Below are 134,542 nucleotides of genomic sequence, written 5' to 3' on the forward strand. Positions count from 1 at the left end.
CCCTTCCCCATGGCCCAATTCGACGACAGCAGAATCTCCGGACGGTACGGAACCTCAGGAAAGTCACGCGTCACGAGTGTTTTGTTTGTTTGTTTGTTTGTTTTTGTTTTTTAACTAATATTTTCGTTTTTTTTCCACAGCCTCTAGGCGGCCCCCTCCCCAGCGCCCTCCCCCCCCCCCCCCCCCCCCCCCCATCTCGAGCTCCCCGCATAAGTCGAGCGAGGTGAACGACTGCACCGTGGACTGTGAGCCGATCCGAGGGTTTATCCTTTACAATGAAATCTGACCTTGAATTAGTTCAAACGGCAGTTGGTATTGATGTGTTGACATGGTCCCAGGATAACAAAATTGCCATTGCTGCCGAAAAGTCAGTCTATGTGTTGGTAAGTTGTTCTTTTCAAACCGCGAATCAAGACTACAGTCCCACGTATACACATTTTTGTCTGTTGTTGTAGTCTTGTATCTGTCGATGTCGCGGCCGCGGATTGCCTGCTGCCTTAGCAGCGTACAGCGCGGCGCGGCAGCGCGGCGGGGTGATGGAAGCCCGATGGAATGACCACGGTGACCCAGTGTCACTGCAACTAGTAGTAGAACTAGTAGTTGGTCTTGTCTAGACTGCTGAAATTGACTGTTATTAACATAGTAATTTGGCAGCGGTGTACCCATAGAATATAAGACAGATGTAATAATGTTTAGGTCAGTTTGGGAGTAGAAAACAAAACTGCATTAGCGCCTAGGCCCTATAGAATCTAATTAGTATTATTAGTATTAGATTAGTAAATTTATTGCGACTGAATTCTTCTTTGTCTTCTTCTTCTTCTGCTGGTGCTGGTTCTGGTTAAGTCTGCCTCCTTCAGTAAGCTGAAGATTCTTGCAAACTGAATTGTAGTGTACCTGTGTACTGTCTGAACTGCATATCCCGCTAGTGAACGAACATCTTGGTTGTGAATTAACATTCTTTTTCCTGGCCTTGCATGTATCCATCCAATATGGGCGAAAATTGATGGGCTGATAAACTCACGGAATAGATCAACAGGAATGAATAATGAATGATTGCTTTAAGTAGAGGGAAAGTTACCTATCAGACTGTACATGTGAAGTAGCTTGTTTCCTTGACCGAAAGATCGGTCTGTATCTGTCCGTCGGGGAATGTTCCGCGGAGACTGCGTCTGGCTTCACGGATCCCCTCCGTATACAGACCGAAGTCAATGATGCCAGCTCCTGTGTGGCAGTAGCGCACAGATCAAACGTTACGATAAACCAAATTTCAGACAGCTTTTTTACATTCAAACAAGTTTGACATGACATGACACATTATGCAGCAATATTTGGGGTTAATTTCTCACATTTTGCAATCGAAATACTCACAGTAACGCGGTTATAATGCAGAAATTTTATCCATATCGCAACATCGCCGTTCGCTAGCTGTAGGTCGCCATTTTGAATCTGCAAACCAATCGCATGCGAGGTAATTTATCAAGTAAAAAAAACACGTAGAAACTACCTCGCATGTGATTGGCTAATAGATTCATACTGTATGTTTCTGCAGTTTGAACGTGACGACGCGACGGGCTGGTTGATGTGTGTTTTGCGTTGAAAATTCGACCGAAATATTCGATTATTCATTAATCTGGTGAGTGTAGTCTATTCTTGAATAGTTGATTTAACTATTCAAGCTTAAATTTGCCGACCTAGGGCCGTGAATTAGACGCAATCGAGAAGGGTGAGGTACCTCACCCAATTTTCCATAGAGACAGTGGTTAAGAACATCCACACAGCAATGGGTACTACAACCTTCCGTGTGTCTACGGAGGACGGCGTTAATGGCAAAATACAAAAGAGTCCTCCGGACAGACGGATCTTTCTGTCTACCTGTTTCCCTGCATTTTTGATGAATACAGAATCCAGAAATGCAACAACATTGAACAAACTGATTAAAAAATCTTTACCTTGACAAGTAGAGCTTTATTGCTTGGCTATCACAAGTTGATTCTTTGTGCAGAAAAATAGCCTTTTGATTTTTAATACAAGACCTACTGTAATTGTAGAATTTTTGTTGTTTCATTCTTGCAGGTTCAAAGATTTACACCTTTTCTGAGAGATGAACTCTTTGATCTTGAAAAAGAAGTATGGGACTATGATCCGGGGACTGAGAGCCATAAGAAACCTGACATAGGCATCAATAGAAAGATTGTGAACGCACTGCCTTCAGACTCGTGTAAGTTCACAGCACGGCAAGGGAGAAATCCCACCTACGGTTCAGCAGGTCAAGTTTAGTGATGTAGAGCTCCACATGAAAACAGTGATTCCTTTTCACCTCGTTTGATATGAAATCTTTATAATGACTGTGCAGTTTGTGTTTAGGCTGTTCTAATATCTGTCTCATTGAACTTCCAACTCAACTGCATCATGTTTTATTTGCCAGTGGGCACATCTGCTGCATACGGGCTTACAGAGGAATGCTCTTTGCTGACAGTGAATAATAAGATCTCTCTGCTACTGGAGCCTAGGTAGACCCTCCACATTTTCTTCTGGGACATCATCAAGAAGTATCCATGGAGCCTGTAGCAGAGCTGTGAAATGATCAAAAAAGAAATATTGATGATGTTAGCATTGCCCAGCTGGACATTAGTGTCACAAACACAATAGTGAATCCCAGTAGGCTACTCTCCATATCAATCAGCAGGGACATACTGAAAGTATAATCATCAGGGAACAAGGATTAATTGGTCTGCTAATCCATTTCGTATCACCTTAGTTTCATGTGAATTTCTTTCTCTCTACAGTCACCCAGCACAGATTTGTCATGAATGGTCTGATTGACTTTGAGCTGAACTCTGACCCTTTGAAAGTCAAATTTTCTCCCATCAGTCGTTCCAACAAGAGGTAATGCTGGTATACCATGTCTCTTATTAACCATAACAAAATCAGGTGTCTAATTTTAACTGCTGAGCATTAAAGGGAAGCTACAAATGAACTACTCTCTGCATGCTGACAATATGTAACACCTTGAGTTTTAAAAAGTTCTAATAAATTTGAATTTCAAAACCTGATATAAATGCAGGCTTTGCTCATCAGGTCCCTTTTCTCAAGTCTGCAATAATCCTCAGAGTAATTTTGCACTAACTAGAATTCTGAAAAAGGTTATGATGGACTGTACCTTTGTGTCAGAAAAAAAGAATGAAAATGGGAAAGATAAATAGGGATATGACATGCAGAAGCACAGTGTAGTTAAACAGAATTTCAATGTGCTGCAAAGAGCAGAAGATCCAATATAATGCACATTGCTTGCACAAAGATTTTATGGTCTTATTGTAAAAACACTGCTGTCAAAATATATGAGAGAAGAGTTGCAAGCTATTGCCCCTTGGAGCCCTTCACACTTTTAGCGACTGTGAGCAGGCACTGTTGGCATTTTACCACATCATCTCTCCTCTCTTGAATGGGTTAACATCAGTCCAACAAACCCTGAAACAAAAATTTCAGAACAAACATCTCTTCATTACTTGATGTTTTGTCAAGTTTGATCTTGTTTTGTCCCCTCACAGTTATTCTGCAGTGCCTTCAAACTGTTTTTCACACTGTTATCTAACTTGACATCGTAGTAACGTGTAGGCCTACAGTGATGCATGTATGTATTTAGTGCTTTGAAGTCTCACTATGTGAATATGCTTTGTTTTGTCTCTCCTAGTAAAAATTAGGTATATTCACCAGCCTTCAATTTCCAGGTGGCATATCAAACATATGATCCATATTACTTATCATTTCTTTGAAAGCTATGTAGGCCCACACAGTAAACTAACATGTTGTAATGCATCTCTCAATGATTCTATTTGTCATAGGAGTTTGCTAGCATGTCTAACGAGAGCTCACCAGCTAGTCCTGTGTATGAAAGAAGACTCAAATGGCATTGGCAAGGTATGGAAGCCCTACACCAACCACTCTGGAGAAATAGTTTAATATCTTCACTGTTCCTGTAATATTTCTGTCTTTTTTTTTTTCATGTTCATGGCTATTCATTGAAAACTTTTTCTAATGGCATGGAAACTTTAAGATTTCACAAGACTTGTGCTGAACTAAATAGATTATGAGTAATATCGGCTGTCAAACAAATATGCAGAAATGGTATGATTATAGTAGATGGAGGGAATATTAATTTCCATTTTATATTGTTTGTAATGAAACCACATGAAAAATAGCAAAACAAAATGATCATTGTAGGTAAAAACCAATTATATGCAAGAAAGAAAAAGAGCTAAAGAATGTCCTTCATGAGAGTCCTGTTGTGTGTGTGTTTAAGTCATAAATCTATGTAGCATAACTTGTCACAATATTTTCTTCTTTCATAGGAGTCCTATTAAACTGCTAAAAATTTACAGCTGATTCTCAAATTGACAATACAATTTAGAAGAGTACAAATTTCTCCAGGATTTTATGGGGTGTGAACGCTTTGTATCAATGTTATATCTGACAGGTCTTCTGCCGCATCTTGTACGTATTCATAATAGTGACAATGTTAAAGTGAGCTACTTTTCAACAGACTAACCTCAAAATTCACCATTCATTGACAGCCATTGCATCTGATGCCTGATCTCTATGACTACGTCAAAATGAGGAACTTCAGCCTGACTGGAAAGCCAAGTAATGACCAAAAGCTGACCTTGACCGGTGACTTTGAGGAGTGCCAACGTAGGATGCACCAGCTGGAAACTACTGGTCAGCTCATGAATTCTTTTGTTGACATACTGTATACGCCAAATATTTCGCGAGGTTTTTATTTTCGCGAATTTTGAGAGTCGGTGCTAATCGCGAAATTAAAGACACACGAAAATATTGACTATGATCCAGATGTGAATGTGACGTACATGTGTACACTTCTCCATTCAGTACAGGACTCCACAATCGCGAATTTAACCACTCGCGAAATCGTTGGGTATTCCCGTCTCCTGAAAATTTAGACGCATGAAATATATGGCGTATACAGTAGTGTTTGTTCACTTGTATCTGGTACTGTGGGGACACCATGGAGTGAAGAGGTTGGTCTGGTTGGGATATGATGCAGCACAACGTACTCCGGGGTACCGTTGTTACCCGGGGTTCGGCCTTGTGTAGCACCACCTTGTGTCCATTATCATACAGTTGTGCAATGTTGTCGTGGTGACTATTTTCTCATCATCAGTGCCGGCATAAATTGGCGCGGTTTTAACAATTCAAATGCTGATGTTCCTTCCATGTCAACTTATAAACAGTGAAGATTACAACAGAGCATGTAGATAAGGAAAAAAAAATTATTATTGGCATGCATATATTGTTGCATAATCACAAACAATAGAAAACATTTCTGTACAAAATAGCACGAAAATGATTCTTTTATACATTTTTGTAACCCAGGGTACAACGCTGACAAAGAAATAAATAATTCAACAAAATGGCGAATTTTCAATTGATATCCCAGGGTACCAAATATTGCATCATATTATTTGAGAATCCTGTTAAAAATTGTAGACAGCTTCATCACTGATCTCCAATATATAAATACACACTCAGGTGAAGCATCTTGACTGGAGTTGACCGTTTCCAATGAGTGAGCACTTCAGTGCTGACATTCGCTGATACATGACTGACAGACGCTTTTTGTGTTTTTTCAAATGTACCCTGTTGGCAGCGAATGAAGATATTTTCAACTGGACCACCCATGTTTACCCAGCAACTGGGTTTTTAAAGTGATTCTTACAATATGCTTGATTATTGTGTGTATATCATTTTTGTAAAGGGTTTTAATGCTGTAAAACAATATATATATTTGCGGCATGAAAATTTCGTGAATTGGAGCCAAAGGCCTTTCTTGCTGCATGAAATTTACGCGAGGTGTCATTGGCATCCAATGAATATTGTGTAGGCAAGAACCTTTGCGTGCATTTTAATTTAGCAAATGTTGCCGCTCGCGAAATTTGCGAAGTTAAAATGCAGGCGAACATTCCTCTTTTAGAGTATGCTTTCTGTCTTGTGGTATAATAGATTAGGAGATTATGGATTATCCTTTACCCCATGAAAGCTCCAAACATAGGGAGACAAGTTTGTTCAAATGCCTCTTCTAACACTCCAGCACTATTTCCTGTGATATGACTATATTCTGCCCATGTAGGAATGGAATGGTCAGAGGCTTTCAGTGGAAAGCCCCTGGTAGAGCAGCACCAGACAGGTGGCCCCAGGGCCAAGAGATCCAGAGTGGATTGCCCTCCTTTGGACCACGTCCAGCTTTATCTCCTGGCTGCTGCCATGAAGAGTGGCCATGTGGTGGTGTGGAAGGTGGAATATCCCATTCAACACAGGTTGGTATCATGTCATCCTTTCCAGGGAGGTCTTCTGTCGTGTACTGTATCCTTCTCCTGTCCCTCTGCCTCCCCCCCCCCCCCCCCCCCCCGCACTAACACTTGACAAAATTTTGATAGACTATTTAAACTCTATCTATACACAAAGTTGTGCCCAGGAACGCTCCTGTAGTGCTTTAACTACTAGTAATACCCCTCTGAGTTTGTTCATATAGAGACTCATGGCTTGTCAAGAGCACACTCGAAGTGGCTGAGACGGGTATAAATGTCAGTGTGACCTTCAGGTCCACGGGGAACTTCTAACATGTAAACTGCATACACAGCGTACACCACATACCACTTCTGGAGCTCTCAAAATGTTGGTGACTGTTCATACAGAGTTTATAATGCTTCAGGAGCTCTCCTGAACCTAACCTCGAGAGGGGCATAACATTAGAGCACTGCAAGGCCAGATTTTCTGTTCATACAGAGTTCAGAGGGTTTCAGGCGTGCTCTAAATGCCCTGTATTTGGGAGTATTTGACTCCTTTCCTGTTTGCCAGCTTTCATTAACTCGTTGAGGACGAGTCCTGAGTATACTCGGGCAGGTGTGTGTGGGAAATGCGTGTTGTAGCAAAATCAAACCGTCCTCAACGGGTTAATGTCTCCAAACTCCAGCTTGATGTATTGTTGAACTTTGTGGATTTAGTTGTTTTTTTTTCTGATATGAAATTGTACAATTTTGTTTTTTTTGGACATGCAAATAAGGGTACTGAAATGTGAATATTCAGCCGTTAATTGAGATAGATAGTTCTTTCATTTTAAATGACATTGTTCACGTAGTAGATGTGAATATATGTGACCGTGCACCTCAAAACGAACATAAAGTCGCACACACTGATTTTGCCTGAGGACTGAAAATAAGTGAAATGGGTCAACCTAGCCGAACTTGACTTTTTCATATTTTCTGAAAGAGCGGGTCTTCTTTTACATTATGCTAAAATTTGGTATCATAAAACGGGCAGAAAAGTGTGTTTTTCTAGCAGTTTATATCGAACATTTTTGGTAGAATAATATGATTAGGTGTGTCTTTATAATCCCTTTCTATGCCTCCGCCACGAAGTGGTGCCGGAGGCATTATGTTTTCGGGTTGTCCGTCCGTCCGTCCGTCCGTACGTCGATAACTTGAGTAATATTTACTGGAATTTTACCAAACTTGGTCCAAGTTTGAAGTATGATGGGGCAATTAGTTGATTAGATTTTGGGTGAAATCGGCTAAAGGTCAAAGGTCAAAGGCGAAGGTCAAATCATGAAATTGTATCCGTTTACGCGATTACTCAAGACTGGATGGAGCAAATTTCACCAAACTTTGTTGGAGGATGATGTATGATGGGACAATTACTTGATTAGTTTTTCAGTGAAATCGGACAGAGGTCAAAGGTCAAAGATCAAGGTCAAATCCTAAAATTTATCTGTTTACGTGATAACCCAAAACTGGATGAAGCAGCTTTCACCAAACTTGGTCCAAGGATGATGTATGATGGGACAATTAGTGGAGTAGATTTTAGTGACATTGGCAAGAGGTCAAAGGTCAAAAGGTCAAGGTCAAATTCTACAAATGTTGCAATTTCCCCCATATCTATGCAATGCCCAAAGGTATTTTCTTGAAACTTGGTGTGGACATGAACTACTGCATAAAAATTCTCCAGAGAGAGTTTCATGTCATAAGGTCAAAGGTCAAAAGGTCAAAGGTTAGGTGAAAACGTTGCAATATCACTTTTCTTGCAAATGGTTCAATGTATTTTCATGGAACTTGGTACATACGCATGTACTGTCTGGCAGGGATTCTCTACGGAATTTAGGGGTCATGGATCAATAGTCAGGGGTCAAAGGTCAAGGTCAACTCCTCAAAATTTTACTATTTCCCTCATATACTAGTGTATGCAATGCTTGCATTATAAGTTTCAAAACTGAGTACATGCATTACCTAATGGAGATTCTCCAGGAAATTTCCAGCCTGAAGGTCAAAGGATAAGGGTCAAAGGCCAGGTTTCAATGCCCCCCCCCAAAAAAAAAAAATATTTTGTACCGTTATCACACTCTTTCTTCATACCTATGAAATTACTCAATGCATAAACTTCCCCAAAATTCCCCAAATATGTATAACTGCACTCTTTAGAAAATTATGGCAAACCCAGTTCAAGATATTTCTGACAAACCTGTCATTTCAATATTTTGCCAGTTATGTGAAAATGTCATGGATCACACATTGTGAAGACATTGTACTATACGCCTATTGGAAGAATCATGCATTATGGCGGAGGCATCAGTCGCCATAGCGACATTTCTAGTTCATTTCTGAAAAAAACCTTGTACACACTCTTCACTTTCAACTCTAATAACTTTTGAAAGGATAGTGCTACTGCTTGGAAAGTTGGCATTAATTATCTACAGAATGTGGTAATGAGGCATGCTTAATTTCAGTTTAATCTGATAATCCCTTCATTGTTGTTACTCTGGTGGTTTACTTCCTGTTTTTTGTCCCATTAATCGCACAGCCAGCACGGTTTGGTAGAGATTAAGCGCTTGAATAGACACTGTACTTCAGAGCCTCTTTTCTCAGTTCACACTTTTCCTGAGTTTGTGCTTTCTTTCCAATATTTAGATAGGTTAGGAGAGTCCATTTGATTGGAGTTATACATCATTTTAAAGCTTAAAGTGTGCTCTTTCAGAATATGGTCTTAACTAAAAATTCATGTCTGGCGACTTTTAGTTTGTTTTGAGGTGCAGGGTCACATATGTTCAAATGACCATATTCTTGGATACTATAGATAGAGGAGATTAATTTCAAATATGCTGCATGTTAATGGGATATCATTTTTTTGTGTGTGTCATCATCATTCTAAATGACAACTCAACATATTTAGATGATTTAAGGAATTTCTTTTTTTTTCTATATCTATGCACATGTCAATCTCTAAACCCTATGCATGTTTCTATGCATCTTTAAATCTACTGAAGTAGATTGACAGCTTTCTTTATCTACTTTAGCGAGCTAGCCAGCAAGGTATCAACCTATCTATTTGTATTTGTGTCAGTCTATCTTTTATCTATATCTATCTGTCAATTTTTCACTTCAGTCATGCTCATATGTAGCTTTATGAAAATGTTCTTTGTATTCTTCTCCAGGGATGCTGCCTCAGTAGCCTCAGTCATTGAAGCTGGACATGATTGGACATCGGCTCTAGCCTGGCACCACCCACTAGTGGACACTGCGCATCCTGGTCAGAGTGGTAAGGAGGCTGAGGCTTTAAAATATGGGAAGGTGCCACATACATTTGTACACGGTACATGTAACTGCAACCGTTGCAGCATCTAGTGGGCTGAAGTTCTTTGTGGACTATCATAAACCACAGTATTAAAGTTCCCAAAACATTATCCCCTTCTGTGCAAGGTACTTTGGACAGTGTGTACAATGCTATGACATTTTCTGTGCCAATCAGCACTCAAAGCACACAAGGGGTTAAGCATGCAATATTTCTTGGGTTTACCAGTTATTCAAAGAAACTAAACAAGAGACTGGAGACGCTGTGTGGATGTATTCTTAACCCGTTGAGGACGGTTTGATTTTGCTACAGCACGCATTTCCCATAGACACCTGCCTGTGTATACTCAGACTCGTCCTCAACGGGTTAAATTTCATCTTCATCTGATGCAATAAATTGGATACTTATAATGGTTCCAGTGACTTCCCTACAGAGGATGTTCAGTAAAATCTTATTAACCCATTGAGGACGAGTCCCGAGTATACTCGGGCAGGTGTCTATGGGAAATGCGTGTTGTAGAAAAGTCAAACCGTCCTCAACGGGTTAATGATATCTTTGCTGTGGTTGTATTCATGCATCTGTTCTATGAATTAATTGATTCATTCATACGAGTGCCGTCAAAATAGCCCACTTTTCCAGATCAGTGAATTTAGTGCAGTATTTCATTGTTGACAGTACATGAAATGGATATTAAAACATTCAATGTAGTAGTTTCCAATTTGCTCTTCTTTTGAATAATGGAAGCAACCCATTTAAAATACTATGAAAATAAACATTTTGTGGTGTGGAAATTTTAATGCATTTAGCGCGAACAGAAACTATTAGGAAATTCGAACATGCCAATGTTTTTTATAGTTATTGATAACACTAAAATTAATGTTTTGATTTTGTGAAACTAAAAACTTTTGTTAAACTAAAAACATTCATCTTACCCAGCAGAGCATGAATAATTGCGCAGGCAAAATTTTCTCTTTTATAGTATTTGACATCTATGGTTTGTATGCCATCTCTACAGCATTCCTTGCCACTGGAGGTCAGGAGGGGAGACTGTCCATTTGGCAAGTTCTTCTGACCTTGGGTCAAGAGATCATCGTGAGGAAGTTAGGCGATGCGTGGGAGGAGAAAGACCAGCTCCAAATCCAGGCTATGGCTTGGGTCAATGCACTTTGTGTGAGTAATCAACAACAAATTAAACTGAATGTGTGCATGGCCTCACATTGTTTGTTTGGCTCAGTCTTTGACATGTTGTCTCTGATAGAAACAAGGGAAAAGATAAAAACAAGAACAGATGTAAAAAATTGGAAGAAATCTAACATAAGGAGGAATTATCCACTCCTGCTCTTAGTTACTTGTGGAGGTGCAGCCAACATAAGCATCTTATCTATAAAAGTGATAAGAGAAGGAAATTTGCAGGGCTATTGTTCTTTGCATAATTGTGTAATCATAAATTTTCAAGTGAGAGGTGTGCTACATATTTTCTACAGATGGGTTACACTTTATTTCATATCAGTGAATAAATAGTTTAAGGAGGAGTAGTCATAGGTGATGATTACAAGACCAACGATATGATTATCAAACTTCTTTCGACGGGGGGATTTTGCTACAACATTTTCCATAGACACTTGCCCGAGTATACGCAGGACTTGTCCTCAACGGGTTAATCTCAGAAAGTTAATGTGGCAATAAGACATCGGACATTGTCCAAACTTTGGCCAGTTTTCTCTACCATATTCATACCAACATATCACATGTTGCCAGCTTTATGTATCTTATTAGCTTGGCTACAAGCTACAACAACTTATTCTGCGATCTAGCAAGTCATCATCAATTGTTTTCACAATCTTGATGTCCACAGAATATCTTCACAATGGTTAACTGTTTCAATGTTCTTTATTCTACTGGAATGCATGTGTTGTGTTTGTGTGTGTGTGTGTGTGGTTTTGTAACCCTGCAGACTGGTGACGCATTTGTCCTAGCAGCAGCAAAGGGTCTGTATATCATGGTCTTCCAGTTTGTGATGAGAGAAGGGAAACTTGAGGTCCAACACCAGTCTCACAAAGTGTCACTCCACACATCTCTTCTCTCAGGTATGTTTTTATGCCTCCGTCACGAAGTGGTGCCGGAGGCATTATGTTTTCGGGTTGTCCGTCCGTCCGTCCGTCCGTCCGTGCTAACGAGAGTATGCTTGTGTGGCTAGGAGAACAATAGTGCACAATAGATGGCCTTTATTCCGTCAGGCTTGTGTGGCTAAAATTTTTGCTTGTGTGTCTATTTTAACAAAAGGGAGAACAAAGGGGTAGACACACAAGTATATCACCGTGAGGTCTTCCGTCCTTCCGTCCGTCCGTCCGTCCGTCCGTCCGTCCTTCCGTCCGTCCGTAATGAATTTTGTGGACAGGGTAACTATCAAAACCTTTTGAGGTATCCTAATGAAACTTGGCATGTATGTGTATTAGGGGGTGAAGTTGTGCCTATCAACTTTTGGGTGCACATGCTCAAGGTCAAAGGTCAAAAGGTCAAGGTGAAATACATAAAATTTCACTATTTCCATCATATCTATGCAATGCCTGAAGATATTTTCTTGAAACTTAGTGTATACATGTATTACCCGATTTAGATTCTCTGGTGAAAGTTTGGGTCATGAGGTCAAAGGTCAAAGGTCAAAAGGTCAAGAAAAATATTAAAACTTCACCTTTTTTCTCTGTACCTTGGAAATTGTTCAAGGTATCTTCATGGAACATAGTATATATACATGCACTGACTGGCAGTGATTATCTAGAGAATTTAGGGTTCATGGGGTCAAAGGTCAGGGGTCAAAGGTCAAGGGCAACACTTCAAGATTTTGCTATTTCCCTCATGTTTATGCAATGCCAGCAGGATTATGTTTTTTTTACACTTGGTGTATGCATGTATAACCTAATAGAGATTCTCTGGAAAGTTTTGTTTTTCTTTTGTTTTTGCCTCAAAGGTCAAAAGGTCAAAGATCAAGTGAAAGTGCTGAACTAAGTTTTTCCTCCATATCTCGGAAGTGGCTCAAGTTATCTTGAAACGTACTACATATTTATGCATGTTCTGCCTGACAGTGATTATCTTATGAATTTTAGGGTCAAAGGCCAGATGAAAATGGTAACAATTTACTATTCAATACAGAAATTGCACTTTTTCTCCATACCTTGAAAATTACTCAATGCATAAACGTATGAATGGGTCAAAGTCAAGTTAAAGTTCTTAAATCCCAAATACATGCTCTCCTATTCATCCAATTAAACCTAGGTCAAGGAAGGTGAACATTCAACACATTTGTGACAAACTTGTCATTTTAATATTTTGCCAATTTTTTGAAAATGTAATTACACATTGTCCACATGTACTATCTAGACCTATTAGGAGAATCATGCATTATGGCGGAGGCATACCAGTCGCCATAGCGACATTTCTAGTCAGTTTGGTTTGTGTTGATTTTGTGTTTGCATTCTAAAAGCTTTAAGGTAGCATGCAGTGTAGCGCAAGGTTATTAGCATACATGCATCCGTCATATTCAAATTATCATATGGGCTTCATGAATTGAATTTATTTGTGTTTCATTGTGATGGGATATGTTGATGAGAGTGATAAGAGACTTGTTTTGTGTTCATCGTTTAATAGTAATTTTAGTAATGTTGTGAAAGAATACTACATGATGTTGAGTGTTGTCTTCAGTGATAAGGTGGAGATATTCGTCATGTGTTAATCAGTTTCCTACCAGATTTTGAAGTATCCATAGACTTGCAATCACTTTGCTATGAAACATATCGTACATATGTATAGCCAGGCATATCAAAGCAAGGGCTTCTACATATGCTTGATGTCTCCTGTTATGCCAGAAATAATTTCACATCTGGTAAACTGAGTGTATCTGTAAACATTTTGTGCAGGCCTGAGTATTAAATAGCTTCATCAAACATAGAATGAGGTATGATGGCTTTTACATGTATTACTTTTTGCCTCTGACAACTTCAAATGAGATATTCTCAAACAAAATTTTCCATGCTGAAAGTTGCAATCTCTGTAGGTCTTTCTTAGTCTATGGTCTGTGATGCACACGTACAGTAGTTGAATATAAGATGCATGATGAAGATGATATGCTGCAGTGACTGTCTTACTGTGTAATGTCTTCCTCTTCGCAGGATTTGTTTGTTACAAGAACCTGGTGTACTCCTCATCAACAGATGGCAGCATCCAGGAAGCCCGCATTCAGAAGGAAAATGGTTGGTTCCGGCCATGTCGTGGTTTCATTCTAGTTGTTGGTTAATTCATGTGAATTCATTTTGCAGGCTTGCTAAAGTTGTCAGAATTTCATAAGCATTAAATCTGGTCCAGGTGTTGCAGTACTGCAGAACATATTACTTGTGCGCTAATATAGACTACTGTAGTTCCTGTGAGCAGTTAGCACAGCCCAATGTGTGTTTACTAACAGACAGTGATGAAATGACTTATTCTCATGTTTTGGCTATCATGTATCAACTTGTGTGGCACTGGCTTTGAATAAATGTCTATTCACCTTACTGATTACAGGGTTGCCAACACTGGAAACTAGTTGAGAGTGAGACTCCCATCGGCCAATGCTATAATTTGGGAGTCAAAATGAGTGAGATCAATAGAAATGCATGCAAATGAAATAAAGTTTTATAGTGAGAAAGGACCAAAATGCGTGAGTCTCACGCTCAATGCGTGAGAGTTGGCAGCCCTGTAATTAGCTGTCACAGTATGTTGTTGTCCAACCTCCCCCGCCCCCCCCCCCCCCCATCTTCCTCACAGTATAATCCGAGAGGAAGTCCAGTACCTTTTGCCTTTGCTGTATCAGAGTACACATGCAAAAGAAGGAATATGTAGAGTGGGAACTGCCAAATCACCCCATTGGTAAAGGGATTTGTTCTGTGCAATCTTTTTGTAAAAGAAAACTCCACTGTATCAAGGAAACCTTGCTTTCCATTGTTCAGTCATCATCTTGTCATTGCTGGGGTGACAAAATCTTGTATCTCAAGTTTTGTTGAAAATGACGTTTTTGATTAATGGTCAGATACTGTATACGCTATAATTTTCGCGTACATAAATTTTCGCGAATTGCCGCTGTCACACATTTTCGCGAGTGGTTAAATTCGCGATTGAGGGACCAGAGAAAATATGAAGTGGCAAAGAAAGTGTAAATTTTCAACTTACTAGCAAATAAGAATGATACTAGTTATACACTGCATGAAAAAAACTTACCAAACTCTGCGAACTAGTAAGTTAGAATTCAATATTTTTGAAGTGGTTAAGTCCATCGCATTAGATTTCTGACGAGTGGTCCCCCTGCGATAATGGATTGCTCTCTACAGTATTCGTAAGTAGACGTGGACGTGCGTAAACAAGCTTAGCCAGTATTGTCTGTTCGGTAAGCCGTGACATGGTATGCTAGTACTGAAATGTTCGTATCATCAAGGCAAGGGATTCATTTTGAAAGGTAATAATTTCGCGTGTTGTTAATTTCGCGAATAGCTCCCGACTCGCGAAATTCGCGAAAATAAAACCCCCGCGAAATATATAGCGTATACAGTAATCAGTCAGGTGATGTCCTGTCCAAATCCTAGTTGCCTTATCCCAAAAATGAAGCAACCACACAGCAAGTCAAAGAAAAGTCTATCCCATTTGATATAGTGCTTTGGCTACTATGTTTTTTTTATTTTTGCTCTCCTGGACATTTGTAGATACAAGGTTTTGTTGCCCCAGCGACGTTATATTCCTAGAATTGAGTGACAAACATGCCCCCACTCCACAAATTTACCCTCCAGGCATCTCTGTCTCTCTGAGTCTGAAGGAGCCAGCAAGAATCCTTGGCTACAAGGTCAATGGCCTCGCTATCTCCAGGAATGGCGTCTTCTTGGCTGCCATCAGGACGTAAGTTGCACAATTTCGTATGTTTATTAATATCCATGCAGTGTTGGTATTCATTGTTCTCTGGATGAGAGTAATTTTGTTGCACATGAAGTTTTCCTGTCTTGACATGGCACAGCAGTAAACCTTCTGAGGGGAGAATGGAATGTCTTCAGTTCATTGTTTGTTTTTTCATTGTTTTTTTAGGTGATACGCTATCAGCGTATCACCTATTGTGATTGCCAAAATTTCTCTTTTTTTTTATTCTTCTTTCTTTCTGCCACATTTTGTGTCGTCAATATCTCAACAATGACATTACGGAATAACATGACATTTTCAGTCAACATGTCTCATAACAATATCTAGCCACAATAAGGTTTTCATGACAGTAACATATCTATGACATCATCTAGGCGCCATTTTGTGATTTTCGGACCTTGTCACATGATCGATCATAACTTCATAACTAGATATCATTTCTGTATCATTTTCGGTGGACGCAAAGTTCAGGTCACGCTCTATCTTACGTTTTAACGCTAGTTACCCAGGTCATCATTACGCGCGCGTTTGCGCGCGTCAAAATTTTAAAAGGCTCAAAACGACTTCCCAATGGGAAATCTCGAAGTTTCAGACAATTTTAAGCGTTTCAAACATTTTCTCGCGTGCGCGTCCGTCCGCGCAATTTCGCGCGCAGAGGGCGTAACTAACATGAAAATGCAATTTTTTTGACTGATTTGGATTTCTGATACTTTGAGTAACAATATCCATTGATTTCCGATCGATTTTGACCTATAACAAAGGAATGCACTGGCGTCAAAGTTGAAATTCCGCGCGCGCATCTTTCTGCAAATATAGTGAAAAAACATGTTTTTGTTTATGTCGCCATAGCTCTTTAAATCGTCCATTGACCCTATATTTCTATTGCATATTACAAAAGCATATGAATTGGAAATAACGTTTCAAGTACCAATATTGCCAGGAAAACTCATGACGTCATCATATCATCATCTGAAATCAAAAAAGTGGAATTAATTTTTTTGAGGTACTCTTTCTGACATTCATTTACTCGTATCTCTATTGTTTAAGCTTAATATCACCCCAAATTCAGATATGTTTTACTTTGAACATTTGCCTTTCAAGTCCATGTCATGGTTTTGAAATTTGATGACGTCATCATACTTTAAATTGTGATTAAAGGTAAAGACGCAAAATCGGACAAGTTTACGTGTTATGTCTATGGGAGGTGATTTTTTTAAAAACCATACATTGACTTGACAACGTTTAAGCACCTTTATCTGAGATGATTTTGCTTCATTTCCTCTGAAAATTAAGTATGTTGTAGCTGTGACAATAAGCTGCAGTAATCATGCATTTTATTCTTTGAAATCTCCTCATCAGGTTGACAATTTTGCAATTTAAAACTGAAAATGAGAATGGAATGCGGACGAAACGATTCCTGATTCATCTTTCACGTACATAACTTTACGTTCCTCTAATTTTCTCGTCGAGACGTATGGCCGAGTGGTTAGAGGTGTCGTCACAGAAACGTGAGGTTGCACACGTACGGGTTCGAACCTCACAAGAGCACGAAAGAAAGTAATAATTTTTTTTTTACTTTTTTTCTTCAATGGAGTACTACACCTTCGTCCATGTAGAAGTCACGTTCGCATGTAAACACACCTATACGCACACACTCACACAGTATCCCTTTGTTTATCGTTGGAGACTGCATTGCTTCGATTGCTGCAAAATATTGCAGGCTGGGCTTTTCAAGCTGATCATGGTATATTGTAACAAAATGAAATTTGTTCATATCAATTCAGTAACACAATGTAGTCGTGGTTACTTTGTGCTGATTTTATACATGTAAGAAGCTATACATTGTAAAAAAAGGTATTTGAATTGTTCCTTTAAGTCAGTCTTCTGTATTGATGATTATTTGTCAATTAGTGGTTTTTGTGGAGTTTCAGATAATGATAAAAAGTATGTATGATAAGTGCAGCGATACTTTCTACAGTTAGTTCAAAGTTGTGTTACAGAGGTTTGATACATACATTTAGCATTGTGTTTGTGTGTCCACGTGTGTATACAGGTTGGCCATATGGCACATTCTAGACAATAAATCTTAATTAATTAGCAAACGCGATCAGCTATGGAACTGAATATGGTACTAATGTATGATGTTCATGATTCTCATTAAACTGTGACGAGTTTAAAGAGATAGCTTAACTGTGTGTAAAAATAAAGCAATAATAAGGAAATTTTAAGGGAATTTGATAACCATGCCTATAATAATTTCATACAGGTACTAATAGCTGCCTCATATTCGTGTGATTGATCGTCATGTCAATAGCAAACTGACAACGTACGATTAATATCTTATACATTAAACAACTGTCTTTCAAATCCATATCGATGTTTTCTAGTTTGATGACGTCATCATACTTTAAATTGTGATAAAAGTAAAGACACAAAATCGGATAAGTTTACGTGTTATGTCTATGGGAGGTGATTTTTTTTTAAAACCATGCATTGACTTGACAACGTTTAAGCACCTCTATCTCAGCTGATTTTGCTTCATTTCCTCTGAAACTTAGTATGTTGTAGCTGAGACAATAAGCTGCAGTAATCATGCATTTTATTCTTTGAAATCTCCTCATCAGATTGACAATTTTGCAGTTTAAAACTGAAAATGAAAATGGAATGTGGACAAAACGATTCCTCATGTATCTTTCACATACATAAGTTTACGTTTCCCATATTTTCTCGTCGAGACGTATGGCCGAGTGGCTAAAGGCGACGTCTCAGAGACGTAAAGTTGCGGGTTGGAACCCCACAAAATCACGAAACAAAATACTTAGCTATTTTACTTTTTTTTCTTCAATTTTGTATTACATATTCGTCCATGTAGAAATCACGTACGTATATAAACGCACCTATACACACACACAGACACACACACACACGCCATATCCCTCTTTTTTGTGTGTTGGAGACCACATTGCTTCGACTGCAGCACAATTTTGCAGGTTGACTTTGTCAAACCGATCATAGTATGTAATGACGACGACTGAGGTGTTGTACTTTGAACAATTGTCTTTCAAGACGATGTCATTGTTTTGTAATTTGATGACGTCATTACACTGAAAATTGTGATTAAAGGCAAGGTATCAAAACCAGCCGATTATAGGTTTTATGTCTGCGGGACGTATTTTTCCCAAGTTGCCAGAAATGGCATAGCGACCTCAGTCGTTACAAGGCCGCTTTTCCGTCTAGCAATGCAATAGATGTTCACACGGCCACGTTGGTTGAGTGGGCATTGACTTTCCCCCTGTTATATCTATACATTGTTTTTTTTTTTTGTCTTACCATTTCCGTGGATGACCCGTGGCCGAGTGGTTACAGAAACGGTTTCGCATGTACGCTCAATATAACTTCAAGGTGCCTGTATCACATTCTTTTCTTTGTCGATCACAGATGACTGTCATCTGATGACCACAAGCGTATCACCTAACTCGTCCTCAATGTGACGAGTTTTCATGTCTCGTTTCATTTAGATTTTGTGGGGCAATAGTGCTGGAGGTAAAATTCACCAATGAATATGTCCTGTTGTGCGTGTTGGACAATCCTTTTTTAAATGTATAATTCGACTTGTACGTGTACACCTGTACTGATATCGTTCTTTAACTCTTCATGTGCCACGTTTGCATGCCCGATTCAGTTGATGGCTTGCCAAGTTTGCATATTTTGCTCGCGGGTAAAACCCCGCCCAAACCAATTGATAAATCACCAAATGTCACAGTACAAATAAAGCTTCACTTGTGGTTCCATTCCTCACAAAGAAACATGTATGTTGTGTCGCATGGTGATTGAATAGTGGTGTTTCATTAGGGATTTTTGAGTAAATTCTAATTTTCTGATGTGGTTGCGTCTGTTAAAGTCATGCCTCTCAGACATGAACATAAGTGTAGCTACTAGCCATTTGCAAGAATGATGATCATAGATTTGTCATAGAATTTACATAACAGCAAAGCTTGGAATTTTCTATAGGACTTTGCTCATTGCATGTCTGTCTAGCAAAACATTTTTATTAAAAAGTTGCATGGCTTTGAAAAACATGAATGTTTTACTGTTATAAAAGTGCTTATGCATTGTGGTCTCAGAATAATTTGGCACACAGGGTTTTCACTTTGGCATACAAAGTTGACAGCAATAAAAGACTACGACCAATCTTTAGCAATGGATAAGTATTGTGGTATGGTCTCAGTTTTAATAGATATCTTATTTTGCTTTTCTCACCTTTGAGTTTGATTAAACATTGTCCCATAAACCTCCTTATTTCAAACACACAGGAGCTGAGGAAATCTGTCAATTTCAAAGAAAGTCAACAAAATAGAGAATAAGAGAAGAATGCATGACCTTTTCCCTGCATTGATGTACATACAGTAATTTGTAGACTTGTGAAATATTATCTATGACACCTATCTGCCTGATTGGATTGCAAAACCATCTAAAAGGAAAATTGTTCGCTAGTTGGATTGATTTTGAGGTGTAGGAGGATTTTTAAGATAATTTTTGTATGCTGGTACTCTTCTACAGCCGTGCGGCTCCAAGAATGTCCGCAGCACGTGTATCATCTCGACTGCACTACATAGTGGCTGCATCTGAGGAGGAAATTGAAAGGATTCTGTTAGACACGACAGGTTAGTCTGTATGTTGTCATGGCTGTGTGATCCACCATGTCTATACGCTATTTATGATATCTAAGTGACTGCTTTTCCCATTGTTACAGAAGGGAGGCACATCAGAGCTGTTCATTTTGTGGTAAAGTGTCTGCTAGTGCAGTGAACATGGTGTGTCTGTATTGAAATGATCAGATCAGTGTCCTAAAAACTACGTAGGTAGGGCAGCTGCATCAAGATGAAAAAATAAAGACTTGTTCTATCGATCAAGTTTCCCCTGGAAAGTGCTATCACAGGAAATTTGTACAGTGTACAGTAGGGAAATGCAATCTAGCTTAAATGGTCTCCGTGCATAAATTTCATACAAAAACAAGATAGGCTACAGTCACTGAAACAAATACAGGTAACTCCCAGTATACCAAAGTCCTCATGACAGACAGTTTCATTTCATTATAATTCAATATGAAAATCTGAAACCAAACAAATAAAAGAAGTACAGATATATGGGTAGTAATTTTGGGAACTGAATTTTTACTTTGTTGTAAAAAAAAAAATTAAAAAATCATATAACTGTGTTTGTTATAATGGGAGTATCTGTTTGCGATGTAAAAATGTGTTTGTCCCCTCTCCTCATTCCTAGAAAAAAAAAGGCAAGGATTGGTCAAAGAGGGGGTAAAGATATCAAACCTTGATTTATGGAACAGGTATTCATGTGACTCCACTTTCTTCATCTTCTGTTACAGTTCCATTTTTTTTTGTGTAAGATTGTAATGTGTGCTTTCTAAAGACAGCAATCTGATACAAAATTTTGTCATCGGTAGAGGGAAAAAACTCCACCAGTCAAAGGTCAGTAGTTATCTTGACATTGTGTAGGGATGCCACGTGAAGTTATTACCTCCGCAGTGGGATGAGGTTATGTTTTCATTACCTTTGGTTTCGGTTGGTTTGTTTGTTTGCTCCTTGTGCAAAATAACTCAAAAAGTTGTTAACGGATTTGGATTACACTTACAGGGAAGGTTCAGAATGACACATGTAACAGATGATTAAAATTTTGTTAGTAAACCGGGAATTTTTGTGGATTTTATGAAGAATTTTCAATATTTTGGCCGGTAGGGTCAATGAACTTCTGAGTTTAAGCTATGCACTAAAGTGCGTGCTCTAGTTTCTGGTCCAGGGCGAGAGTTTGTACATAACAAAAGGCTTCTATTTTGGGAAATTGGGCGTTTTTCAGCTTGCACATGTAGGCCCTATGGGTAAAAATCACCGATCTTTATGGAAGAACAAATCAGCGGTTGAAATGAGCTGCTTGGCGGAGGTCTGTGCTCTCAGAGTGCTTCTCTAGTTAGAAAACACTTGAAATGTGTTTGTTGTCTGGTTGGCTCTTTCCTCGGAAAACAAAGCAGTGTCATTACCTCTTCATTAATCCTGTATTACAGTGTTGAAGGCAAGATTGCATAGGAACCTTTCTATGCCATGTGTCAGTGTGTGTTTCTTTTTGCCCATCTTTCCTGTACTTCAGGGAGCCTGTGTGACAAGTGCGACTGTCTGGAGTGGCTGTACCGCAGAATCACATCAGAAAGCGTCCCCCAGGACACCGTGGATGTCATCATGTCGGACCAGACCCTGAAAGGGCGGGGCAGGCAGGACCTGGCCTACCTGTTGGCGCTACGCAGACTGGTCTGCTTCATGCTGGTCCACCGTTTCTCCCAGCAGCTCCTACAGGTGTATGGAAACAAGGAGAAGGGGTCTCTGGAGACGGAAATCAAAGAGAAGGTAAGAAAGTACTCAATAGCAGTGGCGGATCCAGAGGGGGGTGCAACCGGCGCATGCCCCCCCCCCTTTATATTTCATTAAAAACAAAAGAAATAAAAAAAAAATGAAATGAAACCCGGAAGTGGCACCAGAAATATTAGTTGCCCCCCCCCCCCCCCCCCCCCCCCCCTTACAGAATTCCTGGATTCGCCCCTGCTTAATGTGCGTGGCTGCGGCATTTCCATGATGTTGCTCCTGCGACAATTGCTCCCATGAAATATCTGCCCGCTAAGCTAAAGATGAATTCTACCTGCTATTAGCTAAACATAAATTCTGCCCCCAAAACATAACCCTAACTCTAGTCCTCACATCAAACTAAACTGCTATTGGCAGGCCCTTGGATATCCCTTATTGTCTCATCAATAGTCACTACATGTATATCTGCAGCTTGTGATATCACTTCCTTTAGTATATGCAGAGTTACATTTTGTAGCTTCTTTGTGGCTTGTTACTTCCCTTCTTTTTCAGTTTATGCCGAGTTGTTTTCCCTGTTTTTTGTATTGTCACTTCCTTCAGTCTGTGCATTTTTTTTTCTTGTAAGTGGCTCATTTCAGTGCTTTCTGCATTTTGGCAGGCCGTGGCCTAATTCATCTCTTTTTCCTAATGCCTTTTTTTTTTTTTTTTGAGACAGGCATTAAACAAAACTTTTGAAAACTGATAATTGTATCAGGATTTTGTGTTGATATGCAAAGTTCCCACTTTGTACACATTTCATGCTCTTCTTGTTGTTTTTATCGTAATGTTGCTCCATTCAAGATACAGATTTGACTCTGCCTATAGATTAGAGATACGCTTTCCTGTGAAAGAGTATGTTCTTTCTTTTTTAGTGACCATATTGTCATAGTAAGTTCACCATAACAATTTATTAGCATCCCTTCAGGGATGACAAACTGGTCAGCAGGTTTGTTTGTTTTGTTTTATTTATTTTATATTCCTCTAAAGTCATTTAGAGGATATAATGAGAAGGTAATGAGCAGATTGACTGTCTGAAATGTGTCATGTAGTTATGTCTGTTCCTTTGCTTATTTGCAGGAAGAAAGCATCAGGTGTTTGTCAGAGAGACTGCTGACCATGCATGTTGAGGATTGTGTGGAGCACAACAAACTCAAAGGTGAAATATTACTTCTACAAGTGCAGTACATACATGTATATGGATATTGAATATCCTTAATGATTATTTATGCTTCTAATAAGTATTTTGATTCTATCTCAAGCTTCATGACTTTGCAGGATAACTGGACCATTGTAACCACTGGCAAACTTAAATACAACAAACTTCTCTTGGGCAGTTACATTACTACTACATGTACAACGTACAAGATTGTGTTTGTCCGAATAAAAGTATGTTGAGTTTGTGAAATATAATATGTTGTGGATATATTCCACTGATGTCTGATTGACACTTTGCTGTGAGTACTAACCACTCTCCCTGCCAGCTAAAACAAAAACAAACACAAAGAAAGTGTTGATAACCAACATATGGCACGTTTGTGGCATATATGGACTATCATTAGGTCAGGAAAACGTGTGAAAGAATATGGTGAGAAGTTGGAATGCTTATGAACTACATTGTATTATACATACTAGTATGCATGCATGTACGTGTTGTTTGTTTATTTGGGGCATATTATTTTGTTTGAGGGAAAGAGGTTTTTAAAATGGGGAATCTATTCTTTGAGATTTTCTTACACATTAAAAATACAAGTCTCTGATCGTGATTGTGACTTCATTGACAATGCCTGCTCGGTGCCACTAATACAGACAAACGTGGGAGAGCCGGTATCGTTCTGGGTCTGATGTCTGATTGGCTGAAGTTGCGTCATTCCAAATCAGAAGAGCCAATCACAGCCAGGGGATCAGTTAAGATTGCCAGCAGAGAAACCTGCAGATTATGTGGACAAGATATCCTTTTTAAGAGAATCACACAAGTGACATGTTACATGCTATTAACCCGTTCCATACTGAATTGTGAAATCCCCTAACACAGGACACCGGGTTCCCGTATGGAATGGGTTAACATTATACTGTGTAATTTAAAAGGGCCATTGACAATGTGACTGGGGGAAAAAAAAATCATATACTCCAGCTCCAGGGGTGGATCCAGGAATTCTGTAAAGGAAGGCGCCTTTACAAAATTAAAGGGGGGGGGGGGGGGGGGGGGGGGAAGCGCGAGCACCCCCAATTTTTTTCTTTTTATTTCTATTGTTTTAACAAAAGATAAAGGTGTGCCCCTGCCTGGATCTGCCACTGTACTCTATTATACAGTTGTACTTTGAGTGAACACTAGTGAATTCTTCTGCTTTAAAAAAAACCATCAAGAAACAAAAGTGTAATTCCAACAGAATAGATTACATGTACAATGGTAAACAGCTCTTAATGAAGAGTTTATAAGGCAAGAAAATGCTGAAGATATTATCACCTCACTCACTGGCACTACTTTCAAGACTATTATTGTGACAACATAATGAAATCATTGGTCAAATATGATTGATCATTCTTGGATATGAGATGCATATTGGCGATCAGATCATCTAATGGTGCAGCTTTAGATCACATGCTAAAATCAAAGGTTAAAGGTTACTGAAGGTCACATTTTAAAGTTAGTCTTAGGTGACAGGCCATTGCAATCATTGCTCCTATGGTGACGTAACATGAAGTAGAGATCTGCTTTCCCTTTCTGTGTGACATTTTGCAGATTGGGAAACATGCAAGATTCATTCCTTGACAAGTTAACACAGATTAAACTGACATCAGCCTACAGTGACACCTGTCAAAACGGCCATTCATGGCGTGAGTGTCTTATTTTCTTGTTTTGTTATTTTAAAACTTTCCTAAGTCTCTGTCAATGCTGCTTGTTTTACTGTTGCCTTCAAATCAGCAATGACTGAAAACAAATATAATTCCATGTTCGACACTGACAGTAATTGAAATATTGCTTGTCTTTTTTTTTTGGGGGGGGGGGGGGTGAATGGATTGGAAGAATTTAGGGGAAAAAATTCGTTCATGAGGCTAACTTGCCTTAAAAATTTATGTATGTTGACAAGATTTACACCTGTCAAAATTTGTGGGTTTTTTTTTATTCGTTAAAGTTCAAATCGTGGCAAAGGAGGCAACAACACCCATGAGAAGCCCTCCCTTGTACAATCATGCAAACCAAATCATACAGTTACACAAGACAGCCTCATCTTTATGTGTAAAATTTTGTTAGGAACCATGCAGGAACCTATAATTCCTCTCCGTTGTATCCATGTTGACTTGGCAGGACGTTGTAGTCTCACCTTACAACTCTGCCAGACCCTGAGACCACGTCAGTGTACATTCTGTGGGACACATTATGCAGAGGCAGATCCTACAGGTACAACTGTAAAGTATACCCATTACTCTTGCCTCGTGTGACTTGTCATAAAGCTGTTTGTCAATCAGTCATTCACCAGCCTTAATATCAGCAGTAATTAGCAAAATACAATTAAATTGCACTTATCTGATGCTTGTTTTTTAGCAAAATTAAAAAGAGAGGGAAAAAAAGATAAGACATACATGTACAGTGTGCATGCATGGCATCTGCATTTGTGTATTAGCATCTCTCTCTCCTCCCTCTCCCTCTCTTTTATTTTATTTTTTCTACTTACAATTGTACATCTATCTAATGATGTACATGCATACATCTTTTATAAGAAAACTCAGTATGTACATGTATTGTATCCTTATTGATATACATGTGTATACATGTACATTGTATCTGCCGGTACCATAGGAAGGCTTTCCCTTCATTCGTTCGTTCGTTCGTTCGTTCGTTCGTTCGTTCGTTCGTTCGTTCGTTCGTTCGTTCGTTCGTTCGTTCGTTCGTTCGTTCGTTCGTTCGTTCGTTCGTTCGTTCGTTCGTTCGTTCGTTCGTTCGTTCGTTCGTTCGTTCGTTCGTTCGTTCGTTCGTTCGTTCGTTCGTTCGTTCGTTCGTTCGTTCGTTCGTTCGTTCGTTCGTTCATTCATTCATTCATTCATTCATTTTTATTTATTCATTCATTCATTCATTCATTCATTCATTCATTCATTCTTCATTCTTTCATCCATCCATCCATGTGCATGCATTCATTCATTCATTCATTCATTTATCTATGTACATGTACTTATGTATTTGTTGATTCATTTATCTAATACATAGTATGTTCTTTGTGGGGAGGGGGAATTAATCTGGAGAGACATGATGGCATGTTCTAAAATTTGACATAGTGACAAACTGAGGTAACTGTTGCAAACAGATTGATGTTGTTAGATAATATCAATCTGCTTTACAGATGCCAAGTGGTTGGAGGACATCCTGCTAGCAAACTGCATCTTCTGTGGTGGCACACTGAGTGCTACATGAAAGTGACAATCAAAAAACTCTTCCATTCGGACTGGACTGAAGCATGCCTAATGCCCACTTCCCCCTCTTCCCTCTTCGACCAGAGTGAGGGGAGTGTTAATCTTGCCCTGAAACAAAGAGAAGGATGGACCACCATGTTTCACTGTATGGATGGGCAACATGGTGATGCAATTGCTGGGCATGAACCTTTGTTGCAGTCAAACGCGAGCGCCTGGTAAATGGCTTTCCACCTTGAGGCCGAATAATGGACTTTATCTGCAATGCCTGTGGACTTCAAACTTTAACAGTACTGAAAATGCAGTATTTTTTTTAACTGTGGCTGAGATTTACATGAGAGTATCAGTGCTGTTTTTGCACTGCAGAAAAAAAAAAAAAACATACAAAAAGGTAAAAGGTCTTCTTGCACTCCACAAGCAGACATTAACCACGTTGTCATTATTTGTTCTTTCTATTTATTGAGCATTTCAAACTCATCATTAAAACTTGCATAATGATATGCGTACACAACTTCATTCAAATTAAGTTTTGAAGTTACTTTCCCAAGATTCCAGGGAAGAAGAAAAAAAACCCACATGCACAATAATTTGGTACAATGCATATTTTCTAGCCCTTTTAGGGCAGAGACTCCAACCCCAAGCACCTTCTGATCTGGAGATTCTCCCGCCCGAAACCCCTAACAAACGGGAGACTCCAAGTTGATGTGTGCGAAGCGCGAAGTTCCTAGGGTTTTAGATGTTCTCTGGTGCTATCTAAGGCTTATTTTTTCAACATACAATAGCAATGAGTAAGAAATCCTTTCCACCGGGAGACACAGAGCCAGGGCGGGAGAAATCAAATCTCAAACGGGAGAACGGGAGATTTTGCGAGAATGGGCTTTCGGCGGGAGATCTCCCGTCGAAAACGGGAGGGTTGGAGTCTCTGTTAGGGTTCTCCCTACCCCAACATGGGGAAGCACTACTGATGATGTACCGTACCTTTCATAAAATCATATCATATTTCATCAACTTCTATAGGTACATTGTTCCAACATCAAAGAGGCAAAATTCAAGAGTAAACATACTCTCCACATTCATTTACATTAAACATGACATCTTCTCAATTTCAGTTACAGTAAACCAAAGAAGCTGATTCACTGAATCTGTGTTATGTTAAAAAAAGATATCAAAAATGATCATTTGCAACAAAACTGTATTCTTGCTACGAATTTTGTATGTCTGATTGTGGTAAAGAAAAACAATGTAATAAATTTATGTGGAAACACCCCCCCCCTTCCATTTTTTATGCAGTAAAAGCAATTTTCTGTGTCCTCTTTGTGTTATTGTAGTTTAGATTATGCCCTGCCCTGTCCAAAATCTATAGAAAAAACCATTTTTACAAGAAAGTTTAGACAAGAACTGCACAACACATAGCTGTACACTGTACTATTAACCTGTTGAGGACTAGTCACGAGTATACTCGGGGAAATGCGTGTTGCAGCAAAATCTATCCGTTCTCAATTTTAAGTGACCATGCAAGACAACATCCACTACATGGTGTAACAGAGATACCATGGGTCAATTTTCCTGAAACCTGGGAATCCATGCAAACCTTACATCAACAATGTTGATTTTAAATATCCAGTACAATGTATTTGGCATTTTATGGAAGAGCACTCTTTTGATAATTATCTGAAGTTTAGAAGCATACATTAAAATCGGTGTGTTTTTGTTAAAGCTTTTGATGCTCTCTATTTTCTGCCCACAAAGCATGTGAATGTGTGCATGAAAACTCTACAACAACAAAAAATCAACAACATAATTGCATCTCAATGGTGGGCTAAATTGTGGCACAATGTCATATATGGCCTTTTTTACGATCAGTGGTGTAACTTTTGTACTCAGAGGGTCAAAATTTCAAACAAAATATTTTTTCATTATTCTGTTTGATTCCTGTTGGAAAGTATTCAAATTTTTGAAAAAATAATATTTCAGACCTTAAAGCTGAAGAGTTATTGGTGTAATTTAAGGAAAACCCTGGCACCTGAAGTAAATTTAAGCAAAATTTTGTTTTCATGAATTGCACCATAATGACAAAACTCTGTAGTCAAACTTCACCATGCAAAGTTTATATGGTTAACAACAATATATAGTTTGTGAATCAAAACAATTTGGGGGTTGAATATAAATTGAATTTAAAAAAAAATACATGAGATTTATAAATTTTTGGTAAAAATACCAATTGACATGCAATTTTTAAGATTTTAACTATTTATTGGAGGGCAAGCCAGGTAAAACTCTATACTATAACAAGTCTTTAAGAAGGTACCTTCCTATGTAGGTTAAATGAAATTCCAATCATTTCTTTAAATCTTGGATTTTTCACACATGGATGTTTCGGAGGTGACAGTTAACACAATAGAATGTTTCGGAGGTGACATTAATATCAACACTCAGTTTTTTTGAGAATAAGTGACAATAACACAAAACTTCTTCTTTTTATCAATGTTTTTAATAATCATAACTCGAGAACAAGTAATTAACTCCTGTTTCAAGCAGATAAACCACACAGAACGAGTGTTTTTTTACACTTCATTAATTAGCACGGGCACCAGTAATTTGCCTTCCATTTGGACGAAGGTTGTAAGCTAAATATTGTAATCTGAAGAAACATGGCATTCCATTTTCTACCTTAAATTGAGATGAGGGTGTGAGATCATTTTAGTAATGTTTCTTTGCTCTCAGAACATTTTATTCCACAACACCAGGGAAGAATCACTTCGTTTCGGAGGTGACATTCAACGTTAACATTGTGTTGAAATATTCATTTACAGTAAGAATATGACAGACATAAGCTAGATATTGTAACCTGAAGAAAATTGGCATTCCATTTTCTACCTTAAATTGAAATGAGGGTGTAAGATCATTTTAGTAATGTTTCTTTGCTCTCAGAACATTTTATTCCACAACACCAGAAAAGAATAACTTTGTTTCGGAGGTGACATTCAATGTTAACATTGTGTTCAAGTATTCATATAGTATGCCCCCCCCCCCCCCAACCAAAAAAATAAAAAAAATAAAAAAAAATTACAATTAGACTTTTGCATTGATAGCACCCGATATGATTAAATCAGCTAAAATCTACTTTGGGGTCTTAAATTATAACATCTTAGCTCTATTTTGCAGAAAGCCCCAGTCAATTTGGTTAAGTGGTCTCAAAGAAATGTGGATTGTTATAAAGGATGTCAGGAGTCTGATTCTTCCAAGTTTAGCACTTGGATGCTCTTGGAACTGCATATTAATGTGTAAACACAATACTAGTATACAGAACTTGGAGGGAAGGGATTCCTGACATGCTCTACAAAAATCCTCATTTCTCTTTGACCTCTGAAGCAAATTGAACGGGGTTTTCTGTAAGGTGTGGGCAATGAGTTATAGTTTCAATCCCTCAAATTGTATTTTAGATTGATTCACTATCTTTAAAGTTATCGTTGCGGAGGGTACCATTGTAATTTTTTGGTGGGGACATAGGTTATGAATGCCAAAAGCAAAAATTCTTATTTGACTTGTATTATGTTTTTGTTTGCACATAGTATTATAAATAGATTAATTCAAGGATGTTCATGAATTCTTCATCATTCTTTATAGCCACCATACAAATGTTATAATACTGGTGAAAGGTGTTTGGTTCATCTGGGATAAATTTTCTATATACCAGATTCATTTAAACTGTTGACATTACTAAAATATACTTTATGTATCTTTCTGAATTGCTTGAAAATTACCAGCAAATCATATATATTAGTCACTTTTGAGAGTAAAAAGTATAAGATAAGAACAAATCATTTTATTGTTTTGGAGGTGACACAACACAGAGACAACCCAACTTCTCAGGTGTTACAATGTAACTAATATATTGTGAACATTCATGTCTTTCCTCATGGCTTTAATTTTCAAATATAAGCTCTTTCTTTCAGTTCTTACTTTTTATTTTGTTTAGTTATTCTCTTTCATGATAGTGGATACCAGCTCATATTTTGTTTTAGATTGTAATTCATACTAATCTTTAGCAAGTTTTTACAGTTTGGTTATTAAGACAACAGTTTGTGTTTCCCAGCTGAAGAGAACAGCATAATGCTTTTGTGTGAACTTATGGGGAATTTTTTTTTTGTTCAGTAATTTTACCTATCAACTTCACAGAAGGTCCCGGACACAAACTGGTCTCAAATAACCCTATAAGGGACCGAAAAAGGACAAGTTCACCTCAATAGACACGAGGGTTGAGTAAATACAGCAATATTAGTAAAACACATCAGTGAGAGTTTGAGGAAAATAAGGCAATCCGTTCCAGAGTTATGAATTTTTGAAGTTTCTGCTCAGTCAAAGCTGAATGAGAAGACTTCTATAGCTTGTGATGTCACACGTGTACAAGGATATAGAGAAAGTATCAAGAAAATTCAACATATTTTCACTTTTCTAGCATAACAAAAGAACACTTGACTTCTCTCTTATGGAAGGCAGGGTGAATAATATTGCCCTAACATACATCAGTAGCAAGTTGAAGAAATGTGCACTTTTTTCAAACAGTAAAATTTTGTGAAATTCACTTATATTTTCTTTATATCGTTGCATGTATGTGACATCATACACTGTCGTAGTCGTCTCATCCAGCAGTTATTGCATAGATACTTAAAAAAACCCCATAACTTTTGAATGGATTGTCCAATTTCCCAAACTTTCAATAATGTGTTCTACTAATGTTGTTGCATTCACTCAATCCACATGTTTGTATATGAAGGTGGACTTGTCCTTTAAGAAACCATTTTCTTTTCCTTGAAATTCCAGTACTTAAAGCCAAATTCTAAGATAAAACATAATAACAAAACAAGGTAAACACGTCATCAAAATTATATTGAGATAGAATTACAAATCTTGTTTTTGGATCTTTCCCTTTCCAGTCCTGGGGACTTGTTCCTCTGTTCATTTTAGTTGTCAGATAACTTCAATAATCTTAAAAAATACAATGTCATAAACAGTTGGTTCAACTTGAAAAATGTAATAATTTTTGTCATATTTAAAAAAAAAATCACATAATTTTGTTTATAAATGATTACCACGTTGTACATGGAAAAACAACAACTAAGAATTCAAGAACAAGTTGTGCACCAGCTATAGGCATGTGGCCTTTTTGTGGAGTTTGATTATTTTATGATTTTTTTTTTAAAGATTGTGGACTAGGGCATGCATGAACTGCCACATGTATCACTTTGGCATCAAGGGAATTCTGGTGAGCTAGGTATACAAAAGTCACTTGTATTGTGATGATTTTGTAGATATTGAATGTATTTGAAAATGTTAATAGATAGTGAAAAGGAACTGAAGTCTTGCCTTTCACTATCACATAACAGTATGGTGTTAACAAACAATGTCACCTCCGAAACACAAGAAAAAGCAACCTACATGGAAAGCTGTGATTGGTAAATCTTCACAACTAAATTGCTTAAATTGGAAATCAAGCTTCTAAGATGAAAGCATCTATATGTTTACTTAACTAAAGCAGGAGAATTGATCTTGATTACAATATTATATATACAACAGATGGGTGTCTTTTGTGCATTCTCTTTGTTAAAAAAGGGGGAAAATGTAAATTTGCCCTAAAACGTACAGTATAGTAATAAAAATAAGAGTGAGAGTGTGTTAGTTGATTTCTCCACTTTGAGACTTATGTTACTAAAATAAATGAAACCATTGGTGTACATGATATGGTTTCTCTTCAATAGAAATGAGCAAAAACTCTTGTTAACAGTGTTTTGTCACCTCCGAAACAGTAATTCTTAGTTTTTATTAGATCTTTTATTAATCTCTAGAAAATTATCACTTCCTGTTGCTATATTACTATTTTTATCCAAAAGAGATTCCTGTCAATTGGACAGAATCAAACAAAATTGCTTTGTCTTCGAGAAATTATCAAATATAATACACTTGTTGTTTCGGAGGTGACGACTGTTTCGGAGGTGACAAGTGTTAACGGAAAATTGTAAATTGCTCCGAAATGAAAACAACAGGCTATATTTCTACTACCTTCCTTCAGAGATAATGTGAGGGGATATGTTACATTTTTGTAAATGTAATGTATAACTGATGTCAAGAATAAAAAAATCAAATACATAAATCTGTTGTCTCGGAGGTGACAGAAAAGTTAACGGAAAAGTTGCATAAATTTATAAACACTCACTAAAAAATGATAAGCTTTTTGAATCAAATAATCTTTGGATCAAAGTTAAGTCAGATTGATTACTATTCTGTTTTGATGGAAATTAGCAAAGTTGAATTTTATAATTGTGAGCAAGAGCTAAATCAAAAGAGGGGTTAATTGTTAACGGAAAATGTCACCTCCGAAACATAAAGTTTGGACAATTTCAGTCTTTAAAGAAGACAAAGCAGAACCTGGTAAACATAATAGTTCTTAATGTTGGATACCTGTCTATCACCACAACAACAAAAATAATGAAAAGGAATGAACAATTTAATATGCTAGGTCTGACAAAAAAAAACATGTCAGAGTGCATACACCAAAAGTGTTGGATTTCAAGCATGTAAGTGCATGCCACATCTGAAAGAAAAAGAGAGGAAAGTTCATTAAGGTACCCAAGGTAGACACTGTGGGTGGTAAGTTTATGAGAAAAAATAATGCATATCTGTCAGTGTATAAGAAAGTTATACACCAATTAGTGCCAAAACCGTGTTTTACACCACTGATTGTAAAAATGGCCATATACAATTGAAATACAGTGTACCCACATCATAATCTTATGTGAGAATGACATCACTCCCATAACAAACTTTGCAAGTGTTACCACTTTGGTTATACAGTGGACTCCCATTCTAACGAAGTCCAGGGGACCAGCAGTTTTCTTTTGTTATACTTGTACTGTATCAAAATTTTGTGATAACCAAACAAATAAAACAATAACAAACAGAGCAAATACTGATACAGCCTCAATTTTTACTTGTAGCTGGAATTTCTGGTGTTTGTTATAACGAGAGTGCACTGTGATAATACATGTACAATGTAATCAGTACATCATAACAGTTGACATTTATGTCTTTTTTTACTAGATACAATGAAATTTGAGATGTCACCCATGGGCCTGCATGAGAGTCAAATAAGTACATGTACAATTGTACATGTACAAACTACCAGGCCATGACAGTACAAGATCACATTTGGGATTTTGAATAAATACATGTCTGTCTCCAAACCATGTTTGAGTTGCTTGTTTATTAGTGAAGGTTTTTAGAGTACAGGCAAGAAAGCTGCATTCCCAGCTAATTTCTTTGAAGGGATCGTATAGTATTGGTTATGGTAAGGATTCAGCTTTGAACATTTGCAAGATACATGTACATGTATTTAGAAATCACTAAGAGAGCAAACAATTCTAAGGGGAATTGAAAGTTTATTTGATGAAATTTTGTTATGAAATGATATCCAAAAACAAGATAAAACAAAGAGATCCTAGGTAATAAAAGTCATGGCCTGTCACATTTTATTAGGATCACTTTTTTGGATATCTCAGCCATTTCCAATTTTCATCAAATAAACTGTGAAATCCTCTAAAAATGACATGTTCTTTCATATTTCATAAGAGGTTTCTCATCTCCCAAACACACACACACACACACAAGTTGGAAACCTGCAGCCCCATCTAAACCAAAACTGTATCATCCCTTTAAATGTCTGCAAAAAGAAACTCTTTCTTCATATCTCTCTCTATTACTTTATATCAATGTACTGTAATGAAACATCCTCCTTGTCTCTGTATGGGGGTGGGGTGTGAGAAAGAGTATGTGTACGTAACGAGCATGCATAAATGCAGAACAAAACTATTAGTCTTTAACTATTATTTTTTGATTTTACAATCCAAAGTTCCTTTTTTGGTACAGCGTATAGAGAATTCCTGGCTCAAAACAAAACAAATAATTGCACAAGTCCATTTCCTAATACAGTACAACATAAGTTAAATTGTAAACTGACATACACCTGTACATGAAGCACATCAACTGTGAATTAAAGGGAAGATAAACCCCAAGAGCAATGTGGATTGAGTGAAAGCAGCAACATTAGTAGAACACATCAGTGAAAGTTTGAAGAAAATCGGACATTCGATGCAAAAGTTATGAATTTTTAAAGTTTTGATGTTGGAACCGCTGGGTGAGGAGACCACTAGAGGTTATGACGTATGAGTGGACAACAATACCAAGAAAATATAAAGAAAATTCTGCAAAAATCAATTTTTCATGAAAATTACAAATTCCATCAACTTGATATTGACATATGTTAAGGGTAGCAATTATTCCCCCTGCTTTCTGAAAGCGGTTGGTCCATTGCTCTTTCATGATTCTAGAAAAGTGAATTTTTGTTGAATTTCCTTTATATTTTCTTTGTATTGTTGTCCACTCATACGTCATATCCTCTAGTAGTCTCCTCACCCAGCGGTTCCAACACCAAAACTTTAAAAATTCATAACTTTTGCATCGATTGTCCAATTTTCCTCAAACTTTCACTGATGTGTTCTACTAATGTTGCTGCTTTCACTCAATCCACATTGTTCTTTGGGTTTACCTTCCATTTAAGGTACCCAAAAATGTTCATAATTATCTTTCTGAGTGTGTTCGTAAATGTGTGTGTGTTTGTGTGTGTGTGTGTGTTGTGTTGTGTGTATCTTATGCTTTTGTGTGTCTTTCAGTGTGTGTCTAATGCTCTTTTCAATACATGTACTAAGGCACGTAAATATCAATAGCCATTTTGATACACCAAATATACAGATGCATGTGAACTGAACCTCCTCTTCTTCCCTTCACACATGGACAATTCCTTGAGCTGTTACAATGAAGTGACTCATATGTATTTTGTTTGTAGTCCTCTGACTAAGAACTGCTGAGAAGGTGCTGTACACCTGAATGCCATTCACCGTCAGAGGTGCGCTGCTGTCATGTCGTTCCAAGACGATTCGATGGCTGACAAGCCTTGTCCACTCCTTACTCATGAACTCGTGATGTTCTGTTCTTGGGGTGAACCCGAGAGCTGAAGGCGTAGCTCTGCTGTGAGGAGTCCTTGAGTCATCGCCATGCTCTGCATCAGGGTCACTCTGGGCTCGTTTGGTCACCAGGGCTGCTTTGGCTGCAAACGCCACTAGGTGATAGTCTTTGAGGAGCCTTGAGAGCGCCGTGAAAGCCAGCTTTTGATTGGTCCCTTGATGTAACACACTGTCTCCTCCGCTCATTTTGTCGAGCCAATGAAATGCAGAGATTGTGTCAACAAGGACAACAGAGATCCCACATTGATTGGCTAAGAGTGACTCGAGAGAATGAAGAGTTATAATCAGCTGATCGCTGGTAACAATCTTCACAATGTAAAGCTTCTTCAGACAGGACTTCAGAAATGATTCGACCTCTTCTTCTGATGGTGAAAACAATGACTGCTTGCTGTTTCCTTCTAGGTTGTGGGAAATATGCTGTTCTCTTTGATCATCCCTGACATCACTAGCATTATGACCAAACTTCTTTTTATTCCCCTTTCTTTCTTCTCTGTCATGATCAGTGTGTGCAAATTGGTTATCACTGCATCCATGTTGATCATTCCCTTTATCAGGAGTACCCTCTGACATGTGGGCCAGAGCCTCATTCACTCTGCTTTCCATGATAGTGAAGAGTCGCACCATGGAAAACTGTTGCTCGGTGTCCAAGAAGACCACACTGGTCCCTATTCCCCCAATGTTGATGCCTTCCCATGACGGAGGTAAAATACAGGTTGCCATGACGTTCAGCAGCAGCTCTGTCTTTCCTGCTCCGCTGCCACCATACACCTCAACCACATCGCCGGGTCTGGGGACAAACTCGGGGGGAATTAGAGCTGGATCCAGTTTATCCAGTGAAGACTTTTCTCCCAGGCGGACAAGGAGCTGCCGATGGAACAAGGATGGAATGATTACCTTTGAACTACAGTGTATGATGTAATAAGCACAGTCTGTTCTCACTACGATAGTGGATGCTTAACTTCTTTGATTAATAATAGCAATATATAAAATGTACTCTGTAAAAGAATCTAAAATTCATCATCATTTTGCAGGACAAATCGACCGAGCCTATTCCAGTTTTTGACGTTGTGGGTGTCAATATCCTTTGATAGCAAAATAGTACAAGCAGAGGGTCTGGAAGCCAGACTACAAGAGTACGCACGCTTGTAACAAAGAGTCACGCACTAAGCAAGCGTTCGCGCACTCGGTACGAGATGCCTATTGGCTAAAAAAATCATGCATCCAGTACTTTTTCCTTACATCCAGTAAACACTAGATGCATGGTTTTGAAGTAGGCGGCCTACTGGATGCATGATTTTGGGCTCTAGTCTATGGCAAGCCAAGAAAATGCATCCAGCAAATTTGTCATTGGGTAACATTTGACACTTTGTACAGACAAATGGATTTTTGGCAAGAAAATTACCCATTCTATAACACAGATGACGCACGTCTTTTCGTGCTTCAGTCGGAATATAGTTAGTGTGCAAGCGGTAACTATGAAATAAAGCCTAAACCCACAAGAAGAAGGGCCAAGGTGAAGTTAAACTTCCATGGCATAGTTACCTTAATATATGCACACAATTCCAACTGACGCACTCATAAACAGACCTGTGCTTCATTTGTAATTTTATTTTTTATGGTTACCGAGGCTATAACCCCGGCGCGGGGGGCTGGTACGTGTGTACGTGTTGGGGTCGCTGTAGCCCCGGAGACCCGCCGCTCTGCGGCGGGGTCCTGGCGGCTACCCCGCAGTTTCGTTCAAGTGAGAATCACGAACAACTCCCTATTGCCACATATACGGCAACTTCACAAATAAACCATGGCTAAATGTTCATCATAAACACAGTGACAATATAAAATGAAATATACACTACCCCATTGCCTTGGTCCTTCTCACCAATTTATCTGGAAACTGCATAATTTTCCACATTTTTTAGGAGTAGGCGGTCTGCCCTAGTGGAGAGCTTTGCTGCTATTTTGAACGTGTATATCCATCAGTACGCATCTACGCATGCGTAAACAATGACGTCAACGTTACGGACGCAGAAGGATATGAATAATGCATCATCGCACGGTGAATATGCATCATGTAGCGAGTAATACAGCTGTCAATGCACTGCACTGAATGCATTGTGTGCGCATGTGCAAGTGATTGTGAGTTTTAGTGAGCATCGGTGAGCTGAAGATATTTGCCTTATAAGACAGCATTTTCTGCATCATAAGCAATGAAATGCATCAAACAGTCGCCGATGTGAATCATTTAGGTTTAGTCGACCCATGTAATTATTCCCAGTAGTTTTTGTTGAAAAATTAAGGAAATACAGCGCCGGAACGGCACCCGTTTGGTACAACATTAAAATATCGATGCCAAAACGGCGCAGCCCCAACACTGTACGTTGTACGTTGGGGCTGCTGGTCGCAGTTAGGGTCGCTGGTGCGGTTACCTACAGTGTAGGCTAGGGCCTAACTAGCCCCGGAGACCGCGCCGCTGTGCGGCGGGCGTTGGGGCTGGTCGCAGTTAGGGTCTAACCGGAACATTACTGGTAATACTGCACTCACTCAAGAAGACACTGGCACATTTGTTCACAACGCAACGCGAAACCGGAAAGTGCAGTGCCTAGAGTAGAAGTCACCTCCAAAAATCCATCTAAAATCCCAAGTTTCGCCGTCCAACACGCAGAATCGGAGCAACTTTCCAAAGGTGCCGTGCTAAGAATCAGGGTCGCCGAAAAAGCGCTAAAATTGCCAATCGCCATCGTCTGCGTAGCTGTGTACGATAGTAGTGGACCGAGCTTCGAGACAGTCTCGCGTACATTTGGATTCGGTACACTATACCAAAACAACGTAATGCCGAATAGAACCGTGTACACTAGCATGTGAGGTACATTGTTTTTTGTGTAAATCGTAATGATTGATTGATTGCTGAGTTACGTTAGTCCGTTACCGTTATGTCACGTGTAATCGAACCTCACAACTGAAATCATACATTAAACATACAAGTCTATCATCGCAACTTTAATGAGACAACTGCAACACTCCTAATGTGGAGAAATAATAAACTTACCTGTGCCCCTGTTTCCGAATTCGCCGCCGCCATGGGAATACTGCCCTCTGTGTCTGTACCCCACTATGTTCTGGGGCCTGTTTCACAAAGGTCGCACTTAGTAAGTCAGACTTAGCGCCAGTCAATCTTAGTCTAAGTGCGACTTTTTAAGTCTGTTTCACAAAGTCAATCTTAGGCTAAGACTGACTTATTCGATTTGAATAATAATGTACGAGCCAAAAATATGCAAATTAGCCATTTGTTGTCTGCTGATGATTTTTGAGTAATTTCTGGAAGGGAAATTGCTTGATTTTCTGCAACTACGATTCATATGACATGAATGTATCATTCGTTATTCACAGTGCTCATTTACTGACTCATATTATTTCTCTTTTGTACATGCATAGCTGCTCGTTTGATGATTATTTTGATATAAGAGATGTTTTGTGCATGAGGCCTCTTTAATCCAGTCCCACATGTTTATATTGGACTGTGTGAAAGTTCGGATGAATGGGGTTGCTCGCGCAGCTCACAAGCAGCTAGCTGGCACTGATATGATCTCTGCATTCTGTACAACCATTCACATTGCACAATTGGTAACTGTGGACCTTGGTAGAAGAGGATTCTGGCTAGCCTCTCTTTGCACACGAAGAGAAGTTTTCTTTTCCAACTAGCTAGGGTTGGTCGTAAACTACAAATTTGTACAGAAGTGAGTGTAGCTTAATCTGTTAATGTTAGTCATTAGGTAGGTCCTTGAAATTATGTAATTTGAGCAAGAGATGATTCATCGAAGGTTAGGAAGGGACTGAATATTATGAACTCTGTGACTGTGTGTGTTGTAGTACTTGTACCGGTACTTGTATTGTAATTTGTAGAGTCTGCTCATTACTAATACCATGTCATTAGACAATGTCTACATTAGCCCAACCAGACGCTGTTAATACGCTGTGCGAATAACTGGGCTGTGTATAGTTATGTCTACATATAAACTCTTATCTGTTCTAGTATTAGTATGACTATCAATTGAATTAAACATGGCTGTGCCTAACAGTTAGTGTAGAGTCTGTGCACTGTGTTATTAATCAAGATAGGGGCACAGTGCCACATCTTCATGATTTTGAAGAAAACAGAGTGCATGATTGCCCTAGACTGCATGTATAAGGTTAGTTAGAACCTTAATAAATCATGGCTAATAGCTATCAATTGGTCGAATTTTAAAGTCCAATTGCTGGGCCCTGAGTTGAATTGGGAAGTAATTGATGAAGTTATGCGTTTTCGGATTTTGGAATGTGTTTGAGAACTGCATCAATCAAGATTAGGCATAGAAACTACTAGACCTCTAACGTTTTCCGTGTATACGTTACTGTAGCCTTTGATGCGAGGCAGAGGTGACTGTCTATTGGCTAACCGTTTCCTCTAACTGACACAAAATGCTGGGGGGGGGGGGGGGGGGGGTTGTTATGTCTTATTTTGTTTTGTTTTTTGCTTCCAGGAAAAAAAAAGAAGCATTCATTGAGATGTAACTGGTACCGTAGAAATGGAAACTTGGCTAATTTCATTGGCAGTCATGTGTAGAGGTAGACCAATAAATCTGCCTCTTGTCGGGTAGCCTCTTGTTAAGTGTATTTATACGGTCGCTAATGCAGTCGACCGTATTACAGACTGTACAGATTCAATTAGGCTACCGAACAAGAGACAAATTTATCGGTCTAACCAGTTAGTGTAGATAGACACAGCCCCGTCCTGTACACAAGAGGTATAATATTTCTAACAAGTATGGGTCTAACTAATTTGTTAGGTTTTTCTAATTTGTTGTGAATGCATGATATTTATAATGGATAGGCATGCATTAATATTCATGGGTAAGCAGCTAAGAAGATAACACAGGCAAGAAAGGATTGGTAGAAATATAATTAATTTCCAAAGTACAGATACATGTAGATTATATAGCTCTTTATGAGCTAAAATTTTGGTTTAACTTAACAGTTCAAACTATCAGTACATTTGTAGGTAGGGATCTATTTTTATGACTATTTTTAATTTGGACCATTGTTCAGTGAATAGTGTAGGAGTAGACCCTCTACGAAACTAGTGATTCTCTAGTTTGTTAAAAATACTGCCATCTCACTCAGGATAAGATAAAGTGGAAGAAATTAATGAATATTAGGAGTTGATAATGCTTTTGAACTTCCCATTTTGGAATTTAAGTCTGACTCTACGCATGGCTTCAGGCCATGCGTAGAGTTACGCAGGACTTGGTGGGACTTACGCATGACTTAAGCTTTGTGAAACAGGATTCAAAGTCCTGCGTAAATTTACGCAGGACTTAGGGATTTACGCAGGGTTTGGGGATTTACGCATGAGTTAAGTCAAACTTAAATCTTTGTGAAACACCCCCCTGCTACGGAATACGTACACTGTATCACCAAAGATCATTCACACTGACGTTACACAGGATTTTTGGTTTTACACCAGTCTGTGAATGAAGCATGGGCGTAAATCGGTGGGGGGGGGGGGGGGGGGGGGGGATGGGGATATATCCCCCCTCCCCTGAAATGGAGGAGGGGGGATGGCCTGTACAATCATCCCCCCCCCCCCCTGAAATTTGAGAAAAAAATGGAGGAAGCAAAAATGTGATTGTATCAATTTTGGCATATTGTATGACGTTCGTACGCCCGCCTTCAGACAGGAACAGAGCTGAACAGTATTCTATCTTGTAGGATAATGTATACATAATTTTCTCAAGCGCTCGCTCGCTTCGCTCGCTCGCGAAGAAAGTAATATCGACATAAGGTATGGTCCAGACGTTGACAACGATAGCATAGGCTTACATGTAAACATGATATGAAGCGAGCAACTCGGGACCATCTGCAAATTATGTACGAAAACAAACAAACAATAACAAAAACTACACCGCCGTAATTGAAACCCCCCCCCCCTCCATGTATTTCCTGATAATCATTCCTGAAACGATGATGACTCTGATACATCTATGGGCATACCCAGGGCGAATCTATCTCGGGGGGGGGGGGGGGGGGGGGCAAAGGGGCATTTGCCCCGCCCCTACGGAAATGTTGGGGGCAGACAAATCATTTTGTTCCCCAAGCAATTCCCGAGATGAGGACAAATCTCGAACTTTCTTTATGGAAAATTGGACAACTACCGCCAGAATTATGCACCGGAACGCTGAATTGCAATCATGAATATGCAAAAGCTCCGCTACTGGGTCCCTTTCGATAGACTTTGTACACTTTTGAGATTGACGTTTTATTTCCTTATATTTATCAAAGAGTGTGCAGCAGATCTTTCACTTACAAAAGCACCCTCATATGCAGAGGCGTCGATGGAGGGGGAGGGGGATGGTTCGCCCATAAAAGTATTGGGGACAAACAGATCATTTTGCTCCTCGTAACTCCCGAGATGTAGAAATGTTCTTACTTTTTTGATAGAAAACTGTCTAAATATTTCACCCAAAGATGGCTGAATTTCAATTCTGAAAATACAAAATCTCCCTCGCGTAAGAGGGGGATATAACCCCTCCCATACCCTCCCCGTTCAGTCATTTCTACTTAAACACTTTAGATTGACAGATTTCAAAATGTGTCATCTGAAGTGTGCACCAGGTCTGTTACTTCAGTTTAAAGAAATGCAAATGTTCCTTGGATGGGAGGAGATATCTAGATACTTTCAATTAACGGAGGGTTCCCCCCCCCCCCCCTAAAAAAATAGTATACACTTCCGGGATTAAAATTTCCCCAGATTACATCATAAATGTGCTTACGAGATATTTGTTGCTGCCAGTAATTGCCATTAGTTTTCGGACTGTAAAATGTCAAAATTTTTAAGCTCGCTCGCTCCGCTCGCTCGCATTTAATCGTTATGTCATTCTCCTGATGTTGCTGCCAGTAATTGCCAGCAGTTGCGCCCGGTGCGCCCCCACTCCCCTTAATTTCCTGAGCGAAAAAAGTATAGCTACAAACGGCAGTTTTGGGACTGTAAATAGTAATGTCAAAATTTTCAAGCTCGCTCACTCGCATTTAATCGTTATGTCATTCTCCTAATGTTGCTGCCAGTAATTGCCAGCAATTGCGCCCGGTGTCCCCCTCCCCCTTAATTTTCAAAGCGAAAAAATAGGCTGCAAACGGCAGTTTTTGGACTGTAAAATGTCAAAATTTTCAAGCTCGCTCGCTTCGCTCGCTCGCATTTAATCGTTATCTCATTCTCCTGATGTTGCTGCCAGTAATTGCCAGCAGGTGTGCCCCCACCCCCTTACTTTCCAAAGCAAAAAAATTAGCTACGAACAGCCGTTTGGGGACTGTGTATACAATGTCAAAATTTTCAAGCTCGCTCGCATTTAATCGTCATGTCATTCTCCTGATGTTGCTGCCGGGTAAGTATTGCTAGCAGTTGCGCCCGGTGCGCCCCCCCCCCTTAATTTCCTAAGCGAAAAAATATAGCTACAAACGGCCGTTTTTGGACTGTACAATGTAAAAATTCATGATCGCGTTCATGATCTTCAGTGTGAGAATTATTAATACAAGAAGTAATGATACCATTTTATAGGCAAAATTGTTTAATAATAATCTACAGTAAATGTACTGCTAACTTATGTTTCAAGTCGATAAAACACGCAAAAAAATGCATCAAATTGCACCATTTACAACATCAATATGCAAAAAGTTCTCACTGTGGCAGGGGAAATCCCCCCTCCCATACCCTCCCCCCCCCCCCCCCTCGCTCGCATCGCTCCCTCGCATCTAACCGCTTCCCTTATAAGATCAAATCCTGATGGCTACGCCGGTGATATAGGCCCCACTAGGCCTTCACAGTGAATGAGATGTCGCATACTACAGGCGGAGCAAGAGCTGAAATACCACGATGTATAGTCATTCAATTATCTATGAATATTTCTTTTTCCTACTTTTTTTTGATAGGAAAAAAATCCCAAATTTCACCAAAAGTGTGCACCAGATAGCTGAATTTCAGGTCTGAAAATGCCAAATTTTCCTCGTGTGGGAGGGGGATACCCCCCTCCCACACCCTCCCCCGCTATGCCGCTCCGCTCCCTCGCACACATATTCAAACTCAAAGTCCCTCCCCTACTCCCATCATTAAAACGGAACGATGCCCCTGGGATGATTGCTTTACTGACTTAAATCAAGAAAATTGAAGAATACAATTAATAGCTACAGTAAAATATCTACTACGTTATTACATACAAAGAAATGGATATCCTTATTAGCATTTTATTGAATTTATTTGGGCATTATTCAGGGCTGCGCTACGTTTTTGAAAAGGGGGGGGGGTGTGTCAAAATCGCCTGTCAGTCAAGAAAAAAGAACACCAAAAGACAAGAGAAACAACAACAAAAAAGTCTTCATACTTTTAAGGTCTGATTTTCCGCCGAAAGTCGGCTGACAAGCAAAAAACAAACAAAAAACAAGAACAAAAAGTCTGCATATTTTTGCTACCACTTCCCTCCCACTTTGCATGGAAAAGAGTGGGACATTACTTTATTTGATCCCTGTAAAGTGTGTGTGTGCGTGGCATGGGGGGGGGGGGGGAGGGGCTGAATTTTTCATGTCTTGTACTTTTTTATGTCGTTCTTTGTGTGTGTTTGTGTATGTGTGTGTGTGTGTGTTTGTGTCCGATGGAGAATCTAGTGAGACCAATGAGGTAAACCTCCTTGGTGAGACCTAGCTAGATGATTAAGCGTATAACAAAAAGGTAAGTAAACATACTAACTATAATACATGTACACGCACGGAAATGAAAATCACGGCCCTGTGGAAAAGCTGCATGTTATGTGTGTCTATAGGCCCTAATGATGTGGCATCATGGTCGGCCCATGTTTTTAAAAGTGGGGGGCGGGAGCACTTTATTTCTTGTGCCACTTCCGGGTTTCTCCAGCTGACAATCAAAAAACAAAACAAAACAAACAAACAAACAAAAACACAACAAAACGAACAAACAAACAAAAACAAAAATGAAACAAGGCCTTACCCGCACTTCTAATAGCTCCCTCTGGTACAACTACTATAACAACAACAACAACAACAACAACAACAACAACAACAACAACAATAACAACAATAACAACAACAACAAAATCACTTTTTTGCCACTACCGGGGTAAAAAAAAAAGTTGGGGAGGGGGGCAAGTGGTTATAGACCCTTGTGTATTCCTGTGTTATCCAAAAAAGTACGGGGAGGTCTTCCCCCCCCCCTCCCCCATCCCCCTCCCCCCTCCCCCTCCCCCCGGCTCTGCCGCCGGGGTTACAAGATTGAATTAAATCTATAGTAAGTTGCCCAAGTCATTTAGGCGGTGAACTGATGGCACTTTAAGGCAAGGAGTTAGGCAGGCGAATACTCAGTAATGTCTTGGAAGAATGCACCCCCCCCCCCCCCCGGCACTATCCGGCAGTAATGTGCAAGCCTTTGGGATGACGAATCGACAGTCTTCATTTCTTACCCACGTATTTAGTGGTGGTAAGATGATGTGTAAGTCTAACTACAAGATTGTTGGTGTGATCATGTACACCATCGACTTGGCAATCACAAATATATATCTATCATCCAGTTAAACCGCGTTTCTTTTCTTCCTTTATGCTATCCACCACTTGTATAGAACATGAATGAGAAACATAAAGAATGGGGGCCCTGTATCCTATATTTCCACCCTCCCACAGACACACCACACTTTCGGTGATTATACTATATTCCTTTGCGATCTTATACATCATCGACCCTGGCAATCAACAGATAGGCCTATAAACTTTCATTTTTCTTTCTGATAGCTATCCACCTCACTTGTGTTAACATCCAGGTAAACCTTATACGTATCATTGAACATGAATGAGAAACATAAAGAATATGGGCCCTTTGTCCAATACCCCCCCCCCCCCCCCCCTCCGACACACACACGATCCTAAATAGGGGGATAACCCATTATTTTGCGATCTTGTACATCATCAACCTTGGCAATCAACAGATAGGCCTATAATTCTTTTTTTCTTTCATATTCATGCAGTGGCGGATCCAGAGGACGCGCGCCCTTCTTTATTTTTGGTTAAAACAAAAGAAATAAAAAGGAAAAAGGGAGGTGCAGGCCCCTCCTTTAATTTTGCAAAGGCGCATCCCCTTGACGGAATTCCCTGGATCTGCCCATGATAGCTATCCATCTAACATGAATGAGAAACATAAAGAACAGGGGCCCTGTGACCTATATCCCCCCCCCCCCCCCCACAGCATAACTCGCGGCTCTATCCTTAAAAAGGGGGAAAGAATCCATTAATAAGAGATGGTTCCCTCCCCGAAGTTCCCTCCCAAGATTTTTCCCGTCGAAGAGGCGGAGATCGTATAATTATTCGGACATACCATTGAAATTGACCTTTAACAACATTTAAAAAAGTAAACAAACACACAAACAAAAGCAAGCCAACAACAACACGTTCCAAGGCCCTTTAACAATAATGTGCCAACATGATTATCAGGGCTTTTAATGGTGTTTCTAATTAGTTTAAAGTACATTTCCAACGACCTGCCACCGGGTCGAGAATCAACCTATTAAAATGAATCTGATGGGAGCGATCCTACTAAACAGGCGGGGAATTCCCACTCCGACCGCTCTCGAACACAAACTCTCTATATTCCATAACATTATTGGTTTCATGTGTACTAGATTTTTCGGATGAACAGTATAATATGCCAACTTCTATCACAAGTTCGAATCTGGATGAAGTCATTATAATAATTGCCTCTCCAGGCTCAAGCTTGTCAGGTATAGCCTGCTCCAGAGTAAACTCGGATGCAAACAGAATGCCCGTCTGGCGTAGATTTTTCATCGCAAAGGTGAGAAAATTGTGAAATTTTGACAGCCTCTACATAGCAGGGCCTAAGTATAGGCCTAATATTCTCAGATGATCTATTATGCAGCCCATTGTGACGGGATATGCATTATGATTCGATATCATCACTGGATGGTAACTGTGAACTTCAAGTGGCGTAATGTTCTCAATTTAGCCGCTACATCTCTTATGTGAAAACATCACTATGAGTACATACTTTGTTTTTGTGTTTTGTGTTTTTGTTTTTACGCAAATGCAGCAGCCCATTGTGACGGGATATGCATTATGATTCGATATCATCACTGTCGTATGGTAACTGTGAACTTCAAGTGGCGTAATGTTCTCAGTTTAGCCGCTACATCTCTTATGTGAAAACATCACTATGAGTACATACTTTGTTTTTTGTGTTTTGTGTTTTTGTTTTTACGCAAATGCAATAGCAAAGAAATGCCCATACGACTTTCTTTTTTGGTGAGCATTTCTGTGTAATGAATGAGTGTCTTGCATGATAACTTCATAGAATTTATATGGCGGCTATATATAGGCCTACGAATCATGTGAAAACAAGTAAAAATTCGACATTCCCGATTCTTCTTAATTATCAAGTTTTGTTCTTTTGATACACATCCTAAAAATACTTAGAAAATTATTACATTTTGTTTGATCGACAGTTCAGTCAATAATACCTGACTAACAATGTCATTCATTTTGCTGAGTGTCAGTTATCATAGTGACTTATATGAAAACGCAAAACTAAAATGACATTCCAAATCTTAGTTATTATAATATTATGATTTTGTATGATCTTTTGATTCAGGGCCTACACGTACTACATTGTACACACTTAATCTACTTACTACTTTTGATCAACTTGACAACGATATCATAATATCGTTAGGTTGTAACGTTACTTGATTGTTAAAGATCTGAGTGGACTTTATTCTTAGAATTTTGTTGTTATACTGAAAAAAAAAAAGATGAAGGATTGCACACTACGATGCGTTTCAGTGTACGTTTTCTAATAAAAACACTATTCAGTAAGAAGACAGGCGTTCGCGCGTGCTGCGGTCGAGAGCGAACAACAAGTGCACATTGAATCATAGAATGTCGATGTACCGTACAGTACAACCTACATTACGTGCCCATACGTCACACGCAACACGCGCCCGCATTCACACCATCATTGTGCAATGTAGTACAGTATGTGGACAGCAAAAAGTTTACGAACATAGACGACGAATAACGTGACAGGAAATAACCCCATAGGAATTTTACTTCTGACCGACATTAACTTACCACAAGGTAGCGTTAACATTACTTAAGATTTGATCATGTTTGGGGACCTTTTTGGAGAGGAGGATGATCTGGCCTCGCATGGAGTTCCCTCTTCAGCTCAGGGGAGCACCAGCAGCACAGGGCTCCATGAGCCACCTTCCCGCCGGGGCAGTACCGGGCTGGCAGGCATCGCCAATCAGGGTGCAACGTGCTACCTGAACTCGCTGCTCCAAACATTGCTGCTCACGCCAGAATTTCGAGGTAAATTGTTTGTGTATGTAAATACTTTTACGTATCAAGAACCAATGGAAAATGTATTTGCTGTTGTGTGTATGTAATAATCGAAATTTCATGTCATAACTTTGGACCATACTAAAAGTGGCAAATTGAAATGTCAAAATGTGAAAGAAATTATTAGGTAACTGGCTAGAGACTGCCTATTTAAATTATGTTGACTATTGTATTGAAGAGCCCCTATGGACAACATCATCATCACCAAGGTTAACTCACTCACTGTTGGGATGGAGTAACTCAGGGGCAATTCTGGAATGCTAATATCATCTATACACTGTTAAATACTGTACGGGACATTTTAGCGGTGCATTAAAAACGTGTAGATGTGTTGTCCGCTCAATTTTTACGAGCCACTATTAAAAAATGTCAATGATTAATTCTCCATAGGCGCGGCTACTGCTGTTGTTACTGGCCATTCAAGAATACACCAGTTTTGTGACTGTGCATCACAAAATGAACAAAAAGTCGCATTTAGTGATTTTGTGTGAGGACTGAAAATACTGTACATTTGTAGGTGAAATGGGTCACCTAACCAACCTTGAGTTTTTCTTATTTTCTGAGTGAAAGAGCAAGTCTTCCTTTACATTATGTTAAGGTTTGGGATCATAAAATGAACAGAAACTTGTGTTTTCAGCAGTTTTTCTCGAACACTTTTTGGTATAGAATAGTGTGAATGGGTGTTTCTCACAGAGCCATCTTTTCATTTCTTAAAAACTCTACCCATACCGGTACTCTTCATTTTCACCTCCTAAAATTGAAATAACTTTTAAAAGAATGATGCTAAGGACTGCATTGCAAGTTGGCATTATTCATCTACAGAATGTATTAACAAAGCATGCTTAATTTCAGCTTAATCTGATAATCCCTTCATTGTTGTTGCTCCATTGGGCAACATCCTGTTTTTTTGTTCCATTCATCCCACAGCTAGTGTGGCTTGGTAAAGGTGAAGCACTTGAATAGACCCTGAACTTCAGAGCCTGTTTTCTCAGTTCACACTTTGCAGAGTGTGTCCTCTCTTTCCAATATTAAGATAGGTTAGTGGAGTCCATTTGAATTGAGTTATACATCATTTTGAGGCTTAGAGTCTGCTCTTTCAGAAACTGATCTTAAATGAAAATACATGTCTGGCGACTTTTTGTTGGTTTTGTGGTGCAGGGTCACATTTTGTCTCGTCTGTTGCACGATGCAGAGTGCAGGAATGCCTGCTACTAGTGCGCAAAATCTTGTTACAAATTCACAAGCATGCAAACATCATGGTAGTTGCTACATATGCAGTTGATTGCATAGGGGCTAAAATTCTTATTTGCAGTGCTGAGTCAACTTCAAAGATAGAGTAGAAGTACAATACTTTTGTGCAGTTTAAAACTATGCTTTCTCTAAAATGATTATAAATGATCAAATGATAATGATTTTATTGGATGGCATTAAATTCACGGGATACCAGGGAATATTGCACTCATCTGCGATTCATGCAATATTGGTCCTAACTCTTGCAATATTACCTGGTACCGTATCCCAGTCATAGCCATCCAAAAAGAAAATATAATTGATGTTAAAATTTGGTGCTCATCGGGAAACTGTTGTAAGATGTTTCTTTTATAAACCTAGTCTTGTAGGCCTACGGGTTAGACATCCATACAATGTACAGTACTTACAGTACCTATGCATGTCTCCAGTGGTGCACAATATGGAGAAAGGAAACTGGAATAGCCCACTTCTACTTCTCTGCAGGCCACATTCATCTGCACCGCTGGCGCCACGTTGGAGGCACTTCCGGGTTTCATGAGCTAACTTATACAGTTGTATTTTCTTGTTTACATTGTACTTTGCTGTTAGTAAATGGTGTTTGTGATGTAAAAATATTGATGTCTAAATTAGACATTCCTCATGCAATCTACTTTTTTCATCAGTGTGAGGGCTACTCTATGTGTCAGTGGTGGATGCAGGGGAAGGGCACCAAGTACGCGCCCCCCTTTATTTTTGTTGGAAAAAAAGAAGAAAAAATGGGGGGGGGGGATTTGCGCCCCCTTTTAATTTTGTAAAGGCGCCCCCTCTTTACAGAATTCCTGGATCTGCCTCTGTGTGTGGTTCATAGAAATAATTGTCCATACACCAGTGTCTTGAGGTTGACTCTGAAATGATACTCAACCTGGGTAGTCACACCCAATTAATAATTGAATTTGAACTACAGTGTACTATATGCATACTTGTATGTGCACCTGTGTCCATATTGCTAAAATCTGTGTGTACAGGTTCTGTATAAAATTATTGAAGGAATGATAATGCAAAGATAAGGTGTTGCAATTGTTATCTGTGTTATTCTAGAGGTACAGTTCATACAGTTTGTACTTGTACTTGTCCAGTACTAACTTTCTCCTGCACATACTGTACATCAACGAATGAGACAAAACTTCCTGTAATCATTACCGTGACTATTTATATAGTACATTATTGTGCCCCTGTTGATACATGTCTTGTCTTTTGATGCATACAGAATCTCTCTTTAGTTTGAGGCAAGATGAACTGGGAAGCTTGGAGGACAAGGACAGAGAAGGGAGTAAGGTAATCACGGCTTGACAATGAAATTTTTGTCTGGTGGCCTGTTTTTAGAATTTGACATTTTGGTGGCCCCCCCAAAAAAATGTACTGGCTGGAAAATTACATATCAAATTTCATTTTGAATTTTATTTGCCCAACAGGCTACTAAAAGATAACCTTTTTGGAAATTTAGTGGCAAAGCATCAATTTATAGTAGCTCCGGGCCACTGTTAATACTTATAACGAGCCACAGTACAAAATGTAAGTTTCATTTTGTTTTGCTCTGCTTTGTGTGTGTGTGTTTCATTTGTTCATTTTGTTCATTTTTTTTTTTTTTTTTTTTTTTTTGGGGGGGGGGGGGGTATTCTGTTGTTTCGCTTGTCTTCCCCTTCATTTGCAACCTGTTTGCAAATGGGAGTGTTGTATTCATACTCTCAAATGACCAAACAAAGAAATGTAAAGAAGAATAAGATGAGGGAGAAGAGATGAATATTAATTTCTGAGAAAAGTGACAATTGTTAATTAGGGCCTATTAATGGGGTCTAGTAACAAATGCAAATCTATCAAAATGGGGAAACTATCTCTTTTTACTTGTATTCACAGAAAGGCAAATGGAAATCGATTTCAATGTACATTGTAGATTTTAAGTTGAATCATGATCTTTGACAATGGTGGCAAACATTACAAAAGATTTATTGCTTTATGATGCGTAGTATTTTCAAGCAGTTGTGTGGATGGAATGTGCTGTGGTCTGTGCTATCGTTGTTTTGGGGAATCCCCACCTACTTTTGAAGTACAGAGCTCTGTACTTGTGTGGCACGATTGCTTTGTAAATGACACTTGATATTCCATGGTATGTGCACAGAAATGTTTTGTAATTAAGGTTTTCAGAGAGATTTTGATACAGGAGTGTGTCTTTCTTGTTTCATCACTCAATTCATCAAGCTTCAACCTCAAGTGAGACTTTAGACAAGTACTGTGCCATCTAAACTACTGTACATTGTAGAAGTCCAGTTTCTCAACCTCAATTACATCTAGTACCATGTGCATTGTGTAGAAAATTAAATCACATTAAAAATCTGTGACAAAGACACAGAAGTGGGCTCTTGATTTTACATTCTCTTGTTTTGTAGTGAAATATCTGTTGTGCCTTAGGTACAACTGTTGTTCTGAGAAAAGAGACAAGCAGGATTAAGTCAGTATTTTAAACAAGCCCATAATGACTGCTTGAAAGTTCCTAAATGTTAATCTTTCATGTGATTTCTTTTGCGAGTGTAGGCTCTGTAATATGCAAAGTAGTACTTACATGTCAAATATGTTATGATAAGAATACTAAAAGTTCATGTGAGATTATATATTATCATATATGAATAATTGTGCTATTCGTACACATGTGTATTTTGTATTCCTTCTTGTGTGATATACAGTGTAGAGTAAGATACTCCTGTTTGCGGCAGGGTGCCTATTTGTTGCAGGGACAGTTTCATTCATGAAAAAGCAAATGAACATCATGTTTGCTCAGTCCCACTTTAGAAGACAAGCAGAAGTTTCTGGCAAGTGTCATGGGAAGTAACACCTGATTGGGCTTTTTCATCCATGAATGAAATGGCCCCTGCTGCAAAAAGGCACCCTGTACAAGGCCTGTCGCAAACAGGGTTGTTTACTCTAGTCTGTACTAGTACTGTAACTTGATCATTGACACATTGTACACATTTGTACATTGTACATGCATTACGGGATTTAAGGAAATATTTGATCACACATTCCTTGTGTTGCATCCACAGGTGCGCATCATCCCCCTCAACCTGCAGCGTCTGTTTGCTCACCTCCTGTTACTGGACCAGAAGAGTGCCTCGACAGCTGAGCTGACGGACAGCTTTGGCTGGACAAATAATGAGGTGAGAAATTTAGTTACAGTGACCATGCGGTTATCATTGAATCGAAAGAGTGGGGTGTATCCTTGTCATTTCCCAGGCATTCTTCTGAGAGGGTTGCCAATGAATGCAGCACTGGCTACAGGGGTCTGATACATTGATCATAAGGGTACGATATCAAATCAGATGGATCATCCTGGTGTGGTAATAAACATACTTGTATCGGGTGGGATACCTACTGACTTGGGTGTCATAATAGGTAATTCAGGTAATTTAGGTGATACATTGTATCATTTAGCTTCTTTGCATTCATAGACCAGGTAATTGACCTCGCTGTCAGAATTTCATACCATTCCTCACCATATTGCAATTGAAATCTGTTTTGCCAGTGGATGTTTATAACCTCAAATCAGATTATATGCTGTACTGTACACATGTGTGCTGGTGTCACTCACAAGCTCATACTTCTATTTTATATGCAACATGTACATACCTTAAAAGTTTGAAAAACATTGTTTTTAAAACTGAAAAACAACCAAACATAAGTTTATAGAAGAGTTACATGTCAATTAATCAATGTTATACATCCACAAAGATTGGCACATGAATCGCACCAATAACACAAAATAATACACAAATCTGACATGAGTGAGCAAATCGCAGTGAAAATTTAGTGAGGAAATCTTGATGTGTGTCATCCCAACAGGAGTTACAGCAGCACGATGTACAGGAGCTGAACCGCATCCTGTTCTGTGCCGTAGAGGAGAGTCTGGTGGGGACGTCTGGAGAACACCTCATCTCTAGACTCTACAGGGGCACTGTGGTCAACCAGGTGAGAACATTTTGTTATAGTGCCCGGTGTGCGGAGTTGAAAATAATGAAACAAGCACACGTACAAAGTTATCCTTTTTCTTGTGTATGCATTTATGTAGGTATTTTTGTCAATGTCCAAGCCAGAGATGGTATCTAAAATTTCAGATGTATGGTTGCATCATATATGATGTAAAGTAGCCACAACAGTAATGTGCACTATTAATATACTATACATCATGTATAAGTTGAGACACTCATTTTTGGTAAATCTCACAGGACGATTTACATGCAGTGCCCATGAAATTATACTTTGTACGTTTTCTTTTTCTTTTCCATGACAGATCACATGTGAAGAGTGCAAGAGAGTGAGTGAAAGAGAGGTAAGTGAGGAAAACACATTTCTGTCAAGTCCTTTCCATATTTCTTCCTATTACAAGTTAAAGCATACAAGAATATGTAAATCTCTTGTTTCTCAAGCTGTAAGGTTACAAGAAAAAAAAATCAATTTAGGAGATTAACATCATGATTGAAAATTGAGAAAAAAATATGAAGATAGTGAATACAAACAAACATCTGCCCAAATTTGTAATACTGGTGTACAATGTATAATGGAAATGGATTCCAGTAAAAAAAATGAGAAAAATTATGTCAATGTATGCAGATTTCTTTCCCGGCCACACAGGGTAGCAATTCATTGTGTAGCCAAATAGTGAAGTCAAATGACATCTGACTTAGGATGGACTTTAACACAAACTCACCATGCCTTGTTATGGAGTGCTGTATGTATGTGTACTAGGAAAGCACTCAAAGAGCGCAGATCTCCGCCAAGCAGCTCATTTCCATCCACACAAGCATGCTGAAAATCGCCCAATTTCCCAATGATAAAGAAGCCTTGTGTTTACCTCACAGCTTCCTGCTGTGCGGTGCCTTGAGCAGAGCACACACTTTAGTGCACATTTTCAGATCTCAAATACAGTGTACAAGTATATGCAGCTTGAACTCCCAAGTTTATTGACCCTATTTACCAAGAGACAAAAAAAAAAAAAAAAAAAAAAAAAAAAAAACTTAAAAAATTCATAAAAATTCCTGGATCACTACCAAAGTTTAATCATCTATTCTTTGTGTCGTTATCAACTTTCCCTGTAAGTTTCATCCAAATCCGTTCACAACTTTTTGGGTTATTTTGCAAACAGACAAGCAAACAAACCAATGCTGGCAAAAACTTAACCTCCTTGGCGGAGGTAACAAGCATGATCTGTGTTTGTGCTGTGCTCTGATCCCTTTTGGTTGGACTCTAGGAGGACTTTCTGGACCTGACCCTGGCGGTAGGGGGCTATGTAGGGGTGCAGGACACACTCAGGGCTAACTATGTGGAGGAGGAGACTATGGAAGGGAGCAACCAGTATCGGTGTGACTCCTGTAGGAAGCTGGTCAATGCCAGGAAGGTAAGAAATGGGGCATTACAGGTACACATAGTGAGGATGGTCCTAAGAAGATGGTTACATTCTTCTATCATAATGATTCAATATACAAATTAAATGTAACTGAAGTTTTATTATTGTTGATATTATGATCATTATCATTACATGTACTATGATTTTTATCATCATGATAATTATTTGCTAGCTCCATAGGTCACACTTGATTGCAGACAAAAAGGAGCACCCAAAATACAGCAATGCAATCATGTAAATAATGTGTGTGTTGTTCTGTGCCAATTGTATTATTTACTGATATTTTATTTCTGATGAATAGGTATTGCTTTGCACTATCGTAAACACCCTAAGTGACTTGTTGAAGCTGCGTAAAATCAAATCAATATTTTAAGCAGTAGACACGTATGTGCAAAACAAATACCCCAAACCTGATGTTTTTGACATAATGCAGACTCATTAAAACTGTGAATACTGAAGTCCAACTTGCAATGTTCTTTAAAAGTGAATGATGCAGTCTGGAGTTTGGTAGGCCTGAAATTATTTCAACACTGGTGTTTGACATTTGGCCATTACTGAAAGAGTTACCTACAAGTCCTTCAGATAATGCCTGGTTGCTATATGACTTCATGTGACCACAAACGGTTTATGACAAATGTCTTTTTCTCTTTGATGAATTTTCCAGGGAGCGAAGATCAGGTCTCTTCCCCCAGTCTTAACCCTTTCCCTGCTAAGATTCAGCTATGACTTTGTGAAGCTGGAGAGATACAAGGAAACAGGACACTACACCTTCCCAATGGAACTCGACATGTCCGCCTACTGTGAGCACGTAAGTGACCATTTGTTTCTTGAGGAAGATATGTTGGTGAGATACATGAACTGTGAAAAACACCTTTTTTTTGGCACATCTAGTGCAACATGAAACTCATGAGAAATACATGCAACTGTTTTTTGCGTTGGTACTTCAAACATTTATATAATAGTCTCGTATATTTCGATCCTGTGGATTCCAAGCATGCAAAATTCATCTTACCTGGCTGAGCACTGAAAATAACTTGTATGAAAATATCCTCTTTTACAGTATTTCTAAAAATTTACCAACCGTGAGAATGTCTATTTCTCTTTCGTTTTAACCTATGCATGTGTGAGTGAGTGAGTGAGTGAGTGTGTGTGTGTGTGTGTGTGTGTGTGTGTGTGTGTCTGTATTGGTTGTGTATGACATCGATTATGACTTTTTACACCTGCAAGATCTTTACATTGCTATGGATTGCACTGGTGTGCATTTGCAATTGTGTATCACTGTGAGCGATTTTCATTCATTCTGTGCATCGATGCTGTAGATTGTTGTGATAGATACAGTACCTCTTCTTTGTATGTTCATATGTATCACAGGGTGGTAGGGAAGCCATCTATGAGCTGTATTCTGTAGTGCTTCACAGCGGCAGCACGCACGGAGGTCACTACCACGCCTACATCAGGGACGTCGACGACCTCGGCAAGTGGTCAGAGCCGGTGAGCATGATGAACAGTATTAACCCATTGAGGATGAGCTGATTTTGCTGCAATGCACATTTCCCATAGACACCTGCCCGCATAGGTGTATGTGACCGTGCATCACAAAACGAACAAAAAGTCGCACACACTGATTTTGCGTGAGGACTGAAAATAAGTGAAATGGGTCAACCTAGCCGATCTTGACTTTTTCATATTTTCTGAAAGAGCAAATCTTCTTTTACATTATGCTAAACTTTGGGGTCATAAAACTGGCGGGAAAGTGTGCTTTTGGGCAGTTTATCTCGAACATTTTTGGAAGAATAGTGTGATTAGGTGTGTCTTTAGAGTCCCTTTTTCATTTCTGAAAAACTTTGTGCACACTCTTCACTTTCAGCTCTAATTACTTTTGAAAGGATAGTGCTACTGCTTTCAAAGTTGGCATTAATTAAGGACAAAATGTGTTAATGAGGCATGCTTAATTTCAGTTTAATCTAATAATCCCTTCATTGTTTTTACTCGTGTGGTTTACTTCCTGTTTTTTTTGTCCCATTCATCGCACAGCCAGCACGATTTGGTAAAGACTAAGCGCTTGAATAGACACCGTACTTCACAGCCTTTTCTCAGTTCACGCTTTTCCTGAGTTTGTGCTTTCTTTCCAATATTTAGATAGGTTAGGAGAGTCCATTTGATTTGAGTTATACATCATTTTAAAGCTTAAAGTCTGCTCTTTCAGAATATGGTCTTAACTAAAAATTTATGTCTGGCGACTTTTTGTTTGTTTTATGAAGCAGGGTCACATATACTCAGGACTAGTCTTTAGTAGGTTAAACTCACTCTAGGAGGTTTGCTCATGTTAAATCTGAACTTGTTCTACAGTACTGTACGTGCAGCGATTCACCCTATGAGACTACCTGTAGTACATGTACCTTGCACTTACCTCAGAAATTGAAAAAATGTAAGTATCTCGTACAACACAGTAATCAGGTGTAATGAAAATTCTGAATTACCTCCCAACGCATATTTAGTCATTTGCAACATGAGCAATACACATAATTCACAAATTGCTATGCAAAAAAGTTCATTCAAGAATTGTTTTCCTTTAAAGTTCACTGCCTACTTATACCTTTGTCCTTAGCTTCTATTTAATTTTGAAGGACTTATACAACCACGCTAATGTTTTCTTTCATGGGTATTAAAAGTCTCTAAGGAGTATGGCATGGCATGACTTTGTAAGCTAGTGGAGGAATAATGCATGGATATTTCAAAATTTTCTCTACATTCATAGTGATATATTATTCTGTTTCCTACTGTACAGGAATCTGAGCTCATTCGGCTGACCCCTGACCCAGGAAGTGGAAAGGAAGACCTCCTTGACATGAAGTCTCCCCAGCAGTGCCTGACGGCTCTCCTCAGGAAGCATGGTGGCAAAGATCACACACTGGCAGTCGATAAACTAGGCCAAGTGAGTCTGCACTGTATGCAATGGGCAATGCACGGCCCACTGATTACATAGTCATAGTGAATCTGCCCAGTGAGAAATGGGCTGTAGCCGGGCCACTGAGTGAAAACGAGATGTGCATGTCTTGTGTGTCTCTTTGAATAGTGTGTGAAATGGGCTCACTTTGGGTCGTGAGTAAAAAGTGTGCCAGACGAGTCCTGTTTCTATGAAGCTGGCTGTGCAAGAGTTAAAGGTAGGTACATGAGTCCTGTTTCTATGAAGCTGGCTGTGCAAGAGTTAAAGGTAGGTACATGAGTCCTGTTTCTATGAAGCTGGCTGTGCAAGAGTTAAAGGTAGGTACATGTAACTGGACCAAATAAACCTCTGATCAGTCGGCAGCGATTTGACCAAACTATGTATCTAGTGATTTAGAGTTGATTACATGATTTGAATTTGCGTTTTAATAGCAAAGTTATGTATTTTACATAAAAGTCGTAGCATGAATTCATCATGATCAATAATAGATATATTTGCAATTTTTTTGCAAATATAAATGCAAGATGTTTACCAACATAATGCATCTTGCAAAACCATGCAACTTTGAGATACAATGTTTGCCAGATTTCTGTTAAAAGTCTCGGACCATCGCCATGATTACTTGTGTTGCATTAGAGAAAGATTGAATGTGACTGGTTGAATGTATTGAAACTGCACGAAATCATGTAAATAAATTTACCCCCACCCCCACCCCCCCCCCCCAAAAAAAAAAACATTCAAAAGTTGCAAGTTTACTCCGAACACTGAGGTTTAGCTATGAATGCCACAGTTTAGTTTGATTATTCTGCAGAAAAATAAAAGCAAAAGTACAGGACCAATACAGGGCTCATATGCAAAGGAAATTTTATCAAATACTACCAGTGATGATGACAGCAACAAAGCACCAGACTACAGAAATACAGAGGACTTTTTGAACCTTTTTAAACTTTTGGGGTAAAGGTTTAGTAGTCAATTCACTCAGTCAATTCTACATGGATATGAGTTTATCTCATTTAATCTAATTTTTGTATATATATATATATATATATATTTTTTTTTTTTTTTTTTTTTTTGCATAGATGAAGGGAAAATGCAAATTATTTGCTATATTGTTTTTATTTCCCTTGACCTTCAAGTTATTTGTCATTGGTGTGTTTGGCTGCTTCAGCATACATCCATGTCAGTCAGTGCAATGTGGACTAATTACAGCAACACCGTCATCCATGCTCTTTGGCCATGGTTGATAAAGATTTCACACGTTATGATAGTCTGTTCTCTGGTGATATCCACAGGTGTTGAATGAAGAAACTGGAGTGTCCTGGAACAAACGCTTCAAGAGACAGTATGGCACTTTCATCAAGGTAGAGTGCAGTATTTATTCAGTTATTATTCTTAGAAATACTCAAAATACTTCTTAAGTTTAGAATGTTACACTGTTCACAAAGTTTTCTAATGTTTGTCACATCCATTTACAATACGGAAAGTAGTGCTGATATCAACTGGGACTTTAGTAGTTTGAATAATAAACTCATGTGACTTCCCTTTGCTATTAAAACATTTGTTATATTGAGTAAAATGTTCAGTGTATTGATACATTATATACTGGCAAAAAGTTGACTGGATGATATCCTTTTTAAATTGCATCATGCCTGAATTGATGTATGTGCCTTCAGACAAGATTATGCTCAAATTCATAATAACCAAAGAAATGACACATTTCCACTCCCTCCCCACCCCCTTCAAAAAAAAAAGGGGGGGGGGGGGAAGGAGGAGGGTATCCACAAATTTGCTTATTGTATCATACCCCTATATCAATTAATACTTCTAGATGAAGTTTCCTTTCTTACTCCTATCAGATATTCATTAGATTGTAAATGATTAGCCAAATGTGTGCAGAAACTACATGAAGAACAACAGAAATTTACATTCATCCATCCATTTATTTGTTATGTTCAGTCAAATTGACCATTTGCTGTCCTACTTATTTTTATGCCTCTGCCACGAAGTGGTGCCGGAGGCATTATGTATTCGGGTTGTTTTCTTTCTGTATTTGATCATGAAACAATGCCCAGTTCCTGAAGAAACACAATGATATCTTTGAACTGAATGTGGCGGGCACAGTAGTCCACCTTGTGGATCCCATGAAAGGGAAGGCATCCAACCCATCTCCACGGCAACCCTCATCACCAGTCTCCTGTGAGGAACAGAAACGTGACCCAATCTGTGATGGAGATACTGGGACCGAGGTTAGCAAAGTAAAGGACAGAGACGTGCAGGATCAAAGCAACAAAGAGCAAGCAATAGCGAGGTGAATAAAATGGTCTGCTTTTGCCTTTGACGATTCCTATTTTGTTATATAAAGAAATTAATTTGAATTGACTTGTTTTTATGCCTCCGCCATGAAGTGGTGCTGGAGGCATTATATTTTCAGGTTGTCCGTCTGTCCGTCCGAATTTATTTTGTGGACAGTGTAACTAAAAAACCTTATGAGGTATCCTAATGAAACTTGGCATGTATGTGTATTAGGGGGTGAAGTTGTGCCTATCAACTTTTGGGTGCACATGCTCAAGGTCGAAAAGTCAAGGTCAAATACATAAAATTTCACTATTTCCACGATATCTGTGCAATGCCTGAAGATATTTTCTTGAAACTTAGTGTATACATGTATTACCCAATCAAGATTCTCTGGTGAAAGTTTGGGGTCATTAGGTCAAAGGTCAAAGGGTTCAGTAAAAATATTAAAACTTTTTTCTCTGTACCTTGGAAATCGTTCAAGGTATCTTCATGGAACATAGTATATATACATGTACTGACTGGCAGTGATTATCTAGAGAATTTAGGGTTCATGGGGTCAAAGGTCAGGGGTCAACGGTCAAGGGCAACACTTCAAAATTTTATTATTTCCCTCATATATATGCAATGCCAGCAGGATTATATATATATGTTTTTACACATGGTGTATGCATGAACTGTATAACCTAATAGAGATTCTCTGGAAACTTTCTTTTTTTTTTCGCCTCAAAGGTCAAAAGGTCAAAGATCAAGGGAAAGTGCTGAACTAACTTTTTCCTCCATATCTCGGAAGTGGCTCAAGTTATCTTGAAACTTACTACATATTTATGCGTGCTCTGCGTGACAGTGATTATCCTATGAATGTTAGGGCAATATTTTCGCGTGTCTTTAATTTCGCGATCAACCCAAAGCTCGCAAAATTCGCGAAAATAACGGCGTATACAGCTATCGTCTGAAAACAGATAACTTCAAACTAGTGTCCAATAATTACAGATCAGGGTTTTTTTTTTTGGTTTTATGTTTTGTTTTGTTTTGTTCAGGTGTGATGGGGAATATTAAGAGGTATTTATAGATATTCCTATCACCATTGCCAAGAGTGCTCTTATGAATATTTGTTTTCAGGGCTACCGCTTCTGTGCCGAGGCCAGGTCACTGCTGGTTTGATTTTAATGACTCCACTGTGAAGCCAATCAGAGAGGGCGCCCTCGCTATGCAGTTCCAGGGAAGGGAAAGTGCCTATATGCTGTTGTACAGGCGCAAGGCTTTACCAAGACCTCCAGCAGGTATTAACATTCTTGAAGAGGCTTGAGACATTGCATTGTTTTGTCTTTCAAGTATTTCTTTAACCCATTGAGGACAAGTCCTGAATTTACTCAGGCAGGCATCTATGGGAAATGAGTGTTGTAGCAAAATCAAACCGTCTTCAACGGGTTAATGTTCCTGCACAGATGAAATGGATGAAGTGATAGAAATTCCGAGATAGTGTGAGGCATCGACATAGCATGCACAGATAATCCATTGGACAGTGTATTAACCTGATCCGCGAGTCTAAATTCCACCAGGTTCCCATATAGAACGGGTTAAATTTAGAGCCCTGTTTCAATTTTGTGTTGAAAACCACACACAAATGTTTAATGCTCATGTAGAAGTTAATGCATGGAATGACAGTGATCCCCCTGGCTGAAAAGTAACTCGTTTGTCATCGAAAATTTTGTGGTTGAAATGATAATAAGTATGATTATTATAATTTCATTTGGTTTTAAGCATTCACAACAGCAATAGAATTGTATCATGATACCTTCAGGGAATCTGAATGAAAAGACTGTTGTCCTGACGGCGTGACTGGAAAAGGGGGAAAAATATAAAATTATACAATTATACAATTACTAGCAAGTCTTCCCTGCCAATACAAGGGAGCATCATTGAGTTGCATGTTTTAATACATCATGATGCAATTAGCAGGGAGTAAAAGAGGTAGAAAAAGCAAGGAAAGAAAGTAATTTATGAATAACATGACTATGGTGCACCAGCTCTTGTACTGTGTGTGTAGAAGTGCTGAAAAACTGTCGCGAGGTCATCTGTAATTTCGTAAGTTTGTAAGATGGTATATTCTTTTTTTTTACATCTTCTATTATTCTAACAGTATCATGACTCTCATCCATGTGAGTTGCTTTTTTAAAAAATATTTCTTATCATTGCAAAGTCAGGTGTACCTCTCATAATATCAAATTTTGTATGTATTACTGTAGAGTGTGTATTATGATTATTGTAATATATTTTATGTGACGAAGGAGCCATCTGTACACATACATATTTTCAGCCAACTGCACTCCAGATTACAAGATGCCTGCCTGGCTAAAAGATGAGGTTGAAGCAGCAAATCAAGAAATGGAGAAGAAGAGGTTTGAGTGTTACTAATCTTTTCCATGACATCATTCGGTTTATACTTTGCACTCGTTTACCAGCATGTTCTGTACAATGTTCCATCACGCAGATTTGTCAAGCTTCTTCTATCCTATTATTTTTGAAGGCCAAATGAAAAGTTCCCAGCAGTTTGTAATCATAGATTAGAATGAATCAGATAATATGAGTGAATAAAATTTGAAGACCCTAACAACCAACAACAAAACAGAGATAAACATGTACAGATGCACTGGAGAAATACACATTGTACAAGTGGTTTGTACAACACACACATAAAAATAAATGAAGCATAATTGCCATATCCTATGTTATGTAACCCTGTCTGTATTTGTGTAATGATAGATTTTAGAATACTGAAATCAAATTAGTGCACATTGATAATTCATCAGATTCATGTAACCGTGTTTTTTTTTAATATTTAAAGTAGTTTCATTGCATATTGATGCTTTGCAAAGTTATAAGTGTAAGTCTGCAATTATCAACAAAACTAAAATACAGCAGGAAAAACATCTAAATCAACTTTCAGGGCGGAGTATGAGAAGCTGGTGAATCAGGTGGAGGTTACCATTCTACTAGAGGCTAACTACACACTGGCCAGAGGATGTCTGCACAAGAAACCTTCTGCAACAGAGGAACCACTCAAGTTGGTCTTAGATCGCAGGAAAAGCATCACGCATTTGATGGAGCTTATACTCGAACAAGTATGGCATTTCTCCAGTGTGATTTTTAATCCTTTGCTTTCTTTAATTTAATGCATTGAGTGGCAATATGATTTCATTGTAATGCACCTTTTATGTGTACAGCACTAACTTGCCGAGTAGAAGATTAGTACATTGCACTGGCATACACAAACACACACACAAGCAGGCTGTTTTTACGTATGCTGCACACCCCATCATAGTCATCTTGACCAAAGATAAAATATTTATCTCTAAAACAGTGATGACAAAAGCTTTTGTGTTTGACATTGAACAGACTCTCTCGATGGTCCTTGAAATATTCTGAGGCGTACATTCGCTATGTTGCTATCTCATTTTCATTGGTTGAAAACATGTCAAAAGTTTTACAATAGCTACCAATTTTCAGAAGATCTGGAAACAGGCATATGAAAATATTGTCATAATTCCATTTAAATGTCTCTAATATGATTTGATGTAAATGGTTTATTGCTTCCCTAATATATAGTTTTAATTTTATGCAAAAGGTGTCTTTGCCTAAATGCATATCTATACCATTACCCTTTTTTTTCTTCCTGTCTCTGTCTGTCTGTCTGTTTATTTATGGAGTTATCTATCTCCATTGTATCTATCCATTCATCAATTTATCTGTAATTCTCTGTTTTCCGTCTGCCTTAATAGTATTAACTTCTGTCATTCTGTTCATGCATATACATATTAGCCCATTTCATCTCTTGCCCCCTCTCAACAATGATGCCCTTCTACAGGTGCCTGAATCTCCAGACAAGTGCCACAATTGCCTTCACATTGCCAAAGAATTACCAGCAGGGATCCACCTCTATGATTGTGTCACAGGTGATGCTCATGCACAGAGTGGAGTGGGGATCGTAATGGGGGAAGAAGAAATTTTGAGATAGTCCCATACGTAGGTCCCATCTGTCACCTGACGTAGTATGAGGGATTGTATTCATTGCAAATGGAAAGCAAATGGATGCAGCATTTACATCCAGTCATGAGATAGGGCAAAAAAGAAATTATCAATAAGTATCCTGAATCCATTCCTTTATCAACTTAGGCATGCATGCAACTTTAGAACTTTTCAGCTCGATATTTCTCACTTTGCTACCATATGAAATCCCATAGAGATTTGTGTATGGAATTATAAGATGACTTTGAGTGATGCCATAATGCTCATGCAGTGTAGTGAGTGTTTGAGCTAAGTTATAAACACCAGCAGCCAAATGTTTCAATTACCAACTGATAAAGAGCTTGTATAGATTCTGAGAATTGAAACAATCACTGTTTAGTGTCTTCATTATGAATGCATTGTACTTGCCTTTAATTTGTGCGGAATCATTTGATGTGAGGGCCAGCTGATATCATGTTGATACTGCTTTAATCTCACTAAAGATGATGACAAATAAGCAAAACAGATGCAACAAAAATGATTCATTCACAGTGTACAATGTACTTGTTAGCTACAGTTTAGATTTTCAGTGCCATAACATGTCTTATGATGGGAGTTATTTCAGTAACTCAGATATGAAGTTTTATGTTAAGTGGGCAAATATGATGAAATATGATGAAATTCTATGAAAAGAAAGTGAGAATAAATGATCAATGTATCACATAATGGCTGTCAAACCTGTCCATCACTATGAGGTACAAACTAATTGCTCTTCATTATACCATCCAGTATGTAATAAGTTTAGAGCTGAAGGCTGATACAAATCACCAAGTTTGTTGGTGACCCAGTCAATTTGATTATTGATTTCTAATAACAGGACTATATTGAAATGTCTCTCATGTTTTTCTTTCTTAAATGGCATTTTGGTGTAATAACAGTTGGTGACTTTTACACATGTGTGATGACAGTGCCTTGTTTTTATTTTGTTCCTCAGATGACCCAAAGAAAACACTTCAAGAACAGAATGTTACTGATGGCAGAATTCTCTTCTTGTGGGATGGAAAGGAGGTAATGTCATTTAGGGAGAACCCCTGAAAATTGGTAAAGAAGGAAAAAAGAAAACAAAACAGAAGGTAGACTCAATCCAAGACTTTATGAATAAGAATACTAACATATTCAAATCGATGAATTCATCTGTTGAGTTGTCTTGATTGGGAATCATTGACAGACATGTTTATTCAAGTATATGTAGGGCAAAATAGTCCAGAATTGATCAAAACCAAATAAATCAATCAGTACATTAGATCTGTTTGTTTTGTAGTCTTAGGCCAGGATGCATGAATACTCTTTTGCTTTAAATAGGTCATTCTACATGACAACACATTCCTAGTTTAGCACAAAATGAATTTCTGAGAGTAATGCTGCAAAGAAAAAGTGAAACTAACATAAAACAGGATTTCTGAGTACTTAAGTTTTGTGTAATGTTAGGACAAGAAAATGTGTGTGCTTTAGACATACATAAGCTGCTTAATGTTTTTGTGTGTAAATGTAAAGTCTTGACTTGGTTTGATATGTTTTTGTCCACCCGGTCCACTTTGAGTCGTTGTCAAAAAATCTGAGGGAAAACTGTTACAGGGGGGTAGTAGAAAAAAAAATGAAAATGGAAGTAATGTGCAGGGCTTATTTCAAGACAATGTACAAATTGTAATCATTACTGTAATTGTTTTTACTGCTTTCTGTTGCAAACTTTACAGATTAGCCTTTTGGTGTGAAAAATGCTGTTATTAATTACCCCTTGAATGAATGAATGAATGAATGAATGAATGAATGAATGAATGAATGAATGAATGAATGAATGAATGAATGAATGAATGAATGAATGAATGAATGAATGAATGAATGAATGAATGAATGAATGAATGAATGAATGAATGAATGAATGAATGAATGAATGAATGAATGGATAACTGACTGGCTGAATAAATGAATGAGTGAATGAATAAATGGTTAAGATGACAGGATGAATGAACAGTGGGCTGAGTGATAGATGGGGCGGGGATTCATAAGATAAAATGACTGTCCCTGTCGTGACACATGGTTGCACTGCACATGTTGAGTGATGCTTATTACCATGTTCGACATCTTCAGGTTGATGGAAAAAAGCCCCTGACTGGAGCCCACTGTGAGCCGATCCTCATCGTGCTGACGGCTCCCTCCTCCACTTCCTCTAGGAATCACTCTCTGGATGACCGGGGCGTCAGCGAACTGTCGTTGGGCGTCGCCAAGGACACCAAGATCTCTGAATTTCGCTGCATGGTGTCCGAGATGGTCGACATCGCCCCCGGCAACCTGATCCTGAGCCGGGTCAGGGCCGATGGTCCCGTAGTCCTGACAGAGGAGAACGGTGGGAGGACGATGACCCAGATGAATTTTGTGGACGGTGACAGAGTGGTAGCCGAGTCAGGAAGGAAAGGAGGGTAGGTGTGATCTGGAATGTTGAAGGCCTGGCAAGCTGGCTTTCTAGTGAAAATGACTGCACAACTTTCTCTTCTAGTGAATACTCTGTGTATGTTCTTGGAGGAAGGTACACCCTCTTACACTGTATGTAACTGCATCAACCCGTTCCTTACAGGAACCTGGTACACCAGGTTCCTATGGGAGCAACTGATATACGGGAATGGGTTTACCAGGTTCTCAAGATGAAGATAAGAGTGCCTACTCTCGTGGCCCAAATTCATGTTCCTTTTTGTTGTAATGCCCAGAAAAATGGGTTTGATAAAAAGATGAGAGTTCATTCTATCACCATATGTTTTCTTTCTTTATGAAAAATGTGTATGTCACAGCATTATTTCCCTTTTTTAAAATTAAGTTTGTGCCTGCTTTGCTATAAAACTCGTGTGAACATGTACATAGCGATCGAAGCTGAGTTCGAGTAGATTTTTGTGTTTGCTGATCCCAGTCCCATTCAAGTGCTCCGTTTTATGTAGAACAAAAGAGTCTGTGAGCTCATCAGCGCATGCTCTATTCATACCTTGCACTCGATCGATATTTTCATTGTCCACTGGCACATGTAGTTGACCATGGAAAGGGGATACATGTACCGCTTGACTGCTTTCGCTCAGGTGGATTACCAATCTGTCCACTCTCTGTCGACGAGCAAAAAAGAATCTTGTTTGGGGTCATTAAGACACTAAAAGACTTGCGGAAGGAACAGGTTAGAATGAAAGTCTGAATATTACAGCATTCTTTTATTTTAATTTTTTTTATGCCTCCGCCAATGAAGTGGCCGGAGGCATTATGTTTTCGGGTCGTCCGTCCGTCCGTCCGTCCGTCCGTATGTACGTGCTAACGAGAGTATGCTTGTGTGGCTAGGAGAACAATAGTGCACAATAGATGGCCTTTATTCCGTCAGGCTTGTGTGGCTAAAATTTTTGCTTGTGTGTCTATTTTAACAAAAGGGAGAACAAAGGGGTAGACACACAAGTATATCACCGTAAGGTCGTCCGTCCGTCCGTACGTACGTACATCCGTCCCGTTTTGTTTTTGTCGATATCTCAAGAATCGTGTGGTGGTTTTACATCAAACTTAGTATGAGGGTATATCCTGGGGGGATAATACTTTGTTTGGATTTTAGGGTCACGGGGTCAAAGGTCAAAGGTCACAGGTTATTTTGTGACAAAAAAGGTTGAAAATTCATGTTTTTCTCCATATCTCGCAAACGGTTCAAGGTATCTTCATGGAACTTAGTATATATGCTTGTTCCAATCGGCAGTGATTATCTAGGGAAGTTGGGGGTCATGGTTCAAAGGTCAGGGGGTCAAAGGTCAAGGTCAACTCCTCAAAATATCACTACTTTCCTTATATTTATGCAATGCCTGAAGGTTTGTTTGTTTGTTTTTTTACTTGATGTATACATGTATTACCCAATATATATTTTGTGGGAAGTTTCTTGCCAAAAGGTCAAAGGTCAAGTGAAAGTACTGAATTGCACTTTTTCCTCCATATCTCAAAAGTAACTCAAGGTATCATCATGAAACTTACATATTTATGCATGTTCAACCTAACAGTGATTCTCTTTGGAACTGTGAGGTCAAAGGTCAAAGGCCAGGTTTAGATAATGCTATTTTCCCATTTGATGCTGAAATTATACTTTTTCTCATTACCTTGAAAATTACTCAATGCATAAACTTATAAAAGGGTCAAAAGTCAAGTAAAAATCATCAGTTCCCCAAATACATGCACTCTGACATTTTAATCATTCATCCAATTGAACCTTGTTCTAGGAAAGTGAACATTCAGCACATTTGTGTCAAACCTGTCATTTTAATATTTTGCCAATTGTGTGAAACTGTCATCACACATTGTCAAGACACTGTACTACAGACCTATTAGGAGAACCATGCATTATGGCGGAGGCATATCAGTCGCCGTAGCGATATATCTAGTTTTTTCTGAATGGGTCGTGAAAACACTGTGGATGCTGAGGACAGGCTTAATTTGCTGCAGCATGCTTTTCTCATAGTCACCTGCCCGAGTATACTTGGAACTTGTTTTGAATGGGCTAAGATGATACACCTATGAGTGCCTAGGGTAGCTGTTATCAGACAAGATTGAGAAGTGATGATCTGACTAGTTCTTAAAAATGCTCCCAACCTGATGTTAAATGCATTCTCCCTCTGAGACATTGACAAGGTGAATTTTGTGTCAATCCATCAGAATCATTCAAAGGCCTTGAAGAGACCACAGCACTGTGGCAGAAAAAGATAGAGAGGTAGAAAGTTGCAGAGAAACAGTACTGAAATACATAATGATAAGCATGTTTTTGTGTTTGCACCTTCAGTTCAAGCTGTGAAACCCAATATTAAGGGTCATTCTCAGATAGTTTTATATACAGATAATCTCGTGGCCTGGTAAGGTGAGCATACTATGCTTTGTTGTTTAGCAAACCCTGTCACTGCTACAGTAGGCATAATCATCCTGCAATCCAACTACTACTAAATAGGGATTACATCATCCTAAAATCTCAGTTGTCTTTTACAATCAGTGGTCACTGTTTTGAACCGTAGTACTATTACACATGAGTGATGTCCAAAATTGTCATATAAAGAAGTTGTTAGGAAATACCGTCTTTATAAAGTGTGCCTAGCAAAGGAACGGTATACTTGTAGTTGAGATGGGCATTTAGGTTTTAATTTTGTGGGAAAAATTAGAAACCATTCATATGAAAGTTTGTAGAGCATACAATTTTAACAGGAATTAAAAGTTTATTTGATGAAAATCAGATTTAAGGGCAACTACCTGAGTTATCCAAAAACAAAGAATTCCTTAGTGCGACCCACCTTTTATTAGGACTGCTTTGCATTACTTTGCTTTTGGATATCTCAGCCTTTTCAAAAACTGATTTTCATTTCAATGTATAAATCCTCTTAGAACTGTGTGCTCTTTAACATTTCATAAACTTGGTTTGTGATTATTTCACAAAAAGTTAAAACCAGAATCCCTATCTCCAACAAAAACTATATCATAGGGATAATATCTGATATGAAGTATGAATTAAGATCCTCACATTTTTCTGTATTCTATGACAATAGGAAGTTGGGAGAGGAGTCTCTGGCATGCCAGGAGGCAGACAAGCAGGCAGGCAGCCTTCGTTTGACCGCCGAAAACAGATGTGTAGATCCCAACAATGAGGGCGACTGGCCGACCACTGTCATCGACTTCAGCAAAGCAAAGGTGAGGTCTCAAGGAGCCAGAATTGATGCAGAGCTGCCACAAAGAGTTTAGAGATCAAAGAATGCGCGTGTTGTTTTGTGTGCGGTATATTTACCAAGCTCCGTCTTAAACCCAAATCTCACGTAAACTGTCAATTTTTGTCACAGTTTTGTCAACATGCTTTTGCAGACGATTGCTGAGCTGAAACAGGCCATCATCATCAAGTTCCATCTCTATGGCAACCACAGGCCCAAAGATGGGTGCCGACTCCGCATCAGTGACAATGCTCTTGGCCTCCTGCCTCCTTGTAAGTTTAGATGAAAATAATATAATTTGTCATGAAGAATACTGCAACCCCTATTAGTGCAGAGTCAAAAGTAATGGATCACTCCGTAATTATAATTAGTATATAGTTTTTGTCATTTAATTGTACATTGTACACTTTGTACAGTGTACAAATACAGTAGTAGAAAGTTTATTTAATACTTACAATGTTGGTGAAATCACACAATGAACACTGCCACGTCACTTTGCTCTTTTAATCTGCTGCTTTCTCAATCCAGTTCATCTGTTTTGTACATTGTTCATAAGCACAGTGCTAACTTACTACTTTTGTTTGATAACCTTTCTGAGCGTGTGTAAGAGGCTTGCACACATGTATTTTGAGAATGGGAACAAGAGTATCTCTTGTTTGTGTGTTGCTATGTTTTTCTCAATATCGTAATTTTTGAAATAATTACTAAGAAACTTTGATTCTGTTTTACAGATATCAAACCATTTGTTACTTGGTATACAAATGTTTGCATCATGCTGCACTCTGTGATTTCCTTTTACAGTACATGAAAACCAAAGCTTGGAAGATGCTGGTATCAAGCGAGGTAACATCATCGTCATAGAAACAGGCCTGCCCCCGGAATCCAATGAACTGACTCTAAAATTCAATGTGCTTGGGGACCCACAGTCTTGGGACGTCATGCTGGATAAGAATACAACTGGAAATGAGGTACAGTGGGACTACAATATGCTAAGTTTTCATTTGTCAGGCTGACAAACTTTGATAATGTCTCATTCATTACGATATCGTAAACACGTTGCTGAAAAGTATGATCATTATGGGAAAAAAGAAATCCCTGTAGCTGCCAATATGTATTCAGACCCTTTCATTTGACAGGACAGTATCTATAACCCTTCTATTCTCAGGTCAGTGTAGTCCCTGTCATTTTGCAGGACAATTTGTATAACCCGTCTCTTCTCAGCTCATTTTGCAGGACAATTTCTATAACCCTTTTATTCTCAGCACAGTGTAGACCACTTCATTTGGTAGGACAATTTCTATAACCCTATAATTCCTAGCTCAGTGTAGACCATTTCATTTGGCAGGACGGTTTGTATAACCCTTTTATTCTCTACTCAGTGCAGACCCTTTCATTTGGCAGGAAAGTTTCTATAACCCTTTTATTCCCAGCTCAGTGCAGATTCTTTCATTTGGCATGACAGTTTCTATAACCCTTTTATTCTCAGCTTGGTTTAGTCCCTTCCATTTTGCAGGACAATTTGTATAACCCTATTATTCCCGAGTTAGTGCAGATTCTTTCATTTGGCAGGACAGTTTGTATAACCCTTTTATTCTCGACTCAGTGCAGACACTTTCATTTTGCAGGACAGTTTCTATAACCCTTTCATTCTCAGCTGAGTGTTGTCCCTCTTACTGTGCAGGACAGTTTCTATAACCCTTTTATTCTCAGCTCAGTGCAGAACCTTTCATTTGCCAAGACAGTTTCTATAACCCTTTTATTCTCAGCTTAGTGCAGACCCTTTCATTTGGCAGGACAATTTCTATAACCCTTTAATGCACAGCCTACTGCAGATCCTTTTATTTGGCAGGACAATTTCTATAATCCTTTTATTCTTGACTCAATGCAGAACCTTTCATTTGCCAAGACAGTTTCTATAACCCTTTTATTCTCAGCTTAGTGCAGACCCGTTCATTTGGCAGGACAATTTCTATAGCCCTTTTATTCCCAGGCTTGTGCAGACCCTTTCATTTGGCAGTACAGTTTCTATAACCCTTTTATTCCCAGCTCGGTGAAGTCCTTTCATTTGGCAAGACAGTTTCTATAACCCTTTTATTCCCAGCTTAGTGTAGTCCTTTCATTTGGCAGGACAATTTCTATAACCCTTTAATGCACAGCCTACTGCAGACCCTTTTATTTGGCAGGACAATTTTCTATAATCGTTTTATTCTTGACTCAGTGCAGACCCTTTCATTTTGCTGGAAAGTTTCTATAACGCTTTTATTCCCAGCTCAGTGCAGACCCTTTTATTTGGCAGGACAATTTCTATATCCCTTTTATTCCCAGCCTAGTGCAGACCCTTTAATTTTTTAGGACATTTTATATAACCCTTTTATTCCCAGCTCAGTGTTGTCCCTTTCATTTGGCAGGACAGGTTCTATAAACCTTTTATGCCCAGCCTAGTGCAGACCCTTTCATTTGGTAGGACAGTTTGTATAACCCAATCATTCTCAGCTAAGTGTTGTCCCTTTCACTATGCAAGACAGTTTCTGTAAACCTTTTATTCTCAGCTCAGTGCAGACCCTTTCATTTGGTAGTACAGTTTCTATAACCCTTTTATTCCCAGCTCAGTGAAGTCCTTTCGTATGCAGGACAATTTATAAAATCCTTTCATTCCCAGCTCAGTGTGGAACCTTTCCTTTGGCAAGACAGTTTCCATAAATCTTTTATTCTCTGCTCAGTGCAGACCTATTCATTTGGCAGGACAGTTTCTGTAACCCTTTTATTCCCAGCTCAGTGAAGTCCTTTCATATGCAGGACAATTTATAAAATCCTTTCATTCCCAGCTCAGTGTGGTACCTTTCCTTTGGCAAGACAGTTTCCATAAATCTTTTATTCTCTGCTCAGTGCAGACCTATTCATTTGGCAGGACAGTTTCTATAACCCTTTTATTCCCAGCCTAGTGTAGACCTTTTTATTTGGCAGGACATTTTCTATAACCCTTTTACTCCCAGCTCACAGTATTTCCTTTCATTGGGCAGGACAGTTTCTATAACCCTTTTATTATAAGCTCAGTGCAGACCCTTTCATATGGCAGGACAGTTTCTATAACCCTTTTATTCCCAGCTCGGTGAAGTCCTTTCATTTGGTAGGACAGTTTCTACAACCCTTTTATTCTCAGCTTAATTCATACCTTTCATACCTAGCATACAGGAAGTGTATAAGTGGGTTTAGAAATCAGCGTGTGGTCAGTTGGTCGAGCGGTCGGCTGGTCCGTTGCAAATCTTGCATCTCAAACTCCTTCTTCAGTTTTGTCACACAAACCGTTGCCATGGTAACCACAATTTTACCAAAACCTTGCAGATCAAATAACTTTTCCATCATTCAAGCAATTAAAGTCAAATTTAGTATGTATCATGATCTTCAAGTGTAGTTTTGCAAGACACCAATGTGTTAGTTTAAGGAAAATGTGTTGCCATGGTAACCACTGGTTTTTGTATTGAAATAAACCATTCAAGCTATGAGGGTCAAATTTAATGTGTGTATGATGGCCTTTAAGTATAGTTATGCAAAATGTCCCTTGTGTTTGTATCTGACAATGCATTGCCATGGTAACCACACTTTTTACCCAAACCTTGTGGAACTCAGTGTCAACTCTGTAATTGTTCAGTAAACTAAAATTATTCTGTTTCCAATTTGAGAAGTGCACATACTTGGTATTAACGTCATTGTCCTCATGACATCACATACTATAAAGCAACGCTAGGGGCGGGGGTATTAATCACCTTCAGTTATAATAACATTGTAGTTGTACCAGCCAAGGCATTACTATGGTAACAGTATATTTTCTTGAAAATTTTGTGGAGTGGAGTCACCGTTATCGTGGAGTGACAAAATTGTGAACTTCCACAATTTTTAAGCAATTGAACTCGTGTTTGGTGCAATGGTGGTTTTGCTGTCAAAATCATTTTGTTTTTAGGTTATTTCGAAGCCAATATACAGCTGTATTACAGAAAACCTGTTTTATGGCAGTCATTTTGAAAAAAAAAAAAAAAAAATCAAAGATGGCGGCCGTATTGGTATTGGGGCAAATGGAAACATTGTTTTCCTAATTTCTTAGACAATAAGCTTTCCAAAAATGTATAATTTTGATACTCTCCATATAAGTCTAGTGAAATTACATAAGGTACCTTGGTAACTAATATACCCATGGGCAATTATCCCAGACCCCTCCCCTTTCCCTAATCCTAATCCTTAATCCTGACCCCAAAACTCACCCTAAACCCTAGTCCTGATGTAGCCGAGGGATGGGGGGGGGGGGGGGGGGGGGGGGGGGGGGGAGGGGTTGTAAACTTTTGTAGGTTACTATTGTGTGCAGTAGTTAATTATGCACTTTCGTGAATATGCAACCACTCTGTAACGCTCCTCTTTCTTCCCGTCTGGCAGTGCCTTCAGAGAATGCTGCATATTGCTGGTATCGAAGACTCTGCATTTCACCTGAGGAAGACCAACTGGTGTGGGGAGGCTACTGGTGTCATATCTGACATGGTATGTCAACACGAGTTATAAGAAATGGAACAGAATTTATGTGACAGCGCATCAAAACCAACAAAAATTATCTTGACCTTGATTTCCGTAAGGACTCAAAGTAGGTGTAAGGTTCACCTAAACCTGTCTAAATTGTCTGAAAGAGCAATTCCTTCTACTAAAAATTCTTAAGTTTGGGGGTCATAAAACAAATTATGAAAAGTCAAATTGCCTTTTTGTGCTGTTTTTCTCTAGAATACTTTTTTTTTGCTTGAATAGTGTGATTAGTTTTATCTGTGAAGTCCCTTTTCATTTCTTAACCCTAACTAGGCCGGGCTATTTAGGTAGATGATTGAGCCAGGGGGGCCTCCCAGGACCCCCCTCCAGATCTCGGTCATCGACCGCACGATCGCGATGAAAATTGGCACACACATTGCCTATGATATAATCTGAAGTACCATGAAGTTAATTTTTTCAAAAATGTATCATTTACGCTATTAAAATTATGCTAATTTATGCATATGTAATAATGCATGAAATCAGACAATTTGGTATAAATCACTAAATAAAGCTCCAAACAGGCACATTTTTGTGTAAATATTCTTTTTAGTGTCCTTAGCAAATGTAAGAGAAAAAAAATTCTTGAGTATTTAATTATTTTTTGAATTTCTTATGTATTCCTTTGTTTTTTCGACTTTATGTTTTTCATTGTTTTTGGGATGAAATTTGCCTGGGACGTTGTTCCGAACAAGAAAATATGTGATTAATTGATTTTAATCAGTAAAACCCAAAATAATCATGCTTTTATGAAATTTGCTTGTAAACACTGTTTGCATTGAAATTGTACACAAATTCACATTTTTGAGCAATTTTTGGTCTGACATGCACGTACATATTTATGCGCAACTTTGGAACTGCACACCCGGGCATCGTAAATTTGGTGTCAAAAGATGCTGGAGACTCAAAAGAAAAAGCTTCATGAAATGTTGCGGCCATAGCTTTTCGCGATAGCGAAACATCGCGCGAAACATCAAGAAGGGGGGGGGGGGGGAAGGGGGCGCGGAGGCCCCCCCCCCCCGCTTAGTTACGGGGAAGAAAAAACTCTTTATGCACTCTTCACCTTAAACTTTTAGTACTTTTTCAGAGGGTGATGCTATTGCATTGATAGTTGGTAAAGTTATTGATAGAATGTACTTAATTAGTGTTTAAAATTGGCTGATCTTTAGTTCATACATGTACAATGACCCCTCATTCCCTTCTCAGGACCAAACCCTGTCTGAGCTCAATCTTCAAGATGGAGATCACGTCATGCTAGAAGCGGGGCGCCTCCCTCCCAAGGGGTTCCTCCTCCTCTCCGTCTGGCTCCACCCACCTCCGGAGAAGAGCGAGGCGGCCACTTCTCAAATGGGCGGGGCCATGTCATGGATCACTGAGCAGTTCACAAGTGAGTCCTTCGCATCCACAAAATCTCAGTTATTAGTCAGTAGTCTGTCCAGAATCAGGAACATGATGCAGAGACCTTCAACAGAACAACGACTCTGGTTATGACAAGAGAGTGACACACTGTAGCTCTACCAGCTCTAACCTTGCCCTTCACTTCATTCGTCTATAGGGCAGTGGTGACGATGGCCTTCTTTTTAGGTTCGAGAAGTAGACTGATCTCGTTCCGTTAGAAATAGAGTAACAAAATTCACTGTAATAACCAAATCTCTGAATTTTCCAACAGAGTCAGAGTATTGTAGGCCTATTATAGTCTTATTATCAAATGACACAGGCCTAGGCCTGACATGCTTCAACCACTTGACAGTCTGGTAAGACTGACAGCTCCACCTAATAGTAGGCACGTCACTCGCGCGCACCCAAAAATCAGCCGTTTCAAAATGATCGTGCGTGTTCGGCCATTTTCATGTGAAGTGAGTGATGATACTGGGGTGAGAAATCATGATTGTTTTGTCAAATTTGTGAATGATGAGAAATAAAAACATACATATTTAAGAAAAAAATATCTGTTTCTTGCGTGTCTGTGTTGATGTGTGTCCGTTTTTGATGACAAATACGAAAAAAAGAGGCTTAAAGCGCGGCTTACCGACACGGTCAGGGAAGCTCGAACGGCGATATCTCGGTGGCAACCTCCGCGCCACGCAATTTCGTAACCTGTTTGTGTGTGCTTTCTGCATCGTTTCCGGGTGCCACACGTAATATATCTGGAAATGAGGTTGCCAATCACCAAGCTGTATACCTTGGCATCGGGTACCGAGTCCCGAAATTTTCCAAGATAGCGACTCGCGCCGGCAAGCGACGGGAAGGCAAGAAGATGTACTTTTTTACCCGAATTTGCTCGAATATCTAAATTTCGATATCAGATTATTAATTTTGAAGTATTTTCCTTTCATTTGATATATGATTCATTTTTCAATTATTTTCATGGCATTTGGGACAGCTTATTGTTTTCTGCCTTCCACTCTTTTTTGCAGAACTGCCTACGCTACGCTACGGCCGCGAACCACGAGTCAGGGTTTGACCTTGTGCAGCGCTATGCCTATCTTTTACACATGTTAGCTCGGCCGTAATCTGGCAGAACTCCCTAAGTCGATTTTGGTCGATTTTCAGGTTTTGAGTGTTTTGTGTGTTTTTTCTCATGCTCTTTCAAGTGGGCCAAAAAATAAGTTGTGAATCGGTACAGAAAGTTATTTTTAGAAAGTGATTTTGGCAAAATTCCTGAGGAGAGAGGGCGATTAATCTGGCAGAACTGCGTAAGTCGAGATTCGAAATGAATTTTCCGATGTTAATCAGGCAGAACTGCGTAAGTCGACTTACGACAACGCTTGGACCAAGGTGTTCCTGCATCCCGCACGGACATGGTATATCTTAACACGCGCGTGCGTGACCTTGGTAGTGACGAACGCGCTGCGCGTTCAGGCTAGCAGTGCCTGCGCCTAGCTAGCTAGCTAGACACGTCGTACGGCTACGTGTATTGTACACGACGACAGTCACGCTAAAGCAATAACCCTCGTTACTCTTAGGGGAAATTGCCACTTTCTTTCCCTTCATAGACTGGCAGGCTTCAAAACAGGTCAATATGCGGTATGCCTTACTATTAAGTTTTGCTACAATCTAGTGTTTTTTAAGCCTAGAGCATTTCTAGATCTAACAAACGTTATAGTTTGCATCTTGTCTGACATCACGCTCCAGTCAACTTTAGGCCTACTTAGTACTGCTGCAGCACTTGTCCATTGTTAGTGTACGTGAAATCAATGTACTGTGCGGTAGCGTAGGTCACGCGAACAACAATATCTGTAATCCATTGACCATAGCTCCTCATTTTATTTTTCATTGTAATAAGCGGTTAGTGGGCTTGGATCTATGGGATTGATCTCGAGAAGTTTAATGAATATCTAGGATACCGTCCATAACGATGGCATTTTCGATCCAATCCTACAGACGTCAGAAATTGACCAATACTAACACTTAAATTACAGTTTACTTTTTAATACCGGTACCGTACCGGTACTCCCAGTAGAGTTGTGCAGTAGGGGCCTACTACTAGTAGCATGTTAGACTACTGGGGCCTACCGTTACTTAACTTAGGCTGAATCGCCGGTTATTCTGTCTTTACTCAGTTTTCTATTTTTCTAGATTTGATTTGGCCAGACATTCTTGAAGTCTGTAATATGAAGAATCTAGAATCTACAGGTTAAACGCTAAATTATAAACATTTAGCCCTAGAAATAGACCTGAAACTTAAATTTAGATCTGTGTTCTATACATTACTACTAGTACTACTACTAGACATTATATGTTATAGACTTTATACACTTACCGTTAGTCATTATAGATAGGCAGGTTAGGCTTTACGTTGTTCTTAGATCTACTGTAACATTAGTACCTTCTAGGCCTAGATCCCCAATAAACAGTCTAGCTGTAACGCTAGATTTAGCCCCTACCTGGATATAGAGTCTAGCGTTAGATCTATAGTCTAGACTAGAAAATCTAGAAACTAATTTTCATTGATCTACTAGTCTGTTATAATGACGCCCCAAAATAGACGTCTGGATGTTACATAGACCTAGACAATCGAGTAGACGGAGTTCGAGAGTTCTCGTACGTTTTTAATAGGCCTGCGTAGATAGTAACGGTTAGAACACTACTACCCTAACGTTTAATAGTACTGTAGCGACAATAAGGCCTACAGTAGGAGTCGACATAAACGAGAACTAGGGTCTATTTTTTTATTTTCTAATAAAGCTGTAAATAAACTTTTAGTCAGGCCTAGCTCCTAGTATTTTTTAGTTTAAATAGAGTTTAGGCCTTCAGCCAAAAGGGTCTAGGCTTACTCTTACTTTGGGCATAGAGTAGGAATACTAGGATAATGATGAGATCAGTAGGCCTATCGTATGCAGATTCCTACGCACCGCTCTACTACTCTCTAGACGTCTAGTGTATCGTTAGGCCTGAATAGACTACGGTCTAGACGGTCTACAGTGTAGTTCTTGTAGTCTTGATGAACAATATAGCTTAACATCTAGAATCTAGTCTAATATTATTCTTAATCCAAATGCAATGCTTCACGAGATCGACAATAACCCAAGCAGCAGCCAGGCTTTTGATGTAGCAGTACTTCTTGTGCCGCTAAATAATACTGAAACATGAACACAGACTGACAACATTTGGGGAAAGCAAGTTATTTTCCTCATACAAATGAATGGATAAAATGAAATTAAATGTGAATCAATAATGATGACTTTATACAATACAAATATTTCAAAAAAAAAATTGTACTCAATCTAAAATATTCATTGTTTTGACACTGCATCCGCTGAATAGTAAGAGGGTGGATGGTAAAATACGATAGATAACCCGCAGAAAATAGACCGAGATACGTAGTTCTGGTTGATAAACCACGTGTTTATCAGCCAGAACTGCGTATCTCTAGGAGATACGCAGTTCTGGCTGATAAGCACGTGGTTGACGACGAAAAGAGATACGTAGTTCTGCCTGATGAAACACGTGCTTATCAGGCAGAACTGCGTATCTCCTAGAGATACGCAGTTCTGCCTGAAAAACCCCCCGCATGGCCAAAAACTTACGCAGTTCTGGCTGATCAACCCGGGCACGTGACCAGAGATACGCAGTTCTGCCAGATTACGATCGCAAAAATTTGGCGACGATTAATCTGGCAGAACTGCGTAAGTTTTTTAAATTGGTAATTTTTGCTACTTAAAAAGGTCAAATTGTCATTTTTTTGCTGGAAATAAATTCTTTAGACCAATTATGACCGAGAAAAGAGGAAAAATGCAACTCATCGTATCTCAGTTTAGAAAGGTGTAACATTGAATCTTTAAACCCGATTTCTGGCGTAATGTGTTAAAGGAGATACGCAGTTCTGCCAGATTACGGCCGAGCTGGACTTAGTTTATTTTTCAACAAATTTGACTGGCCCGTCAGTGATTTCATGACCAAATTGAGGTATTTCCATGCTTTATTACAAGAAAATTACAAAATTCTGAATGCTCATTTTTTCTTTTCTTTGTGGTATGTCCAGCTTTCTAGCAACTTGACGGTGTTTGGGCAATTATGAATTTATGATTTTTTTTAAAATACTGGGTCAAAATGTGCCAAAAATGCAATTTTCCCAAAATGGCTGAATTTAGGGTCTTTTTTCGAGTCTTATTTTTCGCATAACTCGAGAACGAAAAAACGAATTTCAATTTTTTTTTCTGTTTTGTGTTTCTTTTATGCCCCTCCTTCCTCTGCAAACGGTTTTAAGTTAAAATAAAAAAGTTTTAAAAATGGTGTGATATGCCTACTAATAGTTACCACAAACTGTGATCTAACAAATAGGCCTAACTGCTTTGCATGGTACATGACCGGTGCCATGTTTTCAAAAGTGGGGGAGGGTGTGGGGGGGGGGGGGGGTGGGGCGCGGGATGCTTCTTAGTTTCATGAGCTAACAAGCAAAGGGCCTTCAGCACAACTTCTGGTGCCACTAATTCTGGGTTCCTTCAGCTGACAAGCAACAGCAACAACAACAAAATGGTCTTCAGCACAAAAACAAAGGCCTTACTGTACCCAAAGGTTTATTCTATTTTTTCCAGTGCCACTTCTGGGATTAAAAAAAAAAAAGTGGATGGGAGGGCCAAAGTGGTGACACCCTATGTATTCCTATTGACGGGAAGGGTGCAAAATAAAAGTGGGGAGGCCCAAGTCCCCCCCCCCCCCCCCCCCCGCCAGCCCTGCTGTACACTGCCACCCACTTTAGTGTCTGTATGGATAGAGGGTACTGACTGTCAAACCGTACATGAAAGATATCCACTGTCATCAACCTTGAAATGTTGTGTTTAAACTCTTTGTAAATATGGCTTGCAGCGTAATCTAGAAGTGTCAGTGAAATGGGACCAATGCAGAATCGGTATTTTCTGTCTTTCCATGGCAACCAGAAATCCTGTACAGTCTTACCAGCAGTGCAGACGCAAATTCCCAAGATAAACAGGAGCGCCCACTCATCGATGCTCAGAGTGCCTTGCTTGGGCAGATCGAAATATCCCAAGATGCATCTGTCGACGACCTCAAGAACCAGGTCCTCACTCTGCCGACGATGAAGGATGCCTCTGTGCCGACGAACGACTTTCTCCGCCTCCGTCTCTTGGAGGAAGGCAGGATGGGAAGGGTGCTACGAGACAGTAGGCAGAGTTTGAGGTGGGTCCGTGTGCCCTATTTCTTTCTCAATGGGTTTCATTTGAGCTTTAAAGGGATGGTGCAGTATTGTTGGAGATGAGAATGGGGCTTTTAACTTTTTGCGAGATACCAAGAAAACACTTACAGAGCATACTTAGTACAGAGCATACCATATTAGGATGAATTCAAAGTTTATTTGATGAAGATTGGGTTTGGAATGACTGAAACATCCAAAAACAAAGAAAAACAAAGTGATCGTAATAAAAGGTGGGTCCCACACTTTATTAGAATCGCGCTGTTTTGAAAATTTCAGCCATTTCAAGACCATTTTTCATCAAATAAACGTTGAATTCCTCATGGAATTACATGCTCTTTCATATTTTATAAGAGTTTTCTCATATCACCAAAAAAATTTTAAAAACCTGAAATATTGTATATGATCCCTTTAAGTATGGGGCTGTAGGATTGCTCATTCTAGCTTTAACCCATTGAGGATGAGTCTAGAGTATACTCGGGCAAGTGTCTGTGGGAAACGTGTGTTGTGGCAAATTCAAACCATCCTCTACGGGTTAATATGTAGTGTTTGGTGATGCTGCCCCCTATATTCTGACCTCCATGGGCTGCCGAGTCACATTAATTGTGTGTTCTACTGGGCATATTTCTGTGCAGGATTTCGTTAAAAGTTCCTATCAAGGTATACCACTAAAAAAGGTAGCAGCCTGTTGTGGTTCTTGTTTTATGGCAGCACTTGTATTTTCCTGACCCTCGACTCCAGACTATGTAATAATCCCTGTGATGTGCCATCTTTTTGATAAAATGTTGTTCATGTACATAGAATTCAGGTTATCCTGAGGGAGACATTTGCCCTGCTTGGCAATGGAAATTTCTATTTTATGGTAGATACCATAATAAGGTTTGATGTTGTGTCAGACTTGCAAGAAAGCAAATTATCAGGATGCAAGAAAGCAAATTATTATCATCAATGATAGATTCAGATTTTTTTGATATCTTATAATTCTTTATGAAGATTCATTCCAAAACAATCAATGAAAATCAGTAAACTTAATTGAGATTGATGAATAGCTATACTGCTAAGGCCCAGCCCAGATACCTTCTAAAGTATAATGTGACCTGCTCCAACAAAAGGATCCGACAATCGAGAGAGGTCAATTTTCTGAAAATAACATGACACTATTTCCTTGCTCTTCAGCTTTTATTTCATATATAAAACGACTCTTAAAAGTTATCAGTTGCAGAGATATTGCTAATTTAATGAGACCTTGTTAAGTGGTCTAGGAAATCAGCATTTCAAGAAAACTGCCTTCAAAGTTTTCTTTTTGACACAATCGTGATCGAAGGGAGGTAAGACACTTTTCACCACTTGACAGTAGAAGGTTCGCTCATAGAAACCTCTGTGATGTTCATTCAAACTTAGCACCAGTGGTCTACACATGACCAGTCAGTAACCAGGATGCCAAGCACTGACCAATAAGATCACTCCCTCGTTGCTAGGGGCAGAGTCTATCTGCGGCACTAAATCCAAATCTTCATACACGTTACTGTTCCGTTGAAAGTCAAAAAATCATAGCCCAGAAAAGCTCTAATATCTTGCCTTTCCTTTGATAATTTATAACATAGCTTCAAAATTTTGGCAGATGATACACAAAACATTTGACTACAACATTATACCAACAACAGAAAATTCAAATTTTCTCGGCTCAGCCGTCTGCGACTTTTGGATCCTTTTGTTATGGCTTGTCACATATGAAGACTATAGCAAAGCAAAGTTTGTTCATACATGTAATTCTTTCACACCATCTGATGTTCTCTTTGTGTAGGGTTGCCAAAGTGATGTCATCGGAGATAGCGGTGCAGATTCTTGCCGAGGAAGAACAATTAAGGTGTGTTGTATATTGTAACATGTCTCATGCACTATGTCATGCAAGACCTTGGCACAAATTTATCACTGGTGATATACATGTTTAGGTCGGGCACAAGTTTCTTTCAGAATGTGTTTAAGTTTCATGCACAGTTCTTGGACAATCAGTGCTGGCATAGGCCAAGGCACAAAGTTGTGGTGATATACATGCAATTGTGGGTAGGGCACAAGTTTCTTTCAGAATGTATGTAAATTTCATGCACAGTTCTCGGACAATCATTGCTGGCATAGGCCAAGGCACAAATTCATGGTGATATTACATACAATTTTAGGTCACAAATTTCTTTCAGAATATATTCAAATTTCATGCAGAGTTCTCTGACGATCAGTGCTAGTGCTAATCTAAAAGCTTCTTTTGTTTTAATTTTTCTGGCCGGTTCTCCATATCTATATGAAGGCCAGCTCAACTCGTCCTGACGGTCAAGCAACGGATTTCGCAGGACCGCCAGTATATGCCCCCTGAGGAGCTCATTTGGGATGCTGAGAAGTCTGCTGCCCCCAGCGGTCTGCGACAGGCCATTGCTGATCACATGCTCTTGCCAGTGGAGAGGATTGTCGTGGCCAAACATCTCCACAAAAAGTATGAATGGCTTCTCATTCCAGAAGACCGGCAGGTAACAGACAATTATTGCAGTCGCTCATGTTTAGTGTATTTTTTTTTCTTTCAAAGTGTTGGTTTCATTGCTCAAAGACCCACAATTCAACAAATCTATACATGGAGCTGTTGATTTAATATTTACTGCATGATATGAAACTATGATAATCGTTTGGATAACCCCATTATGTGTCTTGACTTGCAGTTAGATAGAACTTTTATGAAGGATCATACAGGTGAACTTGGATGCAGTATTGCAGGAAGAAAGCACAAGAGTGTGTGGCTTGATTGCCAAGGTGCAAAGATGTATTAAGAGATGTGAATGAGTTAATTAATGAGTATGTAGTCCCACCCATTGAAGTTTATGTGTAAGTGTTTATTTTTTTAATTTTCTTACTTGGGGGGAAATCAGGAGCATTTGATGACAATTCAGTCCCTGAAATTTCTGGAGTGTGTACATGTACATATGTTTTTAGAATATATAAGCTGTGTACAGTGTAATCAACATCAGTGTTGGTTGTACAACAGGTTTGTTTGCACAATGCCTACTCGTCCTCTCATGGTGACTGATTCTGCTGCAATACTACGGTGGCAATAAGCTCAGAGACAATATGTGACCCACCACAACAAAAGCATCCTAAAACAATTGTATTAAAGTAGGGCACAAGTTTCTTTCAGAATGTATTCATTAGATTTCATGCACAGTTCTTGGACAATCAGTGCTGGCATAGGCCAAGGCACAAACAATTTATGGTGATATTACATACACCCTGTACAATTGTAGGTAAGGCACAAATTTCTTTCAGAATATGTGACCTGCTTCAACAAAAGGATCCTAAAGTCACTGACGGCTGAGCTGAGAAAATCAAGTTTGAAGTCAGATCATCAAAATTGGTCAGAACGATAGGATTTCTGTTTTTGGCATAACTTTATATTCTAATGTATCGTCTATCATCTGCCGAAATTTCAAAGCTTAATGATCAAAGGAAAGGCAAGAAATTAGCGGTTTTTCTGGGACATGATTTTATGACTTTCAGCGGAACAGAAATGTGTCCGAAAATTTTGATTTAGCACCGCAGCTAGACTCTGCTCCTGGCGACGAGGGAGTGATCTTATTGGTCAGTTTGTGGCATCCTGGTTACTGATTGGTCGTGCATAGACCTGTGGCACTGAGCTTGAATGAACATTGCAGAGTTTGCTAGGAGCATACCTTCTATTGTCAAGAGTTAGAAACTGTCTTGCCTCCCTTTGATCATAATAGTGTCAGAAGAAAAACTTTTAATGTGGTTTTCTCGAAATGCTGATTTCCTAAAACACTTGACATGCTCTAATAAAATCATCGATATCTCTGCAACCGAGTGCTTTTATGAGTCGTGTTATAAATAAACTTAAAGTGGAAGAGTAAGGAAATAACGTCATGTTTTTTTCAGAAAATTGTCCTCCCCTAATTTTCAGATCTTTTTGTTGTAGCAGGTCACATATCCTCTGAATTATCTGTAGGCTTGTGTGAGGTACACTGTACATGGTTGAGCTTCCTTATACTGCTTGTGTGGTTTCCCCTTCAAGGTGACACAGGCAGGTCGCGGCAGGGGAAGAGGAGGTGGAGGAGGAGGAGGAGGTGGAGGAGGAGGAACGGGTAGAGGAAGAGGCAAGAAAGGTGGCGGCCAAAATGCCAAGCCCATCAATCTAAAGCAAGCCCCATACAATGTGAGGGACGGGGACGTGTTTGGGGTGCTGGTGAGTCATCTGTCGTCTTATTATACAAAATATTGGTCAGTTGAGGCTTTTGCAAGTATAGCTGTTACATGTGGAAAGCAAGTCTGTTTGACAAATCAGTATTTTTGCAACAATTGAGAGGGTAAAGCTGTACAAGGTTACCATGCACTTTTACAGCTGAACAAATTGCTAGTAACATCTATTCTACAATTCTTGCAATGGCAAATGGTGTTCATTTTTCAAATACTAAATGAAAGGGATGGTATAGTATTAGTTGAGGTGAGAATCCAGGTTTTAACTTTTGCGAGATACTTAGAAACCATGTTATGAAAATGTTAAAGAGCATATAATTGTATACGAATTCAAACTCGGTTTTCGAAGTGGCTGAGATATCCAAAAACAAAGTAAAACAAAATAATCCAAGTAAAAGGTGGGTCTACCCTTTTATTAAGGGTGCTTTGTTTTTGGATATCTCAGCCATAACAAAACCAATTTCATCAAATAAAGTTTGAATTCCTTTTGGAATTATATTCCTTTTTATATTACATAGCAGGTTTCTCATTATCTCAAGAAAACATCATAAAAAAACATGTTGGAAACCTGAAACCCCATCTCAACCAAAACTGTATTATCCCTTTAAGGTCTTGAGCCCTTACATTACTGATAGGTCTCATGATGTGATGCAACAGATTATATGTTCTTAGTTTCATGAAAGGTCGTTTCTGACTGGAGGTACTTTACTGCCAGACGGGGAGCTTTATGCGAATAATATTTAGTTTATTGTGATTTGATTGCTAAATGCATGTGTTCAAGTTAAAATGTGATGGTATTTGGGTGTGTTGATGAGGCCTTGAATTATAAAGGGTTGTAGCAATTCTATATAATGGCCCATCAAATTTGATTCATGCCGGAAACATAGCTCAAAATACGTACATGCAGATGTGCATGCCTCTGACAATGAACTTTAATTGATTGTATAATGTTTCATGACAAATGTCATAAAGGGTTTTTATTCACCTCTGTATGGCATGAAGGACTTGGAACATGATCCACTGAGAAAGGACAATTTCACCACACAAGAAGACGATGAGGGCAAACAAATGATGGAGCAGCTGGAAGAGGAGAAAAGAACGAGGTATAAAAGTATTAAAACACAAACTCATTATTCAACCACAGCCTCTGTCTTATCTGGAAGTAGATGAAAAGAAAAATACTGTTTTCATAGAACGATATCTTCAAGGCGCATATTAGAAAACAAAAAGAGGAAGAAAAGATGAGATATCACTAATCAGTGTGAGAACACATCCTTAGTGAAATATTTGTACAGAGTAGAAAGCTTTTGGAAAGTTCATTGTACTTTATGAAAGTGACACAAATGTAGATCAAGGATGAAGCCATGGATACCAAAAACCTTGTAATTGCCATCAAAACTGAAAAGAGGAAACAAAAAGAGGAAGAAAAGATGAGATATCAGTGTGAGAACACATCCTTAGTGAAATATTTGTACAGAGTAGAAAGCTTGTGGAAAGTTCATTGTACTTTATGAAAGTGACTCAAATGTAGATCAAGGATGAAGCCATGGCTACCAAAGACCTTGTAATTGCCATCAAAACTGCCTGAAAGCTCTTGTTAGAAAAGGCTGTCAAAGATATCTATATATTTATATCAAAAGATATAAAAATATAGTAAAAATATATAAAAGGTATGGTACAGCTATACAAATATTCATACTTTGGATTGCATGTTTATTGGTTTCAGTATTTATTATTACCATCATCAACCATTTTTTTTTTGTTTTTACTTTTGTTCAGGAGAAGGGATAGGAGAAATGCAGTATCAATGGGTGAGGCTAACTCCAAGGAGCGTCGCAAGAGGCAAGAGGTGGGCCTGTCGATACGAGTTGGCAACTTTAGGTGACGAAATCCCATCTTCTGATGAACATGCAAACAGCAATGCAGCCTCACTGTAGTGATATGCCTCAGAGAATCAGATTTCTACATTAACCCAGCTCTGGATGCCCTGTACTGGTATACCGACAGCATAGGGTTGTACCGTCTTGTCTAATGTAGAGCAAGATACCATATGAACATAAAGAAGAAATGATTTGTTCGTCGGAAAGCCTTTACATTGATCATGCAACCTTGGAAAATTTTAGTCCTTCCCTTAAAAAACAAAAATTTTCTTGTATGCACGAACATGATAGATACAAGCTGTATTTATAATAATACAGCATGTATATGTAACTGCACACATTTGCTTTCTTTCTTTAAATTAACATTCATTTAGTTGTATCTCATCTCATTAGTAGAACAATTTCCACGCATTCATTTTCTTACTGACTAACATGTACAGATATGCTGGTAGACATTAAAGGGTACTCCAAGTTTGGGAGTTATGTGTGAGCTACAATCAGAGGCAATAGAGAGTTACTCATAGTTGAAAGAAACTGAATGTGCCAAATTTTGTGAGATTTGGAAAAAAAAAACCGAACATTACACAGTTGATTCAGTTATACAGGTATTGCATGCAGATATCAAATTTTAGGGAGAGTTACCAGGTTGTTAGGTGAAATGTCAGACTTTACCCAGCAAGTCAAGCAAGTAAATTGTGGTTAGTGTGGAGGAACTGCAAATTGATTGTGAGTCATTGAAAGTGGGTTATGAATAAAGACAGACCACCTTTTTTTTTTAAAATCCTAATGAATGTATTTAGACTGGAAAATGATCATTAAGATCAACAAATGGTATACATCAGTTGAAATAGGTTATGCTGCAATCAGTTTAATAAGGTTACTATATTATTCTTTTGAATTGAAATGTTGGCATACATGCAAGGTGAATGTGTCTCCAGGCAGAAGGTTATCTGATATGAAAGTAGTGTAATTCGAGAAGCAAGTGAATGGAGAATTTAGCAAAATGCAAATAACCTCATTCATGTTGCAGTCATAAAATCACATGAGTGCAGTGAAATGGGTTGTTTTTTCACCGTGATGCTTGTGCAAAGTGGCTCATCACGATTTTACTTCAAATTTCAGTAATGGGTGACATTTTCCCGTATAATTCTGCCAGTGCATCATGTGCATATATGCTGTTCAAGAAATATTATATTCTTCATGATGTTATTCTTGGTGTTTTGTTTGCCGAGCATTGCACTTTGATCTTTCGATTTCCCCTGCTATTGACACAAATGTCTTCAATATGAACTGTCCATAAACATAGACTACATAACCATGTTTGAATCTAATTGTATCACACTTGCCGTCATGTTAGAATTGTTGCATTTCTACACAGATTTTTTGTAAGGACTAATATTCAAATTCAATTTAGAGGGATGTACTAGTAACCAAATACTGATGTTATGTGCATGAGCACAGACAAAATGAAGCCCTGTTTATTCTATTTGCAAAAACCTGACTTAAGCGATGCCAATGACATCGTATGCTTGTCTTCAGAGGATTAGAGAAAAGGGTGAAAAAAGTAACTTGAACTCTTGAGAATAGTCCGGCACACTAAAGGAAGTAACCATCATCACATGCCAACTTTTGTGAATGTTGATGTTGTATATAAAATAGAGACACTTATTAATAGAAAGACACAGGAACTTGCAAAGTGACATTTGTTTTTTTTTCCCTAATATTTATTTGTCTGTTCTTCAAAATGAACATTGCCTTGAGGTATATGTTTCTGGCACATGAATAGAGTAAAACTATGTAGACTCCCTCCCTACCAAATTCAGTTAAAGAAATGCTTAGGAGATCTGTACATGTATATAGATTATGCTAGTACAGTCTTAGTGGGAATGCAAAAACAGCTCTTACCAACTGGGGTGTGGAAGTCCGCAATGCATTCATGTACACTGTATGTCATGCTTTAGTAACTGTCAATGCGAATGTTTGATGAAAGCTGGGAAGCCTCTTCATCATAAACCCATTGAAAACTAGTCCTGAGTATTCTCAGGCTGGGATAAATGGGAAATGCATGATACGTGCCTAGGAAAATCAGTCTGTCTTAACGGGTCAATGCAATAACCTGTATAAACCTTTCTTTCCAAACAAAGTCATATGTAATAGACATGATAAAAACAGGTCACTGCATTATGTTATTTAAAGTAAGATGTCATTAATTATTAAGTTGGAAACTTTATTTGCATTACAACCATTTAATACAATGAACACACATTTCACTCTCTTTCTGAATTCTTAAGATCAAACATTTAAGAAATTGAATACTCTTATAGAGTGGAATGAAAAAAAAAAGTATACAGGTAATGCATTAAAAAATGTATGTATGATGAAAAATATTTCAAACTTTCTTGGACTTTATCTATCTTAAAGAAAGTTTGTTTAGGCACACATATTAATTTCTATATTCTCTTCTATTGTGTGCTGCATCTTCATATCTGGCCTTTGTCATCTGTAAGGAGAACAATCATAGTATGTCTTATGTGGAATACTTCACTATTCTATATATAGCTCTGTTAAGTTCTGCTCTGCTCTGAACTAATACTCGACTCACAAAGAACATTTCTCTTGGATTATGTCACCCATGCAAAGTTGACTATCTGCCAATTATTTATTTGTGGTAAGCTTGTAGAGTAATAGCTTTCCTGCTCGTCGTAAGAACTGGTACTGTTACAACTCACGTTTCTAATGTAGGTTTTAACTGGAAATACGTGTACGTTTCGAAAGGGGGTGGGGTATCCCACATTTTACTTCAATGCTTGGTTACATTGATAGCTAGTGTAGCTGTATTTTGTGTTTTTAAAGCAACTGCATTAGTAAACTCAGCAGTGCTTACAAGCCGTCATGTGCTTAAAATAACATATGTTCAAAAATATCAATGGGAATATGCATGGATGATATTCAAATAAACGAGCGTGGAAAAAAACAGAAAACATACATATGTCACAATTTCAAATTGTTTTGAACACAGAGAAAAACATTAAGTGCGGGGGAAACTGCTTGCCTAATTTGTGCAGTTCCCTTCTGTGAGCATTAAATCTTTTCATGTGATTAAGAAATTGATTTGTATTAGTGTTGCTTTCTTCTTTTTTTTTTATTTGCCAAAAAATAGTCAAACATAAAGGCTTGAATTCCCAAGGATAATTCAAATCAAATCCATGGTTTGAATTTCGTCCCTGGACTTAAAACTCGAAATAGTCCTACCTTGCACGTGTGGCACGTCAGTGTGTGTTCAGTTCGAATGTCTTGCCATATATGATGTGTCACACTCATTTATATGCAATCAATTTTGCATAATCCATGGACGAGATTTAAACTCTCTTTGTGAGTTCCATACAATAATGTTCATGTAAAGGTATGTCTGAAGGATTTGTTTCTGTTATATGTCCGCCACAAAGAGTCGCTGGAGGCATCATGTTTTCTGGTTGTCCATCCACCTGTCCTTCCGTCCATCCTTCCATCTGTAATCAATTATGTGGACAGTGTTACTTCAAACCATTTGAGGTATCCAAAGGAAACTTGGCATATCTATGTACATGAGTGGACAAGGTTGCGCCTATCAACTTTTGGATGCACATGCTCAAAGTCAAAGTTCAAGTTTGCAAAATGTCACTATTTCCCCCATATCTCTGCCCTGCCTGAAGGCATTTTCATGAAGCTTAGTGTATACACGCATTACCAAGTAAAGATTCTCTCGGGAAAGTCTAAGGCCATGAGGTCAAAATTCAGTGGTCAAAGGTCAAGTGAAAATGCAAATTAAACGTTTTCCTCCATATCTTGGAAATGGCTCATGCTACCTTCATGAAACTCAGTACGCTGTATATGCACTTACTGCCTGACAAATATTCTCTTGAGAATCCTTGAGTCGTGGGTTTAACCCAAACCAGGCCGGGCTTTTTTGGGCGTTCTGTGGCCGGGGAGGGGTTGATTCAACCCCCCCCCCCCCCCCGAGATCTCGGCCGTCGATCGCGCAATCGCCATGAAATTTGGCACGTGCATTACCTGTGGCGTAATCTACCAAGCTATACAAAAAGAAATGGAAATTTTCGTCATAATGATTAATTATGCTAATATATGCATAAAATCATACATTTTGCTCTAAATCAGAAATTAAAGCTCCTAGAATCCTAATTTTTGGTGAAAACATTCTTTGTAGCATTCGTAACAATGTACTTGAAAAAAAAATTGGTATCAAAATCAATTTCTTATGTATTTTATTGTTTTATGAATTTCTTATGTATTTCTCTGTTTTTTCGACCTTTTGTTTTATCATTTTTTTTCCGCGAAATTTATGACAGAACCTATATCAAGCATAATTATGCTAAAATTAATTAGTTTCAGCCTATGAAAGTGAAAATAATCATATCTTTATGAATAAGAAGAGAAAACTCCATTTGCATAGACTTTATACACAAAATCACGTTTTTGAACCATTTTCGGTCTGACAGGCATGTATAAAACGTTATGCAGCGTCGTAATGGTATGCACGATTTTCGCGAAAATGGTGTCAAAAGATGCGCGAGACTTGAAAGTAAAAAGTCAGCGAACGGCGCGGTCAACAAATTTCGCGCGGCAGAGCAGTCGCGAAAAATGTCGAGGGGGGGGGGTTGATTCAACCCCCCCCCCCGCCTTTTTAGGGTTAAAGGTCAATAGTCAAAGGTCAGATGAAAATCCAAAAATTCCCCTGAAATAGTGCTGAAATTACAGTATTACATACCTTGAAAAATTCTTCGTGCATACACTTGATTAAACTAGGTGTATACATGTATTATTGCAGAGCGATTCTGTAAGGAAAGATTTGGGCCACTGAGTCAAAGGTTAATTTAATGATAATGTTGAATTGTCACTATTTTCCCCATATTTTGAAAATAGCTCAACGTATTGTCATGAAAATTGGATATTACCAGTTGGTAATTATTTGGAGGAAGATATGGGCCATGGAGTCAAAGGGCGAGGGTCAGTGGTCCAGTGAAAATGCTCAAATTCCTAAATACTTGCCCTCTAAAACAATTTAGTCTCTTAAATGAAATCTGATTAAAGGAATGTATAAACACTAAACACATATGGGGTTGTGCCATCAAACTTTCAAATATGTCATTTCAGTTTTTTACCAATTACAATGTACACTGTATTGGAAACTGTCATCTCACACTGTCAAGATAATACGTGTACACATCAGACCTATGGGAGAATAATGCTCCAGTAACTGCATATGGCGGAGGCATACCAGTCACCATAATAACACTTCTAGTTGTCTTGTATTGTTCATCACAACTCAGTGTAATACACAAATCAAGAAGTGCCATTGACGAAATTCTGTGAAGCGTCACAGAATTGTCCCATAAGTGGAGCATGTAGGCCTATGACTGTTTTGACGTTTGCTCTTGTTATGTTTATCTCATTTGAGTTTTATGGCGCAACTGGTCCGTGTAGATTTATTGATCCGTTAATCTGGAAACATGTTTGTATTATGACACTGAGGCATAGAAAGAAATACAGTATATGTTTATTATGAATATTTGTACTGTGTTGTTTGTCTGTCGTCATTAACTTTTTCTTAAAACGTTACATTTTCCATGAATCATCCATGTACAGAGGAGGTGCTGTCTAATTGCTTGTTACGATTCGTGATATTGTGTCTTGTCATGTGTGGCGCGTGCTTCATGTGGTTACATTTCTTGATAGCAGTTGTGCAGATCACGTGATATTTGGTCGCTGTCCATACATGATTTTTTTAACTGCCAAACGAGTAGCATTTTGTTTATGCCAAGACGATGTGTATCTGAATGTGCGTGCTTTGTTTGTATTTTACAGTATGTATTTTTGGTATTTATGAAGACCCCGTGAAGCATTTAGTGTACATTGTAAATGCTTTACTCTCCAAAAGCACTCCTTTTAGCTCAGTTATCATCGTTAAGTCTTTAGCTGAAATTTGTGGAAATGTGAACTGTGCAGAGTACCAGATAGTATGCACTGTCATTATCATTCAATTCAATCTTCAATTTTATTCCACATGCTAAAAAGTATAAAATTTAAATATATACATAACATAGCATATTGCACATTACGTTTACATTGGAAACAAAAGGAAAATTCATCACCATGGAAACTGGGTAGAGCGTCTATGCACGCACCAGGTTCCAACCCAAGCTATATTCTAAAAGACCGTGACATCATCACTTCAGCAGTTCATTAATATTTATAAGCATTTCCCCTGACATTCGTATATTTTATTACGCTATAAAAAGTTTATAAAAAATCAGAAGTACTTTCGGTCGATTTCCCCACTTTTTTTTTCTGATCAGAAACACAAGACTTCATAAAAGAGATTTAACTATTATAGGCAGCAGTTTAAGACTGTTTCCTGCTACATGTATTACGGGGCGACATCATACTAATAGTTTAAACCTGTCTTGACATCACGGGAGAATCGGGAGCCATTACCGATACAAGTAGGTCCTACTGAGATACGTGGGTGTCGTAATGGAATAATCAAGACGATAGTTTGACAGGTTTCCATGTATTTTCATCTGTTTTTGGCACATTCCCTAATGAGACCATCAGGTGCCGTGAAGTTGTGATTGATGAGAATAATAATGTGAATATGTTTGAGCAAAATTGATGTGAGTATGGGGTCAAGAACACAGAAAAATTGTATCGGCAGAGCGGACGACTGACTGGCAACTCAAATTCCTTCTTTTATGGCAATCTTCGGACAATTTTGATAGCATTTGTAAAATGTGTGGACTTCAAAGATTGACTGGAGGAGTGATCGTCGCCGTTTGTTTTATGCTAACCTTCGCGGCAAAAATAAACCGATCTCACAATCTCAATGAATCCCCACCTCTCCCCCCCCCCCCCCGTACTACCAGGGAACTGATGCGGAAGATGACGAGAGTGAATGTGATAACAGACCGTATTATCTAACGAAGTCATTGCCATCACTCCATATGTAGTGTATGTATAGACAAGGAAAACAGTAGATGTTGCACGTTGCCGCCTGGTGGTACAATGTAGAAGCTTTCGACCTAAAATCCGGTCGAAAGCTTCTACCACGAGCCGGCATCGTGCGACATCTACTGGTTTACTGTTTTAGTTGTCTCAAATATATCATTCTTCCCAAGATGACAGAAGCATTCGATGAAAACATCGTGAGGGCTGGGCTACATAATTAGCTTTTTGGCATTTCCTCAAAGAAAGGACCGATATTTGCTCCCGTGCAACAATTGCTCTCATGAAATATCTGCACGCTATAGCGAAACATAAATCTACCTACGAACATAACCCTAACCCTAATGTTCATCCTCACATCAAACTAAACCTAAAACCCTATCACAACCCTAACCCTAAGTCCTTGGAGAAAGTAAGACCGAAGCGATTGTTGCAGGATCAAATGTCATATTGTCATGTGCATTCTTGAAGAGTTTGTTCGCAAAAACCGATGTCCATTTTTGAAGATTTTGAAGTACGGTCTCTGTCATAAAGTACAAAATAATACCTTTTAAATGATACATGGGTCACTACATATAAAGGTACATTTGTGAAGTGATGGTCAAAAGAAGCAAAACATTTATTATTATTCTTTTTATTTTTTTCTTGATCTTTAATCGCAAATGTCTCCATTTGGCAAATATGGACTTATCGGTTTTTGCGAACAAACTCTTCATTTGGTAACCAGCACAGCATACCATGTCACTTGTCATTGCAGTATAGTAGTGGTCTCTGTTTCTCTCGCCGTCACCCCATTGAAACGACTACTAGTAATAATAATAATAATAATGATAATAATAATAATAACAACAACAACAATAATAATAATAATAATAATAATAATGATAATAACAATAATAATAGTAATAATAATAATAATAATAATAATAATAATAATAATAATAACAATAATGATAATGATAACATCAACAACAATAGGGCAAACTTCGTACATTAGAAAAATGAAATGAATTTGGCCGTAAACTCTTGAGTATAATAACATGAATTGTCTGTGACCTTTTCCTCGTTCACTTTACGACGGCGCCTGAGCTTTAGTGATAGATAATAGATTTAAAGCAAAATGGATGTTCAGCCAGGAGCTTTGTCGGTAGTAACATAAATGCATTTACGAGCTTGCATGATATATAATTATGATCAATTATTGCTTGTAAAACATTGTTATCATTGTTGCTGGTACTGAGAAAAACGTACAAATTGGACAAATTGGGAGAATTTCCCCCTTTGTGTTTGTATGGAATTATTGATTTTAGTCTCTCCATAAGAATATCCGGCGGAGCAGTCACGGATTTTGTTTGCCCCTCCCCACCCCCCCCCCCCCCCCACCCCCGCTCCCCCAACCCCGTTTGTCGGCCCCAGTGTAGCGAAGTAGGTACATGTGTGAGTACTCCTTATTAGTATACATGTGCTTTGGGTTTGTGTTGGTGTATGTGTGCATATATGTGAGTAAGTTAGATGGGTACATGTGTGTATGTTGGCATCCATATGTTTACTTGCATATGACAGGGGATATGTTTGTATGCAAGTATGTTTATTTTAAAATATTTTGTGTTTGTGTGTTTATGTGTATGTGTGCACTGTGTCCTTTCCTGTGTATATGTTTTTGTGACGCTTTTTTTTTTCGTAGTATATAGCAATGTGGAGATGACCAGATTACAAAGATGGAGGCATTCTGTGGCCGTGCCATGCAAAGTAGGCCTACTTCATTTAATGTTTCCGAATAGACCAACGCCTCGTGAGAAGATGAGACTAGTGACGTCATCAAGGAAACTGACGAAACAATGAAATATTTCGAGACGTTGTATCAGCATCGAATCAGTTTAGAAGACGACCTGTGAAATACATTCATGTACAGACAGTTACATGAAAATGACGAATTCATACATTTACATGAAGAGTACATCTGATATGTTTATTCCTGTACGTTATCAAATCTGTACTCGTGTACAAGTATGGGGTTAGTGTGAATTTCTTTCGTTGATAGGGAAAATAATGGATGGCATATCATATATATATATATATATATATATATATATATAATATTATGTTTGAGTGTGTGCGGATGTGTGTGTGTGTACACATTGCATGTTTGCATATAAAACATATACATAATGTACCTATGTTTTATTTCTAAAAAGCTTTGCCTTCTTCTGCGGGAAGTCTCACTTTTGCTTCCGTTTGTCTGTATGTTCAGTGAATCATAGAACCAAAGGTCCTCTTGTTAGTAAAATTTTGTGCTTTTATTGCGTGATATCTTAAATTATTTATCTCAGAAGTGTCTCAGAGATTTACAAAGTAAACACAATCACTAATATTTCATTCAGATGGTGGTTATATTTGCCTTCAAAACTATAGCTAAGAACTATAGCTAGTTCAGAATATCCAACGAAAATGAACACATAAGTGAAACAGTCAAAAATAGTTCATAATGTTCAACTCTTCACCATAGCTAATCGTAAATGCCTTCGTGCAAGGCAGATCACGGTAGGGAAACTTTTAAGGAAAAGACATAATCGATTCTCATGCGCATCCATGTTCTGATCAAACGTGTACACTTTACCAAGGCCTGTGGAAATTCATATATATGTGAGATATTTCGAAAAGAGATTGCACAGAACCCTGAAGATTTTTGAACCTCTTGAAGCATGATTACAGCTCTTAGATTCTATCTTACTTCAAGCAACGGCTGGCATGGTATTAAAAAGTATCAATAACATGACGCCAGCTATAAGTTCCATAGTTTATGACATAATCATATTTACTCTTGAGTCTTGCATAATAGCTGTTTATACGTAGATATTATCCTTGCTCAGAAGGCTACAGAAAACAACAACAACAACAAATACTACTGTAAACTCCACGAGTAAAATTAACAGAATACAGTATGTTGCTCTTAATGACTATAATTATGTTAAGGTAATTATAATACCTCTTTTATTTTTTTATAAGGTAATATTTCATGCTAATATTACCTTTAGAATTAAAACATTAAATTGATTATAACCGAAAATTGTTGTTCTTATAACATTTGTTGGTTTGGTTGTTTGTTTGTTTGTTTTCATGAAAATAAGATTCTCCAGAATAAAAGTTTAATGGTCACAAGCATACAATGCATTTCAGATGCGACAACTATATATTGTTTTGGCATAACTAGTCTCTCATTAGCTGGTACATAAAATGATCGCTCTTGAATATCTGTATTGGCATATGAATTCAAGAGGAATGGTGATCATTCCCATAAGAATATTCAAGAGTAATAATGATTTAGCAATGGTGACATATTACGGGGATACGTAAAATTATTTGCTTTTTCATAATATAGAGGAATCAATTTTGAATTTTCAGCTAAAAAAACCGGATAATATTCGTGATTCGAAAGGTTTGTTAAACATTATTATGAAGTAAAATGGGGTTTGTTAATCGGAATATGAAAACGATGTGCGGACTAACGAGCCTTTCTTTTTCGTATTAACAAACCTTCCAACAATCTTTTTGATTCGCATTCGCGAAACTTCGGAATAAGGAACTTTAATTTCATTTTTGTATTGGCAAACCTTCGGAACTTTTCGAATAACGAACTCTAACCACAGAACCAATGACAGATGTCTAAGAAGATATTGTCTATAGTTAAGTAGAAAAGTTATGTGACCATGGTTAATTTTGCTTCATAGCGAAATCTTATTAAGCTATAACTTAAATGATTTTCGTGTTGTTTTGATCAATGTAGATACCGGTCTTACTTAGATTGATTCTATGCGACCTTTCAATTACGATCAACGTATTAAAAGTCCATTAATACAGCAGAGAGTTTTCCTTGTAACAAATTACGCGCAATTTAACTTTCTTCACCGTACTAGAAGAGAGCAGAAAAGACAGTGGCCTTGTACTGCTTAGTGTCTGAAAAGCAGTCTTTGCCAACGTCACGTGCACCTTCCTCACATATCAAACATGACAGACTTACTGATACTCGACCAAAAATTTATGACAGCTTTTGTGTAGTTTTCATTTATGTGCTCAAAGTTTTAGTAATCGTGTGCCTTTCCTTAGTATGATTTTTTTAGCTGTCATTTATTTGTTAGCCTTTATCATCCATGTTATTGCCATGTTATTTTGGCAAAGCTATATCCAAGTCTCACGCATTCTGAGTGAGACCCAAGCATTTAGGGGTTGTCTCACGATCTCTCGCATGGCACCCATTTTTCTCACGCATCGGGCAAAGTCTGCAATTTGGGCCCATAATAAGGAGCATAGCTCAAACAATTGTCAAAGGATTAAAGTGATAGTTAAAATTGAAGGTATATCTTCCTTTTGCTTTCAAAATAAGTAAAAAATATTCACTTAAGTATGCACGTGATCGCACCATTAAGAGCTAAAAATTGAAAAATCTCCCTACCGTGGGAGGCCACGAGGGGGGGGGGGGGGACCCCTCCCACACCCTCGCATTCGCTCGCCGAGATGCCGAGTCATGAAAATCTCACTCGTAAAAATTTGTTGAACTTGGCATCCCTGTTTTGAACAATCAGTTCCATAATATGTACACATTTTTTGTTGCAATACATTATACGTTTTGTTTTCTTTGAATCTGTATCGATACCAAACAATGTTATTGGAAATAAAGTTTCATCCAAATTAAATTGAATTGAATTGAAAATGTGTAATGCAGATACATGTATATCCTTTACATTAATGGTAATGCATGTAAATGCATTAAGAGTGATACGTCTGTATTTATTTCTGTGTGAATACCCCCCAAAACGCATTAACATTTTATGCTGTCTGATCACGCCGATTAAAAAGTCTGTGATCCCACCATTAGGTGTCATTGATCAAGTTCTTTGCCAATTTAACTGTTAAAGGTCTGTTAGAAAAAAAGAAAGAAAATGAGCCGGGTTGTGAACATGACACCTTTTTTTTTTTTTAATGGTTTTCTCCGTTCAATTTGATTTACACATAGTAAAGACAAACAGTCCAAACTGTACTTTTACATCGAGTGTATAGAGCGATATTAAGAGAACGTATAGTAAATTTTAACAAAAATCGGACAATGCGTTCAAAAGTTCGGAGTGTTTATAAGCTTTGGTACCATCATCTGCGGACGAACGGGCAACAGTTCACGACGTCACTGCAGAAATATGATAGGAAGAAAACAAAAAGAGAATTCCACAAATCTCCTTTTTAAAATGAAAAGTAGGCATTTACATCCTTTGACATGTTACTGACATATTCTTCAAAGGGTAATACTATTTCCCCGGCTGTCTGAAAGAAGTAGGTCTATTTATTATTGATAGTGCTCTTTAATTACGCTATAGAAAAATGAAATTTTGCGAAATCCTCTACTCACCAAACCCCGCCTTCTTTTCAAACAGGCTGTTCCAAAGAATCACTGATGACTGTTCAGACTAGACATGGTTTTAGGCTTATCTATAATAAGCTTCTTAAAGTTTTTACTTTCAGTTCCAGTCGCCTCATGTACCACTGACTCCCACTGGCACTGGCATTGACACAGGCACTGCTTGTGTAAAAGTTGAAGCTGACCGGCGCATTCCTGCATCTGAAAGTTCCATACATAGCCTTTATAGACCATAGAGGGTACGTAATATCATTGTTACTCTTTCTAATGCTGTAATGCAAGGTAATCAGGAGCATTAGTGAATCTGAAGCAAAACTACAATAGAATTACATCATCAAGTATTATAAAGAGCGAAGTCCCGAGGTTACACAAAATTAATATGGCAATTTATACAGAAGGTAAACAAGGCATACACAAGAGATTGAGATGAACTCAACTCACTCAGTGAACACTACCAATGGACTATACTGGAGTATTGAAATGTTGATAAAAACTAGAAATATCACAAGACTAGAAAGAACAAATTACCTCACGGGTCGTTCAACTACAACTGCTGAGGGGAATTCCATCCTGATGCTGTATTAGTCGCTTAGTATATGAGAACAGAAACATCAGAGAAGTTGATCTGCGAAAATTTGGGAATAAGTCAGAAACGTAAAAATTTACAAGCTGTAAACGTTTTGAGAGAAAGGCAAATTGACAATAACGCTTTAATGCAGCTCTCCCATTGAACAAGTAGAAATGCACCGATTTTCCGTTTTTTCTTTAAAAAAAAAAGATGTCTTCAGACCTGTTTTTGTTATATGATAACATTAATGCATTTTGCGTGTCCTCGGTCCTGAGATAATACGTTGCATCTGAACTCAAATAACTGAGAACATCGACCATAATATTTTCTTTAACTATGCAAGGCGGAAAACTGGGGGCACCATCACTAAACACACTAAACAAAAGGATCTGAGTTTCACCATGATTCACCTCCAGCATCATCAAAGGTTATAGGGGTTCAGATTTCACAAACAAATATCTGTGAAAAACATGAGCAAAATCAAAATATGACTGGTAGGCCTATGCGAGCACACACAAGCAGACCCTAAAAAAAAAACAAGAATAACAACCCAACCACTTATGTATAGACGGGACTAGCAAGGGTGCTATCATTTAGAATTTACAGGCGGCGAGATGCTATCATGCATGATAAGCCTACACTTCAATACTGAATTTGAATAAAATTCAAAATATAGAATTGCACACAGAAATCCGTGACGCGGCAGCGAGACACTGAGCCTACTGGACCTAAAGTGGTGACACAACATCGGCTCCTACGACAATTGCTGCAGTCTTATTTTTTTTTCTGGAAGGACTTAGGGTTTGGATTAGGGTTGAGATAGGGGTTTTAGGTGTTGTTTAATGTGAGGATTAGGATTAGAGTTAGGATTATGTTTGTGGATAGAGTCTATGCTTGGCTTAGCGTGCATATATTTCATGGGAGCAATAAAAACTGTGGCAGGAGCAAATGTTATGGAGAAAATTATTTCAGTGCACGTACTTGGGGATGAAAGTAGACACAGTTAAATTGAAAACTCATGTTCAGTTATGGGTTGTACCTTGCATACCACTTTCCTACGTCACTAGACCTCCTGAGCTTATCATGGACTTGATGATTTACGAGGATGCTATAAAATGTTGCAGAGATAGGAAAGGGTATCAAACCTTACTTCATAGCGACATCGCACCCAGCTACAATGACGACACCAAATTCTAGAGGTGCTCAGAGAACCTTTTTGTATATGCCCTAAATTGGTGTTTTTATGCCACGTTAATGTTGAAAAAGTTAATTTTCGGCAATATTATATATATATATTTTTAATTCTGTTTTGTCTTGCATGATAATGTCGACCATGACTGTATTTGTCATTGGTAACATCCATTTGTTGTCACTTTCTGTTTTCCTCAGAGATAATTCCCGCAAGTGGAGGATCCAATTTTTCGTTCGAAGTTCCTCAGTGCGTCAAGGAGAAATGCCACGAATATCGGGGTGTGGTCATGCCGAACCACATGCCTCCTCGCGCCCTGAAAGCCTTGGAAAATTTAGACGTCCGGCCAGATGACATCTTTGTTGTCACCTTTCCGAAAGCGGGTAAGTTTGACCAATATATATAATTATTTCATCGAGAAGCCTGTCCTCACGGGTCAACGAGCCTTCGTGATGTGTGATGTTTTTGATTTCGTCGGGGATATCAAAATACATGACCTATCCGGCTATAGCAATATGTTGAAATAATTTGTGTGTGTTTTTTTTAATGACAAACATTTTGTCCGTTTGTACATTTCTGTTGTATAACTACAGAAAAGAAAGTATCTTTGATAATATACTTCTTGATATGTCAAGAGGGTTACATTATTGCGAAGGTTTGTTGATCTGAACTACACAAATTCCGTATACCTAGATGTTCATGAATCCAGAAATGACATAGCGTTACTTTATCCGATCAACGTGGCTTTATTCCCAAGGTTTATCAATCCCCCCCCCCCCCCCCCAAAAAAAAAAAAAAGAAGTGAAAAAAGTTTCGTTATTACGAACGTTTGATAATCTGAAAACGAATCAAAGCTCGTTATAGCAAAGGTTCAGTAATCTGAAAATAATAGGTTTATTATTTTTTTTTTTGTTCCGACCGTTCGTTATTCCGAAACACACGAATTCCCTATACTTTGATATTCGTGAATCGGAAAATGAAACAGGGTTCGTTGATTTGTGGCGATTTGTTACGCCGAAGGTTCGTTAGTTAGAAATAAAATATCGTTCAATATTCCGAAGGTTCATTGATAGGAATATGGAAAAAGTGTTATTCCGAAGGTTTGGTAATTTGAATGAAAACAAGATGCATACTAACGAACCTTCGGAGTTGCGAACCTCATTTTCCGCACCTCTGTTGTAACAATGTAATCTCATTGCAGTTCGTTTATTTAGATTTCCAAGTGATGATGCATGATTATGCAATCATCATTTTCATGGCACCTGTATGTGCTCATTTAGATGCGCATAATCGGGTCACGGGGGATCTCGTACTAATAAGTGGTTGCATTCGTTGAAAGTCCATTCGCTAGTAAGTCCATGAACTATGAACCTTTGTGAGAAACAAATTTAGACGCTCGATATCATTTCATGAGTTTGCCGTTCGTAGTCGGGAAGTTTAAATCAGAGCTGGGGACAGGGAGATGTGATGCGTTTTCCCGCTCAATCTCTGTATTGCTACTCTGTAAAACAATTAAAGAAAGGAAATACTGTGTGACCACATCTTTCATTGTCTTTTCCCCCGCCAGGTACCACTTGGATGCAGCAGATAATGCTACTCGTTCGTCATGAGGGGGACGTTACAAAATTAGCAGGAAAGCATTTGATTAAGACGGTTCCCTTCATAGACATTATCGATGTCTTTAATCATACTGATGTGAGTACCTAATACACTGAATTTACATTCTTTCGTTTACTACATCAAGAATGGGCAGACAGAGCTCTAGGAAACAATCTTTCAATTGCGATGTTCCTCAAGGCAATCTTCATAATGTACATAAATCATATAAATATGCTTCCAATGTTTTTTTTTTTTAACTGTGTCCCCACGACAAATGACTCATTCAATTGATCTTGATAGACAGTTTCGTCTAAAAAAAAAAAAAACTACACACACACACACACACACACACACACAATAAAAGTAGCCCTTCGTATAATTTGCAACGTATCTTGGTGAGCTCATTTTAATGTTTTAAAGATAACTGATCTTTATCGTCATTAGTAATTTCGTACCAGGGCAATCCCCCCCCCCCCCCCCGACTAAATACTGGTAAGTAAAAAGGTCAGGGTAAAGATTAGGGTTAGGGTTAGGTTTAATGGTTGAGTTTGGATTAGGGTTAGGATTAGGTTCAGGATCAGGCTTAGGGTTTAGGGGAAGGGGAAGGGTCTGGGATAATTGCCCAGGAGGTAATTGCCCTTGATTTATGCACAAACTCAGTTATAACTTATACCTGCCAGCTTTATTGGCATGCATGTGAAAAAGCAGCTCCTTTCACAAAAACTCAACTAGGACTATTTTTTAAATCAATTTACATATACATTAATCAAATTGTTGAACCAAGATTCTGGAAAAGCCCATGGGATAAGTTAAAATGGCCCCGTGTCTAAATTCTTTCAGAACTAATTAAATTAAACGTCCTTTTGAGCAATTTGCAAAAATTCATCTGAGGCTAATTATAAGACACGATGTTGTATAATTATGTTATCCCCACGAAAATCTAAATCTTTGCTGACTTCTAAATACGTCCAAAATAACCGGAATATCAAGCTTTTTTTTTCCTTGAACGTAAAAGGATTGCTCAGCCGCTCCCATCATTCATTCATTCTTGTTTTCGCCATCGACTTTTGTTTTATTTTCACACCATATTTTAAGCTTTTTCTTCTTCTCCTCCTCCCCCTCTCTTTCTTTTTCTTCTTTTTCTTTCTTTTCATCTACACAGCATCTTAGTGTTGGGATTGCTCTGGGGTGTTTGTTTTGAGCTAGTTAGGTTTCTATCCTTAGTTTCATTAATTCGCCTAGTTTGGGTTTGCAATTCCTTCCTTCAATATCTATGAATAGTAAATCAATTAGTGTTTTATTATCTTAAAGGGTAAAGGCATCCTTTACGCATTGCTTTGGCAGTAGTCCTCTGTATCATCACCATTCTGATATACTCAAAATACATTTTGTAGTCGCTTTCATACGTTCTTTGCCATTTGCATATAGGCCCTACACTTATAAATTTCGTCGATTGCACATTGCATGTCAATGTATTTATTTTCTGTAAATAATATTGATGTACATGTTTTCCTTGAAAAAGAAAAATGAATGAATGAATGGATGGATGAATGAATGAATGAATGAACGAATGGTCATCAAAGCGATATAAAAAAAAAGATATAGACGGATTTCATAAAAGAATATGATTGGGCATAATAAAGTTTATTACGGGCCATGATATAATATGTCAATAATTTTTATTGTCAAAAGGAACAGAAAAACAATCCAGACAGAAAACTCGTTTATGTTGCGTGCTAAAAATTAGAATCAACCCAACAACTACAACCTATGAATAGCAAGAACAGGGCATCAGTAGGAATGCTGTGTATCCCGCTGTTAATATTAAATCAAACTATGTAGCGCTTGTAGTAAACATTAAAGACTTGATAAATGGCTATGATTATGATAGGAGTTCAGTTACTCCGTATCCGAAAATATTTGCTGGTATCTTGAAAGACCTATAAAAGAGAACGTATTTCGAATAATGGCTACACTACAATCAATCCCCTCTCCTCTCAATCACCCAAACTTTGGATATCAGAGGTATCGGAACTACATGTAGGCCATACGGGGCGTCGGGAGGGGGGGGGGGGGGGGGGGTGTGGTCAGTTCTTACCTCCCCGCCTCACACACAGCATACTTCTCCCCCCTCCCGAAAAATTGATAAGAATGATAAAAATGAGGCCCCCGTGTTTTTTGCTTTTTATTTTATGAGGGAGGGATGGGGGTTGTCATCATATAAAGCAAAAAATTACACTTTTTTAACGATTCAGTGTTTTGTTCCCGATAGTAATTATTTGTATTTATATAATTTTGTCTATTTTTGTCCCTACTGAGGAATGTTATATCGGGGAGACGCAGAGGTGGGGAACCCTCCAACCAAATTTAAGTCAAATAAAATGTTTGGCCCATGTAGGCCTACTTGTGTGCCAGTAGGAGACCTGAATACGTGGTTCTCCCCACTGTTTTGCGTACTGAAGTTGTCATAAGAAATTGGGTAAAAACAACTGCAATATGATGTTCCTCTAAACAATTAGAATTAAGATATCCGTTAGAACTATAAGGGACTTTTGTATTAAAAAAAAAATATTCAAAGAGTCCGTCCCCCCCCCCCCTCTCTCTCTCAATACCTCTTGATTTTGCATTGGGCGCGCCAAAATTGCTTGTTCAACAATCCCACTTTTTTAAAATATTGGGACTTAAAGGGATCGTACAGTTTGGTTGAGACTTAATTCAGGTTTCTAACATTTTTTTGGTGAGATAATGAGAAACCTCTTATGAAATATGAAAGAGCATGTAATTCTATGAGGAATTCAACGTTTATTTGATGAAAATTGGTTTTGAAATGGCTGAGATTTCAAAAAAAGAGGATTCTAATAAAATGTGGGACCCACACTTTATTACGATCCCTTTGTTTTACTTTGTTTTTAGATGTTTGAGTCATTTCAAACCCGATTTTCATCAAATAAACTTTGAATTCCTCTTAAAATGGTATGCTCTGGACTATATCATAAGTGTTTTCTTGGTATCTCGCAAAAAGTTAAAAGCCCAATTCTCATCTTCACCAATACTGTACCATCCCTTTAAACAGTCGCCTTGTGGGAAGAAACACAACAGAAGAAATCCATCACAGCCCCCGCTCGGAAACAAAGTTCAGCATTTTGTTTTAATGCTAACACATTGACAATTGTATGTAATGGAAGCCATTACCCTAAAAACATTCGCATCGATCAAGGACGGTCAAATTTGCATTTTTAAAATTACCACTGTGTGATGTCATGACACTGTTTAAAATTTAAAATCTAATTTGTCATTTAAGACTAAAGACACATTTGATGTTTCTTTAACCTTAAATTACAAATGAGGTGTGGGAATCCTAGAAATTATCAGTGTCCCGGCTCCTTCCCTATTATACCCCTAATCAATTCTACCATAAAATACAATAAAGATATCGATGATACTGAGATATACTCATGTGTAAATCTTTCTTGTTTTTGTTATCTATATATGTGTTTAAGATGATCTTCAGTCGTTGTTTTGAATTCACTGTACATTAATCATTAACTAAAAACTGCAGGAGCTACCGTGCTTCTCTATAAACTAAACATGCTTTTATTAATTTGTTTCACTGTTCACTAGTACGACAAAGCTCCGTCGATAGCAGTTATGGCAAGCAAGATGCCGTCGCCACGGATGATGAAGTCACACTGCCGCCTGTCATGGCTACCCAAAGACATCCGATCGGACGACCCCAAAGCCAAGGTCATCTACTTGGCGCGAAACCCCAAGGATACCGCCGTCTCTCTCTTCCACTTCTGTCAATTCATAGAGACTCTTCCTCCCTACAAGTCCTGGGAAGTCTTTTTCGAAGAATTCATCAGCGATCGATGTTAGTAGCACTAAAGGAAAGAAAATAATCTAAGTAATCGAATCATAATGTTCTTTGAACACTAGTGTTTGGAGGAAGTCTGTTAGATTTGTAAACCTTGCTCTTTTATTCAAACGTTTTTTGGTTGTTTTTTTTTTAATACAAAAACTGACACTACCAAGAAGTCACGAACTTATGCATGCTATTTATTTGCCTATTCAATACGTTGACTGACAAATGGCGAAATGAGTTTGATCATTTCCTTTTTCCTAATACATGTACTTAGATTTTTTTTTATGCAGATATATGGAGCTTAGGAATATCTCTACGCAAACACCGACAAAATATACCTTATGGTCCTCAATGTTGTGAAACTAAAATCCTTAGATATCAATAATATTCTATGCGATTTTTATGTTTTAGACGATTACCGAAATCGTTTATCTTGTATTCTGACGTGTATGTATATCGACAGTTTATTCCTACGTTTTCTATAAAGCACTGACAAATATCGTTCTGTGAATGTCATAGTGTCCTGACTATGGTGCTCAAGCAATCTTTCGGAATAAATGATAAGCAATCCGTCAACATCATTTGTCAGGATTTGAAGAAGGAAATGATAGAAACGCGCCTTGAAATGGAATGTCCTTGTAACCTTCAATTTTGTTCTTGTTTGTCTTACAGCGGTTCTAGGGCCATGGTTTGATAACGTGCTCCCATGGTGGGAGAGACGAAACCATCCCAAAGTGCTCTTCCTCAAGTACGAAGACATGAAGAAGGTGTGTTTCCTGATAGAAAAAAATTCGTAATCTCTGTATTAATTTCCTTAGTTAAGAATTACAGTCCAGTTATTCAAGAGAACTCCGAATGATTTTTAGACTTTTTATAATTATTAGTTATATACAGGGTACAAAGTTTCAGAATTTACAGTGATTGGGATGAGAAATACGAATGCTTTCAAAATTCATAACAAATCGCACCACACAAGGAAATGATGGCATGGCAGCTTTACCATAGGAATACGTGAGTGGGGCTCAAGGAATCAAATTCCATTACAACACAGCTCGCTATACAAGTTCACTTGTGTTGAATTTATGCGTGCTTTCTTCTTTTGTTTAAACAAAACAAGAAAGCATGCATAGATTCAACATAGGTGAATTTGTTAGCCGAGCAGTTATTGTAATGAAATTACATTGCTATAATTTCTGAAGTAAGTGAGCCACCTGTGCCATCATCCTTGTTCAGCGTAATTTGTTTTTAGTTTTTCAGAGGATTGGTTTATCTGATCAAGGACCACAATAAATTCCACAAATCTGTACATGGAGGTATCGATTAATGTAAAAAATGATGTGAAATAGTGAAATTCGTCTAGACTTTCCCTTTAACTTTCCCTTCAACTTTCCCTTTAGTCTGATAAGAAAGAGTAAATCTTATGAGTGCAACTGTGAAAATTTTATCCAAATCAGATAAAAAATGAATTTGGCTCACTAAGTTTCACTAATTTCTGCACAACAGTTCTCGTCCAGTTTGACAAGGATATGCAAATGAGTTAGCTTATGATGTCATTACTTCACAATTTACCATTGGCTTAATCTATCGATCATGTAAAAAGAAATGACAAAATTCAATGTTTCTGTTATCAAAGTGTAAGACAAGATGTCATTCCAGATTGAATAACTTCAAAATGATGATCAGTTAGAAATATCAGGATTATTGGACTTGGGTGTCATTTTGCGTTTAAATGAAAAACTGGAAATTTCAAAAGTTTATATACAAACTATATGGCAAGTTATGAGGGATGACAGCACCTCCTCACTATTTGCATATTCATACTGACTGTTCAAGAACTGCTTCCTGAAAAATTAGTGAAATTTCAATATGTCATAACTTCCTTATTTTTCACCTAATTTTGATCAAATTTTCATTTGAAAGAAAGATTTTATTCAGAGGGGTGAAGGTTCAGATGCGAGTTTCTTCACTTTGTCTCCCTGTACAAATTAAATTTGTTAAGATCGCCTTGCAGAGGGAGACAAAGAGAAGAAACTCGCATCTGAAATTTTCATTGTTGTGCTAAACAATTTTACTCCTTCTTTTCAGAATATCTTTAACCTACACTGGAGTTATCCTTTAAGGAGAGCAGTCAGCCAACGAGTTATGGGTGGATATGTAGATGCTTTATGTATATAGACGAATGTGTATGTATAATTATGTAAAGGACCTACCTGAAGGCACACAATGGTTTGATGATAAATTTGGTATTACTTTTTTATTCACAGTACTTTTCAACTCTTTTTGTCCATTATTTTAGCTGTATAGATATACCACTCATAAACATATCTTACAGCCTCATTATCTATCAAATCATCGTATAATAACTCCACAAAAGGATAGATATTGCGCAATCTTTTGCCGGCTGTACGCCATGTTATGATAACTTGATTTATTATCATGCAACGTACGGATTTATAGATATTCAGGGTAATTGTGAATGACTAGATCGTGGGATCTGTCACTTCTTATTCCGGGTGTGCGTCTTCACTTTGTGGTGTTTCGTTTTTCTGTTTCTTTTTGTTTACATAGTGTAAATTACACTGTGCATACACAGTGATGTGGTCATTTACAGTGTGTGGTATCAAAATGAATTTCCAAACATTTCATAAATACTTGGCACCAGATAATGAATTCTAATTTTTTCTAAAAATGGAAAAAAAATCCCTCATGTCTGAGGGGAGATACCCCCTCTTATAACCTTCACTCGACCTCAATTTCTGAATACATGTATTCCACCCAAAATGTGCACTAGATCGTTCATTTTTAATTCTAAAAATATTACGACCCCATCGTGTGGCCGAGGGATACCTCTATTCACACCCAAACTTCCATAGATTTTGCACAAAGTGAAAAAAGTTAATACAGTGTACCCTAATACATTGTAGCCGTTCACATTTTTACGCGAATATTTATTTTGTTTACTTTTCGAATAAATATGTAAAATTCTTTTCAGTGGAATTTCAATCCTGAAAATACAAAATGCACACCCCTAATACATTCCCCAATCCAGAAAAAAAAAAAGATCGAAGCCTCTGCCTAAATGTCTTCCATGCTTCACTATTTTTCCTCTCTAACTTGAAAGATTACCTGAAAATATATCAAAGGATTGAATAAAACACCCAAAAAGTAACTTTAAGCCTAATTATCTGATCTAGGATCACCGTGGAACAGTGGAGCGGGTGGCACAATTCATGGGGAAGTCCCTTACTGATGACGTCATCGATCGAATTGTTGAGGCCTCAAGTTTCGGCGTGATGAAGAAGAGCAAGAGTTCTAACCCTGACTCCCTCCTGGCGAGAGTGGGCCTGGCTCGGAAGGAGCAGTCTTCGTTCATGCGGAAAGGTATTGTCAATTTTATTTTTTTGTGTTATATGCGTCCATAAAACATGCACAATATTTACAGGCAAAATATGCTTGCCCAACAAATGGCAAATCACAGGCCGATATTACGTATGACTTTAATACGGCAAACGAATAAACGCAGTGATAACCCCCCCCCCCCCCAAAAAAAAAACAAAACAAAACAAAACAAAACAAAACAAAAACAAAAACAAACAAAAAACAAACAAAAAAAAAACTGTACGGATGTAAGTCTTCATAGCTTCTCCACTACAACTATCAGTTATGCATTTTCCTGAAACTGTCAGAGATGAACGTTGATACTTCAAGGTTTAATTATATGAGGACAGCGACGATTTGTATCAAGCTGTTTATCAGATATGACACATTGTAGTTCCCAAACTGGTGTTTATGCATTACCATGGAAGTCACTCGGACACTTCTATATCTAAATCGGTACCTGTACCTGTCTTCATAAATACATATTTTTGCGATTGACGGTGATCGCGATATTTTGTCGTTGTTTTCGTTTTGTCAGGTGCTATAGGTGACTGGAAAAATTACTTCACCGAAGACCAGAACCGACGATTTGACGAACTCTACGCCGAAAAAATGAAGGGGACTGGCCTTGAATTCCAATTTGAATGAATTATCTGTTTCTGTGCAGAAACAGATTGAACAGAGACAGATTTTGAATAAATTATCTCTTTCTTTTGTGTTCAGGTTTATTCACCATTGTGTAGTGTGCATATGTTTAATACGATAAATTATCGCTTATGTATTTTATGTAATTCCTATACAAAGTTTACAAAGATTTCAGAATCCCTGTAGAAAGTGAATTATCATTCTTTTCGACAATAGAATTGAGCTTTCTCTACATGGTCTCCAGGTATATAAGTATCCTGATGAGTAATAGACGTTGTCTTGATCCATTATACACTTGATATGACTGTAGATGAACTTCGAATTGTTTTCTTCTTTTACAATGCACTTGTTTGCCTTCAGGAGTATGTTGCGATTACAAAATAAAGTATATCATCACAATTTAATAACAACGATCTGGTGAAAGGCTTTGTGCAAATTTAGCCTATGTATATCTTGTGCAGTATTTATTAACATCTCTCCAACTAACCATAGTTTTGCAGATTTTCTCAGCAATTTTGGGAAAAGAAATACGAAGCTATAAGCTCTGAAAATGCATTTCAATAAGCCAGTTCGGAGTTCCACTCTGCGCATGAGCAGAAAAAAGGTCATTCGGACCAACAGGCACGTTGGTTTGTAAAGTCACTGGGATAAGCGTCTGTGATGTATTATTATGTATAATGATTATTCATGTAATCCTTTTAAATGCTGCTTGCCAGCACATCCACCTGACAGCAAAAGTGGTATTTGGCAATATCGATAGAAAGAGGTTGTTCTTACATTCAATGTAAGATAATGAAATGGATGCTTTCCCAAGTGTTAATTGACGGATCATTCTGGCCATCTGGTCTATGCGAGTTCATTCTTTGTTTAAGCAGGATTGATGAATACCATAAACCGTTGCGTAAAGCTTATGCATTATGTCGCTCTGAAAACGAGTGAAGAGCCCCTTAACCGACTGAGAAAAAAGCAAGGTCATTCGGACCAATGTGCCCATGAGCTAACTCCGAACTGGCTTATTGTGGAGGGACAAAATCTAAGTCTTGACAAATAAGATATAAAAAAGAAAATATGGGATTACCGCATGTACTTGCTGCTCATGTCTGCTGCACAGTAACCTGCGTCACCGGAAGTGCCCAAGTCGACGCCGAAAGTGTGATCCTTCTTTACCTCAGCGTGTTACGGGTTAATGCGTAAGATCACCTCATTCACTGGCACCTACCGTACGTCCAGCGGACGGAACCGACCACCAGCGACGAAATGTTTACATTTATGATATTCGATAGGGGCAATCACTTGCGTGTGTACTCAATACGATGGCCTTACGATAGCCTTAAGTTTATAAGGACACTAGCAAACTAAGAGAATGTTATCTTACTTCAACAAGTAACTTTCTTTAGCCAGAAATATATACAAAGCTTAATAGTTATCGTTTTAAGTACGTCGCAGAACAATAACTAATGCTCCTATGAACAAAAGTTTTAAATAGATCACAATTGATTTGATATTATCACATCAACTATGTATGTACAATACGTGTAATGTTCTCGGGTAACATGCATTTACATAGTGAGTTATTGCAATATGTGTCTAAATTAGGGTATTGTTGAGAAACAATAGGCCTAACCTTATAGATGCCTGTGTTTACTTAGGATTGCTTTCTTAACATATTCCATTTTTCATATAAATCAATATCAAACAACACCTAAGAACCTTTTGATTGTCTTGTGTACCAAATATGAGATAAGTTGGTGTTTTTTTTTTGCCTCTTAGAATATCACACATGACTAAAAATATATTTCAGCGTATTGTTGTAACGACAATGTCATATTGCATGTCATACAGCCAATAAGAAAAAAGCTGGGGGTGTTTCGTATAAATCTAAAGCCGAACTAAGTATTTTCAACATCGTGTTTGCCGTTGTTTTCAGTTCATTTCGACTTCTGCAATATAGGCCAATATGTCAACTTGGTATTCTCTTTGTACGATTAAAAAGAAATAGCCAGGAAAGTAATCCTTAATCCTTCATTGATTATGTAATAATACTGTTACGTTTTTTATTACCTGGGGTAATTTGTCCTTTGTTGTGCTTTGTTGTCCTGCGACTCTTAAAAGTAGGAGGAAACGCATTCAATACAAATTGTGTGTATTACTTACCTTTTTTATTTTTGAAGTGATATAATTTGATTGTGTTTATCCCTTTAGAACATTCTCGGAAGTTAGACTGGTACACTTGCGCATTGTGATGTATTTTTTTCTCGTTTGCTGGTATCGTTTTTGTAACCCGATGTCTTCTATCTTGTAACTGAATGGAATCAGTTCAATAAATCATATTAAAAAAAAAATGATGTCTGTGAATCAAGACACATCATTTGAATTACCGAGATATTTCAGCAATATGTCTGTCACAAACCTAGATATATGTGGGTCATACGAAAGTCATTGAAATTACTTTATTGCTGTAATGCACCGATGCGCAGCATACTTATCGTTATCGCTTACCAGTTCAGAATGCAGAGGACGGAGAGCCTTGGGGGTGCAGCTCCCACACTTCTGACAAAAACTCCGATTAAAGTCAGGAATTAAAAAGCACAAGAAAACCCATTTTCAAGATTCTTTGTTTGCTTCGTTTTCTTAATCTTAGAAGATGGCTGGATAACCTCTTTTCAGCTATACACGAACAGGTTATTGGCGGGTCCTGTTGAATGCGAAGCGGATCACTTTGCCAGGTTTAAAGGGATGGTTTAATTCTGGTTGAGATTGGGTTCAGGTTTCCCATGCTTCTGAGGGAAAATGAAATATTCATAACTTTTATGAAATATTAAAGGGATACGATTCTAAGAGGAATGTAAGGTTATTGAAAAAATGGTTTTGGAATGGTTGGGAAATCCAAAAACAAAGATGGGTACCAACTTTTATCAGGACCATGTTGTATTACTTTGTTTTTGGATATATCAGCCATTTCAAAACCGATTTTCATCAAATAAACCTTGAATTCCTCCTAGAATGGTATGCTCTTTAACATTATCGAGAGCTTTCTAGCTATCTCCCAAAATTATTAAAATGTAGAATTTCTGCCTCAACCAAGATCATGCAATCTCTTCAATATGTACTCTGCTCTTTTGGATTAATAAATGGAGAGAGAAGAGAACTTGCGTTAATGAGTTGTGATTCTCTCACGCACGGGACCTCCAACAAAAACAAAACCAACCTGACAAAAAAAAAAACACAAACAAACAAATGTTTCGCGGTTCCTATTATCTGTACGAGTATGACAGGCAAACACTCAAGGAAACAAATAATACGATTTTCTTTTTTAAATATGTGAAATCATTGCTCTCATGCATGTTCCCCTCAGCTTTGGGGTTGACATTGTGTGTTTGTCATGTTAGAATGCCCTTCAGTTGTGAAAAATGAAGATTAACAAAAAAACAGTTAAATTGAAACATTCATTTTTGCTCTCTCGACTCTACAAACTTAAATAAGAGGTCATCGTTATGGACTTCGACGCCCTGTTGTAAGTATGCTATCATGCGTAGAAAAGGGAGAAAAGTATTTGATCATAAAAAAGAAAACCCCTTTTCTAGTGCCTCATCGCGTGCATACAGATTCATGATCATGTTACCATGGTGAAAACATTTAAGAGATAACAACCCGTATATTTTGTAGATAATTCATCAAATTGCGAAATTTTGCCTGGAGGCTTTACATCAACACGTATGCCAACATTTACCGCAGGCCATGGTCATCGGATGCCATGCACGTACGCCTTGCCTTCTCGTCCAGACCTACCCGTATATTGTATTGCTTGTGAGTTTGGCAACGAGAAAAGGTTTTCTGCGCCGGAGTGAAGGGTGCTCGCTGATTCCATAGCAGTCTGTGTATCTCCATCCCAACCGCTACTACAATTGTGGCATCCAGAATGGAAGGTAAATCTGTAGTTGTTGTATTTCATTTTTTATCATTGTGTATCATGTATAGACCATTGTATCGCTTCTACTTTACCTCTCCTAGTTCACTTCATTATATCCCATTCCATGATACTTATACTGACGCTGAAATTCACTTTTGTAATTTTGAATGGCATGAGATTTTCCCCAAGGCATTGCTTTATGCTTATAATCATGTCATAGGAGTTTCTGAAAGTGACGAACCCATCTTTTCGTTCGAAGTTCCTGCGTGTGTGAAGGAGAAATGTTGCGAATACCGAGGCGCCGTTATACCAAATCACATGCCTCCTCGCGCCATAGAATCCGTGGAAAATATGGAAGTACGGCCTGACGATGTTTTTATTATAACTTATCCGAAGTCAGGTGAGTTTGTGAACGATTTAGTACCTACCTCAAACGACGTTTAACTAGTATTGATATGCTACTGTTGGCCGAACTTTCCTTTCGTACTTCTGCTATCATTCCTGAGCACGTACAATAGCCTATACCTAGGACCATCCAAGAGCTATATGATTAGAATTCAAGTCGTAAATAACACAAACATTCCTTCTTTACGATTAGGTTAAGTTTGACTTACATGATCTCGTTTGGGATTTTATGGAGCAATCGTATGCTTTTATGGGATTCTATCACAGACGTATGATTTTGTTCCTAAAGAAACATAATGTACGTGGAGACCACTAATATTTTTTTTGTGGATAATCACCTACAGTAGTTTCTATATGATAATTGTATGCAAAGTAAACCTTTTTTTTTTAGCCTGAAACTAATATTATATATATATATATATATATATATATATATTTTTTTTTTTTTGGGGGGGGGGGGGGGGAGGCTAAACTACTTTATTGGCAATACTTCGTCAAATATATAAATTCTCAACTGCAAAACTGACATACTATCTTAGATTCTTCAATTATGACTTAGGTGTGCTTCTGGTGGTATAACGCAGATACACATGAACCCTCTTCGCGAATTGCATAGGCCTAGTATTTATTTACCTTGTTATTAACGAGGACGGCAATGCTACCCCGAACTATTATACAATCACTTCTAATTCACAAATGAAAATTAGCCTAGAACGACTTCATATGTCAATCAGATATATCAAAACCGCGTTTACTCTGTAGCCTATTCTAACAGATATTCATCCCTACCAAGTGTGTGTGTGTGTGTGTGTGTGTGTGTGAGTATGTGAGCCTATTCTGATAGCTGTTAAACTTGAATTGCCTGTGTGATGTGTACATGCATGTTTTACAAAGATTTCATTCGGTAGCCGTTTTACACATCTTTCCCCTCCAAGTACCACTTGGATGCAGCAGATAATGCTGCTCGTTCTCCACGAGGGGGACGTTACAAAATTAGAAGGGGAACACATAATGGACGTGGTTCCCTTTCTAGATATAGTCGACATATTCAGATACACTGATGTAAGTATACTGAACACTTAAAGATAATCTTGTACTTTCCATAATATTCTGCATCACTGACACTATTAGCCATATTCCAATCTAGAAAAAATATCATCGTGCATATAAGACAGGATATGGAAATTAATAAAATGAGACGAAATGCATACATTATTGTTAACCTATATTTATTTACCCTAAAAGAAGAATGAATATATATATATATATATATATATATATATATATATATAATAAGGTGATTTTCTTTTGATATAGATGAATGCTTCGCATAGTTCCTTTTTTAACGTTTCTTATTGAATGACATGAATCTGGAATTAGGCTACGTTTTCTCATGAAATGCATCAACCATTAAGCTTTTGGTTGTACGTTTCCTTTAGTTGAGCAAAGCTCCACCACTTGCCGACTATGATTGTGAAAGACATGCCATCCCCAAGGATGTTAAAGACTCATCGGCGTCCAGACTGGCTGCCCGTGGACATCAGATCAGACGACCCCAAAGCTAAAGTCATTTACGTGGCAAGGAATCCAAAGGACACCGCAGTGTCTTTCTACCATTTTTGTCAGCTGAAAGGACATCTGCCGTCCTACGAGACTTGGGACATCTTTTTTGAGCAGTTCATTGCTGGAAGAGGTAAGACGTGCGCCTAAAATATACACATTTGAAATTAGCAAAATGATAAAACAAATGCGTACGAGTAGTTCCAACGAAAAGTAAGATTTCAATCCTGGAAAATGTCTTTTTCAAAACGGCATGATATTGAAGAATGTCACCTTGAAAATGCAGTTATTTATTCTGTGTATTATAAACAATAAATCAATAGAATTGAATGGTAATCATTTCCGTTTACATATCTTTACTGTATATTTCTTAGGTAATGACAAGCTTGCAAGCACTTGCTAGAAAATTCCATTCGTCCTCTTTGCTCTTTCCTATATATTTCAATTTTTGCATAATTATGATTAATCACTTGTTTCTTATCTTGGTGCTGGAAGGGTGGTCAAAGACAATACTTGCTTTCATTATGAGGAGTGATCATATTTTTCATGACATTTATTCCATAGGATTAGTCTTCTACGCAAAATTTGACATGCTTTCGAGTTCAAAACATCAATCATGCCTATCACCCTTTGTATTTCCATCCCATATGTGTATGTGTGTGTTTGTGTGTGTGTGTGTGTGTGTGTATGTGTGTGTGTGTGTTGCATGAGAAAGCTGCTCTACGGACTACTTCCTCAGGACATTTCCTGTCCTGATGTGCATACATGCTGCTATTCACCTTCAAAGTCAATCGAAATGCTTTACAAGGTCTATAAAAAAAAAATCATTATTATTGGAATTACCAAAGAGATCCGACTTTGATCACTAGAAACCTTGCAGTACATATGTTATGAAAAAGTATTTTAATGGGAGTGTACTTTTTACATGTTTTATGCAATGTACAGGTACCTGCTTTTTCTACGTTGTAATATAGGATGGAAGATTTGTAAAGCACTGACATAGGCTTTCTGAGCACTACAATTCTCACAGAATCTTTTCAGAGATATAAAGCATGCATTTTTCAACAGATAGGAACAAACCGCGAAGAATGAGCGCATTCCGTGCATCTCATTTTGCTTTATAATTAGAGCTGTGATTTTTTTAAAATAGATAATGGCATTTTTTCTTCTTTCAGGTCCGAGTGGATCCTGGTTTGAAAATGTCCTACATTGGTGGAGAAAAAGGAATCATCCAAACGTGCTCTTCCTCAAATACGAAGACATGAAGAAGGTATGATGTGAATTCAGGGAATGCAGTGACGCAAAACAGCTCAATATAATGATATTGTATATACAATTATACCAGTAGACATATATGTATATATGATTATATATATATATATATATATATATATATATATATATATATATATATTCGGACAAACATACATAGCGGGAAAACAGAAGTTACTCCGTTAAATTGTCATGCTTTACACCAACAGTTTATTTTTTACCCATCCCTCCCCCTAATATAATATAATATAACATAATAAAATATATAATATATATATATATATATTATAATGTATATATATATATATATATATATATATATATATGTATATAATCCCTGTCGTATACTAGTATATCATGCAAAGAACAACTGCATTCTCCCAAGTGCAGGTTTTATTATCATCTAGAGTAAAGGTGAAGGTGAAATTGGAACGGGAGACCAGCATCTTGTACTTTGGCATAACTCTACATCAAATTTAGTGGTTTAACATGTAATAACTTTGCAGGTATACCTACAACGGGATGTAATGCTGAAAAAAAATGAAAATAAGGATAAGGCACTTTACTTTAGATGTTGTCACGTTTTCAAAATACAACTTTCTTGTGGTGAACACGATGTAATTTGGAAGAAAATGTGTAGTACATTTTGTCACTATTCCAAGTGCCAAATCTAATTACTGGTACTTGAATATATCTATGAAGGCATTAAAGTTGATTGCCTTTGTAGAAAACAACGAAATATCACAAATGCATAAAAGGATACACACCTCGCGAATTTAAAATTCGTTGAAAGGCGAAGAGTGAATAGAAAAGGGGTAGCCACAGAAGGGGGAAAATAACAATTGCATCTAAAGTGGAAACCTCATGAATGCGAGTTTGATTATTTGAAAATTTCTTATTGTTTTAATATGGTCGTAAAACAGAAGACTATACACAATCAGCATTCTCAGAAAAATTACGTATTTTCTAACAATCCACTGAATAAATTAAAAAAAAAAGTTGATTAGCTTTTTTTTTTTTCAAGAGTTTGCCAGACCGGTTAATTTCATTGTTTGTTTGGTGTTTTTTTTTTTTTCATCATGAGGGGAAATTACTTGGTAACTATGAAAGCATTAATGAAAACTAATTCGCAAGTGTACATTATTGTAATTTAAGGATCATCGTGGAGCGGTAGAACAGGTGGCCAACTTCATGGGGAAATCCCTCTCTGATGACGTCACAGACTGCATCGTTGAGGCGTCCACCTTTAGTGCGATGAAGAAGAGTAAAAGTTCCAATCCTGATTCACTAACTACAGATGATCTTGCCACGAGCGAAAGCAGCAGCAAAACTGGATCGTCATTTATGAAGAAAGGTAGGCCCTATATAATATCTGCCGTACTGATAAGTAAATCAATATGATTAGATATATATATATATATATATATACATTAATAACTATAGCCCAATATGTGTATGAGATCCGTTTCTCTGTCGATAACGTCAGGGTGAAATAATGATTGTAAATGGCTGACATATCTTCTCAGGTGCTATCGGAGACTGGAAGAACTATTTCACAGTAGACCAGAACCGGCGATTCGACGAACTTATATCAAGGAAATGGCAGACTTCGAGCTTGAATTTCAATTTGAATGATTTTCGTGGTTGATATATATTTTTTTCCATCCAGGCTGTCAACATTCCATTGAGGACACTGCTGTCGCTATGGAAAAACTACGATTGTATGATTTTTATAATTTTTCCTAAGTGTGTCTTATGTGAGAAATCTATACTACCAGCAGCTGTAACGTTTCAGTTTTGAAAGTACAATCCATGACATTTTTTTTTTCGAACAAGTGTCCTTTAACGTAATATCCGCTTTCATCCATTTATATGTCGGCATTTAATCTACCAAACCAGTATAAAAAAAAGAAAAAAAAAGAGAGGATCATGAACATACATGTGTAGGTGGAAATGTGATCTACCATCTCAGATGTAACTATGGAACGTTATATTAACCTACTTTTCCACAAAATAAAATGACTATAGACCTGGTATGGAATGGCTATGTAGGAATGAAACCTGCTAGAGTGTAAACATAATTCGTGATTCTAGCAGAGAGCTTGTAGCGACAACTTTAATCGCCGAAATCCTTGTTAATGGAATAGTGTGAGTACAGGCATTTCGAAAACCTGTAAGAGAGATGCTAATGATGCTGTTTCGTAGATTTATGACTTCAGAATATTTTGTCATTTGTTGAAGGAAAAGGTTCAGTTGTCATGTTCCTAGCTTTGATTCATAGTTCATTATAATACATACTTATATTGTAAAGTTATGAATCGGTTTTACGTTACAAGTTTACTTTAAAAAATGTAGGCATAAATTAGTGATAGATGAGGCGAAATTAAAAGTAAGAGTCTAAATTTTGGTAGTCGTATTGCATCGTTACGTTATGTTATGTTATGTTATGTTATGTTATGTTATGTTATGTTATGTTAGTTATGTTATGTTATGAATTACGCTCGTGTGTGAAACAGAGTAAAAGATTTACAAGATACATGTTCGAAAGTTACAAGCTGCGTTTTGCTTTTGGATATTAACTGACAGTCTCCTAAAATGGAAGTGGCCGTGAGTATATACTTGGATCGTCATAATTACAGCAGTACAGATTTTCACAATCTTTATCCTTTAGTCATTTTTTTTTTCACCCAGCCCAAGTTTCACCCTAACTCAGTGATCGTTTACACGAATCTGCCGTGCACTGGCACATTTATAAATAAACTTGTACCATGTGTACTGTGTCGTTAACAGTTGTAGATCTAGACCAGTCTCCTTCATTTTCTCGTTTTGTTTCTTTGTTTGTTTGTTTATTTTTTTGCAATCACATGACACTGACTTTGTGCATAAAATATACATGTTTGTTTATATCATATATATATATATATATATATATATATGTGTGTGTGTGTGTATGTGTGTGTGTGTGTGTCTGTTTGAATTTGATTTGTCATGTGACCGAAACGAGCGGCCCTGAGTCACAAAGGTACGCATACAGAAAGGGTTCCAATTATCCAATTTGCTCGAAAATTATGTTCTATTTGAATGTACTTGACCATGGTGCACCTGTGAGGCACCGTGACAGTGGTCTAGGTTCAGAGTTATCAAACACTGCAGACATCATAAGAATAATAATAAATTAAGAATAATTTCCAAGTGTCTATGTCGTCGTCAGAAGAAGAACTTGGTTGAAATGTAAGGAAACATTGTTTAGTGTTTGTTCTTGCTTCATTTTTTTCATTATGGATTGTGTCTCTGAAATCATATATTTTATCTGTGTCAAGATGTCTTTTTATCTCTGTTTTTTCGGAAAGTAGCAGACTTGATAAGTCATTACGCGCTATTAACCAGCCTGGCCGTTTAGCAACCTGCTGAATTTCTCACGATTCTTTGCTCATAGCAATCAAACATTAATTTCAATACTATAATATCACACCCTTTTATCATTATTTTGTTTTAAGATTGATGCCCATTTTGTATGTCCTAAACCTTGCGTTTTATGAAGAAACATCTATGAAGGTTAACAAGATGTTTGTTGAAATGAAATAGGCTAATACAGTCGGTGTACGTTGAATGCATCGATGTGACATTTTGTAAATGTGAGACGCCAGTTAGGGGAGAAAACGTGTAATTGTTACAAATTTTACATTTTGATGTCTACTAGACAAACAGAGAAATTTATTTCTTTTTCTCTGTGAGAATAGCTTATCGCCCTTATGAATTGGAAAGAGTACTTAAACAAACAAGCATGAACAAGACATTACTCTATAATAAAAAACAGCGAAAATGTTCACTCTTGAAGGAGTGAATAACAGAAAAGAGTAGGTTTACAGTGATATTGGAGTGAATTTTGAGTGAAAATGTTTATTTTCACTAATTTTAGAGTGACATCAGGCAATCACTCAAAGATTGGGTACTCTGTTGCAATTTAAAAAGTACGCTAACACTGTGTGAGCATGTCTGTCGGCCTGTCCATCTATCTGTCAGTGTGCATGCACGCTTGTGCATATATGTATCTACCCTGATCGGATGCTACAAATTAAAACATAGATAAATATGACATACATTCACATTAACAACGTTGATCATGAATAAACGGGATAAATTAAGTGACTCTTTCCTTTACTTCTTATCAAAGTAGATACAATTCAGTACCAAACAGCGATACATAGGTAAATCATGCAACATTACAGTAGTATTTTTTTTCACGAAGCTAAATGCTCACGTGCTTGTCACTGATTTAACTGATTGAAGAGCTTGATCAGTTGATGTCTGCACAGAAGCTTAATGAAGGAAAAACCACATGGCATTAAAATCAGACGTCTTGTATCAAAGTAAAACATAACTAAACTGAAAATTCATCGAGGCAAGTTGTTACACTTCAATAATGTTCAAAACAGATGGAGCAAGTTGTTACAGTGTAACAACCTCACATTCATAGAATGTTCAGGCGTGATCAAATTTCACGCGCATGAGATCATTGGATACAAAGTTTTGATGTGATAGCTTGTAACGCCGTCTCTTGTTTAGATTTTTAGAAGATGATCTAAATCTACAGCTTTGACAGTTTACCCGGTCTCTCCAACATAGCGTAAGATCTCCCACAAGTGAAAATAAGTTTTTCGTTGTTAACATGATCGCATGAAGGTAGGCACACTTTACCACACTGTGTGCCATCATTGAAGTCATGTGGGTACTACCGCACGGGTACTACTACCTATTAAAACAAACCAACAAACAAACAAACAAACAAACGAACCACGGCCCTCGCCGCGGTCATGGTATGATTGTGAGCGACTTTTGGACTTTGGCATCAATTTGCCCGCTGTTTGATACCGAATATCGGCTTCAATGTCAAGGCTGGGACGGTAACATACTTCCACGCACCAGTGGTATGTTTCGTTGTGCGCCGCTCCTGATTTTTTTTTTTTTTTTTTTTTTGCTACGACCTATCAATGAAGATAGGGTTAGCCTTTTCCTTTCCATTTTTGTCTTCATTCAAGCAATGCGCTACAACACGCCGCGATTTGACTTGATTAATTTCTCGAGAGCATTCAAATTGTAGTGGTTTCTGACTTGCGCATGTTGCCCATGTGTATACTGGTTTGCAATCCCGTATAATTGAGAAGGAGAGAGAGAGAGAGAGAAAGAGAGAGAGAGAGAGAGAGAGAGAGGGAGGGAGTGCTCTAAAGCACTTTTGTTTTGTTTACACTTTTGTTTTGTTTTCTTTTTTATCTCACACACTCACTTATAAAAATGACCCATGGTTCATACACAATGCTGCGTCAGCTTGCACTAAATAGCAACTCACTAAATTACTTGCCGTTTCTTAGTGAGTGAATGAATCTGTATTCCATGTTTTCAGAGAGAGAGAGAGAGAAGGGGTGGGATGTGAGAGAGAAAGACACGTTCAAAGTTCATGTCGAGGTAGCAACGAGAACATAAAATACAATATATTTGTGCGTGAAGACGAGTCATTTATGAATCATTTGAAATACGACTGAGAGGATAAGTACAGATAGGGGGAAGCGGTCCCTTAACAATAATTGAACTATGCCCGCAAGCGAAATACACCCCCATGCATGATATTCTTCATATTCACCCTCTGATGGGAGTCGACGTATAGAAAAACAAGAAGAGGGCTTGGTTCACTTCGACAACCAACGATCTACTTCAAAATGGCAGGTAAATATACATTTGATATGGATCATAGAATGACAACACATTCCTATGTTTAAGGCAACTCGGTGATGGAAAGGTCTTTGCTGATTTATGATTGAGAAGTAAACATGGTTAACACGTTCATTTGTGTTTTGTAATAGTCATAGTTATTCGACAAGCAGTAGGCCTACTTGTGAATATACAAAAAGTAACTTTAGCGTAATACATCAAATGCAGTAAGGGTGTCTGTTCAAAACAGTATACCTCATAGTATCATTGTGCGTTATCAGTCTGTCTTAGGTCATGTTGTACCATATGCATTTTTGCCTATGCTGTTTTTACTGCACATGCGAGGATTGGCCAAATATGATATGTCGAAAAGAACGACAAAGTCCAACATTTGTATTTTAGCCTGCACTAGGTTGCCAAACCATGGCCATCGTTTCTATAGTTTTGCAGGAATTAAAACAAAGACAGAAACAAAAACAACGGCAAACAAATTTATCGCTTCCATCCAGGGACGTCCGTGACTCGTGATTTGTTATCGAAACTGCAGCAAAAGCCTCGTCATGATTATGAGCACGACCTACTAAAGCCAGGATATGAATGTCATGTTGGATTTTTGCCATGCGCGTTCTTCGCAAATCGTTGGCGTGCTCCGTGAAATCAGTCCTTTATGTATAATTCTTTTCTTTTTAGTCCCGCGAAAGCAGCAAATTTTGATCATTTTCTAGATCGTAAGTTTGTGAGACATTTATCTCACACGTGAAACGTGCATTTGTTGCATGTTTGGGGGCGTATACGCACCACGTCACATCTGACTTATGTAAAGTGCATGACCAATATGTCTGATTCCACACTGACTTGATTTCACCAAATTCTATTCGTATTTCCACAAATTACACTCGTAACATACATATTGTACGAATGAAACGATGCTTAAAACAAATAGTAATATCCCGTAGGTAGAGGACGGAACTTTTACAAAACATTTAAGTAACAAAATACCTTTAAATCAGTCTAGGGTTTGCCATATTTCTATGCAAAGATAAAAATAATGAACAGGTAGGGGAACCCACAGGAAAGCATATGCGGGGGGGGGGGGTGGTATGTCGTCGACAAAGAAGTCGATACACACACAACACGCACGCAGGTACACCTAAACAGGTGTGCGTGAATAAATCAACAACAGAAATAACAGAGGGGGGAATAGAAGGACGAAAGAGAAAATAACAAATTTGACTCCAACTCAAGACAGTTGAAGTGTAATTCCCTTACCTGTGATTACTGGAGCATTGACAATACGTGTTGATGTATTTTGTTCAGGCACTACTTTGTGTTTTTATCACTCAGAAAGAGTTCTTGGAAGTGAGGAACCTATCTTTTCGTCTGAAGTCCCTCCGTGTGTCAAAGAGACATGCTATGAATATCGAGGTGTAGTTGTACCGACTCACATGGCCCCTCGCGCCTTAGCTGCATTGGAAAATTTCGAAGTACGGCCTGATGACACCTTTGTCATAACTTACGTAAAGTCAGGTGAGTTGTAGGCCGTTTTTATTTCCACATCCTTGGCTGATGTTCACCTGACACCATTATAATACATTTGACCTGTATTTCTCCTCTTACTCGTTTTGATGACAAAAGGACGTGTCTGTAAGGCCCATCGATTTCAAGTCAACAACTTGTCGTGCTTGTGAGGGGTACAAACGACTAGATGCTTCAGATATCTCTTGTCTAATCGACCCTTACAAGAAATAAGAACCTTTACATAAACAACACCGTATATCATGGTCAATAAAATCATGTTACATGCACCCCCTCCGAAAACTTCCCCCTTACTCTTTCAGTTATAATGTGTACTTTTGTATTGTGCTCATAGTTAGTAAGGAAAAATTCATAAAATTTCATTTTTATATTCCTGAAGTTGATATCCTGACGTGTGTCAAGGGTAATACTATTCCCTCTGCCTTCTAAAAGAGGCAGGTCAAGTGCTTTATTATTAGGCGAGAAAAGTGAAAATATGTCGAATTTTCTTTATATTTCTTTGTATCGATATTGATGTGTTCTACTAGTATTACTCCATTTCCTCACTCACATTATCCACACATTACATGAAACATTTTATTTGTGCCATTGGGTATTAATATCTCCCTTTTCTGGACCAAACTTTCAAGCATTCAGAAATCATTGATTAAATTAAGTGTCTGTTGATGTGTATGTAGCCCATACTATACATTGCGATTTAACTTGAATTGTCTGAGTGTGTGTGTGTGTGTGTGTGTGTAGTTACAAATGTGTGTTTTTTTATAATAACGCTTTATATATCTAAATTTTTCCCCACCAGGTACCACTTGGATGCAGCAGATAATGCTGCTCGTACTTTACGAGGGGGATGTTGCAAAATTAGAAGGGGATCATATTTTGACCATGGTTCCGTTTCTAGATACAGTCGACATATTCAATTTTACCGATGTGAGTATTGTTTTATCGAATGTCTTCCTGTTACTTGATTTTCAGTACTTTGGATCCATAGCGTCGTAGACACTCTTACACGTACGTTTTTAAAAGAGAAGCGTATAAAACGGAAAGTGAAAATCACAGAGCAGGACAAAGTACCATAATTTTTTTTTTTTTTGCTACTGTATGATTTTCCTTTTGTAAAAAACCCACATTTCCAATGCATCTCATCAAATATATTCTGTTCATTCTATCTCTTTGATCAATTGTTTTGTTTTGCTTTGTTTTTGCAATCTTCCGAACAATGCCGCCTGACCTGTTCATCAAAATGTGAATGCAAACTGTTTTTTTTTCTTCTAATTCCGTACATTTCCAAAGCTGAGCAAAGCTCCACCAGTGGCTGACTATGCCAAAGACATGCCATCCCCACGGATTTTAAAGACCCACTGTCCTACCGACTGGCTGCCCGTGGACATCAGATCAGACGACCCCAAAGTTAAAGTCATCTACGTGGCAAGGAATCCAAAGGACACGGCAGTGTCTCTCTACCACTTCTGTCTCTTGCTTGGGAATCTGCCGTCCTACGAGAGTTGGGACATCTTCTTTGAGGAGTACATCGCCGGAAGAAGTTAGTGACGTTACGTATACCAAAATTATATTAGCATGAAATCGAGAAGATGCCAGGAATATAAAAGATATGCAGAATTAGTCATACAATAATTCTTATAAGAAACGTTTTAAAGTTTTTGGGAGAATGACTTTCTATGAGTTATGTCGATTTATGCCAATTGTATGGAAAGTTACATGGATTATGTAAGGGTAATGCAATGGTAATCATTTCTCCTTCAATTCATGTCTCCTCTGCTCTGTATATATATATTTTTTTCTTGAATAATATCGAGAGCGTTTGGCGGTTAATATGTTTTATTTCATCCTTTGGATGGATTGTTTTGTAATATAGTATAGTTGATACTTATGATGTATTATATTACATCACAACACAACACACCCTCCCCTACCCCCTCGCTCGCTCCGCTCGCTCGGGTTCAGTCGCGTTCATGATATTCAGTGAAAAGAATTAATACAAGAAGTGTATCTAAATTATACCCTTTTATAGGCAAGTTGTTCAATAATGATCTACATCAAAATAAACTGCTACCATAAACAAGTGGGACTGTTTCACGTCGATAAAACGCGCAAAAACATGCATCAAATTGCACCATTTACAACATCAAAATGCAAAAAGTTCTTACCGTGGGAGGGGGGACACCCCCCTCCCACACCCTCCCCGGCACCCCCCCCCCCCTCCTCGCTCGCTCCGCTCGCTCGGGTTCAGTCGCGTTCATGACATTCAGTGAAAAGAATTAATACAAGAAGTGTATCTAAATTATACCCTTTTATAGGCAAATTGTTCAATAATAATCTACATCAAAATAAACTGCTACCATAAACAAGTGGGACTGTTTCACGTCGATAAAACGCGCAAAAACATGCATCAAATTGCACCATTTACAACATCAAAATGCAAAAAGTTCTTACCGTGGGAGGGGGGACACCTCCCTCCCACACCCTCCCCCCCTCGCTAGCTCCGCTCGCTCGGGCTCGGTCGCTTCGCTCCCTCGCAGACTAACCGCCCCCCCCCCCCTAAGATGAAATCCTGGCTACGCCGTTGCTTACATGCACACATTTTTTTTTTTGTATGAAGCATTTTCTTTTGCTTTTTTTTTTGCTCTCATGATAAGGTTGTATATAATGCTGTCATGTTGTAGTTGATTTTTTTTTTTTTTTTTTTTTTTTTTTTTTTTTAGCGCCAGTCGGATCCTGGTTTGAGAACGTCCTACCTTGGTGGAGAAGAAGAAATCACCCAAACGTGCTCTTCCTCAAGTACGAAGACATGAAAAAGGTATGTTCTTTGATATCACAATTACATGCGATCATGTAGGAATCAGGATAAGTAATTAGTATGGTTCCTACGTGTTTTCATGGGTTTTATTTTAGCTCGCTCAGTAAACGACGTCATTATAACCACTGTGCCAACCAAGTCGTCTTCACATTCCGGAGAAATTTTGATGAATCAGTTATTATTATTTTTTTTTCATTTTTCACGGAAGACCTTATCTATTGCATCATCTTTCTGTTTTCCCCTATCCCTCTCTTGTTCTCTCCGATCGGTATCCGATTGTATTTTTTTTTTCTGTTTTCGTTTTTTTTTTTTTTTTTTTGGGGGGGGGGGGGGGGCCGGGGACAATATTGTGACGCAGTCAAAAACCGGTAAGATAAAAAGGTGTCAATATGAAAATGGTCTTTATGAACACTTGTTGAAATCAGTTCATGGTCTTTATCTTAATTGTCTGTTGAATGAGTCAAGAAGTTATATTAGTATTCTTGATACGCACATATACACGTACTTATACATGCCGCTATTCTATTTGATGTTCATTCTGTATTACCATCGGCACGCATTTTTTTCCCAGAAATTCGCATTCCTATTTTCCATTTCCAAGTGCATATTCAAGTTAAATGTGACGAAAACACACCAAAAGAGCAGCAAAGCAATGCCGGTGGAATCCAACCTCCTCCTATAAAAGATTGCATCAAAGAAAATACTTGGGATACGTTATTTTGAAAGCCCTTCTGGCAGGTTTAACACATCAGGTTTTGTCCATGATCAAACAAGCGAGATAAAAAGCAAAGGCGGAGAAGAGTGCTGTGAGATTTCCAAATTGAAAACGTGTCATGTTGTTGATATCTTGATTGTCTCGTGCTTACTGGCATTTGTTATCAAGTATAGGCAGGCGGTCTGAGAATCAGCGAAAGAGTTAATGATTTCTCTGTTCGCCGCCCTCTTTCTTCGAGTTGTATTGGAAATAAACGCCTTATTAGACGTTAATGAAATATCTAGCGATACAATGTATGTTTAGGGCTATATTATGTATGTTAAGTATGTATTATTGCAATCTTAGGATCATCGTGGGACGGTAGAACAGGTGGCCAGCTTCATGGAGAAATCCCTCTCTGATGACGTCATAGACCGCATCGTTGAGGCCTCCACCTTTAGTGCGATGAAGAAGAGCAACAGTTCCAATCCTGACTCACTCATCACCACATCTGGCCTTGCGAAGAACGAAAACACCATGAAAAGTGGATCATCATTCATGAGGAAAGGTATGGAGTGCAAGAAAAATATAGATGATTCTCTTTTTCGGTAAGAAATATTACACCCGAAAGAAAATCTTAGTTTTTGCATGTCATTAAAAATACAAAGGTCGTCTCTGCCGAGACTTTATTAGTGTTGCTGAGTCTCGCGTATGGTCAACTTAAATGCAATGTATCGCAATGGTATGTTTTGCTGTTTCTCGCAAACTCAGTGTTGTGAAGGAATATTTAAGGAGCTACTCGCCCTAAATAAAAGAAAGTTAATGCTCCTGTACACAAAAAGTTAACATTCGTGCAGAACTAGGGCAGAAGGCTTGCAAAGAATATTTTCACTTTTCCCTGTTGTTCAAAAACGAAATGCTGATATGATAACAATTCTTGTACATGACTGTTCTGCTATACATTTTTTTTTTTGTTAGGTGCCATCGGTGACTGGAAGAATTATTTCACAGTTAACCAGAACCGCCGGTTTGACGAACTCTACGCCAAGGAAATGACAGGCACCGGGCTCGAATTTCAATTTGAATAGATTCAGTTGTCTATAATTCATTTTCCCCCTTCTAGGCTGTCAATGTGCCATTGATTATACAACACTTTTACTGCCAAACTATTTTCTTACCTTAATAGTATATTTTGCCTAGGGTGTCTTTAAATGGGAAGTTCATACTAACTGCAGCTATATCGTTTTAAACGTGAAATCATCTTTCTGGACAAACTGATTTATTATTACGTTTTTTAATCAAGTGTCGTGTAAGTAAATGTAATATACACTTTTACTTTGATATTTCAAACAGTGTTTGATCTGCCAATGATTACAAACAATTAGGTGCAACCATCAAATTGACGATATATACATATACATATATATATATATATATATGAGAGAATATTCGGCGAAGAAGAAAAGATATAACTACTGAACGTTACATGAATATGAGTTTCTACAAACTGGTTTATTGATATATCGGATAGTTATAGGACAGAAACCTACAAGAATATGAAGATTATTTCGAATTCCATCAAAAACGCTGGTAGCAACAACTTTGCAGAGATGCTTTGAAAACAAATCCTGTCCAGTGATGGCAGTACTTGGAAAACGCGTATGAGACGTAAGAATACTTTTGTTACGCTATTTTATGAATATTCTGTTGTTTATTCGTAGCCATGTTGCTATTAAACGTTGATGTATTCTTTATCATAACATTCATGCCAGGCCATGAATCGGTCTTACGTACCAAATATTCGAATAAAAGCGTAGGTAATACAGTACACTCCCGTTACAACGAACACGGTTATAACGAAATTTCCTTTACCATGAAGTGAAAATGCAGGTCCCAAAATGATCATCATTAAAGTCTATGGAGCATATTCCATCACAACGAATACGGTTATAGCGAAATTTTCGTTAAAACGAAGTCATTTCCCAGCGCATCCGATACAGGAAAACATAATTAAATATTCTCTGATATAGCAAAATGCAAATATTTACAGATCATCTCTGCATGGGTGAAGTACCGCTTCACATTTCTGTGTTTTGAAAAAGAATCCCTCTGTGTTCGATTCAAGTGTTACACATCGTATCTGAGGAGGAGAATTTGCATTGTATAATCCGAAAAGGTTCGTTATTCCGAGGGTATTTCGAAACACAAAATTTCCGTAAGATTTGTAAGATTTTATTGACTCTATTGACCCCCTCTCGGGGTATGAGAGTACAAACATATTTACAATATGAATACAAAAACATAAGTGATAATGTACATGTACATGTGAAAATAACTGATATGAATAAATATATTTACAAAACAAGGCGTAAAGGACGTTTATCTACTCTACCACTACGTGTACAAACATTCACATCTACTTTGCTTTCTATGAAACTACTGTCTTTCTTCTTTGGAGTTGAAGAGAACTGAAACATAATAATTCTGACAAATTTCGCTAGTTTTTTTCAAATGGCAAGCATTAGTTGAATTGAATAATTTGACCATAATATGTAATGCACTTGGTCTACTGGCCGTCAAGCTACTTGGTAAATACAATAATCTCTCTTTGTTGAAAAAGGGACAAACAAAAATATAACGAAATTCATCCCCTATATCGTCGGATGAACATTTAGTACAATGCAATTCATCTGTCAGGCTTGCATCAAACCTGCCCTTATTAACAGGTAATCCATTAGATCTACATCTAAATTTACTTAATGTAATATAATCTTTCTTACACAAGACCTGTAAATACTTCTCTAACATCAAATTATCCTTAAACATTCTATAGAGTTGTACAGATTCTATTTAACCATGTTGCTGCTCTCCACTCTTAAATAAACATATCAAAAAGTCTAACTTTTGAGGTGTGTGAAACCCATGCAGCACTAAATCCACCCCCTTGTGCTAACCACACATTCCCTAGCCCTGCATAATGAAAAATATTTGCGATGAATAATAACCATTGTGATTTTGACGGGGAGTGTATGTCTCCTTGTAAAGGTAGAAGAAATTTGAAAATTGTACATGAGTGTTTGGTTTCTTTCCCCTTGACTAATCTCAACCAGAATCCAATCATTCGACATTTGATATAGTTCAAAATTACTCCACGTCCAGTTTCACCATAAACCATACAATCAGGAGTACATTTGTTCACAAGCAAAATTTTTCTTAAGAATTTCCCATGGAAGATTTCAATTTGGTCTATGCACTCATAACCCCAGATTTCACAACCATAGAGTAAAACAGGTGAAACAAGATGATCAAATAGATGGCACTGTGTGTCCACAGAGAGCTGTAACTTTTTAGCCTTGACCAACATGCTATAAAGTGCTTTTCTAGCTCGTGTGACTTGTTAAGAAATTGCCTTTTTAAAACTACCATTATAATTGAATTTAACTCCAAGGTACACAAAGTCATCTACAACCTCAAGTGGATCACCAGAATAAACGAATTCAGGAATTCTCCCACGGGAGAAAATAACAATTTTAGTCTTGCTTGCATTTACAGTCAAGCGCCAATGGAAGATATACATTTTGTACCTAGATATTAGCTAATCGGAAAATGAAATAGGGTTCGTTATAACGAACACTGTATTTTATGTTTCGTTACTCCGAATGTTTGTTATTCCTAAGGTTCGTCAATTCCAAACTGAAATAGGGTTCCTTATTACAACGGTTCGATAATCCAAACATGATTGCAATCTTTGTTATTCTGAAGGTTCATTAATTGGAAAAATGAAATAACGGGAATAGAAAATAAATGAGGAAAGTAAAAACCCTTAGGACTTACAAACCTAAGAATGTTTTCCAGTTGAAAGAAATTAGGATTTATTTCATGTCCGGATTAACGAACATTTGGAATAACGAGTCTTTGGCCTATTTCACTTTCGGAATTACGAACCTTCGAAAGAGCGCACCTTCGAAATAACATGCCTTATTCTATTTTTTCGGATTAACAAGCCTTCGGCATATCTTTGGAATAGCGAGCCTTCGAAATCATGAGCCTTCGGTATAACAAACATTTGAAATGACGGACCTTTGGACTAACGAGAGCTGTATGACGGACTCCTACACAATAATTTCGCGTACGGAAAGGGTTCAGATCGCCCAAATTAGTTTGAAACTTATATCCACTTTATTAGGACATAATGATGAGAAACACACAGGACCATTGTGCACCTGTGTGGCAGTGTGGTCTTGGCTCATGCCACACACGGAAGGGATGGTACAGTATTGGTAAAGATAAGCATTGGGCTTTTAACTTTTTGTGGGATGTCAAGAAACCACTTATGAACTGATACAGTGCATACCATTCTAAGAAGAATTCATAGTTTATCAAATGAAAATCGCTATTGGAATGGCTGAGACATCCAAAAACAAAGTAAAACAAAGCGATCCTAATAAAAGGTGGGTCCCGTATTTTATTGGAATTGCTCTGTCTTGGATATCTCAGCCATTTCAAAATCAATTTTCATCGAATAAACTTCGAATCCCTCTTGCAGAACATTATGCTCTTTCATATTTCATAAGACGTTTCTCATTATCTCACCAAAATATGTTTGAAACCTTAAGTTAGGTTTCAACAAAAACTATTTAATCCCTTTAGATCAGTCCAAAGTTTCCATGTTGTCAAGATCTTGTAATATCCGTGATATACTATAATTTTTCTCCAGTCCCTGTGAACGCACATTGCCACCGTTTGAATTTGTCCGAAAAGGAAATGTTAAGCTATTTTCTTTTTAATTTAACACTTGATTCCATCCTCCTCCCCCCTCACTCTCGCACACGCACGATGAGGCATACGCAATACTGTTGCCCGCACACTGATACATGTAGTAGAACAGATCGATTAAAAACGGTTATTCGCATATATTCACTTTGGACAGTTGTGTAATGGTTGTCAATTTAACTACACAATGTAATACTGTCACCTTTCCCATCTACTTCATAGGGAAATTCACTTTCATGATTTGTAAGCGTTGCCATGTTTGTAATGTAGAATTGCTTTAGTGTATTCACATTTTAATGTTATTGGAGCTTATACTATTTTTATTAAAAGAATGATCGTGTTGTTTATCATAGCATATGATATGAGTACGATTATGTTGTATTATTTCTGCATTTCGTTTTTCTTGAAATAAAATCATGAATAAACAACTTTTTAACTGAAATAAAATAAAGCTGTTCTCCTTTTTTTTGTTTCTCCTTTTTTTTCAAAATTGGTTGTGTGTTTTGAATTATCTATACTGCTTAGCTCATGGTGTCAATGTGTTTTTGCCTTAATATAATTTGGTCACGATTTGATGTGATCGATCAATATCTCTTGAGCATTCAATTGTTATAATGGTTCCTGGCTTACACTAATTGCCCATGTTTAAAACTGGTGTGTAAACCTCGGTCGGGGATACAAAAATTGGAAATAGTGGACCTTTCAGAAGAAGTGAAATGATCGAGCGTGGAAGGGTTTCGGAGGGATATGGCAGTACACAGGATTTGGGATTTTGTTTGTTTTTGTTTTTGTTTGTTTGTTTGTTTGTTGTTTTTGGTGGTGGGGGACGCTCAAGGAAAGGAACGCAGCAACTCAGCAGGGGAAGGGTTTGGATGGGGCAGGTATCTAACCCTCCAGCAATTCTGCTGAACACTATATGGTGCCATAGTATTGGAAACTTTTCACAAAAAAGGTAAGTGAAAAACCTGGAAATCAATTTTAATTAAAAGTTAAATGGCATCGAAAGACTCCAGCTGTTGTATGATTATGGCCTGCTTCTCGTCCTTTCCTCGTGTATACTTTTCTTGTAATACACATTGTCACCAAACTCGCAGAACTTCCATGCCCATAAAGTCGCTTCCCCCCCCCCAAAAAAAAAAGCAAAAACAAAAACAAAAACCAACCCCATAATACTCAGACAGTACTGACTGAATAGCTAGTATTTTTACATTTTCTAGTAAATAAATCTGCTTTCCAGAGAGAAAGAGAGAGAGAGAGGGGGGGGGGGGGAGGGGGCGAGAGGGAGGGGAAAAGGACGGAGGCGTGTATGGCA

General features: G+C 38.1%; 5 protein-coding genes across 5 annotated transcripts; 4 read left to right on the forward strand and 1 right to left on the reverse strand.

Moving 5' to 3' along the window:
• Positions 1-218: 218 nt before the first annotated feature.
• Positions 219-21,837, forward strand: LOC139716428 (general transcription factor 3C polypeptide 4-like). The gene is made up of 14 exons (XM_071627974.1): positions 219-383; positions 2,074-2,218; positions 2,787-2,886; positions 3,843-3,918; positions 4,572-4,716; positions 6,146-6,332; positions 9,500-9,603; positions 10,652-10,806; positions 11,591-11,723; positions 13,803-13,883; positions 15,447-15,552; positions 20,128-20,231; positions 20,998-21,056; positions 21,730-21,837. Exons 1-14 carry the CDS (start codon positions 276-278, stop codon positions 21,835-21,837), a joined length of 1,611 nt encoding a protein of 536 aa, XP_071484075.1. The 5' UTR covers positions 219-275.
• Positions 21,838-35,218: 13,381 nt separating this feature from the next.
• Positions 35,219-38,534, reverse strand: LOC139716429 (DNA repair protein XRCC2-like). Its single transcript, XM_071627975.1, has 2 exons — positions 38,502-38,534; positions 35,219-36,322 (listed from the first exon to the last, which is right to left on the reverse strand). Exons 1-2 carry the CDS (start codon positions 38,532-38,534, stop codon positions 35,219-35,221), a joined length of 1,137 nt encoding a protein of 378 aa, XP_071484076.1.
• An 8,994-nt stretch (positions 38,535-47,528) lies between these two features.
• Positions 47,529-88,589, forward strand: LOC139716468 (ubiquitin carboxyl-terminal hydrolase 40-like). The gene is made up of 29 exons (XM_071628014.1): positions 47,529-47,863; positions 50,391-50,458; positions 52,219-52,332; positions 53,015-53,140; positions 53,463-53,501; positions 54,420-54,566; positions 55,240-55,383; positions 55,947-56,066; positions 57,364-57,510; positions 58,815-58,883; positions 59,595-59,830; positions 60,937-61,097; positions 62,135-62,216; positions 62,765-62,939; positions 63,683-63,770; positions 64,817-64,890; positions 65,971-66,299; positions 69,414-69,555; positions 69,724-69,841; positions 70,371-70,537; positions 73,995-74,096; positions 75,339-75,519; positions 80,513-80,771; positions 82,589-82,651; positions 83,087-83,303; positions 84,851-84,884; positions 84,933-85,021; positions 86,035-86,135; positions 86,812-88,589. Exons 1-29 carry the CDS (start codon positions 47,659-47,661, stop codon positions 86,915-86,917), a joined length of 3,903 nt encoding a protein of 1,300 aa, XP_071484115.1. The 5' UTR covers positions 47,529-47,658; the 3' UTR covers positions 86,918-88,589.
• A 7,040-nt stretch (positions 88,590-95,629) lies between these two features.
• On the forward strand, positions 95,630-119,354 carry LOC139716430 (uncharacterized). Its single transcript, XM_071627976.1, is given in 13 exon segments — positions 95,630-95,660; positions 101,276-101,458; positions 102,643-102,774; positions 106,306-106,545; positions 107,209-107,303; positions 109,731-109,917; positions 110,453-110,554; positions 114,729-114,873; positions 115,810-115,967; positions 116,355-116,567; positions 117,610-117,704; positions 118,862-119,060; positions 119,233-119,354. Coding segments are annotated over 13 exon segments (1,902 nt in total).
• A 3,885-nt stretch (positions 119,355-123,239) lies between these two features.
• On the forward strand, positions 123,240-129,930 carry LOC139716469 (sulfotransferase 1A1-like). Its single transcript, XM_071628015.1, has 7 exons — positions 123,240-123,427; positions 124,757-124,939; positions 125,748-125,875; positions 126,239-126,488; positions 127,669-127,763; positions 128,824-129,025; positions 129,436-129,930. The coding sequence occupies exons 1-7, from the start codon at positions 123,421-123,423 to the stop codon at positions 129,543-129,545; spliced, it is 975 nt and encodes a 324-aa protein (XP_071484116.1). The 5' UTR covers positions 123,240-123,420; the 3' UTR covers positions 129,546-129,930.
• The last annotated feature ends 4,612 nt before the right edge of the window (positions 129,931-134,542 follow it).

This window comes from Diadema antillarum, unplaced genomic scaffold, assembly GCF_040938485.1.
Source record: "Diadema antillarum isolate AM-2024a unplaced genomic scaffold, OU_Dant_1.0 scf00000065, whole genome shotgun sequence".
Lineage (NCBI taxonomy): Eukaryota > Metazoa > Echinodermata > Echinoidea > Diadematoida > Diadematidae > Diadema > Diadema antillarum.

Excerpts from the sequence above, each read along its gene's own strand:
- LOC139716428 (XM_071627974.1), top strand. The coding sequence starts at position 276 with ATGAAATCTGACCTTGAATTAGTTCAAACGGCAGTTGGTATTGATGTG. Across the intron at positions 2,887-3,842 it reads ATCAGTCGTTCCAACAAGAG|GAGTTTGCTAGCATGTCTAA; the intron begins GTAATGCTGGTA and ends TATTTGTCATAG. Across the intron at positions 3,919-4,571 it reads ACTCAAATGGCATTGGCAAG|CCATTGCATCTGATGCCTGA; the intron begins GTATGGAAGCCC and ends ATTCATTGACAG.
- LOC139716429 (XM_071627975.1), bottom strand. The coding sequence starts at position 38,534 with ATGGCGGCGGCGAATTCGGAAACAGGGGCACAG. Across the intron at positions 36,323-38,501 it reads ATTCGGAAACAGGGGCACAG|CTCCTTGTCCGCCTGGGAGA; the intron begins GTAAGTTTATTA and ends TTCCATCGGCAG.
- LOC139716468 (XM_071628014.1), top strand. The coding sequence starts at position 47,659 with ATGTTTGGGGACCTTTTTGGAGAGGAGGATGATCTGGCCTCGCATGGA. Across the intron at positions 53,141-53,462 it reads GGGGCACTGTGGTCAACCAG|ATCACATGTGAAGAGTGCAA; the intron begins GTGAGAACATTT and ends TTTCCATGACAG. Across the intron at positions 86,136-86,811 it reads GAAGAGGAGAAAAGAACGAG|GAGAAGGGATAGGAGAAATG; the intron begins GTATAAAAGTAT and ends ACTTTTGTTCAG.
- LOC139716469 (XM_071628015.1), top strand. Across the intron at positions 126,489-127,668 it reads GGAGTACATCGCCGGAAGAA|CGCCAGTCGGATCCTGGTTT; the intron begins GTTAGTGACGTT and ends TTTTTTTTTTAG. Across the intron at positions 129,026-129,435 it reads ATCATCATTCATGAGGAAAG|GTGCCATCGGTGACTGGAAG; the intron begins GTATGGAGTGCA and ends TTTTTTTGTTAG.